General features: G+C 52.0%; 1 protein-coding gene across 1 annotated transcript; it reads right to left on the reverse strand.

Annotated features, from left to right (window-relative positions):
• Positions 1-15,931: 15,931 nt before the first annotated feature.
• RBM19 (RNA binding motif protein 19) lies at positions 15,932-86,316 on the reverse strand. Its single transcript, XM_075041827.1, has 25 exons — positions 86,047-86,316; positions 85,045-85,227; positions 84,341-84,472; positions 84,071-84,109; positions 83,282-83,498; positions 81,934-82,202; positions 81,336-81,410; positions 80,993-81,071; positions 80,169-80,240; positions 79,267-79,467; positions 78,285-78,415; positions 77,760-77,881; positions 76,879-76,975; positions 76,310-76,420; positions 75,618-75,818; positions 74,987-75,104; positions 72,296-72,441; positions 70,923-70,983; positions 69,078-69,157; positions 68,576-68,631; positions 66,975-67,091; positions 40,243-40,348; positions 33,461-33,581; positions 25,949-26,062; positions 15,932-16,335 (listed from the first exon to the last, which is right to left on the reverse strand). Exons 1-24 carry the CDS (start codon positions 86,080-86,082, stop codon positions 25,971-25,973), a joined length of 2,862 nt encoding a protein of 953 aa, XP_074897928.1. The 5' UTR covers positions 86,083-86,316; the 3' UTR covers positions 15,932-16,335; positions 25,949-25,970.
• Between the last annotated feature and the right edge of the window lie 56,294 nt (positions 86,317-142,610).

Here is a 142,610-nt window from a genome sequence, read left to right on the forward strand (position 1 = left end):
GAATTGGGGTGCTGGGTCTGGACCGGGAGGGAAGCGGGATGGGGACCGCGAGCTGAGAGCGTAGCGAGGAGGGCGCGCTGTGGTTGCGTGGCTCCGGGGCGCTTTTGGGGACACCCCCTTGGCAGCAACCAGGTGGGACCAGAGCCCCCCCCATCAGCCCCCCAAAGCCCATTTACCCCAGCAACGGAGCGCAACTCGCGTTTGTGCCTTCTCTGCAACAGGGCTGGAGCATCACCCTTACGGCCATTCCCAAACCAACCCTGAGGCCACGGTGAGGGGCTCACGCCCGCGATGGGGTCCATCACGCAAAAGCCCCTGCAGTTGCCACCCCGGGCACGGTCCCCTCGCCCACCGGGGACGGGCACAGCTTCTGCCCCGCGGCCCGAGCTGCGGCGAGGCAGCGCTCAATTGATGGGCTGGAGTTTACTTCAATACCTGGCGCCTGTCTGCCGCTCTCTCCTTTGTGAAACACGACCTAAACACGCTCCATATTCAGGAATCAGTTAATTTTGAGTGTATTAAAGTCTCATGGCTGTGAAGTCGATCATGATTTTCATTTTGGGGCAAGGGGGAGAGGAGAGAAACGGCAGACAGGGGACTTAATTCATAAAGCTTTGGCATGACAACGCTATATATTTCTTTAAAATCCAGCTGTGATGTTTCTATTAACCCCACAAATTACAAGAGGATTGATTGCAATCTCATTTGTTTTTCCCTCGTTTGCTCTGCATTCAGCCTGGCCAGAGGAGGAAGATCTGTCACCCTCCCCACGTGGTTCGGGGCGCGTTGGCCCCACGGTGCTCAGCTATCGGGATGCTCAGGCTGCCAGCACCACAGAAAAATAGTTCAGAGAGGGGGAAATAACCTTTTTTTTTTTTTGCCTGAAGTTGGTCAATTTAGGTTCTGAGGAATAAACTTGGAGGAGCCTGCGTTAATTGCTGTTTCTAAGCCAGCTGTAATGCGGGGGTATGGATTTATAGGGCGCAGGGAGAGCTCAGGGCCACAGCAGGGTGCGTGTCAGCACCCACCACAGCCCAGGGATGATTTCAAGCTGCAAACCCCCTCCCATCTCCCCTGAAGCACACACGATCACCCCTACAGCCCAGCCGGGGGCTGCGTTTCAGGGTCACTCTGGCCTCCCAGGACCAGTAAAGATCTTATCCCAGTTCCCATCCCACACAGGACCAGGAGACCGCAGCCTCCTGCAGAAGGCAGGAGCACCACCCAGGCACCTCCATCCCAGCAGGACGGGGATGCAGGGGATTTAGAGCCGAAGCGAGGAAAGCACTAGGAACACAACGCAATAGGTGGGATCCACACAACCTAGTGGCTCAAAATTCTGTTTGATTCCCCCTTCTGCATGAGCTCCATCCGCGGCAGTGGTGGCCACCCGTCCCCAGCACTGCTCGCCCGGCAGAAGGGATGGCTTAGCTTACCCTACGGTTTCATTTGGTGAAGATATCAAAGGATCTTCTCCCTCCAGGCACCTCCTTGCCACCCGCAAAGGTATGGGAGCACCACCTTTTAAGGCCTCTCCACATTCACCGAATTTGGTTGAAGTTCAGTGAACAGGCTTCGAAGGGGACAGAGGGAAGGGGACATACCCTGTCCCTTAGGAACCCAGCTAGAGAAGAGCAAAGATCCCCATTTCCAGAGTGAATGCAAGGGATAAAAAAAGAAAAAAAAGCCTGATGGTGTTCATTTTAACTGTTCAACCACTTGTAGCCTGATGCCATTAAAGAAAATAAATAGACAAGAGCCACTCGAATGGTATGTGCAGAGAGGAGACGGGAACAGAGACAAAACAAGTGCTGGAAGACAGAAGGAGGCACTACGGCTTTGAAGAAAAGCGAAGAGCTGGAGCGATGCCGCTGCCGCCTCGGCTGCCCGCCAGCCCCGAGCCCCCCGGCTCCCGCGGGGCTCTGCAAAGTTGGCCGCAGCCGCCGTAAAACTCCCTTGAAAAGGCTGCGTGTGGTGAAGCCCCTCGCTACGCCGCCTCTGCCCGACCTCCGTCCCCCGTGGACGTGCCACCCGTGTCACCTTCGGGCTGCTAGAGCTCGCGGCCGGATCCTGCTGCTGCCAAACCAGCCCCCAGCTCTTCCCAACCTGCTGCCAGTGCCCTCCCCGGGCTGCGTGATGGACGAAGGGAAGCCGACCCAGCCGGCACCGTCTCTGCAAACGCCGCTCGATACCTCCTAGAACGCGGCCATTTATACACCGTGATGGATGCGGCTATCGAGGGGAAGCGGCCACGGCTCCAGCAAGGCTCCCGCCACCCCCTCCCTTCACTGGGAAGGGGTGTAAATTTGGCAAAACAGCTTCACTAACCTTTGGTTCTTTATTATACCTTCCCGGAGCCTCCGCAATCACACCGGCAGCTGCAGCCCTGCGCCGGGCACAAGCCCCCTCTGCATTGGGGAAAGCTGGGTGGGAGATGCTAAGGGGTCTTCCCTACCTGGAGGAGAGCTGGGAAGCAGAAAGCAGTAGCAAAGCGTGGCTATCCAAACACACCTTACCACAGCTGGGGTTTTTTTTTGGAGGTTTCCTGTTCCCCTGGTGCAGCTGAGCAGCCAGAACCCTCCTGCGCCTCCCTGCCAGGTCCCCATCACCTGTGACAGAGGGGCAGCAGGATCAGTGCCCGGCAGATAGCTGGGCTCCAAGTTATCTTCCCGCAGACCCTGCTTAAGAAATCATTGTTTGGTCTCACCTCCTTAAGCCACTACCAGGCACGGGGCCTCATACCCCCCAAGTCCCCAGCAAAGCACCCCAATCTGAAACCTCCTTGTGCATCCAGCTCCCAGCAAGACCCAAGAGCTCTGCTGCAGAAGCAGCAGCAACACGGAGCCATCTCCTGGTTTCCCATGGAGAAATGAAGGTATTTCTTCTCTCGAGCTGCAAGACAACGGCGTAAATGGGTTTTCTTTGCCAGACACCCACTTTCTTCCTCCTCTCTGCCCTGTATCGCCTTCCGCCCCAGCCCACCGCATCCCTAGGTCAATCACCATTACGCTCTGATATTGTGTGATGCTCTTCCAGCACCAACTAGCCCAAACCTGGGCTCCCACATTAAATTTTCATGAGCAAGGGGGAAACAGAGCAAAAGGACAGGGCTGGGCCAGCAAACAGCCCAGCCAGGGCTGCAGCTGTGCAAAAAGAGGAGATGTTACAGGAGAAAAGGGGAAAAACAGAGTGAAAACGGAGAATTGCAGGGAGGACGCAGTGCTGGAGGGTCAGAGCAAGCAGCACAAGGCGAGGGTGGGGAAAGCCCCGTCTGAATTGAGAGGCACCAACCGGCCGAGGCTGCTGCAGGCATGGGGTGATGGAAGAGGACCGGCCCCATCTGCTCCCCGTGTCACACCGTCCCTCCTCCGGGTGCTCTCTGGCAGGCATGTGCTCCTGACAGGCTGCAGAGCTATTGATGCCATTTGCCACTGCCCTGGAGGCTTTTTGGTGATGGAAGATGCCTCCATTAATACAAGGGAAAGCAGGAAATGTCTGGAGATTAAAAAAAAAAAATAAAATAAAAAAAATCAGAAGCGTTCAGGGGATTGATTCGACAGCTGCTGTCACTTTGCTGCTGGGGGTGCAGAAAGGGTTAACCACAGGTTTGCTTTGGGAAATGGGCATAGACACCGGGAGCAGAAGAGCTTCAGTCCAGCAGCCGGTGAGAGGAGCGATGCTGCAAAGTCCCTCCGCACGGTCCCCGACCGTCCCGGCCATCCCAGCGTCCGGCATCGCTTCCCTCCCCGCCATCAGTCATTTCTGTGCCGCCGCTCGCCGGAGCCACAGCTGCGAGGAAGGAAAACAAAGGGGGAAGATGGCTGTTCCTCCTGGAGCCGTCACGGGCAAGAAGGAGCAAACCCTTGGTGGGAGGTCGCAGGCTTTGGCGCTTTGCGAGCCCAAGCGGAGATGAGCCGGGGAGATGCAGATGCCGCCGGGCACCGGCTCCGGCGGCAGCGTCGGCTCCCGGCTCTCCGTGCTTTGATCAAAGCCTTCCTGGAAGCGGAGCTGGGACCTCTCAGCTCTGCAAGGGTGGTTTGCAGATTTGGGGAGCGCAAGCCAAGCCGGGGGCTGCCCCTTCGCCGATCCTCCAGGTCCTCTCCCTGGCGCTCGTGCTGGATTCGGCCCTGCCGGTTCCCCGAGATCCAAACTTCAAAAAAAGCCGTGGTGCCGAGAAAGCCGTGGTGTGACACGGTTACACCGGTGTAACAGCATCATCTCTCACCCGTCTGTGACGGTTTCCAAGGATCAGGTTTTCCCAAGGCCAGACCATCACACCCAGCAGCTCCCCTTCCCAAAGTCAAGAGGTTTATATTAAAACCAAGTCACTCATCTCTCCGGTTCCCCGCATGGCTATTTTCCCCTGGGGAAAGCCCACTCCGCAGCCAGCCCAGCCCTCAGCAGACGCTTCAAACATTAGCGGAGCTGCAAACACAGCTTTTCCCCCACCGTGCCCATGTTACGGGCAAGGAAAGAGGGGAGCGGCTGGTGCCGCAGGGCAGAGGGAGGTGACAAGGGCTGCCTCTCCCCATCCTTGTCCCCAGGCCCGTAGAGTGATGCACCAGACCTGGCTGGGTGTTTTAAATATCAAACTGAAGCCCTAAAAGGAAATTAAAAAAATATTCCCAGGAGTGCTGAAGCGGCTCCTGTGACATTCCTGCTAGAAAAGTAGCATTTGCCAAAAATCATTTGTCTTTAGTCGGACAGAACAATATATTTAGTTTTATGTCTGTTCTGTAGCTATCTTTATTACCTTGGGCCACTTCCCTCGGGAATATGCTCCTCGATGCTCTGCCAGGGACCAGCACCCCAGGAGGATGCAGGGGCCAGAGCCCTGAAAGCAAGGTGCTGCAAGAAAACAACAACAAAAAGAACTTTTGCATTTTATCAAGCGACTCAAAGCTTGGTGGTGGATCCCTTGGAGGAGATGTTTAATTCCCTTCTGGTCTGAACCGAACCCAGTTACTTTTTCCTCCCGGCCCCATCTAAAAGTAACCATTTCTGCAAGGGGAGTTCCCAGGGAGAGCTGGTGGCTTACAAGGGACCAGAGAGCACTCCTTCCCTGGAGGATTTCTTCGTGACTTCTCATAGGTAGATTGCTGCATTTTGGGCAATAGCTCACTTGGGGAAAACACAACTGAGAGCTTTATTTAGCTACCAAAGCCACTTTGGACCCATTTGCCATGCCATCCCTCAGGGACACAGGTTGAAGTCCTCTCCGTCAGCACATGGACCTGCTCCACGCCAGGCTGCCCTACAGCAGGGAGGGGGGCTGCAAACTTTGCAGAGATTATATGGAAGAGATGGTGAAAAGAGACCCACCGAGGGGTCTCGGGTCCTGTGGGGAGAATGAGAAGGGTCTCTCCAGGGAGCCCCAGGCCCACAGACCTGCACGAGCTCCCGGCCATCACATCCTCACCATCAGGCAGGCTGAGGGACGGGGGGGGGGGACCCCGGGCATGCTGGTTGTGATGTGCCACCACAGCCTGAGATGAGGTCTTTGAGGGAAATGGGGCAGGAGCTCGGCTAGAAACCTTGCATTTCAAATATTTTCATGAAGGAGACTGAATGCTGCAGGAGCAGCAGCCTGGAGATGCTCTACCAGGGCAGAGCATAACACGTGCGTGGCGGTGACTCCCGTCTCTTCCCACACTCCCACCCAGCAGGTTTCACAGCCCTCTGCATAGGATGGAGAGCGGGAGATGTGCATGAAAACAGGGAGACACCACGGCTTGTGTCTCCCTAGGCTGGCAGCACAGCCTTGCTCCAGCAAACCACCCCAGGGTTTGGTCACACAAGGCAGGAGGGCTTTCAGGAGCTGGAGGGTGCAGAAGAGCATCCCTGACCCATGCTGGCTACCACATAAGGGGCAGGAGAAATTACCATAACGAACCACCCTTAACTGAGTCCCATTCAGCTGCAGGGCAAGCTGCCTGCGATTAACCCTTACTCACTGCCCAGCCAAGTGGTTTGATTTGGAGGGAGGGGAGAGAGGGGGCTTGTTTCCAAACACTGTTGGGGGGAATCTCAAGATTTAAGCATCAGGCTGTTTCCCCAGGGAAGGATTGATGGGTGTTCTCTTGCCCCAGCACAGAGGAGGGGGCAAGCACATTGGCAGCTCGGCACGAGCGGGGCAGACCTGCCTGGGACATGGTGGCAGAGGACTTCAGGGTACAGTGCATTTAGGACTGCCATGCCACCTGAGCACTAACAGCTCGGGACACAGGTGAGAGGCAGCAGGGTAAGCAGGAGCAGTGACAAAAGTGACTTCTTCCAAGGACTGCAGCCATAGGAGAGCATCGAGATGGGTCTCGCAATGGGAACCCGCAGTTGAGTTGTCTCTGTACCCTTCACTGAGCTGCAAGTGCTGAGAAGGGTCATCTCTGCTCCTGGGTCCCTCGTTCCTGGTTCCCCTCCTGATGAGGGAGCACGCAGGTTGCCTAACCAGCACTGGGCAGCACACAGCTGACCATGGCAGGGAAACAGGGATGCACGAGGCATTTCGGAGCCTACAAGAGCACCAGGATAGTCCCCAACAGGAGAGGAAGGACCTGAGCATCCTTTCCCCACCTTGCCATCATGGACCCAAACCCTCGGACTGAGCACTTGGACCAGAGGCAGGTTACCCTGCCTGTCCCGACGCTCCTGCTCTGGATAGAGGGACTGCAAAGCAAGCCTCGGGATCCCCATTTTGCAGCCAGTCCTTATTAAAACACCTCCCACACACACACATCCCCAGGCCCCACAAGCCTCCCAGGGCTGGACATCAGCAGAGCCGCTTCCAGAGCCCTGCACATCTCCACCTGGGCGATGCAAGAGGACAGCAGCCTGCCGGGGACCCACTGCCACTCAGACCGACCCTACTGCAAACCCAACCAATCCGAAGCTAATTTAAAAAGCGACACGTTTATCCAACCTCCATCCTCAGCACGCTCCGATCAGCCAGCCAAACCCCAGCAAGCGAAGGCGCTGGGCTCCTGCGCACCACAACGTCGACTTTTTTTTGCTGACCGCCTCCACCGTTGGGTTTGGAGACCCGCAACGACTCTAACCCGGCGCGCGCAGGGCGACGCAGGCATGCAGAGCTGCAGGACGCCTGCTCGCGCAGCACGGCAGGCGCAGACAAGCCCGTTCCTGTAACGGGTTTGCGCTTTCAACGCGTGCCAATTAAAGGGGTCTCACTGCCAGCACCGCAGCTGGGGCCCAGAGCTGGCCCCATGCGGCATCTCCTGCCCACATGCCTCCCGGCACCATGCGTCGCCCGCTTGCAAAGCCAAACCAGCCCCTCTTCCCAAGCAGGGGGTGCATAAATCCCAGGCGATGGGTCGGAGGAAAAAAATCCAGCCCTAACAGCCCCTCGCCGCCAGCTCTCCGGACCAGAGCCTTGGCAGGCATCCGGGCGGCTCTGCTACGACCCCCCAGGCTTCCTCCCAGAAGATACGCTCCGAAGCTGAGCAAAGCACCTCTTAATTAAAATAATGCTCCAACCCAGTGAGGAACAGCACCGCTCTGGCCCTTGGGTACTCAGGGAAGCAAGCAGGGATCTTGCCCAGTTTGTGTCTCTAGCTTCCAAACCCCATTTGATTTGCGGAGGCAGAGCTATGAAAGGGGAAGGACCTGGTTTCTTGTGGTCCTGGTTCAACCCACCTGAACCCACCCAGCTCTGGAGCCGTAGGCGAGCACGGGACCAGCGATTTTGCTGCTGGCAAAGCTCCCAGCTTGCTCGTGTAGTTTGGGGAACAGCCCAAACACCACCCAGACGAGAGCTGTGCTGCTCATTTAAGGAATATCTCAACACCACTCTGGCTGTAGTATTTGCCAAATAAGCCAGCGAACCCAACAACTCGGTGCAACACCACAGACTTCGCTGGAGGCACCACAGATGTTAATCAGTGATTTTATAATGACGGTGAAGCCCACCAAAACCACCCAGAGGCATCAAGAAGCATCTTCCAACCACCAAGCCGAGCCCTGCTCATCCCTCACCCTGGCTACCACCACCAAGAAACCTGCAGTTCCGAAACATGATTCACTCTGCACCATTTCTCTTCCTACCCGGTTCATCCTGCAGATATTCAGAGCGCCCGTCTGAGATGAAAGACCATCAGAAAAGGAAAGCCTACACTAAGGCTTAGAGCTTGCAGGCAAGACCCACGCTCCCCTGGGTTGAATTCTTCGCCCAAGCCAATGGGCAGCTGTAGTTCAATTTACAGGGCGATCACAACCAAGAAACAAAACTTGGAGTTAGAATATTCATGACCAAGCCGCACGCTTAAAGTGGTCAGGAAAGGTTTGTTGAATACATTCAAATAATTAATACATATGAGAACATTGCAATTCCCTCTTTGCTGGTCCACAAACAGAAAGAAGCTAAATTCATTAGATTAATATTTGTTGAGACTTATTAGTTTAGCTCTAATTTCATGATCAGATGGCATTTTCAGGAAGTTGAAAAGCAAGCTCTAAAGATTCATTGAACCTAAACCATGCCATTAAAGAGCAAGCAATTTAAAAATTTTCCAAGAAGAAAGCCTGTGCCCAGTTGCTGCTTTGCTTTTAACACCGTTCTCCCGCCGACTGGGAAATCAGCCGCTTTTCTTCCTCACCCAATCTCAGGCCAGGGCTCAGGCTTGTTAATATTAAAGCAAACAAATGGCTTCTCCAGCCGACTCAACTGCAGGATGCTCGGTGGAGGGACTCAACACTGGATCTCTCCCTGAGGAGAGCTGGCAAAGCACCTCGGCCAGGCTCAGGGTGATGGAGCTCCCACGCTCAGCTGGTGGAGCATTTCCCAGGCTCTGTCACTCTACAACATTTGAACTGGGAACTGTCATTCGAGAAGTCCCCACCCAGTACAGCCAAGCCTTCTCCTGCGGGTAGATAACGAGAGCAAGGCAGCGCAGTAGCCTTCTCCAAGGAGTCAGCTTTCCTGAAACGGGATTGCCTCCTGGCTTTGATGGGGGCCATCTCTGCGCACCACTCGTGAGACCTCAGAAGAAGGTCCAGATGCTTTTAAGTCATCTTCTAACTGAGCTGGCTGAGCAAGACTGGGCTAATCTGAGTGGTGTCCTGGGCAGCCAAGAACCAGAGTGAACCACAACCCCTTTGAACCAGGGGGCTGCAGCAAAGCAAAGACCTTGCACCCAAGTTGAGACTTTCCTACATTTCATTGCCACCACCTGGAGACCTCATTCAATAAACCCAGTAACTGCAGTTTTGGCATGACAGGAACATAACCCATGGCTGCCGACCCCATCTCAATCTCCGTTGCTCCATGCGTGAAGTCCTCCAAACCCCTGGAGCCAGAAAAAGTATTTCACCACAAGGAAGACTTTGTACAGCAAAGAGGACTTCACTGCATGCATGGAGGAGCTGCAAAGAGCAAGTAATGCCCAGTGTACAGTTGTCCAGCGAGATTCCTGCCCCAAACAGTTCCTCTAAACAGGGCTGGATGCTGGAGACCTTACCTGGGCCATGGTCTGCAGGTGGTGGGGAGAACCTGGACCCATCCCTGAAGGCAACCTGGGCCCATCTCTCCCGGGAAGGGCACTCCACTTGGAGGTAATAACATGCTTCACTCCGTGCTCCTTAAGGAAACTTTTAGTGAGGCAGAATTGATTCTGAAGTGTTATTATCTTAATTAGAGCACTGAAAAAGCCAAGGGCCAGGTTCTCAGCTGGTGGAAGCCATGGGAGGATCTCGGTGGCTTCGCACCAGCTAGGAAAAAAACCAAAACCCAAAACCCCAAAACTCAGACGATGCTGTCGAGATGCCAGCTACCTTCCCAGGGCTCGGATGCAGCATCTTCCTCCCCCGCGGTGTTTGCTTTGGCCTCAAGCTCCCTCTTCTCCTGGCTGGAAAGGTCAGCACCCCCCCGGCGGAGGGGAGGGCAGGAATAATCCCCCCCCTCCCTGGGCGACCCCTCGCCCCGGTCCCCACGCCGCCCGGGGCTGACGCGCGCCCAGCCAGCTGCTGGGTGGCTGACCCCCGCGGGTCCCCGCGCTGACAAAAGGCCTATCTTCTCTCCGCCTAAATGATTTAAATTCTAATCAAACATCATTTATAGCACATCTCGGAGCCGTCTCCCGGGAGCTGGTCCCACGTGAGCCGTTGCCAGGGCAACCGGGGGGTCTCATTTCAGAAATGTCAGATTGCATTATTGTCTTCACACTTCTCTGATAACCCGGTGTCTCTCCCTCTCCTGCCATCCCCCCCCCCCAACACCAGCCGTACCCCCCCCCTCCGGCTTCTTCACCGCCCCGCTCCCCCGAGGAAATCGCCGGCTCCGTTTCATTCCTCGCCCTGCCAGCATCACCCTCCCAACGCAGGGTCCCCTTCGGGCTTCGCTGCCTGGTCGGTGTCATCGTGTTATTTTTGACGGAGAGGAAAAGGGCTTGGTTCGCGTTGACCGCGCTGGGGTGGAAGGGGAGATGTTCCCATCGTCCCACCCACACCGCGTCCCTTACCTTTGCACGGTGGGAGCCAGGGTGCCACGGGGCTGTACAGGCAAAAAATTCCCCCAAAATAAAGGCACAAGGGTGGACAGAGTTCAGGGCAAGCTTTTGTGCCTGCCTAGGTGAGCCCCGCTCTCCTGTCGCCTTCACAGGGGAGCCTTCCCTCCCGAGGGCATCTCCCAGCACATCTAAAGCAGGTTCTCCTGCGGGATCCTGCACCGCCGGAGGACACCGCACCTTCTCCTGCCAGGGCTTCAGAGCCTGCCCCGCGGCAGGGCTGAGCACTGCGGCCCGCGGACACCTTCTGGAGCGCGGCTGCTCCCCGGTGTTCCCTTTGGAAAGGGTGACCTTGATGGTGGCAGCTCAAAGCCTGCGCCGCAAGAGCTGCCTGGGGGTCTTTTGGAGGAAAACAAGCAGCACGTGGAGGAAGAGCACCTTTGCACAGAGAAACTTCGGCCCCAAGATACCTTCTGGCTTCACCCCCAGTTAGGTTGGCCCACGAGCGGAGCTCCTGAGCCAGCTCCAGATCCACAGCGATGTGATGAGCCTGGCCAGGTTCTCCCAACCAGCAAAGCTACGGAGCAGAGGTCAACTCTCTTGCTTTGCTACTGCCTTGTAAAATGACATACAAAAGCCACTTGATAATGATCTACAAACTATCCAACTAAGGGAGAGCCCCCTCAGCCCCTTGCACAGTAACAAGTGGGAGCAGGTTAAAGCAGCTAGACATCATCAGATGATTTTCACCAAGGTCACAACCAAGTTGAGCCAAGCTTCTGTCTGACCCAGCCAGGTAAAATAACCAGCAGCAGGCTTAACTCACCAGAAAAGGAGCACCATCATCTCACCAGCATGAGCTAGATCATAGCCACCACCTACACACAAAGCCTTCAGCCCATCTCTCCCCAACTCAACACCTTCTCCTCAACACGGCGGTCACTCCGCTCGCTCTTGTTGCTGCCATCGCGGCCGGGACACGCTGCTTCTCCTTGGAGCACCAACGACCCAACTCAACCTCAGGAACCACATCTCCTCTCCTCTCCTCTCCTCCCCTTGAGAGGAGCCTATATAAGCTTCAGGTCCCCCTCGTTCCCACACCTTCTGAAGGCATCACTGACTCATTGCAGCCAGCTGTGCTGTTTCGGCCCTCCTCCAAGCTGCGTCTACCAGTAAGGTCCACCTCCAGCCCCGCAGAAGTCCTCGCCTCCAGTTCCCAAAGGCCAGGCTGCTGCATTGACACCACGGATGGCTGATGAACCTTCAGTGAGGTCTTGCACAGCTCCGAGCTGTCAAAACCCGGCTAAGCCGGGTCCGGCACAGCCGTGGTCGTCACACACCAGCAAGGATTGCCTGCTGAGCTGCTGGGAATAATATCCTGGTGGAAAACCGTCCTGGTTCCACAGCCCTGGGAAGGGTTTGGCCAGGAGCCAGCGATGGTCCCATGACCCTGGGGCAAAATTGAGGTGTTTTTATGATTAACCTGCCGCAACTTAGGGGTGCTGGGAGGTAAGCTGTGCCTGGCAATTGGATGTCAGGCTGTTTCCTACAGCGGCCGATGTGACAGCCTGCCTGTCTCTCACACTGTACTGACAGTCCCAGTTTCCCTATTTTTAACCCCATTTCCCTGCATCCTGCCAGAAGGTGACGGGGGGCAGTCCCAAAGGGCTGGGCTGGTGGTGGTGCCATCCCGGCGGTCCCCGGGTGCCGGCACGAGTCCATGTGCTCCGTCCTGCATCCCTCCATCCCTCCCTCCATCCATCTGCCCGGCACCTCGGCTGCCTGATAAACCCCTAATGAACCTCCCAACACTGCCTCTTCCCAAAGAATAAACCAGCCCTGGCCCAGGCGGTTAATATTTAACTGAATAAGGGCCATAAATATGGAAAATGGGACTTTTAATTAAATAAGCAGCTTTTAAAAGGGCCCTTGGGCCGAAGAGGCTTTTGTTTAAATATGATTGATTTGACATGTCCTTTCCCTCCTGCTTTCATTCGCTCTCTCCCTCTCCTGCTCGGTGCAGGGACGGGAAGCAGGCTCGGTGCAGGGACGGTGCATCGCGGTCCTGCTGCGGGACCCGCTGCCCTGCCTGCACCCAGCCATGCTGCCTGCTCCCTAAAAACCTGGCTGTGGCATCAAGACGCAGGTTTGGGAGCGTGGGAGCACCCAGGTGGGCACCCAGACAGGGACAGCCCTTCGGCTCATTACAGCTCATCTGATTTTTAAGATCTAAACTGGAGCAGAAGGTTTCCCCCACCCCGAGCTGTCCTTACCCACCCCGGCTGGTGATACCCTGCCTTGCATCCCATAGGGCAGGATCTGGCCTCTCCCATCCACAAAACTACGTGGTTTTTTTCCCATGTAGGGTACGGCAGGTCCCTTACCGAGGCCATGGAGGGGAAACTGAGGCAGGAAGCAGGGAATGACCTGCTGGGTCAGCCGCACAGCCAGGGGAAGGGATTTTGTCTGGTATTTAGGGGCTGGATTCAACCCCCCTAAATTTCAGCGCACACACACACACACTTTGGCTGCAAACGTGCAGTAAAAACAGGTGTTAATAGCTTTGCTGTTCTTTGACATTTGGGTTTTACTCGCTGTAGCAAGCGGCACTAATTGCTTCTTACTTACCCAGGCGTTGCAGTGCAACCGGAGCAGGGGGTTTATGGAGTGCCACGGGCTGCCGGTGGGCACCGGGACATTTGCAGGCCTGGGAAGACCCTGGAGAAGTGTCGGGGCATGGACCGGCAGCGTCACCCCACACGGCAGGCAGCTGCCCTGGGCTGAATCGCCGGCGGTGACCCACCGTGTCCCCCCCCTCCCCAGGTCACGTCTCCAGGCCACCAGACTCGGGTCTGTAAGAAACAGGAGTAGGGTGAGGTAATGGGAGGCTGAAGGTCAGAAGTTATTGGGAAAAGATGGGAAGACTGGGAAAAGGACCAAGCAGGATCATCGCTACGTCACGGTATAAACCAGAGCTGCACCCACATCTGCAGGCGAGGATGCAGCGTCTGTCCCTGGCTCAACCGGGGCACAGAGAACTTGGAAAAAGCACCAAGAGCAAAGAGGATGTCCCCAAAACTGAATGGCCTTGGGGTGAGGGACAATTACACGCTGGGAGAAGAGGCAGCCCAGGTTGGTGGCTGGCTCCAACCTGGGCTAATGCGGCAGCGAGGGTCGCTCCCAGCTTGTTCCTTCTGTGTATTTTCCACCCGTGACTCTCTCCTATCCATCCCCTGTCGATGCCGTGGGCCTCGGGCTCCCTTTGCTCAGCTCAGCCATGGCAGGTTTCAGCCAAAAGAGCACAGAGTTAATTACCTCCACAAACAACTCAGGGGAAGCAAAGTATTCCCTGGGCCTGGACCTGTTGCTCTGATGTGATTTTACAAGGGAAGATGTGGAGATGGGGGGAAAAAAAAAGAGCACTAACTTGGAGAAGAGCAGGTTGGGCTTCACATCGCTTCTGGGCGTCCTCGGGCATGAAAATGCCCATCCACAAGGTGCTTGGAAGGACGGTGTCCTCAGTCTGGAGTAAGACTCTGCTGCCGGTGGGACCTTCTCCCCCCAAAACAGCAGTGAAAATCCCACAGGTTAGTCGGTGAGATCACCAACACTCAAGGCAACCACAGCTTCTCCCCGGGTTCAAGCATCCCCAGTGGTGACACAGCTCGTGGATGGTGCCCAGGTCCAAAGCCGGCTCAATGCTGGGGTCACCAGAGATCTCTGGGAACGGGCAGGACGAGCATCCATCGGCGGTGGCACAGGGAGAGCTGCTCGCCCCACGGGTCCCTTCCAGGCACCCCGGTGTGAGTCCGGCTCCTCTGCGACACCACAAACCCAGTGCAAAAGGATGGGCTTCTGGTTTCAGTTTGCTTGGGGACAGATTGAACTCTGCATCTTAACCTCACGCTTTTAGCAGGTCACGCTTCCCCACGGCATCTAGTCCGGGTTCCCCATCTTGGATGTCATTCCCCAGCCAATATCCCTCCCGGAGGACAGCTTCCTCCTGAGCTGCCTTCCATCTACAGTGACGTACCCTAATTCTTCATGCACATAGTTAAACATCTTGTATTTTCCCCTTAAAGCATGCAAGGCACTGCCTAGATTAGTTAGTGATGAGCACACACGCTGCACCCCTCCTGTGGCAGCAGTGCAGAACAGCTCCTCTCCTCCAAAGCATCCTCAGGCACCTCCAGCTTTGGGTGCCCTCTCTAAGACACTGCAGAGTCCTAATTTTTCTCCCTCTGAAATCTGGGCACGTCTCAGCCCTGGTGCGCAGCTTTTGAACAGTGAAACATCAATGAATCCTGGTGTTCCCTTGATCCTCGGTGCCTAAAATCACCTTCTCCGAGCCTTTCCCCTCTGGGTGCCAGTGCTGCCTTCCTGCTGGGAGGACAAGGGACTTTACTGGAAGGGGCAGCTCGGGAGATGGAGCTGGGGGACAGACCCCCTCCCTGCGCAGGGGTTTCCTGGCTCTGTCCCTCTGCTGCTAGAGCCAGCTGAGGAATTTAAGGTTTTCCTCTTAACACCCGAACAACCTGTTTGAAAAGCAGAGCTTACATCTTTCCCAGCTGGCTCCCAGTTAGAGGAGATGGGAGAAATCTATGGCCCACGTTTGGATTGGAAAGGGGTGTTCTGGATGTCCCCAAGTCACAAAGTCCATCACACGTGGTCCCCTGTTGCAGCTGCCTGCTGAGCTGTGAAACTCAGTGCTTGGTCCTCAGCAGCACGAGGGCATCGCTTCTCTGAGCGCTGCTGACCTCCATGGATGCTGCGGATGCTGATGCCAAGGGGTCCCAAGAAATCCCACCCCAAACCACAGCCGAAACCCCGGGCCAGACCAACTGAAGTGCTCAGCCCCGACAGAATCAGCAGCATTTTTGTGGATTCAGGCTCAAATTAAGCTCATGTGAGAAAAACAATCCGGACACACAACCCGGAGAGATGCATCACCCCGGGAGGTCTGATGCCACAAGCAGATCTGAACACAGGGCTGCTCGTGGGGACATGAGGCAAAACGCAGAGCTCGCCGTGGCAGTGCAGAGATAGAGGTTTTTTTTTTTTTTAAAGGTATGCGGTTCTCAAAAAGAAAAAAAAAAAGGGAAAAAAAAGGCCCTGTGTTTGCAGCCAACACGTGTAATCTGTTGCAGCCCTTGTCAGACAAAACAGTTTTGCCGTAAGACAGCGATTCCCAGAGGGGAAAGGGGCGAAGTGAAAATACTTTATCAGCTGCGTACATATGTAAAGCGGTACCCTGGTTGAAAAGCAAAGCCTCTTTCCCTTTGAAAGCCGGGAAGGGAGAGACGGGAGGCGATTGCCTGAGAGCGGGGACAGAAATGACACAGGCACAAAGCCGAACGCAGCAAACCCCAGGCCTCCCTCCTAAAATATGCTTATCTCCCTATCGCACCAAAATAACTACCTAGCTGTTGCAAATATGTATTAAACAAACAATTCCAAACAAACCTGAGATGCGACTCAGTTTGGAAAACTCTTAAAATATACATGTGGTTTTTAATGTACAGAAATTATCGTTTAACTCGGACATTTAGAGCAGGTTCTACCGGAGTCCCTGGGGTCGGCAGGGGAAGTGTCCATCTCCCCAGGTTTCTGTGCCACCAGGTTGGGTGGTTTTTGAGATGGGTGGAATCACATCCCTGCCCGGATTTAAGAAGTGATCCTCGGGCAGGAGCCACCAGCAGACAAGGGCTCTTCCTCCCGCTCCGAATTCAAGGTCTGTTTAAAAGGCTGGGAATACCGAGACCTGGACACACGGCATAAATCAGCCCTTGGGTTCCCAGGACAAGTGGACTCCGCTGGCAACAAGTGTGTTGGCTGTCGTAGTCCCCAGTGGAGGCTTCTCCCTCTCCATCCATCAGCGAGAGACCTGAGAAAATGGAAAAAAAAATAAAATTAATGCCACGCAGCAGCTCCCTGCCACCACCGGAGAGATGGTGAGGGGGACTCGAGCGTGGCACTGCCGGGCTCGGGGGGCACACGAAGTGCCCGGCTCCATCCCGGGCACAGCCGGCTAGTCCAGCGGGATGGAGAGCCTGGAGAGGGAACGAGACGCCGGGGCGCTTCCCGTGAATACGGATGCACACAGGCAGGAGGGAGGTAAGAAACGGGATGGGGGGAGGAACCGGAGAAAAGAAAGGAGAGAAGGAGGAGAAGAAAGAGAAGGAGAAGAGGCGGTGGGGGGAGAGGGAAGGAGCACGCGCGCGTGCCCATCTGGGCGATGCATCACATTGAAATTGTCCCGCATTAAAAATTCACCAGCCAGTGAATTTTCAAGGGATTTGTAGTAATTAGATGACAAAATGCTGGCAAATCTCAGGCTTGCCAAAGATGTTACTCAGGGGTCAAAGACTCGACACTTTTGGCTGGGTAATTTGTAAGTGTCAATCACACTCAGCCATCAGAGAGAAAGGAGAGATCTAACGGCTGAATCCTAACGAAGTCCAAGGCTCCTGCCTGCCGTCCATCGCCCCCCTCCCGCCTCACGCAGCCGCACTCGCTGCCGGGAGCACGGGGCTCCAGCCACACCAGCTGAAACCACAGAGTGGGGTGGGTTTTTTGCCTTTTTTTTTTTTTTAGATTAAAAAAAAAAAACCCAAACAACTTCCCAGTTTTCATTTTTCAGCCCCAATTTCAGGTAGGAGGAGCGTCTGCTCTAGTTTGCAGCTGCCCCGGGGGGGTGATGTGCCTGTCCCGTTTATCGTGCCGGGGAGGGTAGGATGGTGAGCTGCGACTCGCCGGGGCAGCGATCGCCCGGCATCACTTCTGCTGACACGTGCTTCAAATTGCTCCTGGGACGGTCTGTCTTCCCGTTTCCCGGGGCTTGCTTAGCCCAGGCTGACACACAGGGCTGGGTTCGGCTGAAAAATGAAATTAAAACAGCTCCTGCCTGCAATCTGCCTGTTTCTGCCTCCCCACCAGGTGTTACGGCGCCTTTGGAGCCACCGGCACCACCGCATGGGTTGTCTCTGCCTGCCTCAGCTCTGTCGAAATAACCTGGGTTAATTTAGACACCGGTGGGATTCTCCCAGAGTGGCTGGAGCGGCGGGGTCCCGCTTCGGGCCGAGCCGGTGGTGGCAGCTCGTGCCGCACACCCACCTGGAGCCTGGGGGAGAAAAGAAATTAAAAGGTTTTCTACTTCATCGGCTTAGAAATCAGACCACAAAATGCAAAATTAAAGGTTTACCGAAAGCGTCATGAGAGATCTCTGCCCCGGCCATATACGAAGTCTCGCGTGGGGCTTGGGCAGGTCTCAGAGGCTTGGCAGGAGGGATAAGGCTGAGCTTAAGCCTGGGCTTTGCTGCCTGTTTTCTCCAGGCAGGGTTGGACCCCACAAAGGCAGGGTACGGCCCCACGGGGACGGCTGCCCAGAGACTTAGTGTATGGCCAGGACAGAGATCTCTTGTGGCTCTTTGGATGAAGCTTTATTTTGCATTTTGTGGTCTGATTTCTAAGCTGATGAAGTAGAAAACCTTTGGACTGATCAGAGGGCAGCACCCAAGCACTTTTCCAGCCCCATTGGCATCAGCGGGACGGCTGCTAACACAGGCTACCCTTAACTCCAAAAAGATTTTAGGTCACCAAACACGGGAGAGGCAGGAGCACGATTTTCTCTCTGTCTCTCGTGGCTTATAAAGCTGTCCTCATTACACCTGCTAAATCCCATCTCCAGTTTTGGGCTGTGAGGGACAGTTTAAGCTGTAGGGAAGGGATGGAGGGACATGGGGGGGCTCCGGCCACCAGCGCTGCAGCTGCTGGGGCATCAAAAGCATCCATCATACCCCAAGGAAAAACACTCTGCACACCCCAAAACTCCCCTCCAACGCACTTAAATAAGCCAAGTCACAGGGCAAAAAAAAAAAAAAAAAAAAAAAAGATTTGTTTGCTCCATGCCACCCAGCATGCTAAATTTTGTGAGCGTCCTCAATCCAGCGGCGCAGGGAGGGGAGAGGTGGCGAGGGAGAGCGGAAGGGCAGGAGGAAAATCGCCTTTGGCCAGAGTTGCTGTGGTTTATTTCGAATCCACTGCAATTCCTTGCTGTAGGACAGCGGGGCTGTAATATCTGGTAACTCAGCCAAGCGGCAGCGTGGTGCTCTCCAGCCATTGCGCTGCCCTATATAAGGGAGCTAAGGGGACTGTAAAAGTGGCTATAGGTTTCTCCTCAATTTAAAAAGTCATTTAGCAGCTGCAAAACACCGCCTGGCAACAGCCGGCCCTCGGAGGGGCAGCCTTCCTTCAGCTACTCATCAGCTGCATTTTGAGCTTCTATTCTGCGTATTTAAATAGCCCGAACCACGCACCGAGATCTGCAGAGGTGCTTTTCCGTTTTTTTCTTTCTCTTAACTTTATCTAACATCATCTTAAGGTGCTGCTACAGGAGGATTCGTTGGGAAGCAGCAGCTGATCTGCTGTAGGGAAGGACTCGGTGACCTCCCGAGTGTCTGTCGCTGCTGCTCCGTCCGGCATCGAGCACTTGGGAGCCATCTCCCTCGAGCAGCGGGTGCCCGTGGGGCAGCACCTCCTCCTCTTCCTCGCCTGCCGCCGGCAGATGAAGACCAACAGCCCACCACACTGCGCCTGAACGCAGCTCCTACCACTGCCTCGCTCGCTCTCGCAGGGGAAAACTAACCAGCAGACAAAGCAAAATCTGAATTTTGGTGGAATGAACACAAAGAAAACCATTTTTTTCCCCAAGATCACCTCTCCTGACACACGCTACAGACCTCCCTCTTACTTTCCCACACTTATTCCCCTTGCTAGGTAGCACGTTCTGCAATCGCTGTCCCAGCAGCTTTGCTAAGCCCTGAGCTGGGGACGTCACGCGTGGGGACGTGACGACACCGGCCCCGTACCCTCCGGTCCACGCGGGCTGCAGGGCAGCAGCACCGGCAGGACGCATGGACCAGGCACGCCGATGCCCATCAGCCCAGCACGGTCCTGGGGCTGGGAGAAAGAGCTGAGCCTAATTACGTGGCACTAATTATGGAGTGTGGAACGTAGGGATCTGTGCTGCTGCAGGTCCAAGCCTGGCTGCCCCACGGCAGGGGAGGTCGGACGCCGTCCCTTCTCCGGGGTCCTTCCCCGTCGCTGCTCTCCCCACTCTGGCGCTGGCATCGCTTTCCGTATTTCACCAATTCAGGTCACACCGTGCAGACACCCGCCTCAGCCAACGTCTGTTCATATTCTCTCTGCCTCTCTTCCTAGCTCCAGTTTGGGGTGAAAGCCTCCCTTATTAGCCAATTTGGATACCTATTTACTGTGAATTACTGAGCCTGATTATTATTCATGAATGGCTAAGTCTGAAATCTCAAGCCCTGCCATGCAATTTCTCTCCCTCTCCAATGCATATATTTAGGGAAAACAAGAGGCAGCGTGTCTCAGTCACACGCAGCCACGCTCCGGGGTTGGAAAGCTGCACGCTGCCTCCTCGCTCTCCTGTTTTATTTCCCTGCGAGGAAGGCGGTGGGGGAAGCCGGAAGGCGGTGGTGCCGCCGAACGCCGGTCACGGTGCCACCCGGGGTAAGGTCCAGACATGCCGTAATATTACAGAGAAGCTCATGCTCCCCAAATCTCCAGCCAGCACCCCAGCCAACCGTCCCCGCAGGTGGCTGCACCCCGGGGCAAAGCCAGTTTGTTGCCGTCCCCTTCCACGATGGGGTCCAGCTGCTGGGAGTCACCTTGGCTGGGGCTGAACGCGGCTGATCCGTGGCAATCAGCTACCCAGTGGCGACTCGTCCAATCCCTCAGACACGGTCAGAATATTTTAATGCTGGCTGCAGGGAAGGTAAAGGAGTTTTCCGTGCGAGGCGGAGAAATGATGGGGCAGCAGCAGCAGCAGCAGCATCCCTTGGCTAATCCTCCGGCAAGGGAGAAGCGAACAAGGTTTGCAACTGCAAAGGGCTGGAGAAAGGAGGAAGGGAGACAATTAGGAGCTGAAGAAAAGCAAACCCCGACTGCCAGTTAAAACAGGAGTTTGCAGCACACCTGCACGGCCGGCAGGGAGCCGGGCTGCTCCCGGCGGGGATGCGGGAATGGGCACGGCGTGCAGCTGCTTCCACCTGTAGATCTGCACCATGCTTTGAAAACGGGGAAACCGAGGCAGCGAGGGTAGGTCTCCGCGGGAAAGCATCGCTCCACCAGCCTGCCTTCGCACTGCTGCTTCCATCTCAAGGGAGCAGCAACCGAACGCTGGCTTTTTTTAAAAGCCCAAACCCCTGCTGCGTGTTTCCTGCCGCATCTTGCTCAGGAAGACGACTTCAAGCATGCACAGACACCGCACTTACTGCCTCTGTGAGCAGACAAGCAAAGCTGGTAGAGTTACCGGGGAGAAGGGGATGGCTGCCAACGCCGACAGCCAGACAGAAAGCCTTGAGATCCCAGAGCTCCTGCCTGGACCTGGCAGCTGGGCTGGAAAGCAGCAAGAAAAACGCCGGGGGACGCGAGCGTTTTCTGCCGCCCTGGCAAAGGGCTGGTGAACGGCATCGACGGCGCTTGCTGTGAAGACACAGTCTTGCTTGGCCCTTCAGCGCTTCCCAGAGCCCGGCTCCGTGGGGCACGCTCGGGAGGAAGACTTCGCAAAGGCATGACGGGACTAAAGGGATGAGAAGAGCTGAAATTCGTGATCCAACGCTGGTAGGCAGGACCAGCGCGCCGGCGATGAAAAGAAACCACCCGCGGCTGGGCAGAGGGATGGGGGCACGTTGCAAGCAGCAGCGGTTCAAGCTCGCAGCTCAGGAAAACAACAGCTCGCGGAGCGGAATGCTACCTGCCCGTCCGTGCCTGCACCGAGTCCGCCGCCTCCTTCCGTGGGACGGCGAGAAAAACAACAGGGATGGTGGTCAAGAGTTTTTCCAAAGGCGATGAGTTGCTTTGAGCGATCGAAGACGGCACCGGCACACAGCCTGGCTCCGAGAGCAGCGGGAAGCATCGCTCGGCAGAGACGCCCAGCCCTGGCAGCAGAGGGACTGGCGGCGCCCAGCAAAACCCCGGCCCGCTGGATATCCATCCTCTCTGCGTTGACTTGCTTGCTGTCCCCTTAAGTAGATAACAGCCCACACAGGCCTCTGGCAACAGGCAGCAATAAAGTAAAGCTAGTTTTACATTAAAAGCCGTTAACCCTCTAATTCAGTAAAAAGGCTGCATTTGAATAATATCCTAATCCAATTCCAGAGCCGGCCCTGGGGAGCGGGGATACGGCGGGTGCCTGGGGAACAGCCGCAGCCGTCACGGCTCCCGCTGCCGTCCAGCAAGCCGGGGTCTCGCCCCGGACAAAGCTGTCGCAACCTGGCAAAAGGCCGGAGAGAAACCCCGAAAGAACCTGGCAAAAGCCCGGAGAGAAACCCCCGGAGCAGCCCCCGGGATGGTTGAATCTCCAGCTCTTGCCCCCAGAGCACTGCATGATGACCTGGGCAGGGGCAGAGGCTTGGAGCGAGCTGCTCGTTCCCCTCTTGCCATGGGCACAGCCTGGATAGAAGGCACCCACCCCAAAAAGGACACCCAGAGCAGATGAGCGTCGCGCCCTAAAAGCGCCCAGATCCTCCCCAGGGAGCAGGGGGCAGCTGAGGGGTGACCAGCACCCACGGTGACACCAGCCCTGGGGTGTCAAGAGCCACCAAAATGAGGGGACCAGGGCTACAGCTCATCATAGCCCAATTACCACAATTAGGGTGCAATCATTTGTTATAGATACAACCTTTCTGAATAATAGTTTCCGCTGAAAGAAACTATTATTGCTCCCGAACAAAATAAGCATATTGCGATGGTGTTCAGCTGGAGAGGTACCGCCACGGTTAAGGACCAGTGGGAGGCTATTTCCCAGGTTTAACTACATGGACAGTTAAGAGAGTTTGCATTATTTTATCATTAGGATTGTTTCAGACCGGGGGAAAAAAAAAAAAAAGGCAGCGGGGAGTGATGAATTTCCTGCAGACCTACTAGCGCATTCATTTTCATTCAGGGTAATTAGCAGGTATATGCTCGTTTTCAGAAAATTCCCGTCAAACCCTCTGTAATTTTAGGGGTGCAACGTGTGGGATTCTCAATACGTAACAAAGAAGTCGAGTCTTTGCTTGTGGAGTAGGAATTAACTCAAACTGTTCTCCAGAGCTGCGATCAGCACTTTCATAATTAATGTACGGGCATATATATCTGTATACACATACACAGCCCCCCCCGCACACATCAAACAGATTTCCTTGATACCAAATTGCCTGAAAAATTAACCAATGTCAAACTGCTCAACAAGATAAGTATCATTAAGGGAAAAAGAAAATCTTCATTATGTTTGAAGGTACGGAGAAAAAAAAACCCTCATGAATGTTTTCTAGCCTGTTTCCAGACTGGGAAATAACATGTTTTAAAACATATCAAAGGGTTAAATTAATTTTCATTAAAATTTAAATTTAAGAAGGCTCCCTCTCTTCCTTCCTCCCTCCTCCCCCTTTGAACGTTTGACTGGCAACCATTTCATATTTCAATCTCGGCAGAACAAATTGAATTAGATGTTGAAACCAAACTCTGCTCTGTTCTCTAAAGCCTACATGCTCTGCTTGCGCTAATCCTTTTCGTCGCCGCTGCAGACCTCAGAGACGCTCAGCAAGAAACCTGCCCCGCCACAAAAGACAATGAAGGGAGAGGGGGGAGAAAAAAAACCAACCCAGGAAAAAAAAAAAACCAAAAAAAACCACCAGGAAATTCCATCCTCAACCTGCAACGCCGCCGCAAAGCTTCACTTAAATCGTGTGCTGGGTGACACATGTGCCTGGAAGGGATCCTGCCCGGCTCCTCCATCCTCCGTCAGCTTGTGGTGAGCGCTGCCAGTTGGTCCTTCACCCCCAGGATGCTAAAACCCCATTTCCCTGCGGCGATCACCGTTTCAGCTGACCCCCTTAGCTCGTCACCGTTTCAGCTGATGCCCCCTGACAGCGCTGCTCCAACACTCGTGCCTCAGTTTACCTACCTGTCCGCCGACCGCAAGCGCCTGCCTGCTGTGGGGCAGGGCAGATGCGGGAAGGGATGAGCATTTTACGCCGCAGCCCTGCAGAGGTCCCAAGGGGACACTCCTGAATTCTGGGGGGTCTGTTCCCCAAGCCCCACAGCAGGAAAGCCCAGTGTTGGGGGCTGGGAAGCCGCTCAAAGGCAGCAGAAGGGCTCTCGAGCTGCGGCACGGTTTGGGGGGGACTGGCACGGGGCGTCACAGCTCTGGGCACTGAGCTGCAGCGCTCAGCCTCCTCCTGGGGGTCCGCACAAAGAGCTGGGGAGCTGGCGAGCCTCGAGCCCACCGGTGCTGAGCCCAGGGCCCCACGGGAGGACCGGTTTCGGGGAGGAGGTTTGCAAAGGAGCTAGGACAGGATGGGTCCAAAAGCGCCAGGCTTGCCTGGGCTCCGAGCAATGCTGTCTGTCCTGCCCCTCCTGTGCTGCTCCATCCCTCCCCAGCTCCATCCCTCCCCAGCTCCATGCCTCCGAGCTCCATCCCTCCCCAGCGCCATCCCTCCCCAGCGCCATCCCTCCGAGCTCCATCCCTCCCCAGCTCCATCCCTCCCCAGCTCCATCCCTCTGAGCTCCATCCCTCCCAAGCTCCATCCCTCCCCAGCTCCATCCCTCCAAGCTCCAGCCGTCCCCAGCTCCATCCCTCCCCAGCTCCATCCCTCCCCAGCTCCATCCTCGGGCTAGCTGCTGGAGAAGGTGTTAACAGCACGTACACCTGGAGGCATCCTTAAATCAGAGCTGCTCCAAGGGAACAAATGTTATCTCGAGGCCCCGGCACTTACTGCAGATGCACTGCATGAAGCAGGCAGTTATTTAACCCAACTCGGATTATTCCTGCCGTCACGTAAGCACCTTCCCTTTCATCAGGAGGGCCCCGGCGCTGTGCTTGTGCCCGGCGCTTGCAGCAGCCCGGGAAGGCAGATGTATTAGCAGGGTTATTGGTCGGCTCTAGGCCCAGATGCGCTCGCTATTCAGGCGGCCAGCGGTGTTGTGGGTTGAACAAAAGTCCGGTAATAAGTAAGGTTATGAGCATCCCACTGCTAGGTGTATTGGGTACCGCCTAGCAGCAATAGGCAGATATTGCCGAGAGGAAAACAGCCTCTCCAGCACTAATGTGCATCGCACACACAAACACACGCCAGCGAGCGCTGGGGCGGCTTCCCGGCGCCGATATGCAGAGGACAGCCCCGGCTTTCCCCCGGCATGGTGGGCTCAGCGCCGCTTCGGATGCGTGCAGCACCCAGGACTAGCGGCACCCTGAAAACCAGGGGTCCCCCTGGGCCACTTGGATGAGATTTAGGAACCAGGGTCACTTCTGCGGCTGTAAAAATGGGAGCCGGAACGCGACAAAAATCATCCCCTCGGCGGTGCTGAGCAAACACAACACTGCTAGAGAAAGTGCCGCAGGGACTTTCTCCCCAGCGTGAAGGATTTGTCAGCCCAGCGCCCCGAGCCATGTCCCCGTGGGGGGCACGCCAGCGCGACGCACTTGTTTCTCTTGGCCCTGCGTGAGTTTCTCGGCACAGGACGGGGTTTCATCAGCATGGAGGTGGGTGGCCAGTCCCTCGGTGGATGGAAAAAGAGGGGCAGAGTGGAGTTCGAAGGGACCCAGGAGCCTCCCTGGTGTTTTTATTGCACTTCTCTGGATGCTGTGGCTGGTGAACAGGTTTCCTACCAGCAATCCAGGGTTTACACCGTGGCCAAAAACACAGGCAAAGGAGATCCATGAGCCTGTCTCGCCTCTCTTGAGCCCACACAGGGTTTGCTAGGTGGTCTCAAAAGGAGGTGGGGGGCTGGCTGAACTGCACGGTGTTTGACCACAGGGACCTATTTAGTCCTGGCTCCCTCCTGCCAACCTCCGCCATCCCACACTCTCCAGGCTCTAGAGATGCGACTCCAAGAAGACACACGCCAAGAAGAAGCCATGCCAGCCAGGACTCAAGACGGCACGAACTAGACCTTGGGGTGCTTGCTGCCCTCGGAGGGAGCGAAGCCACGGAGACTGTGGGTGCCGGCAGGGAAAAGGCCTTTACCAAACTATCCGTTTTGTGGTGGCAGCTGCAGGCTGGTCTCCAAACAGGCGCTTTTTTTTTTTTTTTTTTTGGCAGCCCATCTGTTCTCCCCCAACCACAGCGAGGGCCAATTCGCAACTCGGCAGCAATTTCTGCTGCAACAGCAATTCTGCTGGCTTCCCTTGTAGGAAAGCAAACACACACACCGGGGAGCACAGAGAAACACAAGCAGTGCACGCGTTCACTCCGATGTGGAGCCTAAACCGAGCCCAAATCCGGGCTGTACCCCCTGAGATTACGGCTACGAGCCTGCGGGGTGACAGGGAGGAGAGGCAGCGGGTGAGATCCCGGCTCGGAGGATGCTGAGCCTTTGCAATGCCACTTTCTTCTCCTCCTGGCACTGCCAACCCTGTGGCAGCCCAAGGCGTTTTAACCTTTATGGCCAGCTGTGCCCTGCCACAGCCCCACCGCCCCACTACCCACCTCATCGCACGGCAGGCGGCTGCTAGATGGCCTCGTCTTTGTTGCTCTCCTCCTCTTCCAGATGCTCCAGGATTTCATTCAAAACCTCCGATCGTTTTCTCTTCTTCGGGGAGTCTGTCCAGGCCCAGGTGGTAGCGAAGGGGATGTGGGAGAAGAAGAAAAGCAAAGATTACAACCCGGGTCCACGCGTAACCGCTTCCAGCTCATCTCCTGCTACCTCCAGCCCCACTCATCCCCTTCCCAGGTAAAGCCCCTCCACCATCATCTAGTTCTCCTCATCAGCCAGACCCCGGCAGGGCACCGTGGCTGGAGGGGTGACTCCATACCTACCACCCCTGCTTGCTTTGATTCACAGGCTTTGCTGGAAGCAAACGGCCCCAGCGTCCAAACAGGGCTCGCTGGTGACGATGACCCTTCCCACCGACCCCAGTTCACCCATCCCCTGTCCAAAAGTGGTCGCACGACCAATCTAGACACCAGCCTTGGTTGAAGAAGGCTCTTGGCGGGACGCAGACCCACCAGCATCCTTGCTGAGACATGAGCCCAGCCTGCATCTCCCACCTGGGCTGGCAGTGGCTGAAGGCAAGAGGCTGGCTCTTCCCCAGCACATGGGGCAACAATGTTCCTCTTCGCTTCTCCTGCCCCACACTGTCCTGTGACCCCCCCTCCAGCATCATCACACTCCCGAAACTGTTGTGGGGCGCAGCACCGTGCACGCATCCCTCTCCACAGATGCTACAGCCTGCGGGAGGGTGAGAAACCCCCCCCGGGGCTGCCAGCACCCGAGCGAGCATCCCAATCCTGCATCGCTGCCCGGTACCGGGGGTGACAAAGCCATTTGGTCCCTGTGCTGAGGCCGATGTCGGTATCGCTTCTTCTTCACCGGGCAAGAAGTGCCCACTCGGCAGGAGCTGCGGCACAGCCCCCTCTCCCCCCACTCGCTCCCCAGCCAGCGGCTCTCGCTTGCGAGCAGCACATGGAGAACAGCTGTTTAAATCCTGCTTTCAGACATCAAAAGCCTCGCTGGGTTTCTCAAACAAACAAACATACCATAGGACTAAAGAAAAGGTGTAAAATAAATAAATGGAACAAGCTGTGCATTTTCTTTTAGTATTACAGCTGCTGCGGGAGATAAACAACAAGTAAATGTCACAAAACATCAATACAGAAGAAATTAACCTGACAAAAGCTCACATCCCCCCCTCCGCCTCCCCCCCAACTCCCAACAATTTTGCATTTCTGGAGTTCCCATCTAATGATTTTATTTTTCAATTAATTCCTTGACAGTGCGCCAGAATCCGCCTCCCTCCCCACCGGGGGCTGCAGGGACGGGCAGGGGGACTGGGGTGCCAGCAGCCCCCGCTCTCCTCCCAGCGCCCACCCCGCCGAGCTCAGGGGACCTGAGGGGGGCTGCAAGGTGCCAACCCGGGACCCTCCAGCGGCTCTTCCCGGTTCAACCATCCAAAGACACGAGGGACAACCCACCCTGGAGGAAGGTGCCAGCTCAGCGGTTCTCCCTCCCCTTTACTCTGCCCTCCTGGCTCCTGCTCGCCCGGCCAGCCTTGCGCTCAGGGCTCAAAAATGGCATCGAACATCATCTCGGCTCCCAAATCCATAGCAGGGATGAGTTTGTCCCCCGACTGCTACCCCTTCCCCACCAGACTCCGACGTGCCCCACGCAGAGGCGATGGCAGGGGTTACGCGGCGGAGGGGATGCTGGATGTGGGATGCTGGACGCGGGGTGCTGGGTGCTAAGGGAGCATCCCCAAGCAGTGTGATGCACCCAGAGGACCTGCCGGGGCACGGGCAGGGGGCTGGCAGGGCAAACGGCCCCCACCGCGTGCTCCGGATTCACCGGCTCAGCCGCGGCACCGTTGGGGAGCGCTGGGAGCATCCCCCAACCCGCCTAACAAGGAGGAAAAGGGGGGAAAAAAACCCAAACCAACCCAGGAGGGTGGGGAAGCGAATTGGTTCGACTTCCGTTCTGCTGCTCCAAGCTGGTTAAGGTTTGCCCGCTAACGATCCCATTTGCTTCCTTTAAACAATAGCCAAAGCCGGCAGGGGTGGGCTGAGAGGGGGATTACCACGGGATTAGAACGTGGCAGGGTTGCGGATGCCACGCTAATCCTGCAGGGTTTTACTCTCCGGCTACGGCATGTGTTTGCATTAGTTACAGATGCTCTCTAAAAAAAAAAAAAAAAAAAATCTAAAAAAATAAAAAAAGAAGAAAGGAGAAAAAAGGAAGCCCAAAAGGCTGGGAGGTGAGGGTGAGCACGGCAGGTCTGTAATGCAGCCGGGAGGTAAAAGGAGCAACTTGGGGTTCTGCGGCCAAAGGAGAAGAAACCTGGGAAAGGTGACGGGCACAGGGAAGGCTCTTCCCACCTTTGCGGGGAGGGCGCAGGGATCGGGTCCAGAGTGGAGCAAAACCTCCTGCAAACCCTCGGCTTCCAGCAAACACCGGTAAATAACCAGGGGCGAGCCACAGTGGGGCTCCGCTGCTTTACACCCACCCCCAGCCCTCTGCTGAGACCAGGGGCCTCGCTGGAATCGCTCTCACAACTGAAATACAAGCCAGACCCCCTCCTCGTGCATCTCTCTCATTTCCCCACCCCACAGCCTCCGCATCCCCTCTTTCCACCCCATCCTTCCTATAAACCGCCCCCCCCGCCAAGCCATTCCTTCCCCTTCCCGTGTCTCGCGCTAAATTCCCCATCTGTCGATTTAATTCTTTGATCGATGGGAAAGAGCAGGAAAAAAACGGCCCGGCACAGCTGGCTTCCCAAGTTAGCCCTGGCAGGATACCGCCAGCCCCGCTGGTGACGGCTGAGCGCAATGTTTGTGAAGCGCAGAGAACACAAGTCAATAGTAATTTAGCTGGATTGGGAGCAAGTACCTTCCCTGCACGGACCGCGAGCTCCCGGGAGAGAGGGAGCGCGCGCGCGCTGAGGGTATCGCCGCCTTCCTCGCAAATCTTCCCCCCGGCGAGGCTCGCCGGGATGGAGTCGCAGCGGCAACCGTCGCCCCGTGCCGGGCAAGCGAGGGAAGAAAAAGGGGGATGGAGCTGTTGGCAGACCTTTTGTGGGCTGCGGTTACGGGATGGCGGGGATGCAGGGTCTGCACGGGGGCTCTGGATGCGACCCCAGAGCGCTCCCTCCTACGCAGGGCGCAGATCCGGATCTGCCCCTCGGCTGGCAATTTAGCCGCAGGGCATTGGGAGCCCTTTGTCGCTGTTTTGGCGGAGCCGAAATATTCTCCCTGCTGGTTTCAAAGGTGCCGGTGATCCTTGTTTTCCAAAGGGAGGGTTCCCGCTCCCCAAATGAGGGCCGAGCTGTTGCTGGTGGCGGGGTTCACGCATCCCTCGCTGCCCTGATGTAGCGTTTGCCATGACCCTGCTCCGCATTATGGTCTGGATTAGAGGCCCCAAGGCCAACCGTTGGCCAACCTCTCCGTGGCTTCTCCTCGCCACGTTACAGTAGGTAAGTCTCTTTATCCACAGCAGCATCAAATCCTCCCCTGGCTGGAAAGCTCTCGGGCTTTCCAGCCACCTTGCAGCAGCAGGTCCCACGAATTAACAACACGTAGTGGGGTGCAATTAAAACTCAAAGAAACGAGCAAAAAGGCTTAAACCTCTCTCAGACCGTGCTCGGAGGCAGGAGAGCAAGCGCGAGGTGTAGTGCTGCAGTCCCAGCCATCAGGGCTGGGCTGTGGCTTCGCTCCTGACAGCATTACTGAAACCATCTCTGGCAGCCGGTGACCACTTCTGGGGTCCTCACTTTCCCCTGGAACATTACAAAGACTCAGAACGAGCCATAAAGAATGACCTGAAAACTACACGAAATGGGAAGGAAGCCTATTCCATTTTATTGCATCTATTAGACCTCTTGAAAAGATGGCTCAGAAGTGGCTTGATTGCCATGACAAACGCCTACACGTAGAAAAGATTTAGGAGACCAGACCTCTCTTTAACCTAACAAATAACAGCAGAGTGAGACCTGGGAACTAGAAGCCAAATCTCTATAAATGGTGTCTAGAAATAAGGTGCATAATTGCAGCAGAGAGAATTCAGCGGTAGGATGTGTCTCTCGCAGCCCAGGTCTAGACTTTACAAAGTATTTCCTTGCTAAGACAAAAATGACGGGGCTGACACTGGAGCCGCTGGGTGAGGAGTTTTGGCTGCTGCTACTCCAGAAACCAGCCTGAAAGACCAAGGTGGCTCTTTCAAAGCTGGAGATGCAGAAATCTGCTGTGATGGAAGCAAGATGGAGCAGGATGAGCTCATTGCTCGAGTCAAACTCGCCAACATACCCAGGGGAGCGCAGGTCACTGTGTCGTCCCACTGGACCTGGGTGATAATAACCCCCCAGGCCTTACGGCAATCTTCTCACCCTCTGTTAGCCCTCTGCAGCCTCTCCTACACACAGATCCACCGCGTGCTAACTGTGGAAACATTTGTGCATCACTGTTGTGTCCACAGCAACCCAAAAACTGCATAAAAAAGAAGAAATGGAAGAGGAAAGGGAAGGAGCTTTTTAAAATACTTAAATCCCAATTGTATAAAACTTGGGAGAAATGCGTGCGAAAGCCCCGTGGCGTGGGCAGTCTCAGTCCTTTGTCCTGCTTTAACACTTTTACCTCTTCTGGTATGTGCAAAGTCCTTGGCACGCTCCCTGGCTGCTTTTATTTCTGTGCAATAACCAGGAAAAGGGCCAGGAGCAGCAGAGGCCACATGTTACCCTGTACTGATGGCACAGCACTGCCAACACGGCTTGAGACAAACACACAACGCCGCGACAGCAAGACCAGCCTCTCCGAACAGCATGAGCGGCTTGTGGTGTTGGAGGTCTCCAGGTCCAAAAGGATCACAGGAGACGTTCAGAGAAATAAAAAAAGAAAAAGACTCTCCCGTGGGATGGCAATGCATCAACCCTGCCAAGAAATTTAGGGCACGAAACAAGGAATAAGCTGCATTGGATGGTGGGATAAAACCCACTCCATCCACCATGCTGTGCCGTTTGAAGGCATCTGCCTCCCCGTCCTGCTTCTTTACCTTCCCTGCGTCCGCTGCTGGCTGGGCTTGGCTTGGGGAGCAACACGAGGACAGCAGCAGCAGCGGCTTTTGGTGGGAAAGAGCAGCTGAAGACACCAGGGACCTCGGTCTTGACTCTGTTTCCTGAGCCTCGACGACTCAAAATTATCTTTTCTCTCCCTTTCCCAGCTCGGTCCCTTCCTACTTGGAGATAAGGAACCACATGGGCCTGACCGCTACAGCCTGCAAAGCTGTGGGAAGACCCTCACAAGTCACCCGCACTGAGGTGGGAGAGGAAAACTCACGGGGACATCCACGAACAGCACACGGATGTCCGAGATGCTCCTACGCCTTGTGGGGAGAGGAGGAAAGCGGGGGGAAATGCGTATCGGCAGGAAAAAGCCAGCTTGGTTTCTGGTCGACAGAATCCAGTCTGCATCACCAGTGAAACGAGGTGCGCGGTCTCAGCCTGGCTGTTTGGTAGGCTGAAGGCGTGGGGAGGATTCGGGGCAGGGCAGCAATGCTGTGCATGCTCTGTATCCTCTCCGCCCTGGCTCCACGTGGGAAAATCAGCTTGCGGCTACGCTGGGGAGGAAAAATGAAGGAGCATCCCTACGGCAGCTGAAGGCAGAGCGGTAGCTGCAGCTTCTCCCTCTTTATCGCTATCGCTTTCTGCACACCCACAGCAAAAGGGCCTGCCAGAAATCACGCAGCACGCCCGCCTCAAAATCAGGAGAGGGCAATTCCTGAAGAAATAAAATCCCACCCGTGAAACTCCAGCCTGGCAGTGCAGTGCAGAGAGGCTGAGACCCGGTCCCAGGCACCAGGCAGCCCCAGGTGCCCGCTAGCGTGCCCCAGATGGGCTTTGTTACGGAGATCCGCTTCTGGCAGATCCCGCTCTGCCGCAGGATTAGCTACCAGCAGTTTTGCAGCGGAGGACGTGTGTGTGCACCACCCGGGGCTGAAGTCACCAAATGTTATTTCTCTCCCCTCGAGACGGGCTGGAGAGCTGTGATGACTGCTGCCTTCAATCGCATTTTCAGTCCCTAAAGATAGGGAGCGATAACCTTGCTCCTGTTTTTCAGCCAAGCCCCCTGGAGCCATCAGAGCTCCAAGGCAGCATCCCTCCTGGGATGTGAAAACGCTCTTCTGCCACTCTCCCAGAGTCCCCACCTCGGTGAGGAAGACCCCGGACAAGCAGGCTGGAGCAAATGCAGACAGGAATCGGGAAGCAAGCTGAGCCTGGGGGAAACAGGGACGCGACAGAGCTCGCAGGCAGCAGCCAGCATCTGCTGCAAGTCTGCAGCTACCGTAAAGCCAAGACTATTTTTTCCCCCTAGACTGAGCAGAGTAGAAATGGAGAAAGGAGACCCTCAGTAGAAAATGGGGTGCATGAAACATCTCACCCGCTGCCTTCTCCAGCCGGGTGGAGACTCACATTACTGCGATCGAGCATGATGTGTCACCCCTCCAGTGCTGGGTTCTGGGTGGGCACATCCATCCCCAGCAGTGCCTGCCCTTCACGGCTGCCTCACACATGCCCCCAGCAGCACAGCTCTACACCCAGGCTATTCCACGCACCTCGATGCCGCCGTGCTCCTTTTGGTCTCCTTTTTGGCACCGTGCTGGAGATGTGCCCACGGCTCCCAGCACATCCCCCTTCGCTCCACACCTCCCTGGTCATATCCACCCTCAGCCCTTCCACCACCAAACTGCAGCTTCCCCAGCCTGTATTAATCAGCGCTACGCACACTATTTCATGAACACGAGGCCAGGTCCCACCGGAGTCAGGCTCGCTAAATAAGCGAGGCTCGCTGCTCTTCCACCGCCGGGGATTGTGATGTGCAGCCCCAGAACTGCTTATGCCAACCCCCCGGGCGATGGGCACGTGCGTGATGGAGAGGGGAAGCTGGGAAGGGATGCAGGAGGAAGAGCATTGATCTCCAGCTTAGCCCACCAGCCCAGGGGAGCCCTTCCTACATAAATATTTGCCAAGCAATGCATTTGTGCCTGTCGATGGCTGTCAATAGGAGCCTGCAGTGCTGTTATCTGCGGAGCTGTCATTCTCGGGAACCTGATCCAAACAGCCCTCTCCACGTCTCAACCGACGGGCAAATTATTTGTCCTTTTTAATCTGCGTGCTGCCTGCACGGAGCCTGTCCCCACCTACGGAGCGCCCTGGGGTGCAGGTGGATGGAGCAAAAGCATCGCAGCTGGCAGGCGCCATCGAGGTGCCTCGGCAGGGCCAGCAGACGGAGAGTTAACTGGCTCACACGCACGCAGAGAGCTGTCAGACAAAGCCGTGGCCTGGATGCCTCCTGCTTCCCCCTGCGCTCGCATTGTCAGGCTCCAGCATCTACCTGCCAGCTCCGGCAAAGCCGGCGGCAGCGGCGGGGAAAGGGCTGGCACGGACCGGCAGCGTGTGCCAGATGGGACGGTGCCAGCCGGGGCTGTATCGCCAGGCCAGAAGGATGCTGCTGCGTTACCGTGGAAATGGTCTGCCGTTTTCCGTCTCAGGGCCTCCACCGTCTCCTCCGTGTCTGCCCACTCCAAGACCAGCCTCCGGCCGTACAAATGCGTGCTGTGGCACAGGGCGTTGAACGCTTTCTGCGGAATTGGGAGAGAAAAAAATAATAAGGGATGAAATAAAAACCGGCTCACACGAGGAAAAGATGTCTCTCCCCCCGCCCCGAATCTAAAAGGCCACCAGAGAACACCCTACTTTGAGCGCTTTGCTCTGATGGGGCAGGATCCATCTCCATCAGCGGCTTTGACTTGATCATTTATCTTCTACATACTTGCAGCAGAGCAAATACCCATCGCCATTCCTGGAGGCTGCTGCTGCTCGCTAGGGAGCAGGCTGAAATCCAGCACAGCAAGCAGCTCAAGGTTGGCTGCAGCCTTGCATCGCCCTGGGAACACACCTGAGCCGGGAAAGGCTCTCAAAACTTGGGGCAGCACTAGCTGGGTCAACTCTAAACCAGGGCTCGCCCGGGTTAGGACGGGCAGAGCATCCTCGCGGCTCTCCAGCCACCCTGCTCTCTCTGCTGGCGCGCAGTAAAGCACAGCCTAAATGCGAGTAGAGAGATTGCTTTCTGCTCGGGGACGACGAGTCTGAAGAAGCACGAGCTCAGCGGGGAAAGCTGCCTTCCCCTCGCCAACCCTTCGGTGATGTTGGCTGTGGTGACGGCAAATGTGGCAGAGCCAGAAGCCAATGCAGAAGTCCTCTCCTCTTTTTTGCCTATCGTGGTTTGCTATGTTATAGAAATCCAGAGGTTTCCTCATTGTTAGATCCTGCTTAATAACATCCGTACAGCTATAATCTCTTGCTGATGTCGAATACGTGCGTGCCAGCCGCCACAGTAGCTCAGCCGGCTTTCTATGACTGTAGGCAACCAGCAGAGGCATTCAGGAAAACAGCGAAAAGGAGAGAAAGTAGAGAAAAGGAGCCCCAGGTGCTTTTTTAAAAACCCCAGCTAAGGCTGGGAATAAGTCAGGTTGTAAGCTCTGCTAACTCACACCCTTGGAACAAATACAGCAGCTATAGGACCACAGAAACACATCCCACTGTCCAACAGGGACGTGTCTGCCCATCCAGAGGCCCCCAAACCAGCACCGAAGTTGTCCTGGAGAAGCCCAGGCTTCTCCTCTGAGCTGTCTGCTAAACAGCAATTTTGAACCACCGCGGTTGTCCCCAAATATCACAGGGCTCTTCCTGCAAGAGGCTTTGGCTGCCCACGACCACTCCTGACTAAGCCGCCAGGTTACAAAATGCAAAAAACCCTCCCCGTTTCCAGTGACCAGCGCTCAGTAACCTGGGTTTTCCCCTCCTTCCGACTCCCTTTTGCTCATGTAATTCTCACACGTTACAAAAAAGAGAAGCGAGGAGCACCAGCTCCACCTGCTCCGCAGCATCGCTGAGATTCCCCACCTTCGCCAGCTCCGCGGGGACGGACCCCGGCAGGGCGGCATGCCTCCTTTTTGAGGGGTGCCTTCCCCTCCGAAGGGCTGCAAGCCTGGCTGGTGTTTTTGCAGCTACAGCTGTTTTTATTTGCCGCTGCTGTTGTTTTAAGGGCCTATTTTCACTTGGAATGGTATCCAATTAGCAGAGCAATGTGTTGGCTTAAATAAACACTCGGGGGGAGGTGGCAGTAGGGAGTTGTGATGGCTGTTTACGTTGGCACAAAGAGCCATTTCCAAAGCCTGGCAAACAACCGCAGCTCTAATCGCCAGGTCTCATTTGTTAATTTATACTTTTTAATTTCTCACTTCCCGCGGCACGAGGAAGAGGAAGGTTGGGAGACAGCATACGGCCCCAGCAACCTCGCTGCGCTCCACGGCAGGTCACGGAGGTGGGCAGACCGCGCCGAACATGCCCACCATCGTGGTGCAACGTGTGGCGGTGCTTGGTGGGCTCTCACCGTCCCAGGCACTTGGGATGCCAGGGCGAGATTGCGGGGACCCGTAATCCCCACAGCCCCGTCTTCCAGATGGGCTCCCGGAGCTGGGGCTGCAGAAGGGAAGCCACGCATCTTGGGTGACAAACACATGAATGTCAATTAAAAAAGAAACCTTAGCTCTTCATTGCTCTGAGAGGAATTGAACTTTTTCGGGGGAAAAAAAAAAAGAGAAACCACCGATGATTTAAAAGACAAAGGGATGAAGGGGAGAAATGCCATCCCCATACATCTGCATTGCTGGAAAACTTCCAGCAGGAGGAGGAAATTTGTCACTGCTGCTATTCCAAATGAAAAGATAGATAGGGAAAAAATATATTTTAATTACATGAAATATATGAAATGAGGACAAGCAGGCTGGCTTTCAAAGAAAGTGGGGCTGGAGGCAGGAGCTATTCTTGGGGTACGGCTCCTCCACCCGAGTGTCTGCCTTCCCAGGACACCTCTTCTGAAGACCAAAGCATCAAATGGCCAGAGATTTGTTTAGTTGTAACCAAACTAGGGATAAAGACAGGTGTGGTGTCCACCTATCCGAGAGAAAAGACCTCTAATTACCACGGCTTTGCATCATCCTACACCTACGTCATCCTACAGAAAAGGGGAACCTCCACCACACGAGGCTCGGTATCCTTAAATGCCAAAAAAGGATTTCATTAAAGCTGCTGCATTTGGTAATATACCCACTGTCAGGTAGCACCGAAAGCTGAAGAGCCCTGGCAAACCTCCTCACAGGTCTCTTTTGCTCTCCAAATGCTTTAGGGGTTGCATGAAAACCCTACGGCCCTCTCGCCCTCGAAAATAGGATGCAAGCATGCTTAAAAATGTCATTTCTGAACCCTCCCGAGTACGATTTTGCAGAGTTTGGTTCAAGTTAAACATCACGGCTCAGTGCGGCAGGATTTCATCGCTAGCTCTGAGTACAGCTTGGGCAGGGCTAGAGCCCAGGTGGTGGATGAAGAGGTGAACAGGGCAGGGAAAAGCAGAGAAAGGAAGGGAAAGAGACTGGAACAGCAGCTTAAAAACGTTTGTGGGATTCAGTAAGGGAATTTCAAAATTAAGAGGTGGCCAAAAAACTCACGTGAAGCCTGGGCTGCCGGGACAAGACAGACACTGCTTTGGAGCAAAGCCTGCTGCGCCGGGGCGTTGGAAAGGCAGAGATCAAGAGACCGGACCATCGCGTCTGTCACCCCCGAGTGCTACGGCTCCATCCCTAAATACCGTATTAATTTGGAGGACAGTGCTGCTCTGCCTATAGATTCCCCCTTGCCCTATTAAATACTCAAGCCGAAGAGCCTCCGGGCTGGAGTCATTAGAGGGACAAAGGGTCAACAACATTAGGAGATTGATAAATTTCCCTTCCTTGCAAGAACTGGTCCCAACTGAGGATGCTCTCTGCGATGCCAGCTGCACACAAGGATTTTTCCTTCCCTGTGCGTGCATTTTTAAAGGGTTGACTGTCTTTCCCGAATGGGCAATTTCTATTTGGAGACCAGATGTATTTTTATATCAACAGGGGAGAAAAGTGGAAACTCGGCTTCCAGTTAATAGTTCAAAAATAAAAACAATTCCACAACGGTTCTGCACAGGGAACATCACGAAACGTGTCAAACGGTTAATGCTTCCTTAACCGGAGTTAATTTGTTATTGCCGGCGGATCAAAGTTCCCCTTCTCATCCCCTAACTTCCATGCGCTCCCAGCTACCGGTCAGCTGGCACTGGAGATTTAAAACTGAAGGCTTGATCAGCAGGCATACAAACCCTCTCTGTGAATATTACTTCGTCCCTCCTGTTGCTGTCTTTGACATTGGTTCCTCCCAGTTTCCTGGCTTCACGCACGTGCGTGCTGTGATCTGCTAAATGCTCGCGACATAGAAGAGAGAGGGCTGCTAATTTCATCTGACGGTGGTGTAACACTCCCAGTCGAGGGCCATCCATCACCCTGGGAGCCGTCAAACTACGCAAGAGACGGCCCCGGCTGCAGACATCACCGTGGGAAAGCCAGGCGTGAGACTGGGGCTCTGAAGGACGAGCAGATGATGGGGAGAAGATGCTCCCACCAGCAGCATCCCCTGCCCTGCCTGGACGTCACCCCCCCTATAGGCAAAGCGACCCGCTGCCTGACGAGTGCGGCTCAGGCGCTCACCCCTCCCGCGACGGCACCTTTCGGCAGGACTGGCTCCCCTCGAGCGGGTGGCAGAGCATCGGGGGAGGCCAAGGGGACGAAACGCAGCCCGACGGGACAGGTCTGCAGGCACGGCATCGGGGAGTTCAGAGGGGGAGCCCCACAACTCTGTCCTGCCTTTGGAAAATCCCCGTACGCGCTCCCACAGCAGCCGTGACTGCTCAGAGAAAAAGACAAACACAGGAGGTCACAGGCTTTAAATGCCCAACAAAGCCACCCTAACTATTCTATTACAAAACCATCCTGTTTTATAAGATGCTTATAAGCGATTTCCAGATTACCACTCTGAGCAAAAATGTCATTGACAGTCACAGCTATTCAGCTCAGAGGTCTTCAGGCCCACTCCCCTCCTCTCTCATTTCACTCAGCAATAAACTCTAAGCAATTATGTCTGTGTTTACAATATTCAGGATCCTATTCATCAATACACAGCGCATCCTCTTCTAGACAGCCAATGGAGTGTACTTGATGTGCCACTTGTGAGACAATTAAATCCCTCAAAGAGATGAGGGTAGGAAAAAAAAAAATATGAAGAAGAAGGAAGAAGAGCTGCTTTGCTGGAAAAGAAGAAAACCCCCTAAGCGCTCTTCCACAGGGCAGCTTTCTCCCTGCACGCTTGCCTCCCATGGCCTTTGCGAGCTTTGGCAGCAGTGCCCCAAGTAAATGCCCTGCCCAGCTCTCTCCCCTCCAGCTGGCTGCCAGCGTCCACCAGTGATAGACGCGTTTCCTACCGCTGAGATCTCTATTTGTCCAGTGCAGCTGGAATTAGCCACCAGGTCCCCGAGGGGCTGAAGAGGCGTGGAAGGCAGACCCTGAGCCTGTGCCCTGTTTCCTCCAGAAACCAAGCAGAAAAGCGGGTGCTGCCTCATTCACCCCCAAACCAGTGGCTGAGCAACAGTCAAGAACCAGCCAGGTCCCTGTATGCACCTTTCCATCAAATGCTTGAAGTTTCCTTAGGAAAAGATTAATTCAAAAACCAGGAACGAAGCCTGAACGACTCTGGTGTGAAGCAGAGGTTAAAGCAAAGCTGCCCAGAGCTGGGGTTTGAGCAGAGCCGCGGGCGCAGCTCACCACGCAGGGCTCACTGCACCCCACGCTGCCCAGCGAGCTGACTCCCAAAGGGAGGACGAACGCCGAGAGGAAGGAAGTTTGAATTAGGATCAATACGGGACTAACAAAGAAACTCTATGTACTGTGTTATATGAGAGGTCAGGCTGGAACTGATGATCTAATAGTCCCTTGTGATCCCGGATCAATGAATCCTGTCTAAAAACATAAACATGGGCTATGCTGGCTCCCCCCTCCTCTCTCCTTCATCTCTGCTCACAGTCTTGAAAATCTGGAGTCTCGGGGAGCCAGCGGAGCCGTGTGATCCCTTCACTTCAGCAATAACATCCCTCGGCTTGCGCCCACAACCATTCCTCTTCCAGACACTGTGCAAATTGCCAGCAGCGGGGACAAAACCCGCACTGCTCCGGCGCTGGGAGTGCCCACACAGCAGCTTACAGCAGGGCCGAGGACCCTCTTCTGCCCAACACATGGGAGATCACGCCTGGTCCAGCCTGCTCCCGAACCTCCGACAAAGGGTGAGAGCAGAATACTATCAGACAGGCTACGATCTCCTTGTTATTTCTGCAAATATGGAACTTAAACGTATAGGAAAGCTTTAAAAAAATAAATAGACTAGAGCGTTTTGAACAGCAATCTACCCTGGCTTAAAATGCTACGGAATATTTTGCAGCATAAAGTGCATACAGATCGCAAAAACGTCAAGATATTGGAACGACAGGTTCTGCATTTTTTGGTTAAAGCAAAATGTGCTTTCAACTTGTAGGCTTCAGGAGCTCAGTTCTTGGTGCTGAGAAAGGCATTTCCCAGGCACCGCTGCCTGCCGCTGACATTTTCCATATTCCTGTCAAACAGCCAGCGCAGACCACTCTGAGAAAGCATCCTTGGCCAACCCAGCACAGCTACGTCCCCTCTTTGCACCAAGACAATGACTGTATTACAGAACTTTATCTTTCGTCTTGTGTTCAGCAAGGCAAAGCAGACACAGCCCTTTGTTTCTGCTTGCCCATCCTTTTGACCAATTCGCAACTACCGCTCTTCTGTTATGCTTACTGTCTGGAAAACACCAGGGTAAGGCTGCTCACAGGGGGGTCTCAAAACACATGGGGGAACTGATGAACATGGGCCTTGTGGAGTTTACAAATCGGTGAACAGCCACAATATCCAAAACTCCCCTAAAACCAAGGCAGTGGTGGAGATGGGACATGTACTCGGGTTTCCTGATGTGTTAACGTTGGGTCAGAACCATCCCTTCTCACCTTGCTTGTGACAAACCTGAAAAACAAGCCCCTGTCCTTCTACATTACGTGGATTTTTAGCCATTTTATCAGTTGCACCAAACTTACGTCCGTTACAGCTTATGTTACAGTTTCTGTCATGTAACCTCCAGCGGTCGCCCACATGGGGGTTGTAGCCTCAGCGCAGCTTCGCTGGCGAATGGTAACAGCCTGCCCCAAATCTAGGCTAAGCCTCAGTGGGACAGAGCCTCCAGGCTCCCTTCTTCACCTTCTGCTCCGAGAGCAGGCTGGGAGGGTGCCGGAGGGGGAGGACTACATCTCACCTTGGCATCCTGCTTGGTGAGGAAATCCACAAACCCAAAGCCCCGGTGGGATCCCGTTCCTGCCATTTTCTTGGGCAGCCGGACAGTCTTCAGCTCTCCAAAGGTGCTGTGAATTAGAGAAGGAAAAGCAAAGACACTATGAGATCAAGGGGAGAACGATCATTTCATCACAAACCACAGCACTACCAGTTGCAGACCCACATTGCAGGCTTGCCAGCTCTGAGGACTAAGGTGAGCGGTTGTTCCACGGCCGCTCTGCTTCCCTGTAAGCCCCATGTCCAAAGAATCTAGTAATAGCTGAAAACTCAGCTTAGATTTCAAGCGTCATCCTTTCTGGTCACAAACCTTAACAAAGCAAAAAAATTCTTTAATATAAGAGCTATGCTCCTCCTCCCTTTAGGAGATCTGCAGAAATCAAAGACGCAGCCTGCATGTCATGCCCTGTTCATGGCGGGCAAAGAGCATCTCCAGGTTACCAGGAGGCAGGGCTGCTCCAAACTGCCATCGAAACAGATTTATTTGCCCCTCTGAAGAGGGGCTAGAGTGCACAGGATACAGGCACGAGCCAGAGCACGGCCCCATGGAGACCTATTCTCTTTCCAGAATAGCTCCTCCATCCCCAGAGCCCGTTGCAGGCACCACTTTTGCAAAGGTGTCATCCTTCTGCTCCATGGATGCTGGGCATAATTTTTAAGACTGGATTTCCTCGCTCTAACACTTCAGTTGGGTACCTGCGTTTCCCCTTCTGCAGCCAGCCACCCAGCCTCTTTGATGGGCTGGAATAAACTGGTTTTATTTAAGCTTGCTGAATGTTTAAAGGGAAACAGGTGAATTCAGCAGACCCAAGTCCTGAACAACAACCCCCAGATCCAGCAGCATTTCAGACAAGTTTCTGGGTGCCAACGGGATGGGAAGTCAGGAATGGGGAGATAAGGGGGTCCTGCTTAGCCGGAGGGTGCTGGGTAGGGCTGGCAGCAGAAACCTTGTCACGGCCTGCCTGTCCCTGGAGAAGGAACTTGTCGCTTAAGCACCAAAGCATGCAGCCATCCCACCAGCCTGAACCTTGTCCAAAAAGCCTGGAAACAGACCCAAAGGCAGCGCTCGCCGGATACCCCTCTCCAGCGCCGTCCCCTGGAGAAATTCCAGGACAAAGCCGGTGCTTTCTCCGTATCCGAGTTCCCGCTTCCCCTTCTCCTCCCCTCCCCTTACACCCATTTATCAAACACATATGCACAAACTGCAGGCAATAAATATTTAATGTGGACCGGGTCTGAATAGATGTGTTATTTTATTTGAAAATCTACACACACGCGTGCATACACAAAAGGAGCCTGGGATGCAGCAGTGCCAAAGAGCACCTGGGAATAAACACAGTAAAGGCCATAAACGCTCTCGTGAAATGATATAAGCTAAATCCTGGGAGTTAACCTGGTGCACTGGCAGCATGACCAGGCATTCATCTACCCAATTTCCTTAGGCAACGTGGTGTGTAAATGTACCATTATGAGGCCTCAAAATGAATCCGCACGTCTCCTCCTTGGTGCTTTCCCTCCCTCTCTCCCTCCTGCCCCCTTCGAGCTGGCGCTACGCAAACAAACAAACAAACCCGAGCGGAGGAGAGGGAGCAGCCTCGGCCAGCGGGGATGCTCGGCTCCGGGAGCGGCAAGAATACCGCGGGGGTTCCAGCGGCAGGAGGGTCCCCCTGCAAAGGGGGTGACGGGGGCTCCTCTCGCTTGCAGCATCCCTGTAGGACCTCGAGTGCCCCAGTTGGGTTAAGGGAGAGGTAAAGGAGAGAGCTCCTGGCTCAAGGAGATGAGCATCTAGCTAGGAAAGACAGCTGGTGGGTGGCACGGGCAAGGGAGCGCTTGCTCCAATCTCTGTGGAAAACATCATGGGCACTCCCTGGGGGGAGCAGAATATTTGCTGAAGGAATACGAGCGGAATAGTTGCTAAAAGGGAGGAGGTCTCGGCCGACACTCGCTCTGTGCGCCAAAACACCATGCGTCTCCTTTCAACACCGAGACCCAACGCGCAGGATGGGCAAGAAGGTGCCCAGCAGGAGCAGGATGGCTACGGACCCTGGGGCTCAGGGTCCCGGGGGAAGCCACGGTGACCCACATCAGCCTGGGCAGAGAGAGAAGAAGCTGGCTTTTCCTTCCTCCCCAGCCGAGAGCTGCCCGAGCCACCCATGCTGGGAGACAGGCAGAGGTGGTGGGGGCCCAATGCTGAGCAGGGCTGGCCACCGGCATCTCCCTGGGGAGAGGTTTGGGGGGAAGGACAGCGGTATCCACCAGTGGGTCCCAGAGAGAGGGGTCTGTCGGAGAAAGCTGCAGCACAGCTCCCACGGGGGAGTAGGCAAAGCTGGGGGGTGAGGAAAGCCAAGGGGCAGGACAGGGACAGGGCTGACCCCACCGGGGCTGCGGAGTAAAACACCCTCCCCCCCACTGCGGCGCTAATTAGAAACCACAACACAGCAATTACCATCCCAGGAGCTGCGAATGAAGTGGAGAGCTTGGGCCTTTAATGTTCTCCTCTCCAGCGCCAGGCAGAGACTCACACCTCTCTTTTCCAATTATTTCCTCCAGATCTGGGGGGGGGGGGGGGGAGAGAGGCAGAGGGAACCCAATTACCCCCCGCAGTGCCAGGCTCCCAGTACCTGGGGAAGCCAGGTGCCACCACATTTGCTCCCACACCGGCTGCATCGATGCCGCAGCCTTCCAGCTCCGGGACAGTCGTCCACGGATTGTGCCACGGCTGCCGGGGGCAAAGCCACAGGAGCGGGGATGGCGGAGGGAAAAGGGATGCAGCTCATCGCCCGGACGAAACCCAAGCAAAACGACAGGGGAGGGAAAAAAGCAGCTTTTATACAGGCTGCTAAACCACAGCTCGCCCCTAAGATCTCCCCGAGCTGCTTTAAAACACGTGTTTCCCCAGGGGTGGGGATGGCTGCAGAGGCGGGGGGGGCTCACAGCAGCTCAGACCGGGTGTCGCTGCCACCTCCTTCCCTTTCCAGCACGCCGCTCCGATGGGCGCAAACGGTGTGAAAACGCAGCGTGCACCCCAGGGGTGCGGGTTCCTCTTGGAGCTGACGTCTCTCTCTCATTCCGTGGCAAACTGGATGGAGATCAGAAAGCGCTGGCACCAAACCCTGCTGCCGGTGCGGAGCACAGCACCGTGCCAGGCTCCTCGCCCCGAGCACGACGGTTTACAGAGAAGTCCCCGGAGTTAACGTGAGCGTGAAACCTGAGTGGTTTCTGGATTGGTACCCACCGGCGTCCATGTCTTCTCCAAGTGTTCCCCAAGCCCCTGCACCAGAGCCAGGGCTCAGCCACAGCACTGAAGGACCTGGCGGTTGCAGGAGCGAAGCCCTTTCCTCCTTAAGACATTCACTTGGTTGCAGTCAGCCCAGCTTAACTTCGCAGAAGACTGTCACCTCCTTTCTGGCGAGTCCTGTCCCCACCAGACCCATGTGCCCAGCCTGGGGCTGGATTTCTGGCAGGGCACCCCCACAGTCCTTGGTGACACCGCACCGGGCTGGGATTTCCCACATATTTACGAAAAACGGCGTCCAAACAGGTGTCCTCTGAAATCCCGAGTGGGGGTCAGGGCCCGGAGGGGAGGGTAGAGCTCACGCCGAGGTGTGCGGTGGGTCTGGAGGACGTGGCTCTCCCCTCTGCCTGTGCTCCCCGTGTGCCGCAGGCAGCTGCCAGCCAGGCTGGCAAAATCTGTCCTCGCGCCTGTGCTTGCTCGCCCAGGCTTGGCACGTTTTCACGCTGTTGGCTGGAAGGGATGACAGCCCCGAACAAATGCTGCAACTAAGATATTTCCTAAACGAGAACCTTTGTTTTGTGCCAATCCAGATTTACTGGGAAACCAGTAAAAGCCTCTACTGGCCCTGGCTGAGCGACGATCCACATGGCTGCGGAATAAAGACAACCACAACCTTTCCCTCAACAAGTCACCCGTCCCAAGCTCAGCGGAAACACGCGATGTTCCCAGAGATGCCAGAAGGGACATCCCCCCCCTCCCACTCACAAGGGATCCAGTACTTCTACACGGCACTGCCGGGTACCAGCCGCTCTCCCGATGCTTTGGCAGCTCTTCCAGTGATGCTGTAGCCATCCCCTTGCTTCCCTGGCTGAATACAGGGAAGAGAGAAGTAGATTTCTCCTCCATGGTGTAAGACGTACGCTGCAAGCTGGCGGCAGGTCAGAGGAACATCACTCCTTGGGATTGTAATTATATCCTTCTGGCACAGGCCAGCTGGGAGGCAAGTCCTTTGCCTGCTAATTATAGGACATTATATTGCTATTAAACAGAGCACACCCTAGCTCGGTAGACAACATACTGCTCACTTGGCTTTATCTGTTTACTAGAAGGTGCTTTACTATCCTTCATCAACACAGCCAAGCAGCCGGAGGACAGAGGAGGATGGGAATACAGGTGGTCTCCAGAAACCCTGTTCCCTCCTCTGCCAGCACGACACGCAAGTTCCCACCCCGCAGCTCCCTCGCCTTCAATCACCGCTCTCCTGCTACGAGCACAGCCCCAAATCCTCTGCGCTTCCACCCTAGTATCAGCAGGTACGCCAGCGCCAACGCCATCTTCTGCAGCTGACTCCACCGCCTCTTTCCACAGCTCCTCTTTTCCCACCGGGTTTTGTCTGAATTTCTGCTTCCAAGTCTCTCCCCACCCTCACTCAGCCCCCAGTGTCTAAGTCTGGCCCCACCACCACCCCAGGCAGCCACATCGGCCGTTCACACATGCTCGTTTGTGGGACAGGTACCTCTACATCAGGGTAAACGTTACTCCAGCTGGGAAGCATCCCCTCCATCTCATCCCATTCCCTGTCTCAAATAGAAGCATTTAAACCGCCAGCTCCCTGGGAAAGGCCAAGACCTGTCCAGCCCTGATCGCTGTTTTCAAGTCCCAAACGCAAAGCTGCGTTCATCATGTGTGATCTTGGTGTGCCCTCAGCTATGAGCTGATCAAGGACTCTTGGGCTGCCAAGTTCTGCAGGGGAAAGCACAACTGGCACTGCAAATCCATGCGACGATTGGAAAGACCAACTGCTGTCCGCCGCCAGAAGAGCAGACCTTCTTGGAAAACAAACAAAAAAAATCACCCTTAGATTCCTCCAGACACGTTCAGATGTCCCACTGCATGGGGCAGCCCTAAACCCCTCTCTCTGGTTTATATTCCTTCATGAAAAACGAACTAGCAATAACCACGTTGGAAAGCTGATCAAGAAAACCTCTAGCGAGGTTGCCAACCTTCTCGCGGGTTGCCATCTACAGCCACCACCTCCTCCTCTCTCCCCTCCTCTCCTCTCGCTGCCTTCTCATCCCCAAGCCCTGCCACTGCCTAAATCCCGCCTCGTGACTGCTGGCAGCCCGAGGACAGAGCTCAATCGAATGAGCCGGGCAGCGTAACCGCTCATCAGAAATGGCTCTAGGCAGGGACAACGAGTCCAAAAGAGACAGAAGTCCTTCCCTTCCTTTGCTGCACCACCTCTTCCCCGGCAGCAGGCTGCAGCCACACGTCAGCCCAGCAGAATTCACTCAATTGCTTTGCAATGGTCTTCATTTTATTATTTTTTTTTCCCCCCTTGCCCCCAAATAGGACCTTCCTCCCCCAACAAATTACCTCCCTGCCAGTCTCTGCTTCTGTGCTGATTTGCTGATTACAGGGGGGGAAAGAAAAATAATAATGGTCCTTTTTCTTTCTTCCTCCTTTAGGAACGCAGGACCCCGGCAAATGGTTTTGCCCCTGGGCTGAGCCGTGGCCAGTTCCACCCCCTGCATGAGAGAGTTAATGAAATACGCAGCGGAAGGTCCCTCCCGCCTCCCGCTCCAGGACTTCAGCTGACTCCAGTACGGCTAATCCCATTACAAGAAAATAACGTGGATAATTCAAGCTAATGAAATCGTTACAAGAATGTGGACAGCCAGGGGTGGACATTCAGAGCCAATTTAACACTCCTTGGTGTTGTTATCCCCAGCACAGGAAATATCTGAAAGGAGGAAGGGAAAGGAGAGAGGGAGGAAAAAAGCCCTCCTCTCTTGTTAGCTTAAATCCTGTTAGAGAGTTCAGGAATTAATCTGCCACCTATCTCCCCTATTACCATTATCATCATCATCATCATCAATAACGTCTCCTCGGTAACCTCTGAAAATTAGCAAATGAATGCGCAGGAGGGCAAGGCAGGAGCGAAGCCTCCTGACGCGCTGAACCAAGCGCAAACCACTGCCGCCTCCGTCTCCGGTGGAGCCGCGGGGGCAGGAGACGATGGGTGGAAGGACTTTGCAGCAGACCAGGGGTCCCGCTGGACCCCCAGCCCACGGCCGGACAGATGAAGCGATGCGGAAAAGCAGGTCCTTGCCTGCCCACCGCAAAGCTGATCCTTCATTCCCGCAGCGGCTTCTCACCTGCACCGGCCAGTCCCGCTGGATAATCGAATCGCCTTCAAAACCCCTACGAAAAGCCAGCGGTACGCGGGAGGAGGACAGCCACGTCCGCGTCTTGTTCTTTACTACACGGATCATCAGTTTTTCCACCTTCCTCTCCTCTTCGCCCAGGAGCATCATCTTTGTTTGGAGGCCTCTCGATCTGCTGCCGCAGCAAAACCGGGTTTCACTTTATGCGATTCCTGTTCTTCGGCGCCAGCCGGGAGAAATGCTGCCGTCTTCTCCGAACTCACCCTCTTCCAAGGAACGGACCCCTTCTTGAGACCGGTTTTCTGGCCATGCTGCAGAGAGCCTCCTGCGGCAGGTCTAAAGCCAGGCTCCCCTCTTGGCCCCCCGTACCGAGGGAAGCCAAACACCGCACGTGTCCGAGCTCTGCCACAGCATTTCCCCGCGAATCGTTCTTTTGGGCACTGAGCATTTCCAGGCAGGAGCTGCCGGTGGTGCTGCGCTTGTGGATGTGGTGGGGTACCTCCTCCGGACCACCCGAACGAAGCACAGCCCTGTCTGCTTGGGGCTGGAGCTGCGGCAAGCCTCACCGTGACGAGATTTCGGAGCTGTTCAAGCCGGCATCCTCAGCTCACGTGGGATCACGAGCGTTCAAACACCTCCTGCGTTTTCAGGTGGATACAGGTGGTTCCCACTCGTTTCCTCTCCTGGATCGCTGGGTGATGGCAGGACAGGGTCATGCGTTCCCCGCAGAGAAAGCTGCCTTCCCGGGGCGCTGCGATCTCATCCCAGACAGCAGACAGCTTCGTATCCCCGCAAACCACCCGAAACCCCTTCCCTGGAAGCTTTGGTGAACTGCTCGATGGGGCAGTGAAACAACACAGTGAAGGGGAGAGGCTCCCAGGTCTCAAAGAAACCCCACGTTTCCCCAGGAGACAGGGTGTCTCCTCGAAACAAGGCCTCCCATCGGGAACGTCCTACAGCCACAAAAACCTGGAATGACATCTTCAACTCGGGAGGCTCTCCGGGATCAGTGACAACCATCAGATCTTGATGAGGCAGGAGCGAGCACCGAGAGATGCTGCGGCCTTGGAGCTACTCCGAAGGAGCTCAGCAGCCGGCAGCGATGCTGGGGAGCAAAGCGGGGACCCCAGGCTCCTTTTCAGCCTCAGTTTCCCCATATGGGTGACTCTGCAAAGCCCCATCTCTCCCATTTTCCAGCTCACCGCCTGCAAAGCCATGGCTGCTTTCTACCAACTTCATGCGGACATACAAGGCTTCGATCAATCCATGAAGGTAGCGGAGGGCCTTGTGATTTTTATAAAAGACAGCGCAACGCGAACATCTTCGGTACAAGAAAGCAAGCAAAAGCCCCATGGCAAAAGCAGCAGAAAAGCTGGAAGTCCTGCAAAAGGGTGACCTGGCCTTGCAAGAAAGAGAAGTCACCCAGGGACTTCTCTTTGATGGGAGAATTGGGGCCAGAGAAAGGCACGCGAGAAGCACGTTGCTCTGTTGGCCGTGGTGATGGGACACGTGGTGTCCAGCCTGGGTGGCCGTCCCCTCCCTGTCCCACGTGAAGACTCTCTGATGTATAGTAGAGAGGAATTTTCCACCTTTCCGCCACTACAGCACAAATAACACCTTTCCCTTTTTCTCAGGCTTGATTTCCACTAGACTCGTAAGAAATCCACACCAGTCAGATTTCCACTTTGCGTCCCCCTCGAATTTGGCTGGAAGCGACCGACGCTTTCCAAAAGCAGCCCTGCCCGTGGCAGGGGAATGGGGAGCAGGATGAGTCCCCGGGCACAAGGCCCCCAGGATGCGCCCAGCATGAACGGCACCATTCGACGTCTCTGGGATGCTCTCTCGCGAACACGTCTAATTACATCCAGACGGCGCTTTCGGCGCACCTGCCGCAGCAACTGTTTATCTTGCTGACGACTTAAAGAGCATCATTTGCAAAGTTTGCTAGGAAGGAAAGCCAATTAGCATGTCGCCGGCTAGGCACAAAGATCCTCTTGCTTTATCTCTGCCACGGCTGCTTGGCAGAGGACCCTTCGGTGCTCATTTCCCCCCGCTGCCCCTGCCACGTCTCTTCTGGAAATACAGAGCCATGCTTTCTCCCAGAAAAGACCCAAAAAGCAAAGCGGGGGGGTTGTGAAGGGAGGGGGCAGCGGCGGCGAGCCGACACGAGCTGCCAAACCTGCCTGTACCGGGAGTTGTTGAGAGGCAGCGGGGCAGAGCCGTGCTCCAAGGAGGAGAGCCCAAGGTCCAGGGGGCTGTTGCGAAAAGCGTGGCAGAGGGTCTTGCAAACAAAGTGCGTGTTTTTTCTCTTTTTTTTTTTTAAAACCGTGAATCTGGGGGAGAGGCGGGCACCGTGCCTGTGGCAGAATAACGTGATGCTCTGCCACAAATATGTGCCGAAAAAATCATCCTGGTAGACACAGTGGCCAGGGTGATGCGGTCTGGGAGCAGAAGGGAGACTGCAAAGCTCCCGCGTCCCCGTCCCTACGCCACCCTCCCACATTCCCCTCTCCAGCCGCCACACCGGCCTGGCACATCTGCCCCAGTCCCCCCCACCGCACCCCCTGCCCAGGCTTTGCAGTCCTCACCGATCTCTCCTCCTTCGTCCCCATCATCCAGCTGGTTCAGGGTTCCTCTGTCCCAGCTAAAGGCTGTGCCGGGACTCTCCTCTCTTCCACCTGCAAGTCTTCGCCTCTCCTACCCCTCCTTGTTGGCTCAGCGCCTGGAGACCACCAGTTGACTTATTTACCCATGCTGTTGATTTAAGTTTCGCTGTGGTGTGTCCCTGACATGCCCCCCACGCTCCCCAGAATAACGGCAGCACTGGTCCCAGCTCCAGCATGTAGAGAAAGCCCACGAGATCCACCTACAAACCAGCCCTAGAGAAGCTAGTCTGGCTTTTGGATTGCCCTTGCACCCCATCTCTTCTGCACGCAGAAAACTAAGCAAAGTTTAGCTTTTTTTGGATTTATCGAATTTTGGACCAGCTCTCCAAAAGATATTCAGATGCTCGGTATCACAAATACTGCCAGTGCCAGAGACTATATGGACATAGATGTGCTTCTTCCAAGGAGCCGTGAATTTACCCACAAGACTCCTGCTAACACCAAGTCCCATTTTTGTGGATGGCTCAGTCAGCAGCAGCCTTCCTTGGAGCTTGCGGTGAAGCAGGATCAGAAACGCGACAGCTTGGTCCCAGACCAACAGGCAGCCGAGGGACCTTCCCTCTCCTCAAGATGCAAGACCAGAAGGCAGTGGCTGTTTCCCATCGCTGAAATGGCTTGTTTAAAAATGTAGCAAAACATTTTACCCCTCCTTGATTTATTTTCCTTAACAGTTGCTTATGAGGGACCTTATCAAAAGCTTTCTGAAATTCCAAGTAAATTAGTCATTAGGCAGGTTTTCAGAACAGTAATTAGGCCACTCCATGCCCCTGATGTATTATTTACCTGAGAAGATATACATAATTAGGCCTCTTCTTTATAACTAGTATTACACGCACTAAATTCTACTCCAGTCTATCGTGTAATTACGCAATTAGGCTGCATGCTAAACAGAAAGAAACCAATTCTGAAAACCAAGCAAAAAGAAAAAAAAAACAACAGTAATAATTATTTTTTAAATCCTCCATCACCAGCACAGCAGCAGGTCTTAAAATTTTAATATCCCTCCACTTAAGTCATTTTTAAACAGGTGCCACAACCAGGTTTGGTTTCTTAATTTTGCCGCATTTAATCCTACTTTGCGAGGTTTTAACGTCGTGCGAGAGACTCAGTTCCTTAAAGAGATTTGCTTTAAAGGCTAATGTTAAAAAGGGGCCTTTCCCTTCCCCAGCCGGCACAGATTTGCCGTGCCGGTAGAAGCGGCAACACATTGTCTCGCGGCCTCCCTTCGCCGCTCCTCAGCCCCCCTGCTCCTCCCAAACGATGATTATTTTTCAACAGCTTCCCGGCTTGCAGCTGGCGGCTGGCAGAGGCAGACAGGTACAGTTGCTATGGTACGACCGTCACACTAATTTAGCCCTACGGTGCCGGCTCCCACGCCTGAATTTAACGGGGCAGCGCGGCAAAAAGAAAGGTGGGGAGCGCCGGGGGGGGATGAGGACCAGCCGTCGAGTGTCTACGGCGGGAGATGCTAACGTGCAGAAAACCACCGAGCGGTCTCCGTCTGCCTTTCGGACGGAGGCACGGACCCGGTCGTATCCCGATTTGTTCCTGCCTTCATCGTGGCCCGACTGCAAAGCGAGATTTTGGCTTTTCCGCAGGTCCCTTCCCACTTGCGCCTGCTCGTGGGGCATCGCTCAAGCAGAGTCACGTCTGTCCTGCTTTTGTTTCCCGGTCCTTGCTGATGGAGGAGTGGGTGCCATCGGGTCTAACGTAGGGCGGGGAGTTTTTTTAATCTCCCGATTGTTATATATCTATTTTAGAGTTGGCGAGATCCAAGAAAAACACCCAGGACTCGCTGAGCCTGCTGACAGCCCCCAGAGAAGATACCTGCATATTATCCACATTTATTTTCATGCTTTAAAGACTCAGATGATTCATTACTTAATTAAAGCATGAACAGATTTCCTTCCAAAACTTTACATCTCAACACTCAGAATTTCCAAGCCAGATCCCGAGGCACAGGAGAAGGTGCAGAGCTGGCATGGGGAACACCATAAGCATTAGGAAGCCCCGGGTTTAAACAGCGCTGGTGGACTTGCATTGAACTCTGAAAGAGAGCTGGGGCTTCAAAGTTGTCTGCTGGTCCCGAAGAGCACGAGCTGGTGACTGAGGACTTAAAGATAACTACTGTTGGACATGTGTGACTGAAGAGGTCATCTGAAACCAGTAGAGATGTCGAAAATCCCACTCCAATATTATTTAGGTTTTGCTGCTGCTTCTCTCCTCTTTTTGCCCTGGTCCCTGCAGGACTCGTCTCCCCTCTGCTGCCAAGTGCCTGCCTTGCCGAGGCTTTGCCTGGGCTCTGCCCACTCTCAAGTTCTGTGATTTCACCTAACCAACAGCTTTCTTCTTGATGCTACTGTGATTTTTTGTTTGTTTGTTTCCTGGGGGCAACAAAAGACATTCAAGTACAGTGCAGAAGGGACCAGCTCTACCAGGACAACTGAAAGAGGACTTCTCTTGAGCCTTGCCCAGCCTCCCATCACATCCACCTCCAAGGGCAATGCCAGGACCAAACCACAGTTTCCGACACCCCCCTCCCACGGTGGCTCTCACCGAGATGTACAAGCGACCGCAGTCACGACCCTTATATCCCAAACCTCATGAAATCTCGCTCCTCGCACAGACTTCAATGAGAGCCTCCGATGCTCGCAAAGCCTTTCGCAGAGCTCGCGCTCCTAAGCCACAATTCTCCCCGCACGCAGCACCTTGCAGGACCAGGGCTTAGGAGCCACCAAGTCACAGCAGTAATCACCAGCGGGTCAGGATTTCAAAGGAACCCGCAGCTTCAACAGCGCTGAGATTTGGGGATTTATCTCTCCTGGGCTCTTTTGAAAATCCTGATCAGAGTGCAGCTCCGGTCAAAAATAAGTTATGCTAAAAATAGTGCTCACAGGAGGGCCCGGTACAAATCTCTGCTCCTCTAGGATTCTTATGAGTCAGCTCGTTTCAAAGACAAGAGGAAATTTGTACAACTAGCAAAGCAGTAAACACAGAAGGGAGATTTAGCCATGGCTCGTGGGCCCCCAAGGTGTACCTAGAGCATCCTTGGGAGAAACCAGCCTTGCTGTAAGATACTGGCTGCATCAACAGTCGAAGGAAAAAAAAAAAATCTCAGATTCAATTGTAGAACCTCCTGCACTGAGCTGGAAGAGAATAAATATAGAAGCAACGAGATATTTATAGGCAGACAGCTATTTTAACACAGCTCTGCTTTAAAGAGAATCCTTATTTAAGTCTTGTCCCTGTAAAGCTGCAGGATGACTTAGAAAAATAACCAGATTAATTATTTTCATCAGGAGAACAGAGAAACGCGTAGGGAAGATCAAATGCATGCAAATGCATTAAGAATGCGGGAGCTCGAGTGAAGTGCTTCTGTTCTGGTGACTCAAATACAATAAGGATGGTGAGATCTCCTGAGAGCAGGCTAGTCTCCGAAGAGCCCAGCCCAACCACATCTGAAGTCTGCCAGGGAATCAGAACAAGACAAAGCATTAAAAACAGGCACACGTCAGAGGAGTATTTCTAGACATACACTGTATTTACTCTGATAACTGTCCAAATCACCCACCCCGTCGCCAAAATTGGAGGTGTGGCTGTTACCCAAGCTACAATGGTTGCTTTCTTCTTGCTCCTGGCATGTCCTGTCCTTTGGTCGCCCTTTCCCAACCTGCAACAACTACCACCCCAACGCAGTGGGACACGTCTTTACGGGTCACTTGGAAAACTCTGGGAAGACAGGAGGACAGGGAGCGATCGGACGGTTGCAAGCATTATCTGAGCCATCATGGGATTCAACGATCACGTCTCTATTTCTGCAGAAAGCTCGCTGCTCTCCACCCGCTGGTCTCAGAAAGCGCTTGCAATGACTGGATGAAGAGGAGAGAGATTTGTACCGCTGCAAACAGCAAAGAGCGGCAGAGCCCGCGATGGAAGTTGACAACTCCAGCTGATCTACCCGTGGGACTTTCTGGGCAAAGAAAACCACAGTGGAAGTAACTGCTTGTTGGGTTTGGGTTTTTTTTTTCTTTGTTTATTTATATCTTAGCATGGAAGAGCATTACAGAAGCAGCAGGGCTGCACTGCAGCAACAGCGCAATTGAGTTGAAAAGCAGGAGCGTGTGTGCGTCCACGCGTAGGGAAGCCAAATTCCATGCTCATCGGCGCTGCCCCGGGCCAGGCACACGCGTCCCACCACCGCAGCAGAGGGAGATCCTCCCCGTGGGGACGGACCTTTGCAAGGCACGGAGCGAGCCACCGCCGGGCGTTCACCACCTCCTCGATGGAGGGAGACGTCCCAGAGATGGGGACATTCCTCCCCATACTGTCCTTGCCCAGCATCCCACTGTATCAGTATGCAAACACCAGCAGTCGTGAACCCTGCCGATGCAACCTTGCTAATTTAATAAATGGACTTTGACGAGGCTAAGCGTCTGCTTCAGTGCTCCCCATCCCCCTGCCCCAGTCCCGCCCAGCCCCTCCCAGCTTAAAGCCTCTTCAATAAAATAAATTAAACCACCCAACAAAAACACACAGCCTGAGTGTTTTACAGCTCTGCTCTCCGGCGGGAGTCAGAAAAATACAAAAGAGGGCACGGAGCCGGGCAGGACAGTTCAAAGGCAGCGCTGAGCGGTGCATCTGCGCCGTGGGATGCGAGCTCTCCCCTTTATCCTCCTTCTGCTGTTCCCCCCAAACCTTCTGGAAAGCTCATCGCAACACCCTGGGTGTTCACAATCGATTGCGGGCAAGAACAGGCGCTCATACCTTGCCGACAGATGCTGTCAACACAGCGTGGCAGCCGCAGGCTTGCTGAGAAGGTGAACGCGAGGTAGAAACGTGGGGCTACAGAGGAGGAAGAGAAACCACGTTCTTCTAGCCTGGGCCAGCTGACCTGACCAAGCTGTAATGCATGCATGGATGCCGGGAGGAAAAAAGAGAGGCAATGACACATCCGAAAATAACCTGCCAGGGCCAACCGAGGTCCAAAAGGGCTGGAGTTGTCTCCTCCGAGGAGGGCAATTTCCAACAGCTTTTGACCGCTGGCTGCCTGGGCAGATGCCCAGCTTGCAGGGAGCTGGAGGAAGAGCAGGGACCTCATTTCTCCATGCTGCGAGGCTTCCAGGCCAGGGGCTTTCAACAGAAGGTCCTAATTTTTAGAGGCAAAACAGATAGGTACAGCTCTCCGAGCTGGTACACAAGCTGCCATGCCCACGTTGGAGTTGAAGAATTAAATGAGATGGGAGCAGGTAACCACTCCCCCAAAAGAGATGCTCTGCTTGAATAAGAGGCACTTGCCAAATTACAAGTGTTCCTCTGATTCTTGCACCGATATCAAGCAACAGGGCTCAGGAAACCACCTCCCAGCATCACCTGCCTGCCTCTGAACGGCCACAACATCCCACGTACCTCCCAGAAGCAACATCTCTGCTTCAAGTGGAAGATCCCCAGCACAGGAAAGAGTAAAAGCTGATGCTAAGAAGCATCGCTGTGGGCTGGTCACGTACAATGCCAACAGTGCTTTAGCCCTGTAAAAGGAAGTTCAAAGAGTTTTCCTGCCAGCACTCACTGCTTGTAAGGTCAACGTAAAGGTGGGGGAACACACCGCACCACGGAGATGCCCATGTCCCCAAGGGATGTGCCTACGTAGGATGAGCCTGCTTGCGGTTCACACATCAGAGGATGGCCTTTTCGAGAAAGAGGGGACCTCAGAAAGGAATTAGAGCCAGAAAAGCATGAGCAGAGCTGATTAAAGAAATGGAGTAACGCCTGGATTCATCCATTCTCTAATGTTTCATAAGCATTAGAAAGCGTTGATAACGCCCAGCACTCAGCTGGAGGTACCAGAGGCTGCTGCTGGCACAGGATTTGCTGCTCCCGTTCTCCACTTCCACGGGTCCAGTGCTCTGTGGGCATGAGAGCCTTGGGGCTCATGGGACTCCTCTTCCCACACAAGCAGGTAACTCCCCTCCCAAGGTTTATTGCAAAGCTTTTTAGCCGCAGATAGCATGGGCCATCAGCTCTCTGCTGTAGGGAGAGAGCTGAGCCTTTTAACGTGCTGTTTCCTTCTCAACTCTGCAAACACAGGGAGACCCGAGCTGCTGCTGCTGCACTTTGCCAGGTGCTGCAAGAAGCGTGGCTATAGGGTGCACAATGGGAGAAAAGGGAGGGAGATGATCCTTTCAGCCCCAACTCACAGAAAAATACAGGAGCACACGTGGAAAAAAGCTGAGACACTTAGAGATAAGAGTAACAAAAATTGCCCGGGACAGAGCAGAATCCTTGCTGCTGGAAAGCCTTACAGAGGGAGCAAGCTCCCAGCCGGGATGGGCTTGGGAGCACTGAGCCTGCATGGGAGCTGTCAGAGTCCCAGTCCTACCTTGTGTGATGGCAAGAAGTCCCTGCAGAGGTGACAGCAGCGAGCAAACAGCCGAAAAGGGGGAGAAATGAGAGAGGTGGCAACGGCAGCTGGGGGAAACAATCTTTGCAGGCAGAGCCAGGCTGCACTCGCTTGCATAAAAAAAAGAAAGAAAAAAAGGGAGGCAACTGGTTAAAGACCAACTTTTAAGCAGCATCCCTGCTGTCCACAGGTAGGGCAGGGCAGGTTGGCAGCTCCCCTCCCTCCCTCCTCGAGACTTCCCCGCTGCAGCAGACCTAATTTCATGGGGTTTTTGCACAAGCAGCGGGGTGGAAAATGATCGTCGGGAGGCAGCGCATGGCGAAGCACCCCCCCCACGTTCCCCAGATCCCCCTGCAAGGTGAGCAGCCCCAGCCTGGTCCCGCTGGGTCGGTACTGCAGCAAGGAGAGAGGCTACCAATGAGGTTTCCAAATCACAGCCGTGGTGCGGAGCGGGGGGGACCTGCGCTCCCCCCATCCCCGTCACCCTCCTGGATGCTGACGAGAGAGACAGCGCAGTCCTGCGTGACAGCGTGAAATTAATATGATTTTGGGGGAAGTTGGCAGTGAGTAATGAGCATCTGAAATACCTCGTCTCCACCCCCCCCCCACCGCCCCAAACTCTTTTAACCCTTCGGCTGCTAGCATGCTAGCAGGATCAAAGGGTGGGAAGAGCAAGACCTGGGTTAAAGAGAACCAAAGAGGGGGTCACGCAGCCCACCTGACAACTGCATTTGCAGGGCGAGTTTTGGCACAAATCCCAACGGTGCTGCTTGCGATCTGGGCCAGCCTGCCGAGGTCAGCGCTCCTGGGCTTGGAAAAGTCATCGCTGCTGCCTTTCCAAGTCAGGCTCCGCAAGGAGATGTCAAAAAAAATAAAAATAATAAAAAAAACCACCAAAATCGGGGGGCTGAAGAGGGGACCAAGCCTGTCCTCCCAACATCCTTGGGCAAGTCCCAGAAGGCCACCCACGAGGGGGAAAGCCTGATGTGCGCAGACCACCGACGGGCAGCCCCTCTGCTAACAAGCAGGTCTGCGAGAAGCAGAACAAAGGAGATGGCTTTCCCAAGGTCAGTTTCTCTGGTATCTAATAAAATGAGAACTTGGCTCAGAAAAAATGTCCCATCTTCAAGGGCAGCTTATGTGAACTCCTGGATGTCTAATAAGGGTCAATCCTATAACACCACCTTCCTGGGAAGACAAGCCTCGAGAGCTTTCTCCTATGCTTAATTGCACCAAGGTCTCAAATTTAAGATCTCCTCTCCTCTGCCAGATGCCTGGAAGTGGTCAGGATACTGCTGGGGGAGGAAGAAAAGCAGGTGAGAAGACAGACAGTCAGCCTGATCTGCTTTAAGTTTGGTTTCTTCAGGAAAAGCAACGTGTGGGCAGGAGCGCAGACAGAAATGCTCATGGTGTCACTGCTGCAGAAGCCAACATGGTTCAAACACCTTTGGTAGGGGGTCTGCCCCAGGGGAGGTAAAAGGCTGTGCAACGAAAGGTCCTCAACTGTAACCATGTCCCAAGGCTTAAAATCCACTGGATTGGAAGAGGTAGAAATGCTGTAGCAGGCTTGAGGTTAAAAAAAAATAATAACGCAAACAGAGATGCAAATAAAGGACACGATGTCATCCTGAGGAGAAAACTGTGATTCATTAGAGGCTTGTTCAGGACCTTCTCATGAAGTGAGACTGAAAAATACCCACACGTACAAGCTAGCGAGAGACAGGAAGGTGGATGGGTCAATGTCACGGTGCAAGAGCTCTAGTTAAGAAATGCAACAAAAAGAATTTTAAGATAAAGAAAATAATAAAACTTGATTGCTCCTTGACTTAAAGGCTAAGACACAAGCTCAAAAGTGAGTCCAGTATCATTTCAAAGTCACAGATTCTGCAACCCCATGGCTGCCAGCCCCCTAACTAGCCTGAGAGGCCAAGGGACAATTTTGAAAATGAACAAGAACCAGCTACAACATAAGGCAAACCTCCCTGCCCCCGTTTTTTCTTCCTTATATATAGATGAACACATACTCTTAACAATTCAGACAAAAGGAGACCTTATAACACAAACAGCACTGAGTGGGTTATTTACAGGAGACAGCAGCTCCTATAGGCTTTGTTTCTTGCTTCCTATGGAGAAAAAGCCCACGTGTACACGCACACGTGTGCCAGTTCCACTCGGCACAGAAAAATGGCAAAAACCCCAAAGCAAAATCCCAGAGTTACGTTTGAATAAGACATTTCAAAAGCAACCCCTTCCCCATCTCTCTCCACCTCCCTGAGCCCCTCCGCGCTGATGAGCAACGGAGTCTGTGCATAAAACTAATTAAGTTCCGTCGGGAGGTTCGGCTTGGTGCCCTGGTGAGAGATGCTTCAGCAGGAGTCAGAAGGAAGCAGCCTAGAAACTCCTTTCATTTGCATTGGACAACTGGACTGCGCAAAAGCAGGCAGCCGAAAACTCCTCAGCAGAGGTTTTGGGCGAGCAGAAAAGGGGACTTGTGGGTATGGAGTACGTGGAGTGCAGAAGAGGGGAAAAAATTATAAAAATCAAGTATTGCAATGAATATTCAAGACAGGGAAAGAGATGTGCTGAAAAATCTTCCTTCTGCTCTTGGGAAGATCCACCTTTTAAAGCAACCCTGCCAAGATAACAGAGAGTTAAACATTTCCTTATCTATGTTAAACACCTTTATGATTCAAACCAAAAAACAGCTGAAAACCTATTTCACTCTCCCCCACCCCACCCATGGCTCACTTTGGATAGTCAAATCACAGTGGCCAGTTACATTTCTGGTCTCTGAATATCAACCCAACATTGCTGTGTTTGGGTTTCCAGCACATAAGGAAAAGGCTTCAAGAAGGACCAAAAAAACCCCAATAGATGTTTAATTTATGCTTTTTGAGATAGTAAGAGAAATAAACCAGCCCAGCAGATTCCTGTATTCTCATCCAGCTCTCAGCTCACAAGGCTGGTGCACGTACCCGCAAGCTGCTGCCCAGAAAAGCACCTGCACCCTGCGTTTCCCTGTGCTCCGCTCCCAGGCACCTGCAATTTGGACATGGGACCACACAAGGATTAGTAAATCCCCGGCGCTAAGCTGGGCTGTAAGGATGCACCTGAGGTAGGCTGTGCGGGAGAACAAGGTCGCAAACGATCCAAAGACATCAGGAGAGCAGATGGTATGTGGTGGTCGGGGGGTCCAACCTAAGGGGCAAGACTTAAATCTTCCAACAGCCCCCAGCAAAGGGGGAAAATGGGGTGATAACAGAGACCAAGGGCAGGAGGAGAGCCAGGTTATGCGGAAAGATCACAGGGGAGACCACAGCAGCCCTTGCAAATCGAAAAAATACTGAAAGCCACCAGTGGGGCAGAGCTCCTCGGCCAGGAAGGAGGGAGCAATCAACCAAGCAGCTTCCTAACCACGCCAAAGAAAACACATCCAAAGATGCATTTTTTGCAAGTGCCTTCAAATTAACGTGGGCAGACAGGGCCTGCACAGCAGGCGGGTGAGAGGGGCAGAGCTGCACCAGGGAGGAAAGCTTCAATCCAGAGCATCATCCTGCAGCCCCCCCCACCCCAGACACACTCCTCCTCGGATGCTCAGGAGCCCAACACACAGACCTTGCATTCTAATTGAAAGCTGAAATCCAGCATTAACACAAAGTGCCACATCATCTGCTGGCATCTTCGGAAGCTGCTTGCATTTATATCTCCTGAGGATGTCGCCTTAAACCAGGTCACTGATGCTTCTGCCAATGCATGCAGCCCTGCAGTGCTCCGGGCATGGGTTTGCACCACCGTTTTGGGAAGCCACACGTTATTATCCCTAGGGATGGACCGAAACAAGGCAAAAGCACCGTTGGCACGGGAAGCCACCCGTACGCTGAAGACACCAGAGCACGTACACGCACCTACACGTGCGCTCGGATGCAAACCACCACATCATCGAGTGCCTGTAACCTCGGGGTACTCAATGGCCTGGAGCAGGAGCCTGGGGATGGCTTTGGAGATTTCAAAGGATGTGTCACTGTTTTAAACCACGCATTTGTTTCCTGGAGAACACAATACAGCGATCCCACACACCACCAGACCAAACTTGGAGGCATCATTACTGCTGTCAGCGCTCAAATGTGTAATGAGATATGTTCCAGTTCTTGCTCCTAAAACTGTTTTTGAACGCGTGCCTCTCAGCAAGATACATGTTCCGTGGTCCTTCCATGTCCTGGCACCAATGTCCCAGTTCACAGGGGAAGCCAGAAATCTGGGATCCAACACCAAACCAACGGCTGGGTGCAGACTGCCCACTGATGCTAGCTGCTTCCCCGGGGTCTTTCTGCTTGTACAAGGCTCATTTTTGGGCATCCTCTTCATTCACAGGCCTGCAAGCATGGTAGCCTGGGATGAGCAAGGTGTGAGTATTCCAGAAGAGCTGGCAGCTCAGTTCTGCACAAATACCTTCTGGCATGGCACAGCCCCGCTACTGAAGCATCTGAGCATTTGTTTTAATATACTTATCCTACCAGTCCTTCTCAGGAGTTGTGTCTGTTCTCCGAGGCACCTAAGCCCCAATCCACAAAGGTCTTTAAGTGAGTGATCAATACTGGCCTGAGTAACACGAGCAAAGAATTGAGCAAGGTATCCAGACCGGACCAGCCTTTCTCCTCTCGTCTGCAGACTGCTCCAGTACAGGATTTTGTTCATCTGACACACACACACGGAACAACAAGGGAGTTTGCTGGGCCACAGGCACCAGATTGTGGAAGACCAAGAAGCTCTTCCCTCAGCAGAAGCAGCCTCCTGGGGAGAAGGGGTGATATGTCGCTCTGGGGAACATCTCTGTATTCACTGATAACAGAGCTGAAACTATTCGCTTTAAACCAGTAACTACACAGAGGTAGGACAAGATACATTTAGCTGGCGGGCTTTGCTCATCACCTAAACAGCCACCCCCTTCTCCGAGTCCTTCAGACTGGATCTAGCTGCAGTCTGACACTTGGGCCATCATGATAAAATGACTCAAAACCGCAGCTTAATCTGTTCATGGCTCTAACCCAGATGAACAGGGCACGAACCCAACAGTGGTTTCTACCACGAGGAAGGGTTGATGATCTGCTCCACACCCTTCCAAAAAGTACTACAGCCCAGCATGCCCAACGCCTGCGCATCTAGCAACTTTGCCGTGTCTCCTCCTGCCCCTCAAACAACATTCCCAGTATCTTATCTATGTCAATTTAATTTTGTTTTGGTTGCAAAGGGCTAAGAGCATAATAAATTGGAAGTTTTATAGTCCTACAAATCACAGTCGTGTTTGCAACGCACATGCCCTTACCTAGACTCTGTAGGGTGCTGAGGGGAGTTTCCAGCTGCTGAACAGCGAAGAAATATCTGCTCTTTGGCTTTTCACAGGAGGCTGCAGGACACACTGGGGGACATCACTCCTAGCAAGGAGCTAAGCAAGCAATTCAGCAAGGAGACATCTGACCTAGGACAGATCTGCTGCTGTGGCAGGATGGCAGAAGGAACAGGCAGACCAGGAGAATCACTGAGCCTGTCCCACCGTCTCCAGACCAGACCTCCAGCACGGGCTCAGCAGCTCCTGGGGCTTCTCCCCAACATCCCACCCACCAGCTTCATCTCCCCCGGCTGCAGTTGTGCAGCCCCTGCCCTACCCCCAGCAGACTCTTACACCACGAGGAGGTGCTCACTGCGACTTCTGCAGCTCCCCCCGCATTCACGGGCCATCTAACAATACAGAAAAAAAAGTTGTAAGCAGCAACAGATTTCGAGACATTTCTAGCACAACATCTAGGGTTTTAAAAGCAAAAGCATCACTCAAGAGTAATCTGACATTAGACTGTTCAGCAAGCGATGCTTACAGCACTGTGCTTCCTAGGGCTGTTTGCACTGAATATTCTAATTAATACTGCCCGGCACTTGCTTAACAAACTCGCATGTCTATGAAGGGACTAATTTTTTTCCTCCTCTGCCTTTCAGCAGCAAAGATTTCCACAGCTTCAACAGCGCAACGTTACTCTGGGAAGGAGAAATTGTCTTCAGTCATGTAGACTCCATTACTGGGAGAAAGGTGTGAACAGCAAGCATGTCTGGCAGACGGATTCATTATACCACCGTGTCCTTTATAATGGGAAATGAAAAGCCCATTCTGATAACTACACTTTATTATAATAGGTCAGAAGAAGTGAAAGGCATCATCTTATAAAATTAACTTCATAAAGACTGCCTTTAAAAAAAAAAAAATCTCTGCCAGTTTATCCACCGTATCTTTCTTCAGAGATATTTCTTCTAGAAGAGACATGACTCCAAAGTCTTGTCCCACTGGCTGTCTTCACTTTTACCCTCTATCAGAGGGAATAGATCTGTTTCCTCCTAATCAGTCCCAGGCACTTGTTTTGCCAGATGCAATAAATGCCATGTCTTTGTCAAGACCAAGAAAATAGTCAGCAAAGGAGTTAAAATTAAAAGAGACACCCATCCCCAAAGGTCTTCACAAGAAGCAGCATTACTTTCTTTATAGGAAAGTCAGAATATGGAGATAAATGCACCCGATAACCTGTTCCGTGCTCTGGCATACCTTTCAATTGCTTTTTCTGCTAGCTGCTTCTTTAGTCAAACTAAAGTCCAGTCTCTCAACTGATAATAATTTTGTGATTTAACAGCTTTACGCAATGTGCTTGATTGCAGCTCCTACAAGTGAAAGGCAAGGGATGGCCAGACGGACAATAAAACACCTTCCACACTCATAGCGCTGGCACCTGATCCCGCTCTGAATTTTGAGGGTTAATGCCTATTGCAACTAATTGGCAGGGGAGGGCTGGAAGTGACAGTCGTTGCAATTTTAGGAGAATTTATAGATACAGACCCAATGATAAGTTCTCCGATATATTTTGCAAAGAAAATAGGAAACAATGCCAGCCCCAATACCTGCTACTTAAGATGCAACTCTAATAACTGCATCCGTCAGTGGTACAAGCATCAGTTATGTCAAATTCTAGGCAGACTCTCAACAGTATCTATCCCTCAGGTTGCACTTGATTGGGTAGAAATCTTTTAAGAAGTCTTTTTCTAAATCTAATCATTCCCCCTTTGGGGAAAATAAAACATACATCTCCTTGAAACATTATATGCCAACTGCAAAACAGCCTTATTTTTAATATTCATGAAAGTTGGTGCAGATAGGGCGAAAGAGGATGGAAGAGGATGCTATGAAACAAATAGTTAATTGAAACTTCCAATGAAGGCTGCGTGGACCTAATGTGATAGATTTTAAAGGAGCCTAATTTTCAGAAATTGCCAGAGCTCCAATCTGTGAAAATGTGGCCTTTCACAGATCTCCAATTCAGCTTGCCACATCTAGAGTTCCTTTTGAAAAAAAAGTCTTGCCATAAAAGCCTCCCAATTTGGTAGCAAAAATTAGCAGCCTTCATGGGTTATCAATCCCTTTGTCTCTCTTCCCCTAACCATGGCTCTTTGGAAAGAACTAAGGACCATTTGTCTTTTGTTATTTTTCCAGGTAGTAAAGATAAGAGTGGAATCTAATAAAGAACAAAAATGGGGGGGGGGGAAAAACATACCCACAAAAGCTAGATCTTCACACCTATCCCAAAAGCAGCCCCTATAATTGAAAAGCATTTCTCCCTCTGAAGAAAATAACACCTATTGGATCTCAAAAAAAAAAAAAAAAAAAAAAAAATCCCTTGACGGTGCAAGAGAGGCCAACACCTCCAGAAGACGGTAGGACACACTCTGAAGCAGTGCCACACACCCCAGCAAAGCCATCGGGTCTGGTGTGGAAGGTGGGCAGCACCTGAGGCTCATGGAGGCCTGCAACAAGACGTTTATTTTACAGGCAGAGGACTTTAGCTCTTAACCAGAGCATTCATGACTCCTGTACAGAGAAAATTAAGCACCACCTTTCTCCAGCCCAAGAATTAGAACTCGATATCCCCCAACTCCAAAATTAAAAGAAACACATTTGCTTTGAATCTCCCGCAAACTATGAGCTTGGGGAAAAGTCGATTTGAATTTTACACCCACTCACGGACCTTTCCCGAGGGACTGCCTGGCCTCCCTTCCTCCCAGGGATCCACCTTGCTGCCGGGAACGGGCAGGAGGAAACTCCTGGGGAACATGGTTCCCCAAATCTGCTGCTGCTCATGATGCAGAAGACACGTGCGGTGGTGCAATGGGAAGCAGGCGTGTCACCAGCTACTTCCAAACCACGGTGAGGTCCAGCCCAAAGGGTGGCGCAGAGCCTTTTCCCCATGCACAGATCGCTCGAAGCAGCCATAAAGAATGATATTAAAAAGCATAAAGACAACCAGGGCAGGATTTCCTGAACAACCACTGCTGAGCAGCACAGGTACAGCAGTTTTCAAAATTTGCTATTCAAAACACCCAACTCCCTTGTTTTTTCTGTTCCACCATTAACACCTACTGCAGGTCCATTTGAAAAGGAAGACACAGCTCCTTGACAAAGCTCCAAACGTGGAAATATTTGTTTGGGGAAAAAAATATATATATTATGCACATATAGATTTCCAAATATATATGTATTTATCTGGGGCGACACATTCACACACGCAGAGAGAGAGAGGGAGAGAATGAGTGTGTGTGTGTGTGTATTTATTTATTAATTAGTCTCCTGCCCAGGCAACTGAGAAAAGAAAAAAAAGCAAGCGCAGAAGGAAGCGGGTTGGGAGACAACATCAGCTGCAGGGCTGGAAAGTGGCTTTTGAGCATGTGAAACAATAGAAGGGACGCTCGCTCCGCAAAGCCTCCCAACCATCCAAAGGCCCAGGGCTGCTGCCCTGCATGGCAATGCCCGGCGACATAGCCCGGTGGTCCCCAGGCTGGCGGTCCCTTGCTGTCCCCAGGCTGGCGGTCCCCAGCACGGTGGTCCCCAGCCAACCTTTCCTGGGCAGGCTAAGAGTGCCCCCTGCAGCCCTGCCGTCCGTGCCGCCTCCGCTGCCAAGCGATTGTTCACGATTGCGAATAAATAAATAATGAAATACAAATAAGACAGGTTCCTAAATGCAGAAAGAGCTAAAAGCTCCAGAGCGAAGGCATCTGATTTAAAACCGGGAGAGAGGAAAAAAAAAAAAAAAAAAAGGCAATCTAGGAGGATGAAGTGTTTAGTAGAGCTCCGTCATGCCTGGTTTTAGCCGATCTGAAGCGAAGGAGGGATGGCAGGGGTGGAGGGAGGATTGTGGGTCCCCCCCCCAAGCCGTTGGCTTTTGTTTTGAGGATAAAAAACACATCTCTGAATATCCTAGGTAAATGAAACGGATGTTCACGCATCGCTCCGAGAGCGCTGTCAACAGCGCACGCGGCTAGAAGCTGCATGTTCCTTGCAATATTAATCAGATTGCTCCTCTACCCCTCCTCTCCACAGCACTAAGGTGCTAGACAAGACAGGAGGAAAAAAACATGCCCAAAACCCCCCAGTCTCTGTGGGGCTTGTCTATCCTTGTGATATACATAAGCCTCCCAGCTCCTTGAACTTAACCCAGGGCCCTAGAAGGCAAATAGATCCCCCTGGTTTTGTTTGCTCCAGCTTTACAAAGGTCATGTCTGTAGCCACACAGCGTCGGGTTTTAAATTAGCAGTGCCCCACGTGCTAAGAAAACTCAACACAGTGACTTGGAAGCCCAGGGGTTTTTTGCCCTGTTTCAGCAGGGCCTCTCAGTGCAGTGTTGAAGCGAAAGCATCCAAACTGCACAGCACAAGCAAAAAAAACCAAACCTTTTGCTCTTCTACAGGGATCTTTACGTTGTGCCTACCACCACCTTTCCAGCAACGTGCGTCCAAGAGCCAAGCCATGGTCTGCGTTCAGTTAAATCCCCAGAGCCCACTGCAAAACAGCGTTGCGACACACGGCTTTCCTTGCCACCTTACACTTTGCAAGAAAAGAGCCTACCAGCCATGTGGGAACCACTGTCCTTACCTGTGGTCAAGCCAGGAGAACATCACACCCTAATAAAGTAGGTAGAATTCACTGTACATAGGGAGACGCGTAGTTTCTCCTGCAACGAACAAATCACTGCCCCGTGGCTCCTTGCAAGGCAGTTTTCACTGCGTGGTCTGGGGACCTTTCAAAGGGTTAAGTGATTCCTCAACTCGGTCCCTTCGGAAAGAAATGCCACAGCCCTGACCCGATGAAAGCACCCATGTTCTGCTTAAGCAGACCCACACAGAAAAGCCACCTCCTAACACAGTACTTCACCGTGCCCCGCAGATGTGAGCTATCACCCTTATTTTGCAGATAGGAAAAGCTGACAGGCAGAGCTGGACAGGTTCCTCCAAATTCCTTCTGCAAACCAGCAGCAGAGCAGGGACCACAGCCTCGATCAATGAGCAGGACTCTCTTTCTGGAAGCAGAAAGATGCTGCATGCTGTATTTTACAAAGTTTCACCTCTTTTCCAGGATGCATTACAAGGCTTAATGAGTCACTGCACAAAAGGCTGAGGATACAAAGAAAACAGAGATCAGCCAGCACACAGAAGAATGCAGGCTGGGATCCTAAAATCCCTATTCAACGCTCAGTGCTATCCCAGGCAGGTCTCACAGCTGACAAGGTATTTCTTACAGGAGAAGGTATTACAGGCAGCATAGTCCCACATCCTTACAGACACAGGGCTACCAACCGCGGGGCAACACCCCACCGACTATGCGAGGCACACGCAGTGAAACACTCGTGGGAGGGAAAGCAAAGATGTAAGTGCTCCCTCCACGACAGGAAGGAGCTACACCATCATGTGGGCAAGACAGATGGAGGAGGGAGCCAGCCCCAGCTCAAACCTTCCACGCCAGCTGTCTGCAGGTGTGCCGAGCATCAGGAAAGCTGCTGCACGCCTTTCAGGCAAGATGAAAAAAAAAAATAAATAAAAAATATCCAATGCTATGTCATTTACTCGACAGGCTGGGAGATCTCCAAGCTCCGCGGATGTCTGCTGCACGATGGTGGGCCACTGGGTCTGACAGCTCACAGCGGCTCCAGCCAAAACACTGGCTTATGTCATCTCTGTCTCACTGGAATAATTTCTATACTGGTATAACCTGCCAAGCCGTTCATATTTACATTCGGTAAAAGGCTCGTTTACTTCCACAAAGAGAACAAAACTCATAATATTTACAATCCAATAGCAAGATCCCGTATGAAAATCATACCAGCTCCAGCCCGGAGCACTCCGCAGACCCGACAGAAAGCGCTTTCCTACCTGAAGAGTTCCCTGATTTCCCTGACGGTGGCCTGGAATGGGATGTTTCGGACTAAGATCTTGGAAGTCGTCTGCTTCTTGACGGTTTGTTTTTTTCGGGACGATTTCACAGCAGGCCTATGAAGTCAACAGAAAGGGCAGGTAAGGTGCAGCAAAACACCAATCGCATTCTGGCTGCTTCAAAATTAAGAATGCAGAATAATTAGCCAGCTAGCTCACATCGACATCCTCACTGGCGTCTTACTGGCGACAATGGAAATGTTATAGAGTACACCGAGAAGGAATTAATTTCAGCGATTTAAATCCTACCTCTGAAAATCAAACTGTCCAGCTTGCTGACTGCAACCTCAATTGAGGTTAAGCAGCTGGCCTGGACTCACATTTGCCACTAACTTTTGTTTTGACATCAAATCTTGCCCGTTCAATTGTCAGGAGAATGTACTATTTGAGATATTAAAAAAAAAAAAAAGCTTAATATAAGCTAATTTTGATTCTTTTTCTTACTGGCTTAGAAAATAGCAAATGAAATTTTTTTAATAGATTATTACTTTTATTTTTTTAACTTCAGAATTGTATTGCATTTGGACAAGATAAGAATTTACCCAATACAAAACACAGCAGCTTATTTCATAAAGTAAAGCATTCTGCATTGTAGGCTGGATACCTACTGAAGGGATTTTAAAAATCAAAATGGATGAAAATGGTTTATAAAAGAATTGAAATACAAAGTGTAGACAGGAAGCTGTCAGCCTGCTTCTGGTCCCCAGGGACCAGATTTTCAAACAAATTTGGACACTTAAGAGATACCTCCACCGGTAGGGTTTCCAAAATGCCTAAGGGACAGTTTTCAGGTGCCAACATTCACCTTCAAACATCTGGATTAATTTTCAACTTTGCACTTAGAAGATTCTGTACTGAATAACAACTAGGAAGAAAACCCTAAAAAGCAGGACTTGAACTCCAACTAAATTCAACCCCAGGTAACCGTCTCCTCTGCACGTGAATGCCCAAACAAAAGAAGTTGAATCCAAATTTTTTTTCAAGCAAGAAAGAAACCTGTATTTGTCTTGATTTGATCAGAATCATCAGCAGAACATTATTCTTAAGGTCCTGTTCTCCCTGATGAGCTAGGGTAAAAGATTTCATTACCCAAAGAATATTGGTCTTCAAGAACTCCTTAAATCCACTGGAACTTGGGCTATCAGTTGATTTTGCAATGCTGACCGAACTGTCACCAAAGCAGAGGTTTTAGAGGAGCCTTTCCCTTGCGTGTGGAAGAAAACACAAGTGCCCGGTTCTCACTCTGGGCTCATTTTTGGGGTCCCGCTACTGCATGCTGCTTAGGGATTTTAAGTGGAAATATGTCATTTAGTGAGTGAACACCTTTGCATCAGCTATTCATAATTTCTTTTTTTTTTTCAAGTAAGACTGACTAAAGTGACTCTGAGTAAAGCACAACAAAGGCTGATGTGTTCAACAGTCAGAGCACTACTGATCACATCCCTCATGACGCAGAAATGCTAGGTAGGAAGTGAAGAACCTACCGAGCATTACTGCAGCTTAAATGTAACCATGTTACAGAGGTGAGACAGAAGCTTTACCTGATAGCTCTCTCCGAGATTTTCACTTCCAGCTTATGGCCATCCACAGAGCAGCCCTAGAAGTTAAAACAAAGAAACAACAACAGAAAAAAAAAATTAAATAAATAAAAATCAAAGTCACAACAGCTTCCAAGCTTCCAGGATACAAGCACAGCATTTCACATCTTGCTCTTTCCCATACAGTCCTCCCCTTCTCCCTGCCAAAGTTTTTCTCTGTTGACCACCGCTCATGCGAGGCAAGGCTTCTGGTATGAGGTTGGAGACAGCTTGACTGACCGAAGCAGCAGCCAACATCCCTGATCTAGCTGTCCATCAACCTCAGCTCTGCCACTAAACTGGCAAAAACGAGTCACTTCACTGCTTTGGGCTGTGGCTTCCTCTACCTCTGGACTGCAAACTCTTCAAGGCAAGGACTGTCTTATTATTTGCTCTGGGATGAGCCACTGATGTCTTTGCCCACCATCTCTGGAAAGAAAACCGGATCGACAATGCTTAAGCTTACCTGGAGCCGGCGCAGGGCCTTCTGGGCACTCTCTGGCTTCTTGTACTCCACAAATCCAAAGCCCATTGAAAGCAAAGTGCCTGTCGGAAGAGAAAGGGGACTCACTGAGCTAGCAGGAAACAGTGACAATACTAACGAGGAGACAATACTAAGGAGGAGATCTAAAAAACAAATCAGGACCAAGCGCTGATTGCCAAAACTGGGGGGACAGAAACTAACATCCCAGGCAAAGGGCCAGCCTGCCCATGCCCTGACTCTCATGCTCCTCATCAGCACCCGTTACTGACTTGTTTTGAGCGAGATGCTGCTCTAGAACAGCTTGTTTTGGTGCTGATGTCAAAGAGGAGATAACTGACGTTGCATGCAAAACAGGCTTTTTGCTTTGCATAATTTCAGTGCAACCTCCTTAAAAAAAACCACTAAGTCCTACAAAACAACTGACGGTCATGGTCAGGCTAAGTGATCCCATTATGGATATGCAAACATTTGTTTATACACAGGACTTTTTCCTCATGACTGAAATGAGACCTTCATTTGGAAAATTTGCCAACTACCCAGAAAAAAGTGTGACTTTTGTTGCAGGATAGCAATATCCAGGTAGTAGTCTGGTACCCAGAGGAGACGCTTCTAACCCGCGACCCCTTCAGAAATTCATTTGGCCAACACTTGACAAGCAGTCAGTTACTGACCACTGCTGGGAGCCGAGCATTTGAGATCTGTTTCAGTTTGGACTGCCACGTGCTGCATTTCTCATCATCACAAAGTGCAAGCCCCGTGTTTCATCTAAGAGACAAAACGCCTTTGAGGTCTGCAAGGCACAAAAGGAGCAAGCACTTCTATAAACCTGGGCAGGCAGCTGCCCGTTCCACACCAAAGGAGGAGACACCTATTCCACCTCCCCGCACAGCAAAGGTTTGCGGCACCTACGGTCACACCGTGCTTCGGAGGAACACACTGACCAGTGCAAGAGCCATAATTAAGGCTAGGTGAGGAAAGGAAAAATCCACAAGCAAAAACATAACGCCCAGTTTCCAACTTCAACACCTCAATGGTAGTAGAGTGTAGAGTGACAGAAGGAAATCGCTTTGGTAGGTGGTAAGAGATCAGCCTAGACTCAAACGTTGCTGTCTGGTCACGAGCATGCCTACAGCCAGACACGCGAGCAGTACTGTAGAGTTCGCTTAATTTCTTTTTCTTTCAGTGGATCCAAGTTTTTGAGTATTCCATACAAGAGGAGCCCTGTTAAGGCAAAATCCCGTAAAGCCATGCAACTCCCTAGCCCAAAATCCGGGAAGAAGACATAGCCCATCCAGCCAGTGCTTGCCTTTAGCAAACTCTTCCCTGTCCAACTGCCCAGAAAACGAGCACAGTCAATGCAACAGGCACAACCACTCGTCACCACAGCCTGCTGGGTTCAAAGCTGGCAGGCAGAAGGCAAACGAAGCCCACTCAGCACAGTACTCAGCCAGGCATCCTTGAAGATCCTGGCCATTATTGCAGATAAAGCATGTCATGTGCAGGTTTAATCATCGTGGGGCACCGGTTCCTTTCAACTTGCATCCTGCTCTCTTCTGTGATCCTGAAGGAGTTGGCTTCTCTATCTTAAGATCTCAAGAGAAGTCCACGTCTCCACAAATACCACAATTGAGCTTAACCTTCTAGACTGAACCCCGGGGTATTTTTGGTTGCTGCTTTCAGCCATTTTAACAGGCACACTTCTAGAAGTATTAAGGATTTCGCCAACAAGAACACAAACGCTCAGCCAGATGAATGCTAAAGCAACGCCACACCTGAGCCCTCAGCAACCAGACGAGGGAAGGAATTGAACAGCAACATCTAGAGTACCTGCTTTGTCTTTCTTCTTGGATATTGTGCAGCTCTTCACAGCTCCCACTTTGGAGAACGTCTGCAAGGAATTTGGACACGTGATTCAGTTCCCTTTGTCACAGGCTTGCAACTCGAGTGACAACGTGGCCCTCTTCCAGAGCCAGGAGCACACGCTCACGGGCCCACCTCCCCCCAACACACACCTGACAAGCAGTCAGTGCAGCTGTATCTTATAAAATTATTTCTGCACAAATACACACACGCACAGAGACTTTTGAAGAATTCAGTACACGCGTTCCCAGGAATCTTCCACTACTCCTGAGAAACAGCGCAGAGAGATGGGATGGCTCTGGAGGAACACTATGGATTACAACACTATGGATTACAAAATGCCCTCAGCCAGGTAGGGACCGTAGGGGTGGGTGACTCCTGTGATGCCCCTAGATCACAGCTCTTTCCAAAGACACGAAGGAGCGGCTGGAGGGCAGCGAAGGCTGCAAACCATCTATTCGACTCCCTCGTAAAACTGCACCCAGAAGGCACAAAAAGAAGACAGGACAAGCCCCAGTCCTCCTCCGAAGATTTACATTTGTCCCCAGACCCAACTGGACCAGGATCTCCACAGAGTACGACAGTCCCAAGGTAGAGGATCACGGGCCCAGGACCGACTGACATTGCGCCAGCATTCTTGGGCCATGAAATGTGGCATTTCACAAGGCTATAAAAAGTGGCAGAGATGAGAATTCCCAGTTGCTTTTCCTTATTTCGCTATTAACATCCCACGTGGCTTTAGAAATGCTACGATCTCTCCCAAGTGCTTTGCTGAGGTAAAGCAGTACAGACAGCTCAATGTTGGCAGAAGCTTAGATGAAAAGCACATCTCAGCGATACCATCATCTATTTATTGCCTTAACACACAAAGCAGTATCACAGCTGCAAAAGTGCTTGTCCCAAGGAGAAGCATTACAGAAAGCACAGGAAATGCGGAGAATGATGAGTCTTAGAAGATTTTGTACTGCCTCCACCTGTCCCGAGGTGGAATTAAACCCCACCAAAACATTTCAGATACATTTGTCTTAATTGATGCCTGAAACCCCAAAGCAGAGGTTCCTAGTCCCAGTACAATCCAGTGCTCCCTCGTCTCCCGTTAGGTCATAGTGGCTGCAACTTAACTCCTTTAAACACTTTATCCTTAGCACAACAGGTGGAGAACAGCTTGCTTGCCTTCTGCAGCAGAGTAGAGCCCTTTCTTCTAACTCGTGCAGGGAGTGGGGGCTTTAGTCCATCAGGCATCTCAGTCTGGCCCTCAACCACATGTTAACTGCCTCCTGCTCCATCTGAACAGATCGTGCTAAGCAAAACCCCATCCCCTCTCCTCGCTTACGGCTCACCTCCTTCAGCGTGTCTTCCGTGGTGGCAAAGTTCAGGTTTTTGATAAACAAGGTACACCCAGGAATGCTTTCTTCTTCCTCCTCCTCTTCTTCTTCCTCCTCTTCCTCCTGTGATGCTCTTTCCTCTGAGCCCATTATAGCTTCATCTGAAACAAAAAGAATAAACCCAACACTAAGATGTAACAAAGACAAATTTGGGGGAAACTTGCCCACTATCCCAGCTAACAGTTACTACTCCAGTAGAAACAGGCCACTTCTCTATTGGCTCTTTGTGGGTGGACATAGACTGATGCAAGCTCAACATACAGTATGTGAGCACATCCCCATGAAAACTAAAATATTGCCTATCCTTTGAGTGTAGAAACTCCACAAACCTGCTTCCCCAGCACTCGGACACCCTCACACCAAACCCAGCCAGACACCTGCTGAACTAGGCAAGGGCCCCAAATTTGCTTGAGCATCCTTCTGGGCTGCTCTGAAACCTCATCTGTTGCCAATATGTATCCACAGGATGTGAAATGAGAACTTTCCCATCAGCATGTGAAGGAATATGGTCTGTTAAGCCCAAACACATACTGAAGGTCAATGAAGAACTGCACCCAGCACAGAGGCTGTGGTCCTAAAGGGCTTCACTGTAGTGTTAACACTTCCAGAGTTCATACTCCGTGACCCACAAACCTCACTCAGGTCAACAGCAATGAGCACTACTTTGTACAAATCTTGCTTTGGGATTCTGCAAAGACAAATCTGTAAAAAGAAAACCAAATAATCAAGCTGCAATTCAGCAGTCAGCGCGACAGCTTCCTCTGGGGCACTCAAGCCCCACGGTGGAGCTGTGAAGTTAACAGAAACCTGGATACCGTACAGCTGATCAATGTGCAAATCTGCTGGTATTTGCAGTTGGTCTCAACAAGGAAGGAGGCGTGGCAACTGCATTTTGGCTCTCTCCATCCATCCATTCCCTCTCTTCCCAGTTTCTAAAACGGCTTAATAATTTCTACTGTACTTAATGTGATGAAGAGGCCTCAAAGCTACTGAGCTTTTGCACACACGGGAGGTTTGAGGAGCGATCCATTGGATCCCACGCTGAAATGGAGGCTGCGGTGGGACTAGGCCCTTATTAGGCATCAGAGAATACACACAAGCATGTGCTCATTCTCTCTTTTCCATTGACTTGTCAACTCCTTTCCTCGCCAGACCACTTGTCTTTTAGAGCATCTTCATTCCCTACAGCACAGCTGATGCTATGCTCATAAGGGGCAAATTACGCATCTCCCTTTAGCATTAACATCCCCCTCAGTGATTTTTCTAGGTTTATTTCTCCCTCATTTCGTATGAGGAGAGCCTGCATTGGGCCAGGGGTGTGCAGAGACTCCCCAGCTCCATCCCAAGAGCTGTCTTTCCCCATACAGCTCCATCTGGTTGCCCTCCCTGCCCCCTGCACCACACAGACCAAGCCTTTTTGGTTGGGTGGTCCAACCCTCCTCACTCCAGCTGGCGGGGTATTTGCCAAGAAGCCACAGAAAAAACCAGCCCATTGCCTTTGAAGGAGGCTTGTTTGAGGGAAGAGGAAGGAAAAGATTCAGCGAGACAGGGGTGGGATGAAGAGGTGCCTCCATCTGTGGCTGGCACAACATGACACGGCCACACGCTGCCACCCGGAGCCCTTTTGTGAGCGACGCGTTTGCTCCACATTCCCTCCCTTCCCTCTCCCAGATCCAGAGGCTGGCAGCAAAGACCATTATCAGCCTCCAGCAGCCTTCCAGGAGCTCCTGTGCTTATAGCCCTTTATCTCCAGGTGAGGGTCTCCGTTACAGGGAGATAAAGTGGCCCCCCACCTCCCCCTGGCTCCAGCCTTCCCCCGTGACCAGGGCACAGAATGGCAGCCCGGGAAGAGGCTTTTCGTCAGCTTTTCTCCCCCCTCCCAAAACCTCAGAGTCCTGAAATAGCTTCTAGCAAAACAAACCTACATAAAGCCATGCTCCTCCAGCCTCCTCTTTTTCTTTTTTAAAAGGTTCTTAAGAAGCTTTAAACATACATGCAAGTTTTTATTTTTTACAGCCCCTGGGATGGGGAGAAAGAAGGTATACTCAGGGAGGGAAGATCACATCCTCGCATTGGGAAATCACCCGACAAAGCATACTGTGCAGCTTGACACAAGAGCCGAGAAGTAGGTACAGGGACCCAAAACCTGCCACCAGTAAGTCAGCCTCTCCATCCACCCACTGCTGCCTAGTGCTCCTGTTGCTGCAGCTCGCTTGGCAGCCCATGGGCAGGGACTGTGTCCTTGCACAGCGCACAACCGCTCACACTCTCAGGGGGTCAGATCCGGCTTACAGAGAACAGCTACTGCTCTCCTGACGGCTGCTGCCGAGACCAGGCTGGACCAAAAATCTCTTCCCAGAGGTCACGTTAGCCCAGTCCAAACTGGACCTGGGCACTGAGAGCAGCACTTCAGTGCCCACGCCTCATCCAGGAGGTGAGGAGGGCAGGGGCAAGAACGAGCACAGCGCTTGTGTGATATGATCAACTAACGCACTGCAGAGAGGGTGACCCTAAGGGCCGTGCAGATGACCTCATGAGGCTGGTTCCATCCCCAAAGGGTCAGGAATATATCAGCATTGCTGCTTTACTTATAAAGGAGCGGCGAAAAAACCAGAGATACCTCTGTCCCAAAGTCAAAGCTCTTACCAGGTACCAGCCTTGCTTTGCCCTCCTCTTCTGGAACCTCAGGGGTTTTCTTCTGAGGGGCTGGGCTGAAGAAGACACCCATTGGAGCCCATTCCAGATATAACGGCACAGAATGAAACTGTAAAGGGAACGCAGGAGAGAAGTGAAGAGTGGAGGGCAACACCTGAAGAAAAGTCTCTGCTCTCAGCTTTACTTTCCTCTCACTCTGTAGTGCAAAACAGCAGTGGAAAAGCTGAGCAACTTTTTCATCTGGCTAAATTCTCTTTCATTGAAGGAGAGTCTGTATCCAGCCTCACACGGGACCACAGTCTACCACGTACCACACTCCTGTATTGCAAAAGGTAAAAGAAACCCTCTCCAGGCCACCCAGGCTTTTCGAGATGTGTCACAGCCCCCTCCTCGAGCCATCTTCTGCAGGTCGAGAGCCCTACTCAGCCACTGCTGCACAAGGATGGACCAGGCATCTCCCTAAATCCAAGGGACAGAGGGTAACAGCAGTGGCTCTGGGATAACCCACTTCCCTCAAAAGTCCTCTGCCCCTCACATTTGTAGCAAGCACTCCTTTTTGCAGCTTCACAACTAGCCAAGATCCACACTCCCCAGGCAGCTGCCTACCCATCACCGCACTCACCTTGGAGTAGGCCAGCTTGGTGAACGCTTGCTTGGCCTCAGTAGGTTCCAGGAATTCCACAATGGCAGTGATGCCTCCTTCTGGCAGCAGCACCCGGCCCAGGCTGCCGTGCTTGCCGAAGACATCCTCCAGCTCTGCTACGCTCGTGTTGGCTGGAAGGTTCTTCACCAAGATCACAGTTTTACTCCGCTCACCAGCAGCCTGCCAGGTTCAGTGGGGGAAGAAAGGGGAGATGGGATTTAAAAAAGCAAAACCCAGTATCTTACAACTGAAGATTTCAGATCCAACATGCCGGGCTCTCTCAATCCACGTCACCCCCTTCCAGGATCCAAGGGGGCCAACAGCCATTTAGCAAACACTTCTATAAGATCTATACCCCAGTACAACCTCCCAGTTCCACAAATGCTCATGTATGAAGGCTTCAGCTCCAGATCCGCCCTGGTATGGACACAGGACTCTTTCTCTGGCTACAGCAAACTGACCATCATACTATAAGCCATCATACTATGCATTTCAACCATGCCAAGGGCAGTTGCATTTTCAAATGGACAGAACATTTCCTAACCCATGTAAGGGGTCAATCCTGCAAGATGTAAGGATTTTGTTACTAATTTCAAAGAGAGCAGAGGACACTAGGACTAGGCCATCATATAGAAGAGGTCCACATCGCTGCCTCCAGCTGGGCATCTCACCTGACTGAAGGAATCCAGGCTGACTCCGTTTTCAATGAGGAACCGCCGAATTTCCTGGACCAGCTCGGTTTCTCCCAGAGCGACCCTCACTGCCACACTGTCTTTACTCTCCTGCAGACAAGAATGCCAGTCACTTGTTGTTCCTGCTGCTCTCAGAAGCAGATGCAAAGGGAATTTGGCAAAGCGCTTGAAGGTAAAATGCTCCAGCTCCTCTGAAGCTGCTGAGAGTTTTGCTATTGGGAATCAGAACGCTTCCCAAGACAAAATGAAGCTTCCAGGAAGGATCTGAGCTTCCAGGTGTAAAATCCCATCAACTTCTAGTTATGTAGAAATGCAAAATTCAGCCACAGAAAAGCAGAGTGGGAAGGAGGGCTGGGAGTGTCACTTTGTCTTCCAGTGACAAAACGATTGTTAGGTTTAGATCCCACAGAGAAGCTACAGCACCGCTGATCTGTGCTCGTTGGTGCACAGAGGCTTTTGGTGCACAAAAAGACCAGGAAGGCCCTGGGCACAAGGCAAAAAGATAGGAAAGTGATCTCCCATCCCTGCTGATCAATAAGCCAACTCACATGATCAAGCACTTGGCTTTTGGAAGCGTTGTACTTCTGAGCAATGGCATCAGCCACGGCGTTTGTCCCCACAAACAATGTGTTCCAGTTGTGAGAGCTGCCAAGAGAAAGAAGAGCCAGGTTCAGAGTCATGCAGTCCCTTCTTCCACTGGTGTCTCTTTATTCAATGGTCCTGGGGAAAAAAAAGCTTTGAATGCCACCAGCAGCAGCCAGGGTGAAGAGTCTGAGGGAAAGAAGGGTGGAACATCCTTAGAGAAGGAACAGGATGAGGGAGACATGACTGGAGAGCAAACAGAAAGGCAGCAGTGGCTGCAGCTTAGTTCATCTTCCCTAGAGGTCACTGGTCACAGCTCTGCAGTTACAGCTGGAAGTTCAGATGTTGGCTCAGAGGAACACATGTTTTTTCAACTGGTTTCCCAGAAGCATAAAGCCCATGCAAGCAAGGTTGCATTCCTTTCCCTTCAAGTTAGAAAGTATCAGCCACTTCTTTCAAACTAATTTGTCATATAGAAAGATAAAGTTCCTACAAGTTTTAGAAATACAGGTGGCCAAGTAGAGGAGAAAGACACAACTAATCTGAAACCACTACCCTAAAGAATTACAGCATCAGACCAACTTTTTTTAGACACCAGAGAAATAAACTCATACACAAATCCATTCAAAACCATGTTTCTCTCAATTTCTGCTGCTCACTGAACTACTAACGGTACTTGGACAGAGGAATCAAGTAGGTAAGAGATAAAGGAAACAGAGCTGCACAGGCAAACACTTTATTGACTTTGGTAATCTAGATAGCCCCTGCAAAGACCCCACATGCGTTCCTGCCTCCTGGGAATTTGGCAGGTTGTGTTGTCTTGCCCCACTACAAGACACTCCTGTACCTGGCACTGTTGGCTTTGTCCCTGGCCTCTTTCTGCTTTTTGTAGGAGGAAGAATCTTCTGCATCTACATCTTCGTTTTTTTCCTTTTTGATTGTGGATGGTAAAAGATGCATCATTCTACCCTAGAAGAAAGGAAGAAGAGGTCCAGCAGCTCTGAAATAACCCACAGAAGTTCATGAACCAAGCAGAGCAGAAGAAATTTTCTGGCAACTTTCCTAGTCAAGCAGCCTAGGTGGAAGGAGGGAACCTTCCTTCCCAAAGGAGATATTACTGCAAGTCAGAGTAGCCACACAATGTGAGAGACTGAGACTCAGATCTCCTTCTCCATCTCTAGCTCAGATTTTGGCACCTGCAAGGCTGTTCAAACCAGGCTACTCTAACAAAAGCAACTGTGTTCCCACAGAGCAAGGCAGAAGAGACTCAACCTTTTCAGCAAAGCACAGAAGCAAACACTTGGCCACATTACTAACAAACGTTCCCACCAGCTGCAGTCCAACAGCACAGGAAAGTGATCAGTCACCGTACCTGGAACACTTGCCCATCCATTTCTGCGTAGGCCTTCACTGCGTGCTCAGGAATCATATAGGTAATGAAAGCAAATCCTTTGGATTTCTTGGTCAGTCTGTCTATAGGGAAATGGATCTCCGAGAGGGGTCCTGCAAAAGGCAAGACTTTACCATGACAGACGTCCTTGTACACCTGACACACGCTCTGAACTGGAACCTCCTGGCCAAAGCCAGGGAGGAGGGGAGCCAGGGAGGGCAGAGCAGCTCTGGATATTGCAGAGGGTATGCGGCGAGCCACCAGCCTGGGTGAGGAGCTGCTGGCAGCAGACTGACAAGGCAGGCCCAGCAAAAGCACCCCAGGTCCAGTTGTGCACCTTGTGGCAGCTCACAGGGCTTTGACAAGCGACACAGACCAGGCAAGCTCTGAGCAGCTGCATTTACCTTCAGTCAGGAGTAACGATTTCCACAACCTAACCCTCTCTCCCCACCCCCCAGACACTCTAACGCCAAGACAACCTTAAATTTTTTTAACTTTGAGCTAGAAAAGGGAAGCTTCAAGCTTTCACCTGACATGCTGAACATGAATTTGAGGTGTATCTCAGAGATTCACCTCTTACCTACGGTATCTAGAAATCTCCTGCATGATCAGTGTTTCATGTAGCCGGTGCTTTTGATTATCTTCTCCTCCTCCCCATCACACTAGGACTCAGAGCCTGCACTGACTGGCAAGAGCTTTTACTGTTGCATCAGAGATGCGACAAGAGGGGTGAGGGCAGACGCACACAGCGGTACGTGCTTTGAGCAAAGAAGCATGGAGCCAGCATCAGTTTCAAAGCCAAGCAGCCACACGCTACCACACCAGGCAATAAAGATGATGGGAGTCGGTCCATATCAAGAGGTGTGGGACACAGAGCTTTGTCCATTCACACCCAGCAAGAAAACCTGTGGGCACAAAGGAAAGACGTAGCCCTGCAAGTCCCAGCCCCACAGCAAATACTTACCGTACTTGGAAAAGATCTTCTCCAAGTCCTCCTCAGTGCTAGTAAAGGGAAGATTCCTGACAAAGAGTCTCCCTGATTCAGACAAGTCCTCTTCTTCCTCATCGTCCCTCTTCCTTCTTTGCCATGGCTGGTTATCAGGTTTTGCCATAACAGTTTGTTTTGGAGTATTCCCGCATCGGAATACCTCAATGCATCGTCCACCTAATCCACAAACACACACAGAGGCACCTTAGATACTTCCCAAGGCCATGAGCAATTAATATCGATGCGCAAAGAGCCTGGGCTTACAGCAGTGACACAAGCAATTACAATTCCACAAGCTTTGAGCAGAACTCTGTCTGATTTAAAAAAATAAAGGGTGTGGGGGCTGCAAGAGATCAGTCTTCATAAAAACCAGGATAATATTTGCCAGACAACTCCACAGTCTCCCTTCCTTTCAGATAGCTCCAGCCTTTCTGCGTGTGCCAACTTAGTCCACAGGCTTCCAAGTAGATATTCGCAGTCTACATAGAATTTTTGCTACTATCATTTTAGCAGTTCCACTAAGGGCTAGGCCAAGAACAGGTTCCAAACACAGGCTTACAGAATCGTTGGTACAAATCCCCTTCGCTATCCCAATCAGATTTAAACAATATCATTTCTATACCAAAAGCAAGATACACTTCAAGCACAGGACAAAAGATGAGGGCCAAAGAGCAACACACGCAGCTCAGTCACTTGCCAGTTCTATGCTGCTCCCAACACAGCACCTGGTTTAGCCCGCGTTAGCTGAGGAAACCACCCCCACCATCTGCCTGGGAAAAAACTAAGACAACAGGAGATACTTCTGCAGTGAACACTTCAGCAGCTGAGCACCCTGCCATCAACATCAGCCAGAACAAGACAGAACAAACAGCCCTTACCTATGTATTCTTTCTTTCGCTTCAAGGCCCTTTGCACTTCTGCTTCACTCTTCAAGTCAACAAAGATATAACCTTGGTGGAAGGAAAGGTTCAACAGAGCATCATGTGGGGAACACACAACCACTAATTGGCTAATTAAGGGTGAATTGGGCTTTCTTTAATATAGATTCCTATAGATAAAGCATTAGGTTCCCATTAAAGTTTCAATCTGGCCTGAAAATGGCCATGTCAGACTGGAAGGCTGCCTTTTAAAAGCTTATTCTCTACAGGCAAACCAAAGAAGCCCGACTTAACAGCTGAAGTAGGCTTTCACAGGTGTCTCCAAGAGCAAATAAAAGGCGCATCCGCTGTTAGGCTATGAAAGGAAAACAGCATATCGCAAAGTTCCCTGCCAGCTCTGAGGACCTGCTCCACACTCTTTCTGATGCGTACCTCCAGTTGCCACAGCCTGTCAGGAGACCCACCTTGGCTAAAGACTGCTCTGCAGCCGATATACAGAGGTCAGCAAAGTCCCTGGGTGCTGCTGCAGCTATCCCAGAGGAAGAGACCTTTCCTTGGCGTGGTTTGGGATGATTAGGAAAGTTCCGGAGGCAGATCAAAGAAAAAGCTCCTGCTGCTACTCCTAAGGGAGCACAGCCAACATTACTCTGCCCGCGGCATCCTATGGACAGCAACGAGGGCAGGTGAGCTGCAAAGTCATAGAAAGGTCTCTAACAATCGGGACATGAGCCAGTGATTTGGAATTGCAGATGAAAAGAGCAGTGGTGTGATTGAGAGGTCCTCTAACTCACAGATCCAACCCCCCTTCCACATATCGACATTACCTGTATTTTTCCCTTGGGTGTTTTTTCCTATCCGGATTGCCACTGGCTTCAGAGGCAAGAAGAATTCATGAATCTTTTGCTGCAGGAAGAATTATAATTGTTTAAATAAGTTCTCAGGTACAGGAAGCAGCAGGCTTCAGACTTAGGTTTTTTATATACACTACAGAAAACACCACGGGCAACATAAAACATCTCTGCACAAAGCCAGTTCAAAAGTTTCCCTGACTGTCCACACAACTCTCAAAACAGCTCCGTAAGTCTAGAAGCCTCTGCAAAGATCGTGCTGAGTTACACACTGAAAACACCCTTGAGCCTCCATTCCCAGCTCCATAACAATGCTCACCTCGGTGATGTTCAAGGGGGCACCGCGAAGTTCCACTGTGTATGGTGTGCTGGCTTCCGCTGAGCTGCCTTGGGTCTGGACAGAAGGATGGGGGAAAAAAGAAGAAAAAAAAAAAGGAATAAAACAAGCTGAGTGAAAAACACCAAAAGTAACAGCACAAAAAGCTATCTTGTCCAACAAGCAGGAGGATGAAAAGTGGGGAGAGAATATCAAGAGATTCTTGCAACAGTGCCAGCCTGGGCAGGAGATGCCAGACAAGGGTGCAAGATTTGGCTGGGACAGTCAAACCCAGTCGCTAAAAACTGAGTTCTGTAGAACAGTGTTTCCTGCAGACAGAGACGGACACAGGAAAAACAGAAAAGCCTCTGAAAACAGCACTAGCAGCACTTGTCTGAAGTCCCATCTTCAGGAATTCAATCAGCACTAAGAGGAAATCCAGCAAACTTTTTTAATGGCTCCTGCTCAGTGAGCCAAGAAAGCCGGTACCTAGGGGGTCCCACAGACTTCAAGCTTTCAGCTCATCCCTGGAATGACCGAGACACACGCTATCCCATAAAACTCCTGCTTTAGATAAGACAAAAGTCTAATTCAGCTATACCTCTAGTGCAGATCCTTTTTTCTTCTTCTTTGCCAGTGTCTCTTGCTCTCTTTGTTGGGCTTTTGGCTTCCCCCTTTCATCTGTGTGGGTGCTGGTGGTTTCTGCAATGCCCAAATCCTCCTCATTCTCACTTTCCTCTTCCACCTCCTCACTATCCGTTTCTTCCTCTGTACTGGATGAGGAGGAAGAATCCTTCACCACTTTAGATTTCAGGTAATCCATATCCGAGAGGTCTTTGCTGGTAGCTGCCTTTTTCTCTCCTTTCTTTGCTGTCAGAGAGGAGAGACCAGAGAAGCTTTGCACACAGATGCTGCTGCTGCTCCCTCCCCAGCCAGGTAAAGCTGAGAACTGGCACAATCATGAGAACCACCTTCCTCTCCTCTACCCTTTCCATGGCAAGAAAAGGCTTGAGAACAGCAGAGCAACGTTATCTCAGCACTTCCAGACTGACACTGGATCACTGTTTTTCAAAGCAACAGTTCATGTATAAGACAAATTAGAAAGGAGCTTGAGGAACTCCATGGCAAAGTATTGTGTCTCAATTTTAACTAAATAGTTCAAGCAGACCCCAAGAGAAGGTTTTAAATTGTTCAGTTTAGTTTTTCAGGGAAAAGGAGAGAGGAAGCTGTTTCTCCAAAACACCCCTCCACACCCCACCAAGGATCAACTGATGACACCTACGTTTTAGCTACCCAGAAAGAGATGAGGAGCAGCAGGGAAATTGCTATTCGCTCCAATAGAACAGCATAAGGAAATACCACGTAGGGAGGAAGAAAGGCTCCAAAACTACATCCATCGCTGATGCAGGGACACTAGATTCTAAGATGACATACACCAGACTGCAGCCCAGATTTCTCAGTCTTCTAAGTTAACCTGCTACTCCCTTCCCAGCAACTCTGACAGGGCCCAAGGACACACCAATGCTTCCAGAAATATGCAAAGGCAGACCAGATAAGTTCACAGACTTCAGCTACAGGTTACTAAATAAACAGAAACCACATCCAGCTCTGGAAATCCTGGAGATAAAAGTGCCTGCAGGCTAGGAGAGCATTTAAGGGAAAGATGTTTGCCCTGTTAGTCTTCCCTAGACATTGACTTAAGCACCCAGGGGAAAGCACAAATGCCATACCCTTAATGTCAGAAACTGCATTTCTCACATTTCCCCAAATTCAGGAAAACAACCATACATCCACAGCCCACAGAATGAGTCTCATGCTTGAGAAACCACCTTCCTGATTACACTGTCCCCATTTGGAGGCAGGACTCCAAGTCAGGTCCAACCAGCACACCTGCTCTCGCATTCACATTGTGACAAAGACAAGCAAAGGGTGATAGTTCCTCTTGGTACCTTTAGCTTCCTCTTCATCTTCAGAAGGTTCTTTCCCATCCTCCTCCTCCTCACTCAGCTCCTCAGACTCATCTGAATCAAAGTTGAGATAATCAGCTGCTGGCTTTGATTTTCCCTTCTTGGGCTCCTCCGCCAAAGTGTCATTAGCCCAAGTGGCCACCTGAGACCGTTTCTGGTGAACCACCAAGAATTCCTGGAATGTTTTATCTTCTTCCAGCTGTTGAAAAAAAAAAACCAAGCAGACAAGCTGTGAAAACAGACACAGGAGAGCTAGTAGCAAGTTTGAATTCAAAAATATCTCATTTCCAACAATGTAAAATAAATAAATAAATAAATCCCTTAAGGGGAGTTCACTTTACATTAACAAGGTGAGCACTTAAAGTGACTAAAGTCTTCTCAAGACCCCTCAGTCCTACTCTTTCTTTTTTGTAATTGATGTTTAGAAAGTACCTTAAAGAAGAAAATAAAACCTTAAAAAGAGAAAAACTGTACAAGTTACACATGACAAAGCTCATATATGGTTAAAACCCAGAACTGTTGAAACAGGATTGTCCTGGATGCAGTTTGTGGTCACACAGGAGTAGCTAACAGTTAAAAAATTGGTCCCCAGTGTTGGGATTGTTAAAATAATGGTTTGTTACAGTAGAACTGGACTATCACGGAGTTGGTTAAATCATACACCTTGCATGAATTAACAACACGGGAAGCAGTACAGAAAAGAGTTATTCAGCTCTTGCCCTTCATACAAGCTAGCAAGAACGCAGGGATTGCAATTCAACCTCAACTCACCTCCTTTAAGTTTTCTGTTGGATCTTTCTTCTTTTTATCCTAGGAAAAAAAAAGATTTTTAGAAAGTCTTATTAGAAGCACAGCCAAGATAATTTCTCAGGTAACCTAAAGGTACATGGAAGATAGACCCTAAGGCAGAAAATACTAGAACCAGGACTCCAACATCCGTTGTCCCAGCCACTCTGTCCCTTTCTCCACACACCAGGCCACCCTTCCCTCTGCCAAGTCACCGACATACATCAGAGCCTCAAGAAAACATACAAGACTCACTTTCTTTGTGCCTACAGGAGCCGCACTTGCCACAGGCTTCTCTGCCTGTTTTTCTGAGGCAGGGGCCTTCTGAGAGTGCTTACTCCATGCTTTGGGTTTTGAAGGGTCACCAAAAGACTTGCATAACTCAACCTGAAAAGAATCAATCAGATCTTTAATTAAACATATATTCAACAGTCTGGTTCTATAACTGCTAGATAGGCCACATTCAGGAACATTTTTTATAAGCCCAATGGAATGGAGGATGTGTGTGCAGAACAGGCAACTTCACACAGATATTCATTTTAGAAGCACAGAGCTACATCTTCACTCAACATGGGCAACGGTTTGTTGTGCTCTTTTAAGCACAGTCAAATAAGTTGTTCTGTTTATCATGAATCATCCTCTGTCCAGAACATCATGATGAATGACTTTAAATTAAAAATGACCTCAAGTTCAAAAGTTCAATTTATGACAGCTCAAAACCTGACACTGTTGTTCCAACCAGCACTGAAATCGCTGCTAGTGCACGAAGACAGCCCATCTGAATCAAGTACCTGATTGAGACTCCACCAACGAGGCCTAGCATCAAACTTTTCTGTTTTGCTGCAGAAATTAACATTTAGGCTTTCTTGGCCCCCAGCTGCTCACCCCTAAGACTACCAAAATCTCCAATGACAAACTTGCTTGAGACTCAAAAAAGATATTTTTAAAGATCAACTCACTGTGACTCTGGAAGTGTCTATGAAACTTCTGTTGAAATGGTTCAGTGCCGTCCGAGCTTCATCTTCAGACTTGTAGCCTATGAAGCCAAATTTCCGGAACTTGCCATCCTTGGTGAACTTCAAACAACAATCGGTCAGCGTGCCGAAGGCAGCGAACAGCTTCCGAAGGCGATCTTCCTTCATCTGGGAACCGAGGAAGGACAACAGGAAGGCAAATCAGCAATGCAATGAAAGACGCTTTGTGTCCAAAGCAAAACATTTGCTATCAGAGGGCTTGCAACGCGCTGTAGGAACCACACCGTATCGTGGTGAGGCTGATAAAAAAAAAACCCACACGCATCAGCTACCAAATCACTTCATCTCCTCTGTGAACCCATTACACGTACAGATGAAATCTCCGTCTGCAACGCACCCGCAGCCAAAGCGTGCCCGCAGCTCTCGGGGAGCCAGGGGCCCCACAGCGCTGACCTGCCACAATCAAGCCCCCAGTTCAACCACAGACACGCCGACACCCTCACGGGAGACCCGGGTGGCCGCAGACCAGCACAGCGCGCCCCTCTGCCCAGCTCCTGGAGAAGGAGGACATGGCAGTGGCCACAACAAGCCCCACTCCCGCACCCTGGGGAGGGGGCTGCCAGCTCCCCTCCCCTGGGGCACGTCCCCAGGGCATCTCCCTGACCTCTCCCGGGGCATTCTCAGCCCACGGGTGCCTCCCCGTTCTCCCACAAGGGCCCCCGCACACCTCCAGGACCCCCTCCCTCCTCAGAGCCCCTTCCCCCAGGGCATCTCCCTGCTCCCCCCAGCCCCGAACCGAAGACCCTCTCTCCCAGACAATCTCCGCGCTCACCCCCATCCCCACCACACCGATGATCCCCTCCTCTCCCGGGGTCTCTCCCTGCCCAGGAACCCGCGTTTCCCCCGGGGTGTCCCCTCAGACTCCATCTCCAGGCCCGCAGAGCCGCCCACCACCCCGCAGGCGCTACAACCGTGCGACAGGCTTACCCCGTTGGGGAGGTTCTTCACGATAAGCCGCGACATGGCGGCGACAGAAAACGAGCGGCGACAAAAAAAAAACAAAAAACAAACCCAGCCTCCACAGCGCCAGGCCCCGCCGCGCTCAACCGCGTCCACGCCGGCCCGCGGGCGCCGCCATCTTCCCGCCGGGTCACGTGGGCGAAAGGCCGCAACGCGCAGGCGCTAGAGGCGGGGCCCGGCGCTTAGCAACGGGGCCTTAGCAACGGGGCCCTAGCAACGGAGCGGGATTGGCTGGAGCGGAGGACGAGGGGCGAGGGGGCGGGGCGAGAGGGAGCATCAATGGGGCATCAACGGGGCATCAATGGGGCATCAACGGGGCAGGGACCGGGAGTGTCTGGGGGGAACGGAGGGGACTAGAGACCCGGCTGCTTGCCGGGGGAGCCGCTAGCGCCTCCCCCGGGACCCCGTGCCCCCCTCCAGCCCGTTACCGGCCGCTGTTAGAACCCCCTCGGTGATTCTGTCCCCCTCGCCCTCATCAGAGGGGACCCCGTTGCCCCCCCCCCCCCGCCGTGTTTTTTCCGAGGCGTGGGGTTGCAGCCCACTCCTCCCCACACCGCTCCCACCACCCCCGACCCACCCGCGTTGCTCGGCGGGGCCGGAGGAGGGAGCTCCGCGCCCGCCGCTGCCCGTTCCCGCCGGCGGCGGCTCCGGGCTGAGCAGCTCCGAGGTGCCAGCACGGTGGAGCCCACGGGAGTAAAAAACCCCCGGGGGGGCTGGCGAGGAGTTGGGTTTAACGCTGGGGGGAAAGGGGCAGCGTGTCCCGCCGCCTCGTTCTCCCCTCCTAAAACGCAGGCAGCAGGAGCAAGGAGGGAAAGATATCAAGGGTAAGCAAAAGCACCTTCTCTCCAAGAAACAGCTAAATAAGTATGCAGTCTGTGGATGTTGTGGTTGCAGAAGCTCCCAAGGGCAAACGAGGCCAAAAATCACGGAAGAAAAATCCCTTGAGGGTTACTAAAGGCTGAGGGTCTTCTCCTACCTGAACATCCATTGCTGGAGGGCAAGCATATTTGGGAGAAGCGGGACTATTCTCCTTCAAGCATCCCCTCTTGCTCGCAGCCCTTCCATCCGGCTCTGCCACTCTCCCAGTGCTCTGAGCCTGAAATCTGACTTTACACCTTTATTCGCAGAGGAAGATGCTCAGGACAGCTCTCAGCTTCAGCACAGCCCTCACACTAGTTTTTCACCCTGGTTTGGCTCCACACCTGATTTACCCCAGGGACAGAGGCTGCCTCTGCCCAGCCCGGGTCACCGCGGCGCAGAGGTCTTCCACCCTACGAGCAGCGTGGGCAGGGGCTCCATCTCCTCATGCCCCTTTGAGGTGGATCCAGATGGCTGTGCCCGTCCTGAAGGCCCAAAGCAGCAGGGAGCTGTTTGGGGGAGTCAGTCCTCAACCCAACCGCACCACTGCTACATCCCAGCGTCCTGGCAGCACTGGGATGCGGGCTTGTTAGCTGGAGAACCCAGCCTGAGACCATGCTCTCCCCCGAGGCGAGCAGCAAGGGAAACACTCACATTTTCCAGGGAAGGAGAGCCGAGGCAACAGCCAAGCCCAGCGCATGGGAAACAGGAGAGGGTGGGATGCTGCTGGGACTGCTGCCTGGTGCCCTGCTCAAAGGGAAAACACACAGCACAAACCCCTCTCACCCCACAGCCCCGCCTGGGGTACCCAGGAGGAGATTGCTCCTGCTCCCGTTCACCTGGCCCTTCAAAGGGGGCTCCATGAGGTGTCTCAGTAGCAGGGATCCAGCTCCCTTCCCCCCTTTCACCCTCTGCTCCTGCCTCGTCCTTGGCCGGGCTGTCAGGACCGTCACTTGGGATGAAGGCTGGCACTGACAGGGCTACGCTCGCACCATCACTAACACATCCAGACCTTGCCCTTGTCACTCCCGTCCTCTCCAAGACACTTGCCCCCCTCTCTCCCTCCCCATCTCCCCCTCACCTGCTGCTCACAGCCGGCAGCGGTGCGCAGCTCCTGCCCACGCTGGCCAGGCAACGCTGTCCTTGCCTGTTCCCGTCTCCTAACTGGGCACTGCTGGGACAGAGATTTACCCTGGCCGTAGCCAGCCCTTCTGCTCTCAGTGGGTCCTCACCTCCAGTTGCAACTTCACCCAGGGGTGCAATTTCCCTCCTACTAGCCTCTCCTGCAATTGCAGTTGATTTTCCCCAGGTGAGAGCTTGGCCCCAGCATTCAGCTGCAGAGGCTGTGTCCTCTGAGGGTGCCCGGGACCAGAAAGAGCCAGTTCTCCACTGATGCTTGGGAGAGAGGTGCTTAACTAAGCCAGGCTCTGGGCCAGGTACCCAAGCTGACTCTTGATCCCAGCAAAGAAGCCTCAGTATGTACACAGGGGCGTGGGTTTTGCAAAGTCCGTGGAGATGCTCAGCTTTGCTCATCTCACTTCTTTGAGATCTAAAACTAGCCCTCCCCAGATGCAAAGATTCAATACAGAAGGACAAGCTTTACAAATACTGACTTTAGATTTTATTTCCTTTGTCGTTTCTGCTCCCCAGGGTGGGTCAACTTTTTAAGTTTACAAACGTGAGAGTTGGAACAACATCCTTTTTCTGGAAAACCAGAGATTTGGGAGGCATCAGAGAGATAAGAGAGTTGCTCCTTCAGCGGGTGGTTCTGCTGCGCTATGGAAGGTCCTTTCCCAAGGCAGGCTCGTTGCTGATCAGATGCCCAGGCAGACAAGAGGGAAACTGAGGCCCTGTCTTGAGAAGGCTCAAAGAATGTTTTGGAAAGCAGCTCCCTGTGCTTGAATATCTGTCCTGAAGACCATACTTAACCCTTCTGCCGCTGGCACACAGCATGAGTAGGGGACAGACTGGGCATTGTACAGCCAGCTTGGACGGTTCACTGGGCGCAGGTCGAAGAACCTGTGCTCCAAAGCAGGGACTGGGGAAGACACTGAAGAAATTGGAGGTTGTCGTGGGTTTTTTTTTTTTTCCCCCATGGAAACTATTGTCTTTGGTGATGCCAGTGTGAGATACTCCTGTCCCCGTGCCACCAACCATCCCCGCAGTGGTGCTGGACCTGCTCCCGGCAAGGGGTCCCCAGCAGCGGATGGGATGGACGCAGGCGGCCACGCTGGGAGCTGCGTGGGGGAGTGAAAGGAAAAGCAGCTGTGCCCAGGTTTTGTTCCTGAAACTGGCTTACGGCAACGAAAGGCAGAGGGTAACTGGGAGGCGACGTGCCCGGCCAACGTGACACAACATCAACCCACAGTCAGGGTGCCGATCGGAGAGAGCACCGGGTTTGCCCTCCTACCCCCCAGTTAGCTCCGTGTTGGGGTGTCTGATGGGCTGGTGGCAGGGTCTGGGCGATGACCGTCCCTTCACCTTCACTCCTCCAAATCCCCCCCACGCTCAGCAAAGAGGGAGACCCAATGCTCTGTCAGCCCCACCGCCGAGAGGAGGGGGGAAGACACGGTCCCTCCGCGAGCTCCATCCAGTCGACCTGTCACAACGCGTTAGGTGGCCGGCTCGTCGGCCGGCCGGACAGGGGGTTGCACAGCGCCAAAGAGCAGGGGTCACCTTGCTGTAAAATGGTATTATGGGCTGCCTGCAGCCAAGCAGCTGAACTTTGGAAAGCAGGGTTAGGGCACGGGATCGCGGTGTCGGGGGCATCTCTCGGTGGGGAGAGGCAGGTGTGGGCGGAGGGGCAAAGGGTCCCTGACATTGTGCTCCGGGAGGTGAACGCACCGGGGGTAAAGTGCTGTTGAGAAGGAGAGAAAGAAAGAAGCTGCCGCAGATCCTGTCTATCCTGAGGTATGATAAGAGAGAGGTCAGACGCAAAGTCTACTGCAGTCTTTGGAGAGATGCTTCTCTCGGTCTATAGCCCCACCGCGGTGTCCAAAGGGGCATCAGAGGTTTCTCCCCGATTTCCCCAGGTCTCACAGCACAGCCTGTCACTCCTGCCATCCCGGGCAGGCAGAGCTGTGACCCTGAGCCAGGATGGCTGCTGCGGTGACAAGCCAGCCTGCCCCGGACCGGAGGCAGATGCTGCCAGCCCTGCCCGAGAAGGACGAGCACAGCCCCAAGACTTCATGCCTGTCTGATCGGGAGCGCCTTGGCCACTGCTGGATGCTGGGGAAGGTGACCAGGGAAGGTAAGATCCATCGAGCCAGGGTCACCCTTGCTGGGACAGCATCCCCCTCTGCAGCCTTACCAGGCAGCCGTTCTGGTGCTCGCGGGATGCTGCCGAGCAGGTTTGGGGGCTGTAGGGGGGTTCTGAGTGTACCCACAGCCCTCGATGGCAGTAAGCACTAGAGGTGCTTAGTTTCCTTGACCCTCAGACCTTGAGTCCCTCCCTTTTCTTTTAGGTGTGGACAGCGAGCAAAATTCAGCCTCGGGGGATTACTGCAGAGGGCTGTAACCCGGCTGAGGATCTTCTTCAGCTGATTAAATTAAGCCACCGATACCAGCGAGGACAGGGATGAATGTGACCCAGCAACACTTGCTGCCTGGTTTTGGTGTGCTGGCACCCCACCGAGGCACTCCGCTTGCGTGGGTAATGTTATATTAACAGCACCATTGGAAACACTGCCCGAATTTCCTCAGTTTTGCTGCTGGAGACGGTAGCTTTTGGGAGCAGAGATGGCTGGACCCTCCTCGTACGAGCAAATCGTCCTGCCCAGTCCTGGAGAAAGGAAATAAAAGGCTGTCTTCAATGATATAGCTAGTGCTTGGAAATGTAGTGCCTGATACACCTGCCCCACCGTGTGCTGTACAACAAGATGGGGCCAAGAGAGGAGCGGGAGGACAAATTGCCCTTCTGAAGGGCTTCATCCCTGGGCAGCTGGGACTCTGCCCAGCCTGGTCTGCTGAACCCTGTGCTGGAGGGAGAGGATGCGTTTGTCCTTGCCTGGGGGATGCGATTGCTGCAATGTCACTGTAGGCAGCAGAATTTAGCTTTCAACCAGATAAACCCTCACCTGAACCTGCTGCCTCAGCTAAGGAAACAGTCCTCAAGCATGTCCTGCAGTCCTGCTCTCTGCCTTCTTTGTGTCTGCAGTTTTGGGGTAGAGATTGTGTCTTTTCAAAGCGTTAAAGCTAAACTGTAATGCTGAGTAACAAGCAGACGGGTGTGAAGATGAGGAAGGTCAGGAGAGATTTTCCCCATCACATCTCTGAGCACAAATGAGCTGCTGACACCAGCTAGGCTTGCCGCAGAGAAGGATTCAGAAAGGACTTGGAAGCCCAGATAGTCCAAGTCCTTTGAGTTACAGGAGCTGGGGAGCACAGGTAAATCATGTGCATGAACAACAAATCATCTGCCAAAACACAATTAAGGGGACCACACTTGCCCTGGAGAGGAGCCACCACCAAAGCAGGTCTCAGACCTCCTGCCTCTCCCTTTGAAGCAGCTGATGCTGGCGGCTGGCAGAGCCAGAGGAGATGGTCCATGAGGTCAAACCCTTCACGGCATCGCTCTGCCCATGGGCTGGTGAGGAACATCACCACTAGCCCACACTTCTCCAGCAACATCTCTCCCTGGCAGAACCATCCACGGTCCTCCAGAGGTGACTGTGTTGACCTTGGCATTAAGCACACACAAATTGCTGAGATCTGAGTGGCCTTAAAAGAAAGGTTCACCCAGCCTCCCTCCTTACCCCACCTAAAGCCAGGGGAGATATTGGCTGTGCTCTGCCGCAGCTGGATCTGGCCCAGGCAATTGCTGTCACCCACCAAAGACACCGTTTCTACCAGTTGACGATAAGGTCCAACTCCTTCCCAGGGTGCCCCCAGCCAGGCTTCAGCATCTCTCTTTAGACCCACAACAGACTCCCACCAGCCTTCCTGCTGGCTGTGGATGGGACCCTCCGTGAGGAAACATGGGAGAGGGATTTCTCCTGCTGCTGCCCCTTGCCCGGTCTCTCCTCCATCCATCACCCCTTCCACCGCCTTCAGTTTCCTTTGTATTTCTGTATTTTTGGGGGTGTGTGTGTAAATGGACTCAGGGGAGGGTCCAGGCAACAGCTGCCTTTGATCAGAGCAACATGTGGGAGATGGAGCACTTCAGGAATGCCGACTCCTGATCAAAGGTGGGAACACAGTGACAGCCGGGACTTGGCAAAAACCCATCCCCGCTAATCCCTGCCGGGAAGCTGGGGGGTCGGATCAGCGACCCACTCAGGGAAGTCAGCCCTTGGCCCATCGAAGGGAGCGATCCGTGCCCTGACGCAGGGTGAGGGGCAGAAGGGTTGCTCCCGTCTGCCCCACAGGGCTCTGGCCTGAGCAGGGCGTTATCCTCTCTGCGACAAGGCAAGCAATGGGATTTCCACCCCCCCGGGGCTCCATCCCTGTTCCCACACGCTAAGTGACCGTGCCAGCTCACTGTCGTCCTGCCTGCCCCTGCCAGCAGCTCTGCCAACCTGGCACATGCCAAATCCCACAGCACCCACACCTGCCTCAGGAGGGGATGCCAAAGGAAAATACAGGTCCGTGATGCCCTAACACTTTTATCGCCTCAGTAAAGATGAGGCGAGGGTTGAAAGGTCGCTTGCTATAAAAAGAGCTGGGAGGAAAAGGGAAGACAAATTAGCCCCCTCCTGATAACCACGCAGGGTTTGGGGACAGCAAGGACGTGACTCACAGCATCCCCTCCATCCCAGCCACGCAGGACAGCCTGATTTGTGGGCTTCGCCCCAACGCCAAGCCCATCCGATGTCACCTTCCCCCATGGATGCTCTTATCTTCCAGCGGGTTTTTTCCCTGATAACCTTGGTGGGAAGCTGGGAAGTCCATCCGTGCAGAGCAGGTGGACTCAGGCGAGGCGTTAGATGAGGGCGAGCTCAACGCCCCGAGCCGCAGCCAGCCCCGCTCTACCACGATGCTTGGCTCTTCCGATGGCAATCGGGTCGAGCAAACATCCTCATGCTCTGCCAGCAGAAATAATCCCACCTCACGTGCCTGATGCTTCCTGCACCCCCTTTTCCTCACCCCCCCGCACACACCTTCCTCCTCCCCATCGCTATTTAGGTATTGCTTGGCTTGGCCGAGACTCCTCTGTCACGTTAAAAAGGGAAGCTTTTAAAAAGGGCCGATAAGGGTTACTCCTGCGGGGTCACCCCAGCTCCCCAGGCAGGGTCACAGGTCGCTTCCTCGCCGCGCGTTGCCTGATAATGAGTCAATCAAGGCCGGGCTTATGGAGACAGGATTTATCAGCAAACCCTGGGAAAATAAAGACATGAAAATGCCTGCTGGCGCACCAGGCTGGGGGATCCGGCAGGGATGAGCCTTTTTTGTGTGGATGGAGGGCTTTGGGCTTAAGAGCTGATAGGGTTGGCATAGAGGAAGGGGTGGGGAGAGATTTAGGAGGCAAAGATCTGCGAGAAGAGGCTGGCAGCTCAAAAGTTAGGCTCCCAGCTTACTCCAGCGTGGTGATGCTCTGTGCAGCGATGCTGCCGACTGTCTCCAGAGCGAGCCAAAGGCACGTGAAGGGGCTGCCATGTCAAGTGGGGATGGCTGAGATGTCCCACTCCAGACCAGGACGGGCAGCAGCCAGGGAAAGAGGAGCCCAGCCCCAGTCCTGCACTGATGGGACAAGGCAGCCCCGTGCAACACCCTGCGCCAGACCCGCTTTATTCTCCCTGCTGGTGCCAGCACGACGTGGGGCTGGGGGGTGCTGGGTCTCCCCAGGGAGCGAGTGAAGCTGAAGACTCCTGGGAAAGATTTGCAAGAAAAAACGAGATCCCGGCAGGGGGGAGTAAGGCAGGAGGGATGGCCTGATCAGCATGGCCACGTCCCCATGGACATAGTCATGTCATACATGTCCCAGCCCAAAGGATTTACCTGCCAAAATATGCCACCACAAAGGGTTTTTTTCCCACCTCATAACAAAGCAAAGACCGGCAGCCTCCATCTACAGCCATACCTGCACAGAGTCCTGCATCTCAGCACTTGGAGGCTGAGCATGAAAACCAAAGAGCAGAAAGGGAAACTGAGGCACGAGGAGGGGAAAGGCTGGTGACACGGCCAGGGATGCAGCCGCAGCCTCTCCTTGCCATGCCTAACCTATTTTCACTCCAACACTAGGAGCAATCCAAGGACCGCGCCAAGATACTCACTTTTGTGGGGGTTATGGAGGTAGCCAGAGGCTTCCCAAGCTGCAGAAACAGCCCTTGGCACAGCGATGCAGCTGCCCCATCCCATCCCGAACAGGCAAACCAGAGCCAGCACCTAGGCATGGATGGAGGGAGGATTTACGAGAAGAGAAAGGCAGCAGCAGGCAGCTTTGGGAAGGGAGGGGAAAGCATCAGGACCACTCAAGTTCCTCCAAGGCAGGACGGGGTGACAGGCCACCGTTGACACCTCGGGAGAGCCGCACACAGCAAACACACGGACAGGCGGCACGGGAAGGGCAAGACATGACAAGGGATGGTTGTGGGGCAGCCCAGACCAAGGACTTGCTACCGACCCAGGCTGAACTCCCTCCTCAGCCTCTCCTCCACCATATGCATCTTGCAAACACTTTTCCCTATCAGAGAGGCTTAGCAGGGTGAATATTGAAAGCACCTGCCTCCCTTGGCCAGGAATCAAAGGCCCCAGCGCTGGGATCCTGCCGCTCGCACAGCACAATTATTCCCGACCAAATGCCGCATGCAAGAATGTAGGGCACCCTCTCTCCTCGCCGGCCCTCCATCAGAGCACAATGCAATTAAAATAAGCAATGCCAGATGGTTTATTAGCAACTACAGAGCTGGGAGCCGACACTTGTTTTCTTGTTCCAGCGTGAAGGCATCAGAAATAGGTCTATCGTGGACGTGTTTCCCCCACCAGCACACACACACACACATAACAGGGCAGGAGAAGTTGGATTTATTTGGGAACGCAGCACTCTGATACTGCAGTAATGAGTTCAGCAAGTGGAGAGATGGGATTAGATTAGGTTGTGGCACTGAGGAGGCAGATAAGGGAGAAATGGAAATTGTTACCAGGATTAATAGTCATTTGTTTGTAGCTTTAAAGGCCATACAAGGCGCTGTGCCACAGGCTGTCCCAGCCCTGCCGCTCACCCTCCTCACCAAGAAGAGCATCAGAGCATCAAAGACCATGAGTGATATCAGGTCCACTGCATCCCAGGGTTGTTTCTTCCTCCCACCCCATCCAAAGCACACGTCCCTTCCCTAGGGAGTCACTCTCACTCTAGCAGCCCAGGCAAGACACATCGAACCAGTGGCTTTTCAGTAGGCTTGTGGCAGAATCAAGCGTCCTCAAAAAACCCAAAGTGCATTCAGCACCCTCATGCTTTTTTCTAAGCAAATTCTGTGATTTCAGCAGTGGGTGGGCTCTGTCATCTTTGGCCAGAGCAGCGTGGTCAGGCACCAGGTTGTATTTCACTTAGCATGGGTTTGGTGGGAGCAAATAGGACTTTGACAGCAGGTGCCCCAGTGGAGGAGGAACCTTGGTCAGTGCAACACAGCCTGGCCTGAAAACATGCAAATCTGAAGCATTAAATAAGAGATAAACACAGGAATCCTATGAGAAGATTTTCACAGTGAACATAAAAACATTTAGGGGGTCTTGCACAGTTAAAAACCATTAGCTTGTCTCCCCACACCAGCTCCTGCACTGCCGCTTCAGACCTGTTGGTCTGAAGCATCTCTTTGCAGACATGCAAAATCTCACACTTTTTGCCAGGGATTTCACTCCCATGTATGCCTTTTGTACTGTGCCCCAACTGCTGTGCCATGGGCATCTCAGCCATTCCTTACATGCCAGAAAACTCAGCTTTCACGTCATCTACAGGCTGACAACGAACTAGTCCAGTTCCTTCAAGGGGTCCACCAGATCTGGAAGCAGATTTGAATCCTCTGTATTTATTTGCCTGTTGCCATCACATCACTGGGGACAGTGCCCCCAGCGCTGGGAGGTGACCTTCAACTTGACCAGGATGCTGCGGTCCCACGCGGGGTCACCCCAAGCGGCCCCACCAAGCTGGGGAGCACAGCAAGGCACAGCCCTGCCTGCAGAGGACTCACAATCTTCAGCTCATCTCCTGCCAACACGCAGTTGAGGCCATAGGTCTTCTTAGGAGAGCACGCTGCATCTCCTGAGCACGGCAAAGTGCAGAAGCCGTCAGAGGAGCGGTCATCCAACGCTTTCATGGGCAGAGTCCCTTCCTCTGCTTTACCGAGCACACCCGCAGGGATATTTTGGTTGGAAGGAGCAGTTTCATCCTGCCTGGGAGATGTTAATGCCCTCTGGGCAGAGCAAAACACCACTTTGCTCCCTCCTTTCCCTGCAGCTTGGTTTTCAGCATCACGACCACCGTGCCAGAGTGCCCATCGGAGCTGCCCACCAAAGTGCTTCATCCTCCCCTGTGGTTACAGCCCCATAAACTGCTCACCGGACACCTCCAGCAGTTTATATACCATGCTGGGCTTCCCTGCTGCTGGGAGGGGGAATTTTAGTGTCCTTTTAAGTCGGGTGAAGTGTTGCAGCAGGGCAAGCCAGTCAGGGGATGGGAACAAGCTGTTCCAACAGGGGAGAGCACTGCAGCCCTCCTCCTCCGGCCCATGGGCTTGGCAGGCTCCCTGCAAAGCCTCGCTCCATCCCCAGATGCTGACAAGTGGTACCAAGCTTCACACCGAGCACGGCAGCCAGGAGGAGAGCGCAGGGTCCCCAAACCTCACACCACCCTCAGCAGAATGGAGATATTTATTCGGTGGGGGTTTGACGCAAGCTGTTTGATCGGAGCTGGAAAGGATGCTCCACACAGGTGTATCAGCCCACGGGTCCCCAACCTCCTGCCCAGAGGGGGTTAAGGGTCCCCCAAAACTAATCTGCATCCTGGCTGCGGGAAAAAGGGCAGTGCATTCAGTGCCCTCACGCTTCTTCCGCCCCACAAGCAAATTGTGCAATTTCAGCAGTGGGTGGGCTCTGCTCGACCAGCGTGGTTGGGCACCACGTTGCATCTCAGTTAGCATCAGCTTGGCAGGAGCAAACGGGACTTCTTCAACACCAGATGCCCCAGTGGAGGAGAAGCCTTTGTTAGTGCAACAGAGCCTGGCCTGAAAACACACAGAGATGCTACACTTCACTTTTTTTTTTTTCAGGGTGATGCTGCAACTGCAACTTTCTCTCATGCTAAGCCACCTCGCGTGGTTTATTTTTCTGCTGGCAAGGCTGGATGTTAGAAGTTGCCAGGCAAGGGGCTCTCCGAGCAAGGAACTACAAAGAGGGCTGACACCTCTAATGAATTACAGTAATACCAGCTCGGGGTGAACTCTAAAGTGCCTGTTTACATAATCACTGACCTCCCTTCACCCGCTCTCTGGTGCGAGTGCCCCCCCCGCCTTGATGGATCACAGCTGAATGGAGGCAGACCCCAGTGTTTATCATCTCCCAGCTTTGGGAAGGGAAGAAATAACAGTATTTCCTGGCACACTGGCCACCACCAGCGATAAAATGCCCACCCAACACTTGGTCTGGGAAATAGCTTCTGCATCTTCTTCTTTTGAAAATCCCTTTTTTGGGCGAGGGCCCTGTGCACGGGAGGTGGCTTTTGCAGCATCAGGTGCTGGGTCCCACAGGCAAGTCCTTCATGTGGGACAGGGATGGGTGCCAGGGTGGTGAGCAAGGACAAAACCTGTGCTCACCTTTCCCTGGGCAGTGAGGCTACAGGATGGCCTGCTCTCAGCCAGGAAACACCCTTTGGGGTGTTATTCTGATTTTTTTTTTTTCCTTCCACTTTGTACTGGATTTTCCTGCATCCCAGTGCTCAAGGTCTGTGCCAGCTTCTGGGTCTCATGGCTCTGGGATTACTGGCACAGCCACTCCCTCTGACCAGCTCAGCACCAAGCTAGAGATAATGGCTTCAAGAAGCCCTGAGCTCAGTATAAGGGTGGGACACTGGTGTTTAGATCAAGTGGGGAGGAAGAAAAAAAAAATAAAGCCAGCAGAGCATCCAGTTCCTCCTTCCACCACCTGTAAGACTTCCAGGCAGAATTTCCCCACAGCCACCAGAGACATGGCCCCAGCACCTCACTCTGTCTAAATCAAATCCTGCTCTGTAAAGGGGAGCTGGAAACTGGTCCCCAGCTAAGGGAACATCAGATGTCCTCATGCCTCTGCTTGGGTTCAGGCACCGCAGACCCCCATCCTTTCTGCTGATCTCCCCTCCGGTGTGGGCAGAGCCTGGTGAAACACCACAAACATTTCCACCCTCTGGGCAATCCCACCCTGTCCCATCTTCATCTCCAAGGCAGACAGCCCTTTGCCTGGGCACAGACCAGCATACACACAGATAAGGGACCAGCGGAGCCCCTCGGTGCCCCCTCCCGCCCCATGCTACAGTGATGGGAGTCCTGGATTTGGGAGGCAGCTGCAGTGTCACCCCACAAAAGCTGGAGACCCAGGCAATGAGAGCTCCCACCAGCAGAGACATGGCCAAAACTGCGATGCTATCGCTGCCCTGGCCGGCCATGCCGTGCCCACTGCATCCTGGCTCTGACTGCACAAAGAAGAAAAATTTGGCTAGAGGATGGGCTGGGGGAGGCTTGACTACAAACAGCCAGTGGGGAGGAAGGGCAGAAAGATGCTCCGTGCCACGGTCACCCGGCTGCTCTCGCACGTGTCTGCACTCACCGTGCCACAGCTTGTTTTAGCCCTGGCAGCGGGGGACGATCTTTAATATAATTGAGCTTTCCTTCCTCAGGTACTCAGAGGATGAAAACTTCAGTGTTGGCCCCTGGGGAAGAGTACTTCTCTGTTTCCTTGCTTGCCCTCTGACCTCTTCATTTTGTTCCAGAGTTATTTTTGGAAGTAAAAGCTTTTTTTCTTCACCCTTCCCCTGGCCCCCATCTTTCTGCCAGCCAAAGTGGCATTTTAAGCCTGCTGCCCACCCGACCAGAAAAATGGTGGCTGAGGCAGGGTAGAGTTAAACCTTTCCATCCACCGAGGAAGCGGGAGGCCTTCTCAACTCATTAACCCTCTGTCAATTCAGCCGCCCAAAGAGGTGCTCTCAAAAGTCTCTGTGGGAAGTACCTGCCCCCACATGGGTCCATGGGGGGGGAGAGGAGAGCCACGAGCCCCAAAACAGGGGTTCAGCCCATGTCTCCTTCCCTACAGCACTACAAAATCCACTTGATTAATTGCAGTTTTGAAGTACCTACAGCCTCTCCATCATATACAGAATCCCAGCTGCACCCCAAGTCCTGCTTCCACTTGGAGCTGTGCGAACCAAGGTCCTACTCCCAAAAGCCATGGGCGCTCAAACCAGGATCTTGTACCACCGAAACCACACGCGCAGAGCGGGAGGTGGACCCTGCTTCGTGCTGCTAACAGTCAGGGAAGGGATGTCGGGGCCAAAGAGCAGACACCCAGTGGCCTACCCATACCAAACCCCCCAGGATCCTTTATTCCTTTATGCCAGGGACACACCGGCCATTGCTGGCTGCAAAGGTGGAGGCTGCTCCCACAGCAGCTCAGAGGAGGCAGGTCCCTGTCACTGGTGGGGACCGGGACAGTGGCAGGAGGATGCTGGGAGCCAGGGGACAAACCACACTCAAGGGGAGTCAAAAAATCCCCAAGCTGCTCAGCAGTAGCACAGTCCCAACCATCGTCCCTGCCCAGGGATTAACCTTTTCCTCCACAGAATAAGCAGGGAGAGCAAAGTCCTAAAGAGCCAGACACTTTTAAACCCTCTCCATCTCCCAAGAAAGTAGGGCGTTAGTACCTCCTCCACATGCCAGCGCACAAGGACAGGCACTGGCTGCCATCTGGGGTATGATGAATTTTCAGACCTCTGCCCCAGTGTTATAGCTCAACATCTGGGACTGAAACAGATTCCAAAAAGACACAAAGTCCCTAAAAACCAGCAACGAGGGGCCAGTCTAGACACCCAGCTGGCACAGCATCCTTCTCACACCAGCCAGCATGGGGCATGCAGGCCAGGAAACATATGCACGGAGTTACTCCTGCCTCAACTGCTGGTGGCCAGTGGTCTAGGGATGTCCCAAATTATCTCCAAACCACTGTGCTTAACATCCCCTGAGAGAGACGCTTTTTCTTTCTGAAGGTTTTCAGCCCTTTTTGAATCCACGGGGATTTCTGGCTTCCATGGCATCTCACAGCAGTGGGTTCACATTTAATTACAACAGACCCTCTGCTGGCTTTTAGTCCACTGGGTAGGACAAGGTCTTGCTGCAGAGCATCAGGATGGACTAAACCGAGCAACCCGTGTCCCCATGGAGGCACAAACCCAGGAAAGCCTGGCTACATCTGTGCTTATTAGGACAGCTGAAATTTTCACTCCCTGGCACAGATGCTGATTGGCAAAAGGGGAGGGGAAAAAAAAATAATGGATTTTAACTTCCTGCGGGGTACCGGGGCTGCCTCGCCATCAGCTTCATCCTCACACCCTGACTGAGCCCGGGGGGTGGGGGTGTGGGTGGGGGGGGTGTGGGTGCTTCAAGAAGGAACCAGCAGCGAAACCTCAGGGCCAGGCTGGAGCCCGAGGACCCGGAGGAGCTCTCCCCATCCCTGGCTCCGGGTTCTGAGCCGCAATGACCGAGCAGCCTCTGCTGGTGCGGCCACAAGATGTCACCCGCACCCTTCGCCCGAAGCCCCCTGAAAGCCCCCCGCAGGGCTGCCTTCCTGAGTGGGGTGGGGAGGGGGCACCCTGCCCCCAGGGGTCTTCCCCGATCCCCCCCCTTGGGGTGCTCCGGCCTCGCCGCCTCATCCCCTGCAACATCAGCGGGGACCAAACCGCGTCTCGGACTCGGCATCTTCCCGTTTCCATGGAAACCCCCTGGCTGCAGCATCCCCCCAGTGACCGGCGCTGGACCACGGGATGCTGCTGGTGCTCAGCACGACAGGACCAGCCCTCGCAGTCCCAGTTCTGAACTCCTTCATAGACCAGAATCCTTTCTCCTTGCATTATTCATCCACCCAGAGACCTGCAACCCAGACTTTTCAGATCAAAAAAAGAGTAGAATAAATTGTTTTCAAACTCCTAATCATAAGCTTTCTGGCTCAGCAGTGCAATAGCAGTATCTGTGTAAGAAAACATTCAGCTGAATTAGTAGAGGGGTTTTGAGTAGGATTATCCTAATTCAGAACAGAACACCCTGGTTTTGCAAGTAAATTGCAAATTTCTTTAAAGCATGGACTCATCAAGATATTTTGCTCCAAAGTAATTCATTCAATTTGAACAAGAACCTCAAAATCAAAGATAAAAGAATTAAAAGGACCTCCAAACCAGACAAATGACAGGGCTATTCTGCAAATACAAAGAGGTGAGCAGTTTTGACTTGAGGGGAAATTCAGTTTTCTAAAGCAATATGCCAGACAGCCTGGTACTCCCACAACATTCCCAGATTGTCTGCTCTGTATTTTTTCCAGCTAAAAATATTGGCGAGAACTGCAACCAGTGCCAACCTCAGTGTTGGCACACAAACCTGCAGCAAGCCTCGAGCATTTTCCAGTGACCCCTTTTCATCCCCCAGCCCTGGTAGGGAGTAGAAGACCTGCCAACAGGTAAAAGCTTCAAGCTCAAAGTGAAATACTAAAAGCACTCAGGGAAGGACGAGCAGGCACAGGTCTTTCCTCACTGCCTACTGCCTCCTGGGCCAGCACAAAGCTGCTCAGCTCTGCTCAAACCACAGCAAGTGATAGCAGCTGAGGATCAGGTGCAGTCATTGCAGAGAAAGGACACCAGCGGGGTTCAGCAAGGCCAAATTTGATGTCGAAATTACTGGTTTGTTTCTTTTTTCCCCCTCCCCAGTTTAAGTCCACTGTGAGCTTTGCCACAGCCAGGGGATTCCTCAGCCCTGCACACAGCAGACTGGGCACCCCAGGATTTCCACCCCGCTCCCTGCGAGGGGAAGGGCTGGAAGGGAGGAATGAGAGCTTAAGTGCTCTGGATGTTTTTTTCTTGAGAAAACACTGGCAGATTCAGAAAGAGAATAAGGCAGCAAGCGCCTGTGCCCTTTGCAGGCAGCCAGGGCAGCCGAGGGCTGCGCTCACGGGGGTTTTGCCCATCAGCAGCTTCTCCTGGCTGCTGTGAAAAGCAAATGTTTAATCCCTTCTTCTTCCCTTTGTCCATAGCAAAAAGAGTTGGGCAGGGGAAAGCAGATGGGGCAGCAATGCCGGATGGTTATTTCCCCCCTCACAGCCCAACGAACCTGGTTTCACAGCTCACCATTCAAATGTGGAACCTGACCCCTGCTCAGATCCCCGGCTTTCGAGTGTCATATTTTCACCCAGGGCTGCTCTTACTGTTCATCCACATCTTGCTGTGGCATGGGCTGCCAGACTCTGGGCAGAGAGAGCAGACATGGCACCTGCTCATCCTTTCTCACAGTGCAAGAAAAAGACCTCAAGGTGCTGATCAGGTGGCAGATTTTAAACAAGAAAGAGAGACCGTTCCCTTTCAATCTGTAATCCAGTTGGAGAACACCATGCCACAAGCCATGGATACCGAGAGCTTGGAAAGATTTGAGAATTTCAAAGAAGGACTGGCTGCCCTCGCTGGCTTGGGACATCCATCAGCTGATGTCCCCAAGCACGTGCCACCAGGGTCTGCAGAGACCGGCCGCAGAGAAATCTCATGCTGCCGGCTGTGGTCCCTGCCCAGACAATGAGCACATCCCTTTTCTGTGACCCCCCAAAAAAAAGGGGTTCGCCCTCCTTCTCCCTGAACCCCTCCAGAACAAACCTTCCCCCAGTGCCCCTCAGAGCTGCAGTTTTCCCAAAGCTGCTTTTCCAAAGAGTCACAGGCTTTGCCTTGCAACCAAAGCCCACCTGGTCAGAACTGGGAGCCCAGGTGGAGACTGGACCGGGACCAACAGGAATGCCCAAGAGCAATGGGATTTCAGAGGTGCTTGAGCCAGGGAACAGGACCCACACAATTCCTGACAGGGCTGCACTCGGGACTATCACTGCATCAAGGGCTTGCAGGCGTTGAAATGCCCTCCCCATCTCTTTCTCCTTCTTCTTCTGCTCAGGAGCCACTGACTGCTACAAGACACACTGAGTGAGAGCAGCGAGCTTTGGGGTTTCTCCGTCTCCTTGGTCCAAACAAGACCATGAAGACTTTTGGCTTGGGTATTTCAGACTGCATTCTCAGAACTGAATTTTTCATCCAAACCGTATGGCATCATTGTGCTAGCTCCTGCTCTTGCCGTGCTGTTCAAGTGAGCATCCAGCAACGTCCCCTGTGCCAGCAGAGATCCTGCCCACTGCTGCCTGTGCCACCACACTCTTGCCGCATGCAAACAGCCCAGAGGAGTGCAAGTCCTGCACTTAATAATGGAAGGCAACAGGTCCTTCCTCTTGCAGCCCAAGAGAGAAATCATTTATCATCAACATTCATGCTGGCTCTGTTTGAGGCAGTTTCCAGGAGATGCTTCTGTCCCTGTACAGCAGCTGGAGAAACTGTAATGCAGAGCTACCTGGAGCGCCCCGAGCCACCACTGCCACACCGTGCCCAGCGAGAGATGGGAAACCCAAAGCTACAACAAACTGTCCACAGTCCCCTGACAGGTTGGGGACTGTTGCCCAGCACCCAGCCGCTTCTCCTGGGCTGCAGACCAATGTAATACCCACAAGATCACACCAACCCTTGGCAAGAGAAACCTGCTCGACAAGGATCCAAAATCCCAAACCCTGGGCTCGAAGCACCACCAGCAATAAAACCACATGGACCATCAGCATTTTGGCCAACTGATCCGGTAGCAACAACCACCAAACCCTCTGGAAAAATCCCAGCCTGGGTCTTGTCACACTTGACCTTCTCTGCAGCCACGCATTAGCCTCTCTGTACAGGCTTTTTGCTGCTTGAGCCATAAGTAGGATGCTGCCGAGTTTATTACAGAAGCAGAGGGGTCGGCTCGGCAAAGTCCCCGGAGGCTCCATCCCCCCCCACTGTTTAGCTCAGGTTGCGGCGTTTAATGGACTGGTTTACAAAAAGCACGTCTGTTGTAAGCTCCCACAGTGTCTTATAAAAGTCAGCACCAACAATAAGCCGCAAGCTTGGCTGTGCGGCTTCACTGCTCTGCTTCGCAAACAGGTTATTGCTTGTAAAAGGCCCTGGCTGGAAGGAGCAGCGCTCCATGAGGGCGAGTCAATGATGTCTTTTGATATGTTAAATAAAAAGGCCCCCACACTTGATTTCTTTCCCAAGGAATATTTGATATTTGTTGCTCTGGGGTGTCCAGAAAGGAAGAAAATTACTGGCCCATTAACAACTGCCCCTTGGCCTGTTTTTCCGGATTTAAAACAATGCACTCAAAATTGGCAGTCAAGTCAGCCTTAAACATTTGTTTTGCCTCAGATTATTTGCAACACCCTGTAAACTCGGTGGCTTTTCACTCCCTTGCTAAGGGGATTTCTCCTATGCATTTTTCCATGTGTCTCCAACATATGGAGCAATAAAAAAAAAAAATCTAGCTCGTAGCTGGTGTCACGAAATATTTTGGGGGTGGGGGGGGGCCTCAGGGAGGAGGTGTGGGACTCAGATCAGTATGACCTGGCGGAGACCAGGGCCTGAAGGAAGCTCATGTTTTTATGAGCCAGGAAATTGCAGGCTCAGCTTGGGCTGTGCCAGTTGTCCGTACGTGTCCAAGTTTCACATCATAACTTGGGTCTCGGTGGAGTTGTGGGGGTGGAGGGAGACGTATGCGGGGACAGATGGCAGCTGCATGGGAGGGACACCCCCATCAAGAGGTGGGCACCAAGAGATGGCTCAGAGAAACGGCCAGGAGAAGACAAGCTGGTGGTTGGGGAAAACATCTAAGACCCAGTCAAAGGAGGAAAAAGAATTCATCCGATTTCCACCCCCCACCCCACAACTGCCAAAAAGCTGATGAGTTGGGAACAAGTTGCCGAGGCTCCCCATTTATGAGGGACACGAATGAGCCTGGAGCACTTCCCCTGCCATTTAAGAGCCGTGACAACCATCCTTCTGCAAGGTACCAGCTCTCCATGAAGCCAATCCACCCAGGCCTTCCCTGCCCAACAGGATTTACATTAAGGGTAGGAAGAGAGGGCTGGCAGAGGAGATGGCATGCAGGAGAAGGATTGTAGAAGCACACAGAGAGGTGGGACCAAATGATGGAGAACCGCAGAGTTAAGGAAGAGAAGAAAACCAACACACACTAACCTATAGAGCAGAGACAGTGGCCAAGGAAATACCTAAAGACCACTTAGAGCATTTTCCTCTATACGTCAGCAGGAGAAGAGTTCAGCTATGCCCAAGTTTCCCAAATACATTTTCTCTACCTGAAAATTTTACCAGGCTCAGGGACTTCTGGCTGCCCTGAGGTCTCAAATGCCCACCTAGGCACTGCCTGCGAACCGCAGCATCGCTGGCAGCAGCGATCCAAACATGTTGATTCACGCAAGACACATTAGACTGAAGCGTACTGATCACGGGCAGCAAAGCTGGTATTTCCCAGAGCACAACATTCAATATGTACTCACTGTGCTGCCCACGTGCACACGCTGCTCTCTAGGAAATCCTGCTGAGCAATATGGGAAACTTTGGTGAGACCCTGGAAAGCTTCGCTGAACCACAGAAAACAGTGAAGACCCCCAATGAGCACAGCTGGCGCCCAGCTTTCCCGGGTGCTCCCTCTCCTCCTACCTACAGATTATTCCCATTGAATTACAGGGCTGTGATTCAAGTTTTCCAGCCCACTGCCGTTTCAGCAGCGGGTGGACATCCGAACGGGCTGTCACCCTATCTCAGCTGCTCCCCGCACCCCCTCGCATAGGTGCTACGAGTGGCCCATACGCAGTTAAGTGCAACACAAACATCGCTCAAGCGCCATCGGGCATCTGTCAGGGAAATCCTCAGCAGGGCACCCCAAGCCAAGGAAATGGGTGCATTTAGCCTCCTATGTAAATAAAAGGCAGAAAACTAATCGAGCAACCCAAATTCTGGTGTTTCCCAGCTTTCACTTGTCACTTCAACGTTGTTGTTTCAATGAAGGTTTTAGGGGTGACTTGTACAGCCCAGTAATGCTCCAGCAACAGCCCAAGGGCTCTTGCTCAGGCTTAGTGAAGAGGAGAGTTAATTCCCTTCTACCTCCTCTACTCAGCCACATGGTCGCCAGGAGCCTTGGCCCCATCTCCTCTTGCCCAGGCTGTCTCAGCTCTTCAGCACAGTGCCTAGATCAACCCCATCAAGGCAGACAAGTCCCTTCGAGCACCAGAGCGAGGTCTCTCCAAGGCAAAAAACACACCTAGGGACAGATTTTGAGCCAAGCACCGTTACAGTCAAAGAGTCCAGGAGCCTCAGCCAGAAGCTTTCAGCCAAAAAACTTTCCTGCATAGTGAGGAGATGACTGGTTTCTCTGCCTTGCTTCGCTCCTTGCGCTGGGTAGATATTAGAGGGTGACAAAACCCCACCGTCCTTTGGGGAAAATCCCCATCTACCTGCTGGCTGCCTTCAGCTGCCCTGTTTGGTGATGGTCCATGCACCGTGCTGCTCGTGGGGTCCGGGCACACGTCGTCCCAGGAGGACCAGTGTGCATCCAAGGTCCAAACAGACCTCGGCCCACGGCTGCGGGCTCAGAGAGGGCACTACGTACAAATATTTCAGCAAGGCAAAGGGGAACACGGCTCTCCTCCCTTGGGGGGGGCAAGCTACAAGCAGGGCCGGAGCGAGGGCGAGCAGAAGGCTGGAGTTTGTAAAGTGGCGTCCACCTGTCATCACTGGCATTTGTCAAACGAAGTGACCACTCTCGGGACAGGTACTATTTCAAAAGTGGACATCACTTTAAAAAAGTGCTAATGTACAAGGCTGTCAGGTCCTGGCCTCAGGAGCAAGATCGCTTCTCTGATGTTTGGGGGAAAGATAAGGCAACGGCGCAATCGCCGGCTGCCGGGAGGGACGGCAGCCTGAGCTATTTCTGCAAGTCACTCAGCAAAGGGCACACAAGTCTGGTCTTCCAGAAATGTTTGTTCAACAGCCTCCTCCTCCTCATATTGCTGCTGCAATGTCACCCTGTGCTGAGAGGTGAGCTCCAGCCTGCTCAACTGGTCCCCAGCATCTCCCAGAGCCTTTGCCCCCCCATCTGCACCCCACATGCAGGGCTGTGCAGCACATGATGGAGCCTGGGCAAACAAAATCAGAGGCAACAAGCCCTCAGTTAATAGCAGAGAGTTGAAGCACAGAGCAAAAGCTTTACAGAATTAAAACTTCACGTACTTCAAGTCACTCCCCAAGATATCTGCAGTGGAGGACTTATTTTTATAGGCCAGGCAGTAGTTTCTATTCCTGCTCCTCACTCCAAGCCCTCTGCTCACCAAGGGCTGCTTCATCTGAAGCATTTGAGAGCTTTCCCCAAAACCAATATCCCTCTGGAAGACAGGAGGGAAGGTGTTAGCCTTTATCCCAGTGTCCATCACCCCCTGTCCCCAGCCAGGACACAAGGCACCCAGTGACCAGAACATGACCTACACCAGGCTCATTTGAGCCCTTACCTCTCCTTATTTAACATCACTCCAGCAGGGAAATTGCCTCACCTCTCACTTCTACAGTAAGGCCCCCAGAAAGCTGTCCATCCATCTCATTTTAGGAGAAAGAGGAAATAAAAAACCCAAACCCAGAACTCAACACATCCATTTCTGCATCCTACTTTCACTTGTGGAGACAGCCAAGCCTCAAGCAAGCAGCTCTTCGGATTTTTAGAGATGAGCTACCTGGTTTACTGTGTTAGCTCCAAAACCACCCCAGCTGGCACAGCAGCTCTTCCCTTTGAAAAGCATGAAACAGCTTCTGCTGGAGGGGAAAAATGTAATCATCATCTCTAGAGGATGGGGAATGACTTAATCCTGCCCCTTGGTCACCCAGGGCTCCACACCAGAGCATCTGCCTGCCACCACGTTCCTCCTGAACACCAGCAGCACCCAGGGCAGAACAGTTCTGCCCCCAAAAATAACACAAACGAGGAGACAACACCTTCCCACCCTATGTACCCTTCCCCCAGATGAAAAAAAAACCCTCTACATACCTTGCAGAAAGCACACCTTCCTATCACCCAAACACCACCAGCATTACAGCAGCTACTGCCGTGCCAGGGCTTATATAGAATTTACACCTCTAGGGAGGGAAAGTCCTGCCCTTTCTCTAATTACCGGCAGGTTGTTCAGCTAATTAGCCTTCTTTCCTTCACTCCTGGGTCTTTACCAGCTGTGCTGATCAGGTCATCCCATTCTTCGTTAAAATCAGAGTGGAGCCCTACAGCTGGTCTGCAGTGCATGGCTGGAAACAAAATGATACTTAGAAAGTATTTACCTTAAATGATGTAGTATTTATCATATATAGTATAGCATGCTACACTTAAATAGCATAGACAAATGAAACCCAAAGAATCAAAATGATGCTACAGAAACACAGAGGGCACCTTACTTACTGTGCAGCCTTTTGATTGTTGTTTTTTGCAAATGATCATTTTAGGGAAATTTAGTAGGGGAAGAAATCTGTTCTAAGTCAGAACATTTTTTTTAAGATCCTATCCATGGATAAGGAAATATATCTATTTATTTATAGTAGAAACACAATTGTTTATTCCTTATTAATATAAGGAGATCGCGATGGGAGGACAGAGCTCAGTATTGAGCTGTAGAATAAAGTGAATTAATTAAGCACCCCAGATAGCAAGCCCAGAAAAACTGTCCGAGACCTTCGTCAGGGTGCCGAGCCGTGCAGCCAGCGCTGTGAATTCGCCGTGCACCGGCCGTGGAAGGGTCTGCAGTTCTGCAAGGAAAAGCGAAAGACGACTCAAAAGCTGAAGCCCTGCAAATTCCAGTGAGAAACGAGGCACGCATATTTAAGTGAGGGTGATTAACCGCTGGCACAGCTCACCATAGGAAGTGATGGATTTGCCATCTCTGGATGTCTTCAAACTGCAGCTGGATGCTCCCTGGGAGCCCTATCCCGAAACCCAGCCCAAGGGCTGGATGTGACCTTCCCTGGCACTGCGATTGCTACCGTTCACCTTAACAGCCCCTCCAAAACCTCTTCTGGAATGTGTATGAGTTGTTCCTGATTATTCAACACACAAATACATAATTATGAGAGGCAGGTTTCTCATCAACAGCCATTAGTGACACAGGCTGGGTGGGCATCGTAATGGGTTAGGAAAAGAAACACAGACTTTGAGACCCAATTTATCCTCCCAGCTCTGCCTCCGACCCGCTCTGCGATTTTATCAGAGTTTTTTCATCTCTCTCTGCTTTTGGCTGTCAGTTCTTCATCCTTGCTGTGAGTGTTTAAGGCAGGAATGCCTTGCACGATGGGTTGTATCATGCTCAGCGTGATGGGTGGGTTGGATTTTGGGGCCTTAAGACATGGTTTATACACGAATTTTCAAGGGTTACGTACATTTGGTGGGGATAAGAGGTCTGGAGGTAGTTCATTGCCAGCAGGCTCCATGAACATATTGACTGTATAAAAGCTCTTAAAATTCTTTCATGCAAAAACTTATTTTAATCTGGAACAAAAATAAGGAATTACATAAAGAAAAGGATTAGAAGGTAGAGGACTTTAGAGAAGGAAGTGGATCAGTGAACAGGCTGTGGAGAAACCAAACCTCTGTATCAACTTACAAACAGCTTCAAACACGTATCACCAAGGGTAGAGCATGAATTTTTAAGCTAACCTCTTCTGGGAGAAGGATGAGTTCACTCAGGGCCTAGAAGCCCAAAGGGGGAGGTTGCCATTACTGAGACATCTCCAGGGGATGGAAAATCAGGAATGATCAGCCAGAACCGCACTGCAGGCACAAAGAAATAGAGAGGGGGGGAAAAATCTGACCAAGAAGCTGGGCTGGATCTGTGGGCTTGAACCAGACAGAAAAGCCACATATTTCACAGTGATTTTTATGGAAATTGTGACTATTAAATGTCACATAGAAGCAAAAGTTTCAACCAGCTGGACTGGGAGAGAGGAGGTGTCAAAGCAGAACTGCAAGACTTTTTTTTTTTAATGGTCCTTTTAACAATCCAATAATCAAGCTAATGTATGAGTTTTGGCTTCAAGCCAAGGGGAAACGGTTGATGCACCAACCCAGGGGTCTGTCCCACCGCCAGCAGAGGAATGGGACAGCGGAGGACAGACGGAGCGGGCAGGGACGGGTCCGGGGAGGTTGTTAAACAGCATCACGCTGGCGTCTTTTTCCAGCCTGAGCTACAAAGTTCTGTAGACTTTGTAGTTGCAGGGAGAAGGCGGTGATCTACAAAAGGCCCATGGTATGGTTTTGGTGGATTTTCACAGCGTTGTCAAGCACGGAGAGTCAAAAAAGCGGGTTTTTTAAAATACATCTTCGTCTGGGCACTGAAACAGAAGCGCCCCAACTCAGTTGCTTGTGCTGAGCTTCGCCACGACTTGGGCCCTTCCTAGGACCCGAATTTCAGAGCTGAGCTGAGCATAAGCTGCAGGCGAGCGACGTTTTGGTGTTACTCCTCGCTCCTCTCCTTGCAAGGGTCAGCCCAGTGGCGAGGAGGAGGAAACCCACAGCCTCCCGTCGCAGCTCCCTGTTCACCCCCCCGGTGGGCTGCTCCCCCTCCCGTGCCAGCGTCCCGACTCGGACCACTTCCACTCCGCTCTGCTCTGTTTCCAAAAACCCATCTTTTTTTTTTTTTTTTTTTTTTTTTTTGGCAATGTTGCAGGGAAATATCAGAAGCACCCATGTGGCCTCCACTGCCTCAGAAAGGAGGTACTGGCTGTGGAAGAAACACCCAATTATTTAGCAGCTGTCAAGGTTAAGCTAAATAACCCCGGGATGGGGAAGGCTGGGTTTCGTGTGTGTGTGTGTGTGTGTGTATGAGCGGGAGAGGCAGAAAGCATCTTCCCCAAGGCAGCTGAGGAAAGCAGAACCTGCGAACTAAATACGTTGCACAAGGCTGCCCGGTGGGACGCCGGGTTTCGAAGAATGAAAAGAAGCCGAGGATGTCCTGGCAGACGCCGGGGCAGGGCTACGGGCAGACGAGTTTTGCCCATTCATCAGGGCCCGTCAGGCTCCCCGAGCCAGCCGTGGGATAAATCAAACCGCAAGAGGGGAAGGGGGAAAAAAAGTGTCCGAGGGGGAGGTGGGGGGGGGCTGTGAGCAGGGGGAGAAAAGGGAACGAAAAGGCAGCGCGAGGGAGAGGAAAAACTAGATCAAAGGCAGAAATTCATCAGAGATAACGGAATTATTTATTTTTCCTGCTGCTAGTGGGGATTTTTTTTTTTCCCCCCCTTTGAGGCCCCCCAGGCCTTCTGGGCTCCTACGTCTCCAGCCAGTCTGTTTTTCTCAGGCGTCCCATCACCCCACCCCAGCCACAAAGCAACATGTTCACTTCATCACACTGCTCTGCTCAGCACAGCGAGACCTTTTGATCTCCGTCTCTCCAGTGTTTATGTGTGACAGTGCAAGAAATGTATTTACAGTACACGGGGCTCTGTTAGACACTGCCTGCCTTCATTTGAACATTAATATTGGGAGCAGGGGAGGGGGGGAGCAGCTCTCCTTTAATTCACCCATCATTTATTAAAATGTTTATTTGGAAATCCACAGGCCCATTTATCTGGTTATTACTCAGAGCGGGATCAAATAATAACTCAGGTTCTCTGTGTCACACAAGACAAACCAAATATACGCTGGATGAGGTCTTTCAATAGCCCGCATATCCATCCTCACGCCTGGCGTTTGGCCGGCTGTAGGGCCCTGGGTGGGCTCCCTGGACCTGTAATGCAGCTTTTCATCTCTCGCTTCACAGGCTCAGATCCAGCCCGAGCCAGTTGCTACCGCTGGCGGTGCCCCCAAAAGCCCCCCGATAGCGGTGAGTGCCTGGCTGGGCAAGGGGGACTCTGCTTATTGCTTTTCTCCAGCTCCGAGTAACTCACGCTCTGCTTTTAAAACTGTCTCCTTCCATCCTCGTCACCTCTCCCAGGAGCAGACGGATGCCCGCAAGAGGACCAAGCCACGGAGGACCACGTCAGCACAGCCCAGTTTGCTATTGCGTGTCGGTAGCAGCTGGAGAACTTGGAGTCACTGCAAAGCTCCCGTTCTCAGACCCTGAGGCCAGGAGAACAACCCTAACTCTAGAATATTCTGGGATTAATCTTGTATTTCTGGAGATGAAGTTAGTCGATGGCCACCCAGCGCTGGTGGCCTCCTTCTTCTTTGTCTTCCCTGCCTCATACTTTCTACTTTGTTTTGGGTTGCCCAACACAGCCACGTGAAGAACGATGAGGTTTTGAAAAGTGCTAATTTCAAGCTCTCAGCTGCTCAAGGCTGAGCTGTAAGGCCACATTTGGATGGTGTAAGGACCCCTGCCACACGTGTCCTGGTGGCCAGCTGTTAGTCTTCAGAGACTAAGAAAACATTGAAGCCACTTTCAAGTGGAACTTGGTGCCAAACCAGTTTTGACCAAACAGCCTTTGTCAATGAAATGGCAAAGGGAAGAAGAATGTGGCCCATTTCACGTGGTAAAGGTGGGCTGAAGACCCAGCAGAGTTGGTCAGGTAGCACTTCCCACGCAGGTCCAGAAGAGACACTGGAAGTGCCAATATGCAAAACGCTTTGGAGAACATTGGCGCTTGAGGAAAGGAATAATTACAGAAACTGGCTGGTGCAAGGACAGGTAAATTCAATAGATGAGATTGGACACACGTGGGCTCTGTGCTTCACGCACCTATCTCCATACGCTTCACCCCCCTCCTATGCTGCTGCATTACTCTTGACTACCAGGGATGAGCAACCATCAAATCCCAGTTCTTCTTCAGTGCTTGACATCATGAAGTGCTTTCCATCAGCAGCTGCTTGCCAATTCTGTTTTAAAACTGTGTTGTATTCCAGAAGATGCTGTAGCCAGCAATATCTCAAACCCAGCTTGCTTGGGATCTCCAAATAAGTGCTGAGGTTAGGAATAAGGAGTGAAAGAACGAAGCACCGAGCCTGGAGCTTGAACGATAGACGACATACTCGACCGGCGCGTTGGGCAATAACATGAGCCTCTCCCAGGCTCCGCTACAGCACAGGCAAAAGCATTTTAAAGATGCAAAGGTGCTACCCTGTGCTCCGATCCACCCACCTCCACACAACACAGCTCCACCACGGCCCCGCTGCCACACGCAGCCTCTCTGGGGTCCCTGGTGGTGTTACGAGGTGGTATTTCACCACGAGATCTCTCTGCCTTGATGGGTCCCACGTGCTCCCGGTGCAGGGCGGTCCCAATGGGAGCCCCAGAGGGCGCTGGGTGCACAGACGTGCGCGGGACCCCCGCCACACGCTCCCCACCGACAGCACCCCGTCCCACAACTCCAAAGCTAATGGGGTAAAACCTGCAGAGAGTTGGGCTCGCCCCATCCTGGAGCATGACTTTTTAAAATAAGCGAGGCTGGAAGCTGGCACCGTCACACGCAGCGTGGCAAGTCCTGCCCTACCTCTGAGCAGGGACTGCCCTTCGGAAATGTCCCCTCCGCTGGTAGCATCCTGCCACTGACCCAGAGACAGCACCAGCGCTCCTCACTTGGTTACAAATGTTCATTTTTAATGCCTGTTTTCTCTACACGTGGATTTAAGATGCATACGATAAGGTGTCATAAAAATATCTGACAACAGAGGAAACGTTGAGCTGCTACGTGCATATTCTTTTGACACTATTTGTAGAGTTGTCTTGGTTAAAGCCTGGGATTCTGTAACAGAAGCCACTGGCGGCAGGAGCAGAGCCCTGTCACCTCCGGGGGGGTGAGGGGGGGCACGGTGCTTCATAACCCTGGTCCACCCTGGTCTGGGGGATCAGGCCCAGAAAATACACACCACTTCCCAGTTGGGTGGTATGTTGGGCTGTGGGCTGCAATCACATTCAGAAAAGTGGCATTTGGAAGAAAAGATCTTTTTGGTAAAATTATATAAATTGGGGGAAAATTTTGCGGAAAAGAAAAAGGCATATTCACATTTTGAGAGGAAAGGGAATTTCTGTTTTTCAGTTCAACACATCTTTTCCGTCTGAAAGTGGATTTGTTTTAGCTATTTATACAGGCGTGCACAGAGAGAAAAAGCAGTTTCAGTTTCAAGCATTTGCTACATAAGCATATATGCGTTATACGTAAGTGCAATGTTTTGACTATATATAAAATGATTCAATTGCCTTCCTCCTTTCCTGCCTTACACTTTGTAAAAAAAAAAAAGTTGCATTTTAGCCTCCCAACTTCATTTACGATCAATTTATTTCTTCCAACCTACTGTTTCCAAGGAGCAACCATTCATTTTGTAGTCCTCACTGCTGAAATCCTGTAGCACTTTTAATCCCTTCTGTGCACGCACACGCAAAAATCACCGATAGCCCCGATACAGAGACCTCACAAAATAAAACTTGGTAATTAACTGCTTGAAAAATGTTTATTTTATTTTTCATATTTTTTTTATTTTACCTTCCCTTTCAGTCCTAACTCTGCAAGAACGGGTGAGTCACAGCTTTGAAATCTGCACTGGATGCCAGCTGAAAACAGAGGCTTTACACGATCAAATTGACAGATGATTCAAAGGCAGCCCTGCTACGCACAGACCCATCCATATTCCGAGTTAAAAGAAATATTGCATTTTTAAGGGTAAAGAAACATATTTAAGAGATAAAGGAAAAGAAAAGTTTGCTGGTCATCAATTATCATAATAAAACGGGAGGGGGGGGGGGGGAGAAATTCACTTTAAAGACATGTTAAAGCTCCCTAATCTTCAAAGAGATAAAGGAGGGCGGCTGCCCTTGAGCGAGCCACTCCGGCAGGAGGCAGCCACGGTCCCGGCCCTCGGGGAGGCTCATCCAGCCACAAAATACGCCCAGGATAAACTTGAACTGAGTGCGGTCAGGTTCAGCACGTAATAGGAAAGGAGGAAAAAGGGGACAGAAGGACACGGCGGATCCAGCGGTGGGTGATGGCTTGAGGGGCGGTTGGGAGAGCCCTGGAGCTTTGGGGTGGCACCAGCGGACACGAAGGGAAGCTTCATGGTGTTGTTCTCCTTCCAAGTGCTGCTCCTGCTGCCAGGCAAGCATATGCACGGTTTGAGCTCAAAACAGCTTAGGAGACGACAAAAAGTCATGACTACCAATGACCAGCTGTGCTGGGACCTGCAGGAGCAGATCCATCCACAGCTCTCTGAAGTCAATGGTCTCCAGCTGAGTTGGGATTAAGCCCCGGGGGGCATTTTGTTGTCTGGGGACAACAGTCAAGGCATGGATGAGAGAGGTGAACCGAGGTGGTACATGCTTTATGCTTCCGAGCACAAAATGGGCACGCAAAGACCATAGTCATGTCGTAGGTCAGGAGAAAACTACCACATCCTTAGATCTTGTGATCGCTGTCATGAAAGTCCAAGCCTGGGCTCTTTGCACAGGATTATTTATAGAAAATGCAGCATGGCAGAAGACTGTACAAGATTTCCTCCCTTTACAAATTTTGTAGCTTGAATTCAGGCAAAGGACACTTCAAAATTTCAAAATCCATGCTCTAAGCAGCCCTCCGCAAAGCCTTCAGCCTGCCTGTCCAAACAACATGGACTGATGGGGAGGCTTCATTTACAAACTGCATTTCATAGTCCACCTGGTGGAAGAGACTTTTGTGCAACTCGAAGTAATTCCCTGTGACAAAACCATGCGCTTGCTTTTTAGACAATTTGAGAAAGCAAAGTTTAAAAATCCAGGAAAAACAACAAGATGAACAATACCAAGGCCAGGTGGGCTGAGTTCCTCTGCTGGAGAGGTGACGTGCACTACAGCCCTTGGAAAGAAGTCAAGCAACTGTTGAAGCAAAAATGAGACCATGAGCACTGCCAAGTTCTGACCACTGCTAAAACTGTGGAAGCATAGAGATTTGGGTCCATCTGCTCAGTCTTTGCCGGCAGGAGTAGAAGAGTTGTGACAGAAGGGTCCTAAACCTTGGCTGTAGGTGAAGGGAGTGTCCTGCTCTGAGCCCAGCAGCAAAAGTCATCAGAGGGGAAAAAGGACCACTAAAAAATGAAAACCTGGATTCAGCAAAGGCAGGTTATGCCAGCTATTTGGAGACCTCTGCTGGGTTGTGTGGTCGAGGGTGCTCAGCACATCTCGATGCTCCTTGATGTGGATACTCCTCCCAGTACCCTCAGAGGGCTCCCTGCACACAGAACGCTCAAGAAAATGGGAATTTGCTGCAGCATGCCTGGATCAGGGACAATGCATTGTGACTGCATTACTGGATTATTAATACTAATACAGAAATGTTCCCCGTCCCTCTATTAAGCTGGACTGTATCCCATTAACTGTTCATCAGGTTCTCCAGAGTATCTTTTCCTCAGTCAGAGGAAAACTGGACCAGCTCCACCATGAGCCATCCAGGCCCACATTAAAACTTGGAGAAAGCCACAGCAAAGTTCACTCTGGTTCCTGCAGCTCTGGCAGATTTAGAGCACGAAGCCCATTTTACATAGATGAGCTCAGCTAAGGATATTAGAGCAACGCTGGAAAGAAACCCACCAAAACCAGATGATGGGTGACCCACCACAAGGTGTGGAGGAATCCCAAAGCATCCAAGCAAGGTATTAAATAAGCTAGGCAGAGCATGGAAATAGCTGGACACTTGCAGGTTTGCCTAATTTACTTTGCTCCTCAAGCACGTGGTGTGGAGACCAACCCCAAGGAGCAGAAGACTGCAGGTGCCCAAGCTTTGGCGAGCCCCTCCAGCAGCAAGGTCTCATCCTGCCCCATGTTCCAAAACACGTCTGTGCCTCTTATCTAAGCCCTAGTGTTCATTCAGCTTGTGATGTGCCAGTCTCTCGCCCTCTTGGGCCCTTGAGGCTTTTAAAAGCTGTTTCCAACCTCAGAGTCCACTGGTGTGGAGAGTTTATCATGAAGTTCAACACCAGAATTTTTCTTCAGCTTGCAAGCCAAAACTAACATAAACAGCCGGCTCCTCATTCATTATTCTAATTCCACCATAAAACATGCCAAAGCCAGTTCTGACTGAGGTTTTAGCTGATTTACTGCCTTTTCAACAGGCAGTGTCTAATGAATTGGGTAAGCTCACAGGTCAGATTTATACCAGAGGAGCAGCTGGAAGGAGCTCACCATCAGCGCAGCCTCTCCCGGCCGGCGTCGCTGTGCCGAGAGCAACACAAACGTTGCTCGCCTGCCGAAAAGGGACGCTTCCAAGAATTTCCTATTTCCCACCACACGGAAGGTGCCGCCTCCGAAATTTTTCTGTTAGCACTGAAAAGAGAAATGTGAAAGGAGAGCTTCAGGGGTTCGGACCGTTCCCTGGCTTAGGCTGAAGAGTTTGCTTTGAGGTGGGGATTTGACGGAGCGCTGCCCGCTGGCAGCTCTTCCAAGAAACCACGCATGGGACAAGAGGCTCTCGCACGCTGAGAAGGTCACACCACCAAGCAGTGCATGGTAGGTCCTAGCACTGCATCAGGGGTCTTGATGAGGTCCACCACCCCTGGTGTCAGTGGCAGCCATGCCTTGTGCTTCTGACCGCTGCAGAGAGCTGAAACTCACGCTCTCGGCCTGGACGCGCTTGCACAAGCCAGTGCTTCTCCTGGATCCATGTTTTTTTCTCCCCTTCTGATAGAGGAAACCATTCCCATCTTCAGCTTTGGCAGGAACCGCATGTAGCTATGAGAAGTTGCATCTGACCAAGGAACTCTAACACATGTTTTATCAAAAAAATTCCCAGGCAGGTCTGCTTCCAGTCACTCCAAAATCCCCCTGCAAGACCCGCTCCAGTGAGTAGGATAGCAATGCCATCTGTAGCATATATCACAGCCTGGTTTGCCTCCAGCTCTCCCCACCAGAAGCCCTCTGAGAAATGGTGCTGGCTTTGGATGCTCCCAGCTAGGTTAATCCCACTCAAATATAAAACGCGTGCCATTTTTTAAATTTTTCTCTCTCAGGCTAAAAAACTGTTTCCTGGGAAGGCTGGTGCATGGACAGAGGAGGGGTCAGCTAAAACATTAATGCTTTGACACCCCACAGCAGGTATTTTGGAGTTCCTTGAGGAATCCTTTTCTTACTTGAGACACTTCTATTTTAACCACAGCCAAGCTCACGCGTAGGGACTCCTGAGCAGCATTTTCCAAATGACATATCATCCATCATTAATGAATCCAGCAGCTTTGCACAGGCACCCATCAGCTATTCTGCTTCCTAGGCTCCAAGAGGAAAGGATGAAACAAGCCCAGAAAAACCCAATTCCAGTTGCAAACATTGTTTTCTCCCTAGGCAGGGCAGAGCAAATGAGAGCAGCCATGATCTTCACCAGGGAGAGCTTCCAAGTTAGCAATATGCACTGTGCAGAGACACCCAAACGGCTCCAGGTGATGTGCGATCTTCCACTCAGGCTCTGGGCCGTGCTTTCCAGTGCCAGGGCTTTGCTAATGCCAGGAATGAAGTCTCCAGAAGTAGGGACACACACATGTCAATATCAAGGTGGACCTAAGTCGTGTCCCTCCTCTGGGAGCAGGAATGCTATTCTTCATCATTAGGCTAATGCACACTCACCATCTTGGGTTGCAGGGAGCTCTCGGTCTGATGCCTCGCTCTGTAGCTCGCTCCTGCCTCCGCACGATGTTCTGAAGGGTTGCAAGTTGGGCATCTTCCTGGGCCAGATGCAAAGGGGAAGGAGCCAGGCCAGGACAAGGGAGGGCCATGGCTTTCCATCACTCCCATCACCAGAGCCCGAAGGACTTCCTTTGATCCTCTCTCCTTGCCCAGCAGTGGCTGAGGGATGTTTTGAGAGCACAGTCCAAGAGCAGACAGTCAACGAATCCAGGAGGTCCCAGATCCAGCAGAGCATGGTTCGAAATACAGTACAGCGATTTCTCATTGTGCTATCAGCCACAAACGGCCCTGACGTCCGCCAGATGCTTTTCCTTCCTCAAGCTGAGACAGCTGGGACCTCAGGAGCTGGATAAGTCCCTACTCAAGCTGCTGGGGATGAAGCTGTTCAAGCAATGCTGCTAGCTGGACAACAAGGTGACTCTCATCCAGAGCATCCCTCAAAGGCTTTCAAGCCACGCTGTGCACTACAGCTTGCCTTCCTCACCTGCAAAGTACCCAAGGCCTTTGCACCACGCCGTGCTGGAGACCATCTGGCATGGCTTGTTTCTGCCTTGTTTTCTCCCAAAGGCGCCAGAAGAAAGTGCTGCAGATGTGTGCAGGGGAGGCAACCTGGAATTTACATCACGGTTGCGAGGCGAGGGATTTTCGGTCCTTCAGCTTCCTTCGGCCCAAGTGAAAACATATTTCTCCTCGCTCCATGCTCTGGACCCTTTAACAGCGCACACACTTCCACATTTCAGTCCGGCTCTTTCTTATTCCTGCTGCCCAGAGCAAGACCAGTCTGATTTATGGGTGGCTACATAATATTAAGACCAGGAATTTGGGTCCTTCCCGCCTGGAAGATGCAGCTTTCTCCAAGTGTCTCCAGGCTGCTTGGCAGGAGGTGCAAAGAGGAGAAGGTAAACAAAGTCTTATCTAGATGTCAATGTTGTTCTGGCTTGGCTAAAATCAGATGTAAAACCAGTTCAAGGCTTGGAGCGAGGAGCTCCTGTGGATTTAGCTGTGTAAGTCAGAGGCAGTCACCCTCTGCCCCCTTCTTGCAGGGACCACATGCCTACACGACGGCTCTCAAGGGCTCTCCAGTTGTCCAAGTCTTTTGCCCATCAGCCAACAAGAGCAGGAGGAAAGCCTGTGAAGCCCCTTCCTTCACCCTGCAGTGCCAAGCACCGTCGCTTTCCTGCAGCCAGCCGGGGAGGATCGCTGCTCACTTGGTTGTCACGCACCTGCAAATCACAGCCAGCTCTTCCTCTATCCTCAAACAGTTTTAGGGTACCTTGCCTTGCTGGTCTGGCCAGATATCCATCCTTTTCACTAATAAAAATATTTGGGGACAATTCCTTGCGTGTCTGTGGCAGCAATGGGGCATATTAGACCAGCATTTGAATTTTCCTATAGCTTAGGTGGGAGGGCACATCTCTCTGCCAGGAAAGGACTGTTCTCCTGCATCACTTGCACCGCACAGAAACCCAGTCGCTCGCCCTCGGCCCCTCCAGGACGGGGATGTGCCCTGGGTTTTCTCTGCCTTCTTTCTTATCTGAGATGAGAGTTGCCAGCAGCTCAGCACCATGGTCCCCGAGGAGCTTGGGGAGAGCCGCGAGCCCTGTCTGCTAACGTCATCCCGGCTCCGCCGACACGCCGGGTCTGCGTTATACCAGCCATAGCAGCTTTGCCAGAGGAATCAGCTTCTTCAGCCAGCAGCGCTGATCAAATCCCCTCCGTCCCCTGACTTTTGCTGTAGATACAGGGGGAAAAGGTATCACAGCGTGTTCATTAACCAGGTGACATTCAAATCCAGCAACCTCCCCCACCTTCCTCTAGGCACAACCGCTGCGATTTAAATTACATGGAGGGGTAGGATTTAGTGGGCTGCTGGGAGTGGACTTGGCGCACAGATTCCCATATCTGGAAGAGGTCTGTCCTTTGTGTATTGTGTTATGAGACAAAGGCGGAAGAAAACACCTGGAACGTTGAGGCCGGGGTGGGGGGAAGAGTTGTTGCCACGGCTGCTTACAAGATTTGGGCCAGATTTGTAAAGGTCTTTGGAGACTGGCCACCTCTGCCAGTGGGACCCATGCGCCATGACTTGAAGCAGTAATCTGATGCCCAGACCTGGGTCGGGGCTTGCTCCAGACAGTCAGAAATCCCGGACCAACCTCCGACGAACACATGCAGAGCAGCTCTGTGTTGCATTTGCCGCGGGGCTGCTGCGTCCCGGAGGCACCGACCCGCTCCGTATGTCAAACAGAGTCAATCTCTGCCTGCGATGTGTGAGATTTGCTGCGTACATGCAGACGGGACCACCTCCTTTCCCGTGTGTTGACAGGACTGTACTCAAGCACCTAAAGATATATAAAAATGCGCCTGGTGGGATGGAGCGCAGGGCCGAGCAGAGCGGCTGACTCCCACCGAACTCGCAGGCTTGCACCTTGCAGACCTGCTTCCTCCACATCTCAGCCAGTACTTCATCCTCCAAAAACCATGGCACCCTTTCTGGCCAGGGTAGGAAACTCTAGCAACAAGCTCTAACGAGCCTTCAGCTCCGCTCTACCCACGGGACACTGCGCAAATATCTTTTGCAGCCAAGAAGATGGATGTAACAGCCAAGGGAGGAGAGGAAACACAGATAAACCCTCTCCCCTAGCTCTTCATGGGAAATCCCACATCGCGGGCGTGAAGAGAGGGGTGAGAGGTTTGTCGGACACCGATAACGATCTCCCCACCCTCCCAAGTCCGCTGCATCACAAACGCGAAAACAGAAAGTTGGAGAGCGGCTCGGAGTTACGATGCAGAACACCGAGCACCAGGGCAGGGTCCCCCCCAGTCCTTCCAGCAAACATTGCTCCCCTGCCCCACGCAGCATCGCTGTCGGATACCCCGGGGCCAACGGTGATTTGGGGGCTCTGAACAACGAGCTGCAGAGCACGCGCTTCGCCGTGCGAGACGCGGCACCTCCCTTCCTACCAGGAGGAAGGGAAAACCCCATAAATAAATGGCGATAGGAAAGATATTCCAGGTCCTCCCAGAAAGCGCCTGGAAGCTGCCTTGGAGGCGAGGTGGGGGGAGGAAGGGAGGCTGACTGACAGCCTGATTTAAGACCTGCCTGAAAAGCAAACAAAAGCAATTGAAAACTGCATCATCTAGGAAAACTTAGTAGGTTGTATTTTCACAAGTGAGGACTGATGGTAAGACCAGCTTAATCCCCCAGTGGACTTTCCACACCTCCGCATGCCGGCTGACGGGGCCAGCTGTTTTGTCTTGCAGCTGATTGCTGAAATAACATTGTCGGGCTGGCGCGATTGAAACAGGATGGGCTGGAAGGGAGCGACCCGCGACCCCGGCAGCCAGCGTTAAAAGAAATGTGCTTGGTTTCCAACCCCCCCCCCCTCTTTCTCCGGCCAGCCCTCAGTCCCCCGTAAGAGCCGGGGGCACCTCTTGGCCTTTGCAGTCACAAGCAACGATGCTCCAAACGTTCAAGCCTAGGCAGAGTCTCTGCTCGCAGGCAACTGGAGAAAAATCCCAGGAGAAGTCTTCCCCCGTGTTTTCACCTAATTTGGGGTGAACAGGAAACACAGCCAAGGAGTAGGAACATAATTCATGGCCTTATCTTTCCTTCTTGGGGACTGACCTGGGGACCTGCTGAGCTGAACATGAGCTACAAGGCAGCGCTTTGGCCACAACGGGCTGACCGACTGCAGATACGATGCTTTACACAAACAGGTTTTAGAAGATTACATCATGTACATGCAGACAAAAAAACCCAACCCAAGACATTCTGAAGCTTTCTACTGAAAATATTTCCATTTGCTTTTGATTTGAACAAAACCGCAGAGTTCCCTCCTGCTAATTGCAGAATCCAAATAAATTCCAGAAAAGGAGAGAGAAAAATATCACCTTGCCCAAACCAGGTGATGTTCAGTGCCCACAACTCCCTCTTATCCCATTCCCAAAGCCTTCACTGCAATTATGAACCAGAATGACATTTCCTTTCCCAACATCAAACTTGTTAACAGAGAAAAAAAAAAAAGTGTGTTTTAACCAGCTCAACACATCTCCTGTATGGATCAGACATGCAAGCAGCAAATGTACAAGCCCCTGTTACTGAATCCTAAAACTTTTTGTCTGCATGTGGTTTAAAATCTATGTCTGATGGTTAAAGAACAGAAGGCAAAGTAAACATACTCTTACATCCATTCCTTTCAAAGTCACCTATTTTAACCCACAAGCTGCAAGACTATATATATATAAGTATAGAGATATAATTAAATGAATATGGGAGGTGGTTCACCTGGGATATTTGAACATTTAGGGCTGACAGCCTAACAAGTTCCTGCAGGGTAATAAGCCTAAGTCTGGCATCTGGGAGCTCAGGGGATGTCCGTACGATTAAAAGCAGCTGAGGCATCTCTTGGTAGCTGAGCCTTAATGACCACACTGTGAAGTTAACTCCATCAGCATAAGCCATTGGGTCAGAGAAATCATTTAAATAATATTTTACATTTGCAACAGGTAAGGAACAGGCGTGCAGCCGGTGATGCCCACTCAGCTGATGGGTGGTATCCCCACCAGGAGATAGGACTGACCCTTCCACGCTAGAGCCCACGATACTCGGGAGGGTGGAGCAGGTCGGTCCGTGCACCCCATCTGCGTGCGTACGGCTGCCCGTGCACACGTATGTGCTGCCCCTGGCTCCTGTTAGCAGGAGCTCCCAGTGCTCTCCAGATCGGAGGACTCTGATAAGACGCACCACCTCTGCATCCCAGGTACTGCCGCGACATCTGGAATCCAGACCGGAGAGAATTTGCTCCTTTCCTTCTCCGAGAGAGAAGATGAATGAACCTGCCCGGCCGACCTGAGATTGTTCAAAGGGACAGATGATATATCAAGGTCTCTCCTTCTCCCTGCATCTAGGTAGTGCGTGTAAGACCTGGTCTCAAGGCAATCTGTCCTCTGCTCGGTCCCCGGCAAGCGGCAGCACCAGCGGGAGAGCAGCCTCTGGTTCCTGCTCTCCCAGAAAACTCCCTTTGCTCTCCGCTGGAGCGGGACAAGGCTGCTCCTCATTCGGTGACACAGATTGCCAGCAGAAAAAAGCAGATTTGCTGAAGTCGCAACATTTTGCTGAAATGCTGGTGAAATTTTCACCAGGAGAAATTTACTTGTTTCCTTCGAATAATAGCTAAATGCTTTAGTTAAGGCAGACAAGCAGCCTTTCTCTTTGCCCCCAGTTTTGTTTCCCTTCATTATGACTTCTTAGGCTGAATTACTGGTTTTGCTGACAATTAGCTATTTAGGAGCTAACATTTTGACCCAGATGGTTTTTACCTTATGAAAACATGACATTATGCCCAGACCACTGAATATTGTGATGTTCTCAAAGCAGGAAGTATTTCAAAATTCAATTCTATGGTAATGTTTGATCTCTTGAATTCACTTCCATTTTTGCAAAGAACACAGATTTCAAAACAAAGCAGTTGGCCCTCCTTAACTAAGCCAACGTCGTCTCTTCTTCACATGCTGAGGTCTCTGTGCAACCAGCAGCAGAACGGGTTGAGCAGTTTTGAGCTTCTGAGGGTTAAGTGAGGAGCGAGGCAAACAAGAGACAAGGTCATAAAACACTGAGAAGGACAAGTAACGAAGATGTTAACAACAACAAAAATCAAAGACTTGGTCTCAAAGCTGGTGCCTCAAAGCTGGGTCACCTTTCAACCCAAACTTCTAGTTTCAAAAAGCAAGGCAGGTCTGCTCCCAAACACACACAGCTCTGCTGAATCCATCAAGCCTAACCCACCAAATACCTTGCTTTTCCTATTCTGACAAGGGGAAAAATTGTTAAAATTTTGCAAAGACTTTGCAACTTCGGTAAAATCAGGAAAGTATAAGAAAAAAGTCAGGAAAGTGTAAGGAGCAGAGCAGAACTTCAAATACCTGTTTACCATAGTTACGGATTCACCCAGGACACAAGCGAATGCTCTCAAGGTGTGATGAACTCAGGGCTTTGGGTTTCTGTGACATCTGTACTGCCTGCAAAAAAAAAAAAGTGAGAATTTGAGACACGTCATGCTAATTGCAAAATCTTCATTCATATACTTATGAGCAAAATCCATTTGGAAATTTTAGGGATGAGGGAGAGCCCCAGTTTCCCCTGACACACTTAAGGGTGGTTCTCGCTGCACCAGACAGGGCACCACGAGCAATTTGGGTGGATGCTGTAAATGCACGAGGGAGACCACAACGTCAGCTGGGAGGGCAGAAACGCTTTCAAACATGAGGTGAGGAGGGAAGAAGGAGCAGGGGCGGGTTATAACATCGCTGCTAAAATGCAGATGCACTATCTTTGCCTGGGAGGGGATGGGAGCCGAGGTCCTGGAGTCCCTGGGAGAGCCGTGGCTGCAAAGAGCCGCAGGTGGGAGCTGATGAAAAGCCCTGGGGAAGCCATGCAGTGCCCCAGGGTTGGGCTGATGGGCCATAAGGGAGCTTTGATGCAGCAGGGGGAAACCCGCATCTCCCCAGTCACTGGCACATCTGACCCGAGCCACTCTGCTCAGTCTTTTACTGCCAAACACCTCGTGCTGCCCGTTCGCTTCCAGCCCATCCCCAGGACCAGCAACTAACCCTGCTGTTTTGCCCAAAGCAGAGCTGGATTTAACCCACTTCTCAGCCCCTCCTCATCTCGGAGCAAGCTCAAAAGCCAAACGCAGAGCAAACGCGTGGCAGCTAGCGCTTCCGAATCCTCCTCTCCCTCACTAATGCCTCGCTCTGGGTCTTGCCGGCCGGGCCTGGCTCCGAGGTTGATGCATCTCCTCCAAGCTGCGAGCATCTCAGACGCGCGACCCCAGCACCTCCCCAGCTCCAGCCTCTCTCTCTGCCCAACTTCCCAGCGGACAAGGGGGGGATGGCGAAGAAGCACGAAGGCCCAGAGCGATGGGCTTCGCTGCACTTTAGCTGTGAACAGGGGGAACAGAAAAGCAACTGCCTCAAAAAGCAATTGCTTCCACCACCCTCACCTTAGACATCTGCCTGAAAAATGGAAAAAGAGGAAAGGAAGGGAGAAAGAAAAAAAAGGGGGGGGGGGGAAACAAAAAACAAAAGCACACCAACCCAAAGGCCCCACATCTAATTGATTTCCTGATGGAGACGGCTGTTTTATCGCTTGCTATTTATTGAGCATACCTGCGCTGGAGAGCTGCAGCATTTCTGCTCCCCGGGGGTTGCTCCCTGACTCCCCCCTCCCAGCCCTCGGTGAGGACGACGGCCCCAGCCGCTTCCACCCGTGCTGTCGGCAGCCCCCAGCCCTGATGGAGACGGATGAGCGGATTCAGGTCGTTAATACTGCCTTTAGCTAGTGGCTGCGCGCCGCAGCAGCTCACGCGTGGTCTTGCCCCGCTCCAGAGCTAAGCGCCAAAAAAGGCTGATTTCTTCCTAAGAGTGTCAGCTTTCCCTAAGCTATGTCGCATATCCATTGAAAACTGAAAATTTCTCATTCAGAAACCTAAAACTGCATTTTTTTCAGCTTTCCAATCAAAGAAAAAAAAAAAAAGGCAGAAATTTTCCTCTGTGGTGGAGAGGGGGGGAAGGAATTTCCCCCCCCCGCCCCCAGCAGCTTTAGCTGCGACACTTTTGTTCATGTTTTCCTGATGCGGTGAGTGCCCTGGTGAAGCTGTTAGTTGCTGTCCCTTGGCTCCCAGTGCCACCAAGGGGTCATCAATAACCATCAGGTCCCCAGCCGGTGGCAACAGCACCTCTGACCCAGCTCTTTGAGAAAGGGAATATCCACATGGCTGTTGATCGGTCTCTCCCGTTTGCTTCCAGCAAACATTCTGCCTCCCCAAACAGATTTGTGCTAGTAAACCCAAAGCATGAATTTTAAGCTGGGATGCTCCCCAAGAAGGGCACCATCCCATTAGACAGGGTGAGATTTGGGCTGAACTCATCCTGCATCAGCTACTGAAGTCATTTAGACACATCTGAGGCTCAGGAAACCCCAGCCCCACAGCAGAGGCACACAAAAAGCATCCTCTACGTGATCTGTGCATGCGGAAATATTTTCCCTCTCCATCCCTTTCACAGGGCAGCTCTAAGCTGTTCCAGCACACACACAAAAAAAAAAAAAAAAAAAAACACACCAAGAAAATTCATTGCAATCACTATTATCAGCTTTTTCAATCCATTTTGACACCCTGGGGTCTGCATTACATGGCTCAGTGTCTGCTCCCCACCATCCCTCTCCACCTCCAGAGCACCAGAAATTTCCCTGACATTCCAGTAAATGGATTTACTGGTCATGTCCCAGTGCCCAGCCCAGCTCAGCCTAAGGAGCCAGCGCTCTGGCATCCTGCCATGAGTAACGATCAATGCCATCTGGTTTAAGGGTTCAGCGAGGAAACCTTTGTTTGGGCTCGTAGGCCATCTCCCCCTCCACGGAGGCATTTCTCTGAGCCGACTAGGCAAGAACCGACTGCAGCACTTCAAAAGAAAAGTTCACGCATGGGTAAAGGTCCTTTAAAATGGGATTAAAAATTCACATTTTTGTCCCATATTTTTTTGACGTTTCTAATCAAACCTATCCTGAGACAGATATAAGAATGGGTTTAGTTCACTATTTCGGTGATAAGACCATCAGTCATGGGGAGCCTTTAGTGGGTATTTCTAATAAACATTTTTTTTAATTCCTAAAAAAAAACCCAACCACCAAACCCTTATCTGAAACACTTCTCTAAAGTCAAAAGGTCCCATTGAAAACTTAAAGTTCAAAGCTTTTCATTAAAAAAAAAAAAAATTCTCTCCATATTTCAGTTGCTGCATTTTCACCAGTTTTGCCTGAAGTCTGGCTACACCAACGTTCCTCCTCTCCACCAAAGCCCTAAGCCAAAACCTGGACAGGTTTAGCACTCCCAAAACCCCACTTTAGCAGATCTGGCTATCACATCCAGAAGCTCAACGGGGTCATCTTTGCCTTCTTGCCCCATCCTTCCCAGGGAAGCGAAGCCCTGCATTACGCTGCCCTTTAAAGCCGTTATTTCCAGCTTGGGGCAGGACCGCCGAAGGGGGGTCCGGGGGGATTTCGTGCTCAGCAGCAGGTAGGTGGCCTTTGATCCCGCGCGCTGCCCGGGGCAGAAGGGCCGGTGGATAAGACTCTGTGGAGACGGGCTCCGCAGCCATCCCTCCTTTCCTAATTCCCTTCTGAAGTGCTGGAGCCACTGTCACCTCTCATTAAAAGAAGCGAATGCCCTCGTTTTAATTTCTAACCAGAGCGAACTGGATAATAACATTAATCCCGGCAGGGGATGGCAAGAGAAGGCACCTCCTCGCTTCAAATGTTTGGACAAAAAATTTGCTCTCATTAGGGCAGAAGTCCAGGAGATGTTGCCTTTGTAGGACTGGCGAGACGGCACGCAACAGGGCTTTGTTGCATTTGAAGTGCTCCTCATCTCCGCTGAGAGCGCCCGGGCTGTAATTGGGGCTGGGCAATGGTCGGGGGAAGAGAGGGAGAGACAAAAAGAGAAATGAAAGCTTCAGATCTCCCAGCGTTGCACAAAGACAGATTTCTTTTGTAAACCCCTATTCTGCTGCAAAATACGCTACTGGACAGCTGGCCCTGCGCGCTCCTGAAAATCGGGAACAATGTGGCCATGGATCTCCTTAGTGGTAAAGGCAGGGTCAAATCCTGCCTGGAGCTCAGGCTGAGGGGTGGTACCCACTGCTCTGGGAGAAGTGTTTGAGGTCCCACCAGGAAAGCCCAGTACTGAAGGCAAAGAGACTAATTCAGCTAAAAAGGTCTGAGCTGGAAGGGGAGACCCATGGGAGAGACGCAATGAGTGAGGAGAAAAAGCTGGGGGGGGAAGAGGGGAAAAAAGCGCCTAAGCTGACCACGCTATGTTCCTATATCTTCTTGTACGCATACTCATTTTTCCTCTCATTTTCAGGAGAACTTTTCCCCTAGTTGGTTATTTATGTTTGCCTCTGAGTTTCTCCCTAGTATGCAGATGACAAAGATGCTGCAAAGCCAGCCAGGAACACGGCTCTGCTGCTGGGGTATTCTCAGTCTCAGGGACACCAAGAGGTAAGAAAAAGCTCATTTTTCCACAGCAGCAAATATTTTTCTGTGGCTGGCCACATCCCCTGGGGAAAGGAGCTTAACTTGCAAGTTACCTGCTACCAAGTTCAAGGATCACGGCGTCTCTCCAAAGTCACACCAAGGTCCAGGCCAGGAGCATTCACAGCTGAAAGAAGGGATGTGATGGGAGACACGGGAGAACCAACCCTCCTAAACCAGGGCTGCTACAGCCCATGGTCTCCGGGTATTGCACAAGGTACGAACAGCCGATAAAAATGCATAGCATTGACTAAATGTTGCCACTACCTGGACCTGATACCGCCAACAAAACATCTTGTACACCGACACCACTAACTGTAGGAAACTCTGCTAAATGCAGCGACCCAAACCTTCCTCCTACCTCTATCATACTTGGAAAAGGAGCACCCAGAAGCAAGAGCTGGTGTGAAAGGAGCAAAGAGCTGGCAAAAACTGTCCAGAAAGTGATGGAAACACCAACCAACAGAGAAAAATCATCACATTTCCTCCACCGGGAAGTGCATTGTCAGCCAAAGAGATGCTAGTTTGGTTCAGCCTCAGGTAAGGGGGGAAAATTAAAAGCAAGTGTTCAATTAATTCCTCATTTATGGCCAAGTACCCAGTATATTGCTTCCCTCGTTCCCCGAATCACCCACTGTCAGTATGTTTAGAAACAGGTTGAAAATTAATGTTCTTCCTGTGGGTGGCTGTCAGAAAAGATAAGGGATTTCTTTGGAGGGTCACTTTTTCATTATTGTGTTATCATTACTGCTACGTGAAACCACAAAGCTACCCTGGATACGACCATTTCTAGAAGCTGTTGAGTCAGATGCATCTAAGCACAGCATTGGGCTAATGGAGATTTGGGAATGGACAGGTTCCCATGCATTGCTGCAACAGCAACACAGCTCAGAGCTGCAAAACTAACAGTGAGACTGGCTATTAGTGCATTGGGAATGGAAAAAAAAAAAAACAACAAACCCACAGAAATACATGAATTCACTTGGCCTTATGGAGACCTCCACACTTTAGATCTTCCAAGGAGAGAAACAGGCACTTCCAGAGGGTGAGACACCTTATCCTGCTCCAGGTACCTAAACCCATGCCCTTGGAGAGCTTGTCTCACAAACTCCACCAAGGTTTTAGGTCAAAGGACCTTGTGCACCAAGGTCAATGCTGCTCTGATTAACTGTAAATAGCAGAGACTGGGAGAGGTGACTGCAGTCAGACACCTTGGTGAAGATTATATTCATTACCAATTTCAAGCTCGAGCTGGCTCATTAGAGGCACACCTTTCTTTAGCACATGACTTTTGCATTGAACTAACACATCAATATTTTGGCTATTAAAAGCTTGTTTTCCAAGTAAAGAAATATAGCAGTGCCATTCCATAAAGCTATTTATTTGTTTTTATAGGAATTGGGGGGGAGGAGGGGGCAGGGAAAGAAAGAAATCAATCATGTTCCCAATATTCGCGTTCAGCTTGAACCAGTTTTTAAACACTCCTACGTACAAAAAGAGAGGTTATTCATTCACTCTTTAGTCTTCCTGAATACTACAGAGATTCCCCCCCCAGGTAAAACCAGGCACTTTAAAAATAAAAAAGAAACACATGCTTTAACTCTCAGAAATCTGGTTAACAACCAACCCGCTGCAGATCTGTTGAGGGTAACTTGATGGGACAAACCTTGACTGTGATGGGACAAATGACAATTGGCATGTTATTTTCAGAAAGCTTCTTTAACATCAAGATCAAGCAGAGCCTCAGGAAATGGGATACAACCTTCGTTCAACCCTGAGTTTTCTCTAAGTGAGTACCCTCCACTCGCCCATCCCTGCTTCCAGGTTTACAGAAGAAGAAAAAAAAAAAAAGCAGAAAATTGAGGATTGGTGAACACTGAGCGCAACCTTGGCAGTGCAGCACCTTGCCAGGGAAATTAGACTGGGCAATTGCAAAATTAGACTGAGCAATTGCAACGCGTTGAAGTAACAAGCCAAGATGCAAGCAAGCACCAGCTGCAGCACGTAAACACCCCGGTTTATTCAGGATACGGCACAGCAAAGCACGTGGTATTATACATCCGAGCTGGTTTAATGGAGAGAAGTCAACCTCTCCTGAGGTTGACTTCTCAATTCTGACTTCTGATGGTGGTACCTCCCACCATCCATCCTGGCCAGTACAGAGCATGTGCCCCATTTGGTTCTGGAGGAGCTGGGTACGATCCGTACTGGGGGAAAGCACCGAGTTGGCCCCCAAGTCTTGGCTTCTCCTTCAGCTCTCCCTCCCTGCAAGTGCTGGCCAAGCTCTCTTCCTACAGCTTGGCTTCCTTGTCAGTAAAATGAGGATAATGAATGATTTTGCCTTTTCTTCTGAGGGGCTGAGATAATTCAATTTAAGAAAATGACAAAAAAAAAAAAAAAGGCATTTTTGAGTACCAAGTGGAACTAGAAAGCTATGGATCAAAAGCAGTTGGTCAAAAAGTTATTGATGGAGGCCTTCCTTCCAAAGCCACATTTGGATCAAAATCAGAACATTTTGCAAGAACTTGTCAATTTCTATGAAATTTTTGAAGAGGGTCAATGCGTTTACCTCAACTTTCCAGAGGCAGCACTGGAACATTTAATTTCATTTTGGACGTTATTTTCTTGGAGCATTTTGTTTAAAATATATTAAAATATTTAATGACATATTATTACCTATTAAATGTTATAATGTATTATATGATGTTAAATTTAAAATATGTATACAGAAGTCCAAACAAAATATTTTCTCATATTAAAATGTCAGATTTTTATTTAAACAAATGGATTTTTTTTAAAAAACACGGTTGGGAAGCATTTGCGACTTCCAACAAACTTGTTTGCTTTGTCCAGTTTTACTGCCTGGAAAATGCTGGCTCCTAATTGCTTTTCAGAATGTGAAAATTTAATTTCATTTTTTTTCAAACTAAAAATTGTAATTCTCAATCAGCTCTCAAGGTACTGGAATTTCTCAGACTCTTTTTTCCCCTCAGAAGGAAGGGAGGAAGAAAAGACACTCATTTCCATCAACATTTTTGAGTTATCAGTTAAGCACAAACCTGGGGCAGTTGATAGAAAAGACTCAGCTTCTAGCAAGCCAAGAAAATTGAACTGATGACAAACTTTATTCTCAAAAAGCCAAAATTTGCGAACGCACCCTGGATCCTATGGAACATCAAAGACATTTTACCTTTCCAGGATGGTAGACAGTACATCTCAGTCCTCAATCAGCAACATCTTTACCTGGCAACTCCTGTCATTACCTGTGGGAAGAAAAAAGAATAAATCCTCTTTGTTGCATGTTTTTCTTAAGCTTGGAAAAAAAGAAAAAGAGAAAGAAGAAAAAAGGAATACCCTTGTGCTGTAGCTTCTCCGCATCTGTTTCTGTGGGAGCTAATGGGCAGAAGGCAGGTTCCTAACAGATAGTTATGAACTATCTGCACAGCTGCAGACAACCCACTCGGTGGCTTGGCAAATGTGGGGTTACAGCTTGCACATGCGGGAAAACGTGTACTAATATCACATGCGTGGCAGTGATCTTGCAAACCTCCGGCTGCAAGATCACGGTGCTGTTTTCAAACCCTTATCTAATGCACATGAAGCTGAGAAAAGAGATAAAAAAAATGTAACAACTATTCCCTTGTACTAGCATGAGTGGCCTGCTCGTGGATAAGATTTCACAGAAACGGAAGGCAAGCTTTGCTCCTAAACACCCCCAAGATGCACAGTATTTCTATAGAATCACAGAAGATATCAGTTCAGAAGGAACCTCAGGAGGTCTCTAGTCCAACCTCTTGCTCAAAGCAAGGTCCACACTGAATTTAAACTGGGTTGCTTAGGACTTTGTCCAGTCAGTCCTTGAACATCTGCAGTGAAGGAGATCCCGTGACCTCCCTGGGGCCTCTGTCCAGCAAAAAGCTACAAAAAAACCTCCCCCTGGCCCCACATGGTCATATTAGTACATGGTTTTCCTTCATGGCTAAATTTTTTTTTGTTTTGTTCTTTGCTCTGGTTGGGCTTGTCAGATCCCAAGACCACTGAGTACTACATGACACCACGCTCTACATCTCCTTCTTGGGATGGAGAACTGATCTGACAACAGCACTATACCCAGTCTCAGGAGCTTCAGTTTTTCCCAGCTGATGATTCAACCACCAAACAAAACAAAGGACATAACGCGATGGTGTGGTCACCCCTCATCTTCTGCCAACATCGCTATTAAATCAGTTCATATGACGTATCCCTCATCCAGAACACATAGTGAAGTTTTTATTGGCATGAATCTGGTCAGCCTGCATTACTCACCTACTAGCAGAGCTACGAGGCATTCCCTGATGGAGTCACAGCATGCAAGTAAACTTTTTATTCCATTATTGACTGTTGGGTTTATGGCACCACCAAGACAAGCTGTTTTGGAAAATGTTCCACTGACTTCATAGCAGCAGCAGCAGTAGTAGTCAGGGCAGTGCTGGGAGGACCCACGTTGTAAGAGAGCAATTCCCACTCTCCTTCTCTCAATCCCTCAGCTGGAGTCACAACCTCGCTTCCCTTTTCCGCAGCCAGGCTCACGATGCCATTTGAGGACTCCAGCCTCCGCTGGGGAAAATCCAGCCCTCTCCCACCAAGCAGCTGACTAATGTTGGCATCACCGCTCTGCTTCTGCTTCTCATCTCACCTCTCTTGTTCTCCAGGGCAGACCTGTTGCTGTGTGTTCATACAGCACCAAAAACCTCTAGAAATTGTGACATCCTAACACTATTGTAAAAAAACCATAATTAATAAATAAATATATACACACACATATATATATATGTAATAATAGAAGGCAGGATAGTCTATCCCTGTGCTTTCAGGCAACTCCCTTAGCTGTTGTTCCCAACCTTCTCTGGGAAAACCTTGCTACTACCTGGAAAAGGAGACCAAGCCCCAGATGCGGCGAGTGGAGGCTAGGAAAAGGAGGAGTTCCATTAAAGTGCTGAACTGGAGTCCAGAACCAAAGCAAACCCAAGTGACAGCTTCCCAGTGACTCTGTCCTGAGATATCATGTCTCAGACTCCACAGAAAGCTGCTGCCTTGAGCCTAGTTAAAACAGGAGAGAGATTGTTAGCCCAAATAGTTCACAAGATTCTCCACCTTAAAACGCAGGGAAAAAAAAGGGAAGATGAAGCTTTCTATTGAATGAGTTTAGAGCTGAGACCTCTTTAATGTTTCTGAGGGTTTGAAATGAGGACAGTAGCCTCAGGTGACGAGATATTGGTGAGCAGAGTGCAGGTGAACCCCTCAAGCTACCAAGAAAACGCCGCTTCTCTCGGGGTCCTGGTTGCAGAAATAACAGCATCCAGGGCCAGGCTGTCGGCAACACATGTGGGGTGGGTGAGTGGGTGTTTACACTGAATATAAATGATCCTCACAGTTTGGGCTGGGGGTTTGATTGCCTGACAGTTCTACCATACCTATGGCTTGAGTGCACAAGTTCTTGAATGTTTTCATTATTTTTTCATTTGTAATTTTATTTCATAATAGTAACAAGACACCCCGGGGCAATGTGTTTCCAGGGGATTATTGCCTTCAGCTTTTTGCTTTATGACACATGCCATAATCGCCAAGAAATGTACAACCTGTCATATCTCATTACTTAAACATGGGTTATATATCCATGTATTAGGCGCGATGGATAGACCAGGACCATAAAATTATATGGACATTTGGTGGCAAAAGTTAGTTTGTGCAAGCAGTTCCCGAGAATGGCTTGCAGCTGGGCTAGCTCACTTTGGACCCATCCTCAACTTCAGAGCTCTTACGAGCTGTTTTTGCTCTTACTCTGCCCACAGAGCCATTGCAGAAAGTGCATGAACTAATTCTGTGGTCTCGTGCTCCTCTGCTTCCCCCTTAGCTTGGCAAGGTTCACCCTGCCTGCAGACACCACCAAGAAACACTCTCCGGGCAAGCTCAGCCCTGGGGGGGACTCACAGGAGTCCCCTGAGGACTTGCAAAAAAGCAAGTTCCAGGCCAGGCTCCTTGTACCTTTTACTACCCACTGCCTATAAATAACCATTCACAAGACTTCCTGGAGACCCGCGATGTGGATGAGGAAAAAGGAGAGAACGCAGAACTTGGGGCATGAGCTGCTTTCTTCCAAGGAAAGGTGTCACTCTGGATTTATTTTATAGTTTCAGTCAGTCTGGGCATCTGGCACAGGAAGCCAAATGTCTGAAAACAGGGGTCAAACATAGACACCCTGGCTTTTGGTCAGCTGCCAAGGGACAGGAGAGCAGTAGGCAGTAGGTGACCCACAGGTGTGCTCCGCAGCTAATGTTCTCCTTGGCCAACACGGTTGGGTGAGATGGGCAGCACCCACGTTCGGAATGGCCTCACAAAAAGCCCTCAGCGCTCCAGGATGCTTTAACCAGAGCTCTTGCACCACGGCCAAGAAGGGCTGGTGCTTATGAGCTCTTCGCTGGTGCTTGCAGGGACTCAAACAGGAGGCCATTCATGGGGGAACCAGTCATTCCCAGCAGCTGTACTGGCTCTGGCTCCCAGCACTCCGGAGCCCTCAGCATACCGGGAAGTTATATCACCGCCGAGGGCTGAGTCAATGGACGGACTCTGATGCCTTTTCTCAGCAGCAAGAAGGCTGAGGTTACGGCTGCCTGCAGTCTGGTAACTTGGGAGAACGTCAGCACTCAGCTAAGCACTGAATGAAGCTCAAGCGCATGAGGAGTACTTCTGTACAACCCCAACACACCAGCGCTCTTCAGATCAGAGGTTCCTGACCTACCACCTTGCACAAGAAGCAAGGTCAAGCTGAAGACTAACCATGCAGAGACAGCAGGCTAGAGGAGACCTCTCTGAAAGGCTGCGGGCAGATGATAGCCCTTCATTATGAGGGGCCCAAATCCTTTCTTGGTTGGGCTTGATGATCTTAAGTGTCTTTTCCAACCTAAATGATTTTATGATCCTTGAGATGCTGGTGGATCTAAGGGACAGCATAAGCAAGCAGGAGAAATCCCTCCTGCGTATCTGACTGTAAAAGGCAGTTATGAGATGCTGTAGAAGACACTCTTAAGCATTTGCCATACAGCTGCAAGTGCCCTTCTCTGGCTGGGAACACTCACAATAAGGCTCTGAGAGCTGGACCACCAGGAAGAGCATTACCGAGAGGTAAATTGAGATTCATGGTTTGTCTGGCAGGCTCCGTTGCAGTGCAAGTCTTGCGCTCGGCTCTGAATGACAGTTCTGTGCTAGCCTGGGCAGCACACGCAACTGCAGGCTGGTCTTCCAACCCAGTCCATCCTGGAGATTTCCCAGGACCACGGGGAGCCTCAGTCCCCGCTCAGTTAGGCTAGGATGGAGATTTATTTTTTTGTTTGGCTGAAGAGAGCCTGCACTTAACCACAAAGCCTAGAAGAATCTATGACCTAGCCCTTTAGAAACACAAGCACAAAATAAATTCACAACAAGGCTTTTCATCTCCAGGGAAGTTCATCTTACCTGAGGCCTGGAACAATGTCACGGGGGTAGAGTCTTTCTTTCTCCAGGGAGCGCTGGCAATGGGGTTCACAGAGGGTTTTCCATGTGCTGTGCCTTTAAGCTCGCTGTACTTCTGCCTCCATTTCCAAACAGCAGCCTTTTTGTTCTCCAGGCTGCTGCAACTTGCAGATACGTGCACCGTGCCCTCTTTCGCAGTGATTTTTTTTTTTTTTTAATCTTTCTTGCTGTTCTCCATAATCTAAAGTTAAAGACTTTCAGGTTAAAAATACACGGCTGAGGTGGTTTTTTCCAGACCACCTCCTGCCCCCTCAGAAATCAAAGGTACTTTCTCTGTCGAGCAGGATCAGTCTCCCCCAGGTGACAAAGGCAATTTATTAAGACATAAACTACAATTATGCACAGTCAAATGCTCCTCTTGGATATATGGAGACAAATCCCCTTTGCTGCTACCCTCAGACAGACACTCCACAAATAAAGTGCCTACATCACTTCTGCTATACCTGCTCACACTCAAGTTTCCCTTTATTCTCCGCTCGAGAGCGGCGAAACATAAATCTCGGTCTTCCCAGTAGCTTCTAAAGGTTTTTTCTCCTTGCCAAGTTTCCTCCCAGCTCCCGGAGGGCAAACAGCAGCCACACAGCCCCTTTTGTGCTCCAGGGCTCGGCTAACAGGCCCCACCTGGGCCAGCAAGCAGGAACGGTGCCCTCGGCCATGCTTGGAGGGCTGGCACACCATCAAAGCAAGCTTTGAGAGGGAGCTGCCGCTGGTTCTCCGATGGCAAGGGCATCTCAGTGAGTCCCAGCGCTGCAAAGGAGGAGGGGGTCTGCGGGGCAGGGGCTTGGGCAGTCCATGGGTACCCGGCCGTGGGGTGCTGGAGGCTCGTGGGGAGATGCTGCTTGTGGGTGGGAGCCGAGGCATAAGAGATCGGCCTGGGAGGGGAAAGCTGGGTTGTCTGTATTTCCATCTGAAAAACACAAAATACAGACGTGAGTCTCACTGGAGGATGAAAATCAGACCCTACCACTTGAGGAATGGGACTTCCTTGCCCCCATGCTCTCTGGGATGTAAAAATTCAGATGCAGGCACAGGGTGTGGACAGGACCCAGCTGGAGATGCTCCTGTCCCAGCTCCTCATCACATCACCAAACCCTCCCCATTCCCTCCGCTCTGCCCCTGGAATGGGACATGTGAGTGTGCCGTGTATTGCAAAATCAGCCAAAGCCTTCAGGGCACTGCTGATAGCAGTTAAAATCAGCTTTAAGGGATGCTCCTCTGCCCTATTCTACTCTTAAAGGGCAGCACCTTCCAGGGGAGGAATGGAAACACCACCCAGGACCCCACAGTGTCCAGCACCCTTCAACATCTGAAGTCCTGACAGCTCTTGCTCTGCAGCCTGGAGGGCTCAGACAGGGCTCAGCGCGGTGGACACAGGGTCCCCTGTGCTGGCGCAGCTTGGGCACATCTGTTGGCTGCTGGGCCGGTGGTTCTGGATGGTGATGGCCACCAGGGTCTGTCCTGGGCCATAAAACTCTTTTGAGGGTCACACAGCCAGTTAGTGAAACCCTGTAGTCAGCTGGGGAGAGGTTCAGGTAATGGAGAAAGAAAACAAACAAACAGGTGAGAACAGTAAATCCTTTGCAATGGCTTCTCTTCCTTTCTCACGGCTTTTTTTTTTTTCTCCCCATTATTGTACTGGTTTTGGGGGGGGTTTCTTTTGGTCTTCTGACTTTTCTATACCACTTTCTTTTCCCAGCCTCTCCTTTTCTTTCCTTTTTTTTTTTCTCCTCCATTTTCTGCACTTGTATTTTTTCTGTGCAAACGATGGCCCATTTTTCATTTACATCTTACCTGGCATGCGTCTGCTGTTTGTTCACAGTGTCGTGGTCTAGGTTGTGGTTTGCATGCATTGTTGATGAGCTCCCATTTCTTCTCTCCTTTTTTTCTGGAGAAGAAAAATATAGTTTTCCTTAGTGGTGCCTTCATATTAAAAAAATCCCCCACACTTTAAAATCTTATCTAATGCCCTTTCTCTCCCCCGTGTCAGGCACTGACCATTGGAGAGGGACACACAGGGACCACAGCCCCAGTACATGGCAGTGTGGTGTTGCTGCCCATTCCTGTCCTAAGTAGACCAGTGCTGGAGGAAGAGCCCAAGATCTCAAACACCTCCAGACAGGCCTGAAGAGGATGGGATGACAACACAGTTCATCCTCTCCTGCAGCATCTTCTCCCCCTGCCCGGCCCTTTGGGACCACTGCAATGGGCAGATCGCATGGAAGACGTAGTGTTTCGGGCTGCCGGCAGACTCAGGAAAACTTCACTTATACTTCCATCACGTTTCCAGCCCTGGCAGGAATGTATTTATTTATAAATGAAAAATGAGATTGTGATCTCATGTCTGGGATGAAGCAGGTCCTGACAAGTCACGCAAAACTGTTCCTGTTACTGCAGGGACCAGAATAGCAACATCCAGCCCAGGGCTCTGCTAGCGGACGGATTAGCTTCAGAAAGACACTTTGGGAACATACCCTGGGAAGGGCAGGATATTTTTGGTTTCCGAAAGGTCCTCATGTATTAAGATAAAGGGGGAGAGCGAAGAGGAAGGTGGGCAAAGTGCGCTGTGCACAGTTCTTCTAGCACCCTTGAAAATACACGGTGATTCTCCAGCCCCTCTCTTTCCCTTGCATTTCACAAAGCCCTCCATGGAGGGAGGACCCTCCACTAATCCCAGGAGTTACACAAAGTCCATTCCCTTTACAAATATCCCTCCGTTCCCTGAGCTTGCCTCTCAGTTTCCTCTGTTTCTTGCGTCGGGGTAATACTCATGCAGCGATGCTGCAGAGCTGGTCCCCTGCTCCCACGCAGTCTCGTTATCTCCTCGGCCGCATCGTCAGGAGCAGCACCAGGTTTCTTGGGTGTGCACCACTGAAACATAGCGCTTCTCACCTTGAAAGGGTTAAAATGCATTTAAAATAAAGCTAGGGAGTATTCCGAAACAAACTCCTCGTTTCAATTATTCTCCAAAAAAATCTCAAGTCTGAGACTCCTTGCTTGGGGAAAACCTTTTCCCAGACTGGGAAACGACCCAGTGGGAGGTGTAAGGGCACATCAGCCTTGCCTCGGGGCTGCGAGCCAGGTGTGTTTCACACCAAACCGTGGGAAAAAAAAACCAAAACCCAAACCCCAAATCCAGCTGGTCCAACCCCCAGGAGATGCAGGGGGACAGGGACGAGGTGCTGCCGAGTGGGTGAACCCCCTCCGGGCGAGGATAAGCTGCTGTCGGGCCCGGGATTTCCCCGGGTGGAAGGACCGGAGGGGACGGGAGCAGGGAGCTGAGCATCATCCCCGGGACCGGGGAACGATCCTTCCCCGGGCTGGGAGCCACTAGAGGGCAATGGCGATATGTCCCACACCGACAGCGGCTGCAAGGCGGCGGGGGGGACACACAGGGAGGGATGCGCAGGGGCTGCTCGGATGCCCGCAGGGACACAGTAGGATGTCTTTTCTTTCCTGAAGGAAAAAAAAAAAAAAAAAAAAAGTCTTTCTGAAGTTTTCTGCTCCGTTTAAGCATCGCAGGTGGGTAAAGGGGAGGGGGGAGAGGCAGCTTTAGCATCCATGCGGCATCCAGGACATCGCAGACGCTCGCAGGCTTTTGCAGTTCAAAACCATCGCTCCGACACAAAGCAAAGAGGTACAGCCACAGGTGAGCTGCCTTTTATCCCCCGCTGATTAGGCTAATTTAGGGAAAACCTGTTCCTGCCCAAGATTGGCAGGTGTCAGCAGCTGGTTTCCTCCTTGCTAGCAATATTGGAGCCACTCTCTCTGGTGTGCCTCTAATTTTCACGACAATGCATTTCCTCACTCCCACAACATACCCCTTCACGCCTCCATGGGATATTCCCTTTTCCCCAGGCCTGGAAGCCGGTTGCTCCCAAGTCCGACCCTTTACTCTCAGCAATCCTTTGGGGAAGGGTCTGCTCTGCTGCTTCCCCTCCACCGCATCCCCACCGACACGGAGGGGCTCCTGGGAGAAGCACCCCGGCTCCTGGCCAGTCCCCAGCTCCATCCCCTGCTCTGGGTGCTTCCCCAGGGTGCCACCAGCCCCTCCGTTTATCAGGCCGGGGCGGTGGGAGATAGGGAGGGAGGCCGATAAGCCTTCAAGTGGCAGCGTGCTGTAAACATTCCCACTGGTGCTGTTAGATTAGAGGGCTGGGAAAATGCCTTCAGCCCCCCCCCCGGCCCACCAGCACGGTGGGCTGGGGCTGGGGGACTGCAGAGCTGTTGAAAAGCGCAGAAGGAGGAGCCGTGTAGGAGCTGAAGTGCTTCGCTGGCAGGCTGCAAGGCTGGCTGCTGCCTCCCAGGGTACCAGGGCTTGTCAGGGGTCTCACCAGCAGCCCTAGGAAGGCTGGTTTGGCATCCGACCCCGCAGTCAGTCTCCATCTGCATCCATAGGCTTCGCTGCCTTTTTTTCCTATCTGGTAAGAAATCTCCCTTCTCCCTCCATCTGTCTCCCAGGCTGCTGGTGGCCAGAGGTCTCAGCTGGCTGGAAGCACGCTGCTTGTGTGTTTTAGGTCTTTTCCAGGAGCTCTGCTTTCCACACAGACCTCTCTTTGCATGTACCTGGAGGACTGGCACAAAGTGAAAGGCTGTGGTCCTCCTTTCATAATGATCCCTACTCATCTTAAACCCATTTTCCACCAGTAAAAACAACTGATCACAATAAGGTTTAGCAGGCTGCACCCTGCTTACTATAATTTGATGTGGGGTGGGGAGCGCAAACCCTTCAAGCAACTCGTCATTGAAGAAATGGGGTTCTTTCCTTGCAGCAGCTCCTGTGCACGGGCTCAGCTTGAAGTGAGACCCTGTCACCCATCTCTCACCTGGCACTAAACTTCTCTAGATTCAACTTTGGAAATGCTGATGGTTGTCAGGGTTCCTAGCATTGGCTCTGCAAAAGGAGACTTATCAGCAGGGACATCCTCAACCAGGACACACCATCAGCGGTGCTGCTGCTGGAGCAGGCATGGGAATGCCCAAACTGAAAAACTCTTCCAACTTGCACCCTGAGATCATGCAACTTGCAAGGTTCAAAGCCAGGCGGTTGCAGGGTTCACAGAAACCTGACACAGTTCATAAACGTCTCAAAACGAAGCCTTGGTGGGTGTCAGAAAGGAAGAGCATTAGCTGGCACCAGAACAGTGCTGTCCTCTCCCAAACGCCTGGTGCATCAAGACTCGTCTACGGATTGAAGGGAACTTGCCCTGGGAGTCTTTTCCCATTCAAACTGAAAAATTTTGAATGCCACCTCTGATTTTTCTTCCTCCTCGTCGGGGTTGAACCCAGCTCTCCCAAAGGACAGCACTGGGATAAACAGTCTTACTCTGAAGTGATACTGCTGTAAACGGGAGCAGACCAGATCCAGTCCTTGCAGGCAAGGACAGGGCTACAGCAGCGTATGGGATGTACAGGGTGGCATGTGTCACCAGAAATGACCTGGCACAGCAGTGGCACCTGGAGGAAGAGCACAGCCTCCCCTGCCAGCAGCGGGCAAGGGGACACAGCCTCACATCCCCCTTCCCAGGCAGACAGAGCTGGGGCTAAGAAACAGCTCCAGATGGAGCTGGCAGGACAAAAAGCCAAATGAAAAATCTATCCGTGGGGTCGGTACCACAAAAGCCAGGAGAAATGGGTGTTCCCAAAGCAGCACTGGAAGGAGATGGGGCTGTAACCCTGCAGAGCCCATGGTACCCGTGGTCTCTGCAGAGCCCCTGCGCTGCAGTCTGTCAGAGGTTATAAATCCTCAAGCACTGGGGCTGACACATCTGTGCTGGGGAAGAGAGGTGGGACACAGTCTCCTGTTCTCCCTCCCATCCTGATGCACCTTTCCAGGGACTGATCCAGGCATGGTGGCACCTTTTCTTGTGCAGCAAACCAGCATGAGGAGGTGACAACGTGGGCAGGTGGTAACCATGGGGTACAGGAGCAGCACTGGCTCTGCTGGCAAGAGTCACCTGGATGGAGAGAACATGGTCTCAGCATCCCCACAAGAACTGGATGCTATTCGCCTTGTCCAGCATGAAGCAGCATCCCTCTCTTCCACCCACATTTCCGTGTGTCCCTCCTGAGTTGCTGAGGATCAGCATCACACTAGACCTTCATCTCCAAGGGGTGAACAAGGAGTAGATCTTCTCATTAACGAAACCTCTCTGTCCACCTCTTCCTTTTCTCTTTAGCCTGAGAAGGACCCTGAAACACTCCTAGGTTCAGGCATATCCACCAGCAGTGGAAGATCAGTGCTCAGCGGAGCAGTCACAGCTGCCTTTCTGTGCCGCTCGGAGGCAACCTTCCCTCCTGCTCCCATTCCCCAGCATCTCCTTGGCCTTCAGGCAGCTTTCGAAGCTCACGGGCAGGGAACGCCGAGCCA

The sequence above is a fragment of the Buteo buteo genome, chromosome 11, assembly GCF_964188355.1.
Source record: "Buteo buteo chromosome 11, bButBut1.hap1.1, whole genome shotgun sequence".
In the NCBI taxonomy this organism is placed as follows: domain Eukaryota; kingdom Metazoa; phylum Chordata; class Aves; order Accipitriformes; family Accipitridae; genus Buteo; species Buteo buteo.

Coding starts and splice junctions, on each gene's coding strand:
- RBM19 (XM_075041827.1), bottom strand. CDS start 86,082: ATGTCGCGGCTTATCGTGAAGAACCTCCCCAACGGG. Junction 77,882..78,284: donor TGGATGGGCAAGTGTTCCAG/GTACGGTGACTG, acceptor CCTTTCTTCTAG/GGTAGAATGATGCATCTTTT. Junction 72,442..74,986: donor CAAAGCAAGGCTGGTACCTG/GTAAGAGCTTTG, acceptor TTTTTGTTTCAG/ATGAAGCTATAATGGGCTCA.